Source organism: Talpa europaea, assembly GCF_964194135.1.
Source record: "Talpa europaea genome assembly, chromosome: 14".
Taxonomy (NCBI): Eukaryota; Metazoa; Chordata; class Mammalia; order Eulipotyphla; family Talpidae; genus Talpa; species Talpa europaea.
This window is the reverse complement of record NC_140082.1, coordinates 22,710,127-22,854,305: the sequence shown is the minus strand read 5'-3', so window position 1 is coordinate 22,854,305 and position 144,179 is coordinate 22,710,127. Positions and strand designations below refer to the sequence as shown.

General features: G+C 37.5%; 1 protein-coding gene across 3 annotated transcripts; it reads left to right on the top strand.

The window, feature by feature from the left end:
• Positions 1-49,643: 49,643 nt before the first annotated feature.
• Positions 49,644-116,651, top strand: LOC311184351 (armadillo repeat-containing protein 3-like; the record flags this gene model as incomplete). Of its 3 annotated transcripts, none has more annotated exons than XM_084254288.1 (18): positions 49,644-49,691; positions 54,759-54,876; positions 56,881-57,006; positions 60,536-60,604; positions 60,842-61,017; positions 62,886-63,080; positions 65,034-65,217; positions 80,900-81,052; positions 81,149-81,254; positions 95,596-95,845; positions 100,012-100,148; positions 101,154-101,322; positions 105,284-105,384; positions 106,052-106,150; positions 106,768-106,863; positions 111,489-111,689; positions 114,283-114,445; positions 116,442-116,651. In XM_084254288.1, 18 exons carry the CDS (start codon positions 49,644-49,646, stop codon positions 116,649-116,651), a joined length of 2,601 nt encoding a protein of 866 aa, XP_084110414.1. The 3 variants fall into 3 exon arrangements, with proteins under 3 accessions (XP_084110414.1, XP_084110413.1, XP_084110412.1); XM_084254287.1 differs by having other exon boundaries at positions 106,756-106,863; XM_084254286.1 differs by having other exon boundaries at positions 106,747-106,863.
• Between the last annotated feature and the right edge of the window lie 27,528 nt (positions 116,652-144,179).

The following is a 144,179-nucleotide window of genomic DNA, read 5'->3' as shown; positions in this document are numbered from 1 at the left end:
CAATAAGAAGAGGTTTACACAGCATTCTTCATAACCTCAAGAGAACAGTTAAGAGTAAAAGGTAGGCAAATAATTATAAATTTTGAGTTTTTATCACAACTGATTTTAATATATTTATTGGATTTTTTATAGAACTTAATTTTAAATAATCATTGTTGTGTTTATCAACCAGTTTGCAGAATTCCTTCAAGTTTAAAAATTGATTCTTTCACTTAGTATGAACTGGCTTCAGCATATTCATTGTAGTTACATGTCTGTGCACAGAGTCTACAGAAAGGAGGGCCATGGGCATCATGGATCACTCTGTTGGAGAGGCAGAGGCAGAATGAAGGCGGGGAGGGTGGCTGACAAGATGGGGAAAAAGACTGACTCAGTCAGAATCGCTGTTGTGTTTTCATTGAAGATTTCTTACCACATTTTTTTTTTCAAGTTAGCTAGAATGGAAAGCAGGAACGTAAAAATGCCACAAAGGTGTGGGTTATTATTATAGCAAGAAGCCTGGAGGGACCAAGACTTGTCCTGCCAAGGATGACATAAGTTCTTGCCTAAGAAGTCTGGGGTCCTTGGGCCAACATTTGCAGTGAATAGAAGATTTTGATTCTTTTTTTTTTTTTTTAAGATTTATTTATTTATACAAGCACTGGGTACAGTCAGAAGCATGGGAGGATGAGAGAATTCACCAGAGCCAGAGAGGGGAACAGAACAGTCAGATTGATGAAATACACTGCTAAGGGGAGCAGCGGGCGTGGCAGGAGAGGTCTGTCACGCCATGTGGGACCCTGGCTGGTAGCTGGGGATTGAACTGGCACTGCTGAGGCTGCGGGCAGCTTCGCAGCCCAGCGCTCAACCACTGCGCCACCAGGGGAGGCCCAAAATTTTTATTCTTTCCTTAAGATTGAAACCAGCACAAAATATCCGTTGAACTTCACTCCTGACTATAATGGTCTGTACTTTCTTATCAGATTTTGAATCCATAGTTCTTTTTTTTTTTTTTTAAAGATTTACTTATTTATGCATACAAGAGCTGAGGTGTAGGCCAGAGGTACAGGGGGTGAGAGGATTCATTAGAGACAGAGTGGGGAGCAGAATAGGAAGATCTACTGAAATGCACTGCTGATGGGAGTAGTGGGCGAGACAGGAAAGGTCTGCTGCGCCATGTGGGTCAGCTCTCTGGCTGGGGATTGAACTTGTGCTGCAGTGGCTGCGGCTAGCTTCATAGTGCTGCGTCTTAACCCCTTGTGCCATCAGGGAGGCCCTACAATACTAATATTAACTGTAGTCACTATGTTGCATATTATATCCCCAAGACATATTCATTTTATAACTGGAAATTTTTACCTTTTAGCCACTTTAACCCATTTTCCACCTCCAACCCTGAGCCTCTGACAACTACCAATCTGTTTTTGTGTCTGTGAATTCAGGTTTGGTTTCTGTTTTTGTTTGCACATATTAAGTGAGATCATATAGTATTTATCTTTCAAGTTCCATCCATGTTGTTGCAAATGGCAAAATTCCTTCTTTTTATGGCTAAATAATATTCCATTATATATACAGTCATGTGTTGCTTGATACTGTTTTGAGCAATGATGAAGCCCATATATGATGGTGGTCCCTTTAGGTTATGTCATTGGGACCATGTGTGTAGTGGGTTGCATCATCTAGGTTTTTGTAATTATACTCTGACATTTGCACAACAACAACAACAACAAACATTTCTCAGAAAATATCCCTGTTGTTCAGCAATACATGAAATCACGTACCACATTTTCTTAACTTATTCACCCATTGATGGACCCTTATGGTGCATCCATATCTTGCCATTTTAAACAATACTGCAATTGGCATGATGGAAGTGTACAAATATTTTCAAGTTGGTATTTTAATTTCCTTCTGATAAATATATGGAAGTGGAATGCTGGATCATATAATACCTCTATTTTTCCTTTTTTGTCCATACTGCTTACTATAGTGTCTACACCAATTGATATTACTACCACAGTGCACAAGTGTTCCTTTTCTCCACATCTTTGCCAACACTGGTATTGCTTATTTTCTTTATAATAGCCATTCATACAGGTATGAAGTGATCTTGCATTATCCTGTCAGTTTTTTTTTTTTAATAGAGGCATTTTTTTTTTCTTTCTTTCTTTCTTTGTTTGTTTGTTTATACATGCACTGGGTACAGTCAGAAGCATGGGAGGGTGAGAGAATTCACCAGAGCCAGAGCGGGGAGCAGAACAGGCAGAAGGACCGAAGTACACTGCTGAGGGGAGCAGCAGGCGGCAGGAGAGGTCTGCGCACCATGTGGGACCCTCCTCCGGTGGCCGGGAAGCAGCCGGGGATCGAACCGGCGCTGCAGAGGCCGCGGGCAGCTTTGCAACCCAGCGCTCAACCGCTGCGCCACCGGGGAGGCCCTATCCTGTCAGTTTTTGATTGTCTATCTTCAGGGTAATGGGAAACGCTGATTATATGGTGTATGGAAACCAGCTTAAAGTACTGCTCTTGCTTCTTGTGTCTTAACTCATTTTCCCTTTCAGATTCCAACTTGACACCTGTATCTAAAATGAGTCCATTTTCAACATACTGCTCACTCGGTGGTTCTTTCTTTAGAGCAAGGGTAGGGTCCTCAAGTTCTCTCTCAAGTATCTGCTCAGAGAGTGAATTTCCCAAGAATACTTTGCCATTTATGCTGTAGTGGGGAAAATGTTTCCTTGTCTAATGGAAACATATTAAAAAGCCATTGTTTGCTATTTCTCTTCAAAGCTTATGCTCTGGACTTACTTCTTTCCCACTGTGTCTGTTTTTTCTTTATGTCTGTCCCCACATGATCTTCCCTATTAATTTTCACTTTTTCTGTTTCTATTTTTTCTCTTTCTCTGGGTGTTTTAATTAGTCTACAATATAGAATTAATGTATACCTTTTGTTTGTTGTTTTTATTGAATGGAATGTTGTTAATTTCAAGACAATGTAAAAACTATGGTCCTCTTTCAGATAAAAAGTAACATGAATTTATGAGTCCTTAATAGATTTCTGGGGAAATGCCAAGTCCCTTTGAGAGAGAAAAGTCTTGCCTACATCTTGTCTAAACATTCTATTTGTTCAGCCTAAGAGAATACTGACACCAAATGATAAATTAATAGATACAACAGATCATATTTTATAACAAGATGTTGGGAAACTAAAACAGGCTATTACTATAATTCACTGTCAACATAACTTCATTCCATTTTCCTCCCAAATTGAAAGGACAATTATGAAAATATTGTAATAACCAAAATTCTTTGGCACTAAGGTTTGAACCAGCCAATGACATCTAATCTAACTGCCTGAGTAATTTGGCTCCCTGACCTATGTGCTAAAAACTAAGAAATGATGACTGAGTGCTGAAACACGTGTCACATATGTGTTTGAGTCAGGGAGAGCTGCTCCCAGCTGGATTAAACTAGAAGTGTGAGAATGACAGAGACTGCTCACAGATGCCACATGAACAGCCATTGTGGTGCCCATTGTTTGGACAAGGATACTATTTTTAAAGTTTAACACAAATGCAAACCTTTGAATCTGCAAAATCAGGAAGTACTATTTCATTTTGATGAGACCTGAATAGGATATTCTGTATACTCTCAGAGTCACTCTTTAAAAACTAGAACTATCTGAAGAGAAGCTGTAAAGTTATTACTGGCTTCTGAAAATGAGAACTAAGGGAAATAGTAAGTTTCCTTGAATATTTCAACCAAATCTTAAAGATAGAGACCATGAGTTGTTCTCTTTTGGATCCCTCCAAGAATCCAGTTTAAAATGACAGACAGTCTTGTTATATATTTTTTTTCCAGGTAACATTGCTTTACACTCTTGTTTGTATTTTGAATTTTAGGTGCTCTCCCCCCTCCCCCCTTTTTGGTGATGCTACTATAGTGCTCCCACCACTAAAGCACTCATAATCCACCACCATAGTTTCCTGTGCTTCTTTCCACTTTGTGCTTGTCCCATCTTCTTCTTCTCCCCTTTCACTGTATCAATTCTGTAGTCTTCTTTTAAGGGCTAGTTTTTTTTTTACTTTATATATTTTTTACATAATTTTTCATTTTTGCACAATGTATGCATTTTCATCTTGGTTATAGTTCCCATACAATTCCCACCCCCCCTTGTTTTGATCCTACTCCCCCCCCCCATAGTGTGTCTCTGGTTTATAGTTGCTTGTTGATTTTGATTTTTACTTTATTATAATTAGTCTTTTTCCTGGTCCCTTATTTAGGTTTTCTAAATTCCTGCTATGAGAGAGACCATCCAGTATTTTTCTTTTTCTTTCTGGCTTATTTCACTGAGCATGGTCCCTTCCAGCTCCATCCATGTTGCTACAAATTGCATGAGTTTATCTTTTTGGATTGCTGAGTTATAGTCCATTGTATATATATATACCACATCTTCTTGATCCAGTCATCTATTTTTGGGCATTTGGGAAATGCAAATCAAAACTACAATGAGATACCATCTTACACTAGTGAGAATGGCACATATTAAAAAAAACTAGCAACAACAAATGTTGGTGAGGATGTGGAGAAAAAGGAACTCTTCTGCACTACTGGGGGGAGTGCAAACTGGTCCAACCACTGTGGAAAGCTGTGTGGAGATTCCTCAACCTGCTAAAGATGGAGCTACCATATGATCCAGCAATTTCACTTCTAGGTATTTACCCAAAGGACACAGAAACATTAATTCAAAGGGGCACCTGCACCCCTATGTTTATAGCAACACTATTTACAATAGCTAAGCTAAGGGCTAGTTTTTGAGTTTGACTCTATCTGACCCTTTGTCTGGTTTCTTGGCTTTATCTGACCCTTTGTCTGGTTTCTCTATTCTGCTTACAAGTGACATCATGTCTTCTGGTTTATTTCACTTATCATAATCCCTTCCAGCTCTACCCATGTTGCTATACATGGCATGGGTTTATCTTTTTGATTGCTGAATAGTATTCCATTGTATATATATATATATATATATATATATATATATATACACTAAATCTTCTTGAACTCATCTGTTTTGGAGCACTTATGTTGTTTCCATAGCTTGGCTATTCTAAACAATGTTGTAATGAACATGGGAGTGCAAGTTTTCTTTTAAATTGTGTATATAGGGGGGCGGGGGCGGGAGGGGAGGGATTGGGGTCAGAATGGGGGGGCTGCAATTGTATGGGGAATATAACAATAAAATTTATAAAAAAAAATAAATTGTGTATATGTGTTATTTTTTTTTTTTAATAGAGGCATGTTTTTTTTTATTTATTTGTTTGTTTGTTTGTTTTGTTTATACATGCACTAGGTACGGTCAGAAGCGCGGGAGGGTGAGAGAATTCACCAGAGTCAGAGTGGGGAGCAGAACAGGCAGAAGGACCGAAGTACACTGCTGAGGGGAGCAGCGGGCGGCAGGAGAGGTCTGCGCGCCATGTGGGACCCTCCTCCGGTGGCCGGGGAGTAGCCTGGGATTGAACCGGCGCTGCCACGGGCAGCTTCGCAACCCAGCGCTCTACCGCTGTGCCACCGGGGAGGCCCTGTGTATATGTGTTCTTCAGGTAGATGCCTAGAGTGGAATTGCTGGGTCATATGGTAGATCCATTTTGAATCTTTTAAGAACCCTCCATAGAGTTTTTCCATAGGGGATGGACTATTCTACTTTTCTGCCAACCATGTAAAAGTTTTCTTTTTTCTCTGCATTCTTGCCAGCACTTGTTGTTTTTGGTCTTTTTGATATGGGCCATTCTTATAGGAGTGATGTGTTATTTCAATATGATTCTGATTTGCATTTCCCTGAATGTGAATGATGATGAACATTTTTTCATGTGCCTGTTTTCCCCCTGTATGTCTTCTTCTGCCTATTAGCTCTTCTGCCCTTTTTTGATTGGGTTGTTTTTGTTGTTGAATTATTTCTTTGTGTATATTTGATATCAGCTTCTCGTAGATGTATGGTGTGCAAATGTTTTATCCCATTCAGGTGGAGTCTTTTTGTCTTGGTTACTGTTTCTATAACTATGAAGAAGCTATTATTAGTGTAGTTCCAGCTTTTTATGTTCACTTTTGTTCTCCTGGCTGTTGGAGACATATCTGTGAAGATACCACAAATGTTATGTCAGAAAGTGTTCTGCCTATGTTTTCTTCTATGTATTTTATGGTTTCAGATCTTAGATCCAAGTCCTTTATCCACTTGAGTTCATTTTTGTGTGTGATGTAAGATAGTGATCTAGTTTCATTTTTTTTTGCATGTGACTGGTCAGTATTACCAACACCATGTATTGAAGAGTCTTTCCTTGTTTCAGTATGTTCTTGGCTCCTTTGTTGTATTAACTGTTCATATAGGTGTGGGTTTATTTCTGGGGTCTCAATTCTATTCCATTGGTCTGTATGCCCATTTTGTTACAATACAGTGCTCAGACATGATAGGAACAATAATCTCTCTAGAGACCATACAGATGTTAGGTGTTGGGGCCGGTCTTAGTCCATTCATACTGCAATAAGAAAAATACCACATATCAGGTGGCTTATAAACAACAGTAATTTGTCTCTCATTGTTCTGCAGACTGGATGCCTGATATCAGGGTTCCAGTATGGTCAGGTGAGGACTCTCTTTTGATTGTAGTCTTTTCATTGTATCCTCATGTGATGGGAGGGGTGAGGGAGCTGTTTGGCCCTCTTTTATAACGGCATCAATCCTATTCATGAGGGCTCAACCCTTAGACCTAAGCCTCTCTTGAAGTCCCACCTCTTAATACTATCACATTGGACATTAGGATTTCAGCATATGAATTTGGGGAGAAGGGGGAATTTGAGGAGAAAACAAACATTCAGATCACAGGGGAACCTAAAACTGTGAGCTCCTGCTGCCTCGTGCAGATGCAAGTAACCTACCTTATGGGGACCAAAAAGCACACTTTTTAAAATTGTTCAGATCAATGACTCTTTGCCCCTACTGTCCTACCCCAATGCAGGAAAATGTTAAAAGAATATGATTCCAACCTGGGGCCAAGGTCAGTCTCCTGACTCTTTATTTGAAGATTTCCAGACCCCATAGTACTCTTGGGGAAAGAGGTAAACTGTTTTAGTGCATAATGGGACAATCAGGGCACAGGAAGCAGAGGAGAAAGCACTGGCCCTTCTGCATGATCCAGGAAGTCAGGACTTGGGCAAAACAGAATATTGGGATCCTTTGTAGAGGTGAAATGTGACCTAACAAATGGGAGCTCTTCAGTGTCTGCTCCCAGCACTCTTGGATGGCATGTAGGTAGCTTTCCCTTCCAGACCAAATTGGAATTACGAGTGTTTCTCTTAATAATGAAATAGGCAAGCATGGTTTTAAAAGAGATCAAGGAGATTCAAGTTAGATCAAGAATGACTCTTCCCTCAATTAAAATTATTCACAGTGAAAACAGTTCTAACTGAAATGCTCAAAATGTGGTTTTTATGTGAATGCCTAATTAAAATCAGCTTTCCATATTGTACTATGAGGAATTAAAAGAAGCAAATGTGATGGAAAAAAGGGAGATTCAGACATAGAAAACAGAAAAGTATAGTACAATAATCCAACAAGATTGACAATAATTATTTCATAATTGATCATAAATGGTGTATTTTCAGAACAAATCAATGAGAGCTTGAGTTGAGATTTGTGTTTATAAAAGAAACTAGAAGTGTAAGGGAAGGTTAAACTTCTGCCTGTCACACCAGAGGAGGGTTCTATTTGGTTTCAGGATTTTACTTGCTAACAATGAAGTTTCACTGGTCTTTGTGAAAATGCTCAAGTATGAAACTAAAGTCTATCGGTAGAGCCATTTGACTCAAAACACGGATTATTCCCACCCTCCCATATCTCCCACCCTGACTTAAATCTCCATTCTTGAGCTATCCATTTCTCCTTCTCAAATGAAAACTTTTTTAGATCTCACCTTTTAAAGGAAGTTGCTTTTCCCTTTGCCAAATCATCCAAATAATTTGTGGTTCAAAGTGATTGTTTCTCTAGCCCTCCAGGTGCCTAATCTTGCAGGGCACACAAACTTATTCCACGGGGCTTTATTCTGGGTAAGAGTTTTCTGTGACTAAGACAGATGGCATCACTGGAGAAAGTATGATGAGGCTAATTGGATGAGCTGAAAACCAATTGCTTTTGAGTGAAGGAGAAAGAAGTTACTGGAAATAGAATGTTGTGAGCTCGTAAGGTGCTTTTCTATTCCTGCCTGACTCATCTGTGAACTTTGCATTGCTACTTGAACAACTCAGGAGATACCACAAAAATTCAAAGAAATGTATAACGAAGCAAATTTTCATGTTAGATTGCCAGGTTCCAAATAATATAAAAATAGTGGGTAATTTAACTATGAAGTATCAATCAAACATGTAATTCATTGCATTGTGTCAGAAAAACATTAATTGTTTAGGCCTTTGGGTAAGCAATGAAATTGTTATGGCTTATTTGGAAGACGGAATGTTTCAGAGGAAATTTATAAATGAAAGGCAAATCTTGATTTGGATTCTCAGTGAGTACCATACAACCTCTATCGCTTAGCAACATGTACCGTGGACATATACTTTCGAACAACAGGGAATAATGGACTTGGAAAATTGTGTTTTCTTGAAAAACATCTTCAATCATGTGAGAATCACACATTTTGTCTGCTAACATGTATTTGTAGGACATTTCCCCCATCAGAATCACATCATCCCTTGCTTTTCTTTGTGAAGCTGATTCACGTGAGAGCTGGCAGAGGGTCTGCCTAGGTATTCTATTAACATTTACTGTAACCAGTGTGTAGAGAACACAGATGACTAAAGTCATTGCTTTTAAAGCCCTTTCACAATTGAATTTCCTGTGGAGAAGCAATATCCCAGGAGCATAATAGATTGTCCCCCCTTCCATTTACACAAACACTTTCACAGCTAACTAATCAGTTGCAATTCTAATCTATATTTCTGATTTGTTTACATGCATCAAGCAGGCTGGCAACCTTTTGAATTTAAATGTGAGTTAAAGTAAAATAAAATACAACACAAGTAAATGACAGAGAATTGCTAGCAGTGGGAACTTTGTTTACATTCCACATTCTGAAAATATTTTGTTCAGCTGGCTGGGAAAACCACATGGTTGAGACAGACTGGGTGTCGATTGGGTTTGCTGCCTGGCTGGAACTAGGGTGGAAAAAGGGATGGTGCGTGATGTGACTGTCTGTCACCTCCAACCCAGAGAAAGAACACATTTTGAGCACACATGTGATCCCTGCTGTAACAGAAGAGCCCTGATAATCCTCGCCAGGTCGTCATGTGTGCCTGGCACTGGGCCAGAATAATATGCCAGTCTTTTTTTTTTCTATTTCTTTTTTAAAAATTATTGATTTTTTTACGTCATTGTTCATTTTTAAACAGTATTTGCTCCCCCCTCCCATGCCAGTCTTTTGAGTCTTCAGATAATACCCATCTCTTCTCTTCCATAGTCATCAGTGGATGCAGCTTTTTTAAGACTATTTTCCCAGACCCTATTGCTTCGCCAAGTCCTTTGTTCCCTCTGACTTTCTGGAATTATCCTCTAATATTTCTTTACTATTTCTCCCTTCCCAGCTACTTTGAAGTTCTATCGAGAGGCTCTGCATTCTTGTTGTCTTGCTGCTTCTTCCAAATGGTGATTCCAGTTCCATTAAATGTCACTTAATAGCTCTTGTATAGTTGCTAAGGTCTAGGCACTCCTTACCACGAGAAACAAAGATACTCTTCATCCCCATTCTGCACTGAGGAGACATTTCCATGGACAGATCTATTCTGGGTGCACCTTATAATTTTTTGTTGTGAGAAATGAAATAGGTGATGGAGTGTGGGAGGTGAGGATCAAACTTAGAAGAGAAGAACTGAATGTTAACAAGGTTTTTCTAATCACAATTACTCCTAAGGTCATGATCTGTTAGCATATAGAACCAACCTTAAAAGATCCAAAGTGAATTTACTTTAGAGACCTGAGGAAGCTTTCATCTTTTCTTTTATTTGAAAAGCAAAGCTCCTAAGCACATCTGCATCCTGAGAGTTCAAGGAGAAGCAATGCTGCTTAGAGATTTCAGGAGCCACCACAGAAAGGACTCAGATGAGGGTGATGAGGCCATGGAGCCCTGAGCTTCCTCTCAAACCCCCATCCATAGAGGGGAGAACTTGTAGAAACCACTGTGAAGATCAGAGGGCTGAAACCCTGTCTCAGATTCTTCTGGCATTTCTCCAATACTCAGCCCTTATGGGAGGATTAGAGGCAGTCTCCCTGACCTGGTACCCTCACTAGCCCTGGCCTGAGCTCTCTCTTGCTGGTCTCCAGTCTGCTGCTCGGCGCCTGGGCAGTGCCGCCCTGCCTTCCTGTGCACAGGCCACACCAGGCAGCCTGCTCTCCACACTCCAGGGTGGCATGCACAGTTCCTGCTTGCTCCTGCTTTTTGCTCTGTGGCCTTTTGTCCCAAGTCCCACAGGCTTTCACCTTCACATACCCTGAGCCTTCCCATCCAGTCTTCCAGGCATGGAAAATAGCTTCTCAATATATGCACCAAAGAGCAGCAAATCATGCTCTAAAATGAGCAAAGCAGGTAGGAAACAAATGGATCTGTGAGCAAATTTGCCAGTAAATTTGTGAGTGCCTAGAGAAAAATCCCACCCCCCACCATGAAATAGATTTTTGCATAAGACAAAACAAGAAAAATATGCTTATTTTTCAATAAAAGGATATTTGTTATAAAAACACACACACACACACATACATACACACACATACACGGAAATGAAAAAAGCTGGATAAGTATTCCACTTACATGTGTATCACACTTACATGTATTCCTTTGTGTCTGGCTTCTTTCAGCATAATTTTTGGGTTTCATTTTTTTTGGGTCTTTCAGTAGTTTCTTTGTTTTCGTAACTAGTCCTTACTATGCCTGTATCATATTGTTTGCCAACAGATAACCATTTGGGTGGTCTCTCTTTTGGGGCGTTATTGGAATAATGCTACTATAAGCATTTACAAAGCTTTATAACATTTTACATTTGAACCACCAATCTAAGATTCCAGGTGTGCCACATCCTCATCAACACTTGGATTTATTACTCATTGTCATTTTAGCCATTTGGGTGTGTGGTGGCATCTCATTGTGGATTTTATTTATTGTTCTACATTGGCCGATGATATTAAACATGTTTCCATATGCTTGTTGGTTATATATATAGTTTTCATTTGTTAATGTCCAACCTTCTGTGCTCATTTTCCAACCATAATGTTTCTCTTTTATTAAGTTTTAGAAGCTCTTTTATTTATTTTTAAAGATTTATTTATTTATGCACTCAAGAGCTGGGGTACAGGTCAGAGATGCAGGAGGTGAGAAGACTCACCAGGGACAGAGCGGGGAACAGAACAGGCAGACTGAACTGAAATACACTGCTGAGGGGAGCAGCGGGCAAGACAGGAGAGGTCTGCTGTGCCATGAGGGTTTCTCCCTGGCTGTCCGGGGGTCGAACTTGTGCTGCAGAGTCTGTGGATTGCTTCATAGTGCGATGCTTAACCCCTTGCGCATATTTGTGGATATGAGTTCTTTGGCAGACATACAGCTTAAAGATATTTTCTCTAAAGATGTGGTACATATACATCATGGAATATTACTCAGCATTCAAAAAAGATAAACACATGCAATTTGCAGCAACATGGATGGCGCTGTAAGGGATCATGCTCAGCGAAATAAGCCAGAAAGAGAAAGAAAAATACCAGATGGTCTCACTCATAGCAGGAATCTAGAAAACTTAAATAAGGGACCAGGAAAAAGAATAACTATAAGAAAGAAAATATCAAAATTGACAAACAACTATGAACCAGAGACACTCTTTTGGGGGTGGGGGGCGGGGAAAGGAGGGGTTGGGGTCAGAATAAAGGGGTTGAATTGTATGGGGAATATAAAAATAAAATTTAAATTAAAAAAAAATTTAGGGCCTCCCCGGTGGCGCAGCGGTTGAGCATTGGGTTGCGAAGCTGCCTGCAGCTTCTGCAGCGCCGGTTCAATCCCCAGCTGCTCCCCGGCCACCGGAAGAGGGACCCACATGGCGCGCAGACCTCTCCTGCCGCTGGCTGCTCCCCTCAGCAGTGTACTTCGGTCCTTCTGCCTGCTCTGCTCCATGCTCTGGCTCTGGTGAATTCTCTCACCCTCCCACGCTTCTGACTGTACCCAGTGCTTGTATAAATAAATAAATACGGGCCTCCCTGGTGGCGCAGCGGTTGAGCGCTGGGTTGCGAAGCTGCCCGCAGCCTCAGCGGCACCGGTTCGATCCCCGGCTGCTCCCCGGCCACCAGAGGAGGGTCCCACATGGTGCGCAGACCTCTCCTGCCACCCGCTGCTCCCCTCAGCAGTGTACTTCGGTCCTTCTGCCTGCTCTGTTCTCCGCTCTGGCTCTGGTGAATTCTCTCACCCTCCCGTGCTTCTGACTGTACCCAGTGCATGTATAAACAAAACAAACAAATAAATAAATAAAAATAAACATGCCTCTATTAAAAAAAAAAAAAAAAGTAAAAAAAAAAAAAAAAAAAAAAAAAAATATAAATAAATAAATACATAAATCTTAAAAAAAAATTTAAAAAAATTTAATCTGTGGCTTGCCATCTCATTTTTAATACTATTTTTCAAGAATTATTAATTTTGATCATATATAATTGGTTGACTTTTTAGGCCCCCATCTAAGAAAACTTTGCTTAACACAAAGCCATGAAGATATTCTCCTGAAGTAAATAATTTGAATAAAGTGTTAAATATGGTAAATTTGGAAATAAATCAGGGAGAGCCATCAAACTATAAGCTATTGTCATAGCAAAACATAGCAAAATAGATCTGAAATAATAATGAAAGATTAATACAGCAAAAAACTTGTACAAATTTAAAAACATTTAACATCTAAGAACAAAGTCTCAAGAGGGTGATCATGGATTGGGTAGAGGTAGGGAACAGCAAGAGAGAAGATCCACAATGCATATTTTGAAGACAGCAACATCCAAACACATCCAAACACAAACTATATATTATAATTCAATGTTTTAATCTAGGAAAGATCTTATTTTCTAGCCCAAAACCCTGAATCTAAGTTGACTCACCCATTTTACCCTCACATTCCTCTGGCAGCTGAAATGAAGGACTAACCTTCTGTGATCCTACCCAGATTATATGGGCTTGCGTGTGCTCTGCTATTTTGAACTCTGAGGCTTTTGGCTGTCAGAATCCATCCTTGGTCCCTGCTTTTGTTCTCTAGGCTCTTATGTTGTTGCTCTCCACAATTGAGTGTTTCCTGGGCCTCAGATTCTAGCCCTGGAAGTCCAAGCTCCAGCCTGGTCGGATGACAGGCACTGACAGTCCATCTTCCATTGGGTTGAAAGAAGGGGAGGTTTAGAAGGATACTCAGTCTTGAACAACACATATTTGAACTGCATACATCCACTTATTTTTGGATTTTCTTGTATGCAGACCTGAATTTATATCAATAAATATATTGCAGTAGTTTAAATGTATGTTGCCAAAACCCTCCCTTAAGTATTTTTTTGAGTTAGATATTCCAGGCATAATAGTGGCTCTGGAATCACAGTTAAAGGCAGTATAAAGAAGTGTCACTACCCTTCCAAAGACAATACTCTTTCCTCCCCAAGGTGTGTGCTGGCAGGGGATTTGCCACTGAGGAGAATCATGGGACCCAGAATTCTAGTCCTCAGATCGCCCCAAAACCCATGCAGTGCAGATCACTGGGAGACTTGCCCCTATCTTACTTTGATCAAAGTATGCAAAAAACCTGGGGTGGGGACTTGATTTCCACAGCACAGTTGAGACATGATAGGTGCGTGCAGAAGATTTGTTTGATAGGTATGATGAGGGTCTGTTCACCTGTCTCATCCTGCCCTACTGGACTTTGAAATTCTTGAAGGCAGGGACTGTTTCTGATACTCTTTGTATCTCAAGCACAGGTGACTGGTGGTCCTCCTTCATTAAATTCTTCATGAGGAAATAAAGTTGTAGAAATCCCTTCCTTTTTGTCCAATTAGCTCTGATTCCAGATACTGACTGACAGTAGGTGAAGCTACATAGAATTGTGATTGAACTGGATTCATTTAACTTTAGTGCCTCAGTTTCCATCCTAAAGTGGTAGATTCAAAGCAGAAAAAGTTTGATAATCATGAGATGGAAGATCATATGTTTATAGGAGTCAGAATGAGTATTTGAAAGAATATATGTTTCTAGCAAAAAGGGTCATAACTTTTTTTATTGACATATAATTGGTTTACAATACTGTATATGATTCAGGTATAGGATCACACATCTTCAGATGTAAGTTAGAAGACAACCACACTACCAAGGCACCCGTAGTCATCTATCATTGTCTATTGGGCCCTCTCTACCATTTGTTCTCCACTCACTTCTACCCCCTCTAGTTGCCTCAATTTTACAGTCAGATTTCTAGAGTTTGATTTTGTCTCTTTATATTCTTTATATTACACATGAATGAAATTATCTATAGCTCTTGTTTTAAACACAGCAGAAACTATACTACATGCTCAATATCATTTTAATAAATAATCAAATTAGGAATAGTTTGAAGGATCATTGTTTCATTTAATTCTAGTAATTGTTCTAGAATAATAAGTCTGATATTGTACCTCCTGAGGGTTAAATTTCATTAGATTTGAGGATAAATAGAGTCATTAAATATCACATTTAGCGAGTTTAGCGCTGATTCATCTTTTTAGCTGAATGGTGAATTTTCAATGCTTTTCATTACTGTAAACCTAAGCTATTTCCAGGTAAGAAGAAGATAGTTTTTACATAACTCTTGAAAATGGAGGCTTAAATTTCCAGTTCATTTAGATGTAAGGAAAGTCCTTAGGTAAACTTTGTGGGAGAGGGGGTAGTTACTTGCCACAATTCCTAAGATATTTCAAGGGATGGTATCACAATCACAAGACCCATTGAAACAGAATGTCCTTTTCATGTGTTCCTTGTAGAGGCCTCCTGATTGTAATAAGTTCATGACTTGGATCATCAGATTTTTATCACAAAAGCAGAGCATATATACACCCACACATCTGCAATCTTCTGGAGGCACCTAGCAGTAATTGCCTCAGGGAGTCATTTTGCAAATTCAGTCAAAGCCAGTTAACACTGCTTCTCTCCCAGCAGGATTTTTATTTTAATCTCTAAAGACCTCTTCTCTTTATGCAGGCATCCTGTTACTTATAGAATTGGGACAATGACAAAAAAATTTCAACTTGTACAAAAAAATTTTTTTTACTATGCCTCAATATGCACTTACTTATTTTCAACAAAAAGGAAAAAAATTCTCTGGCTTTTTTTATGAGAGATTAGTCATTTATTTTCAACTTTATTAAGCTATGATTGACAAAGTGGTAAGGTATTTACAGTATACCATGTGATGATTTGATATGCATATACATTGTGAAAGGGAGTCCCCCATCCCCTTAGTGTTAATGATCACATCCCTTCCTTTTGTCTTGTGCTTCCCTGACACTTTTTCAGATCTCCTCAGTTCTTTTTATTCTTCTTTATCCTAGACCTTGGATAAAGTTCTGTTATCATCAAATATTACATTGCATCCAAGAGTACCTGACAGTTCAATATAAGATGGTTATAGTTCTCGCTGTACATTTAGATAAATAAATACTAGACCCTTTTCAATATAGGTTGGCAGATAGGGTTAACTAGTTCTTGAATTATCTTAAATAACAACCCACATTTTCATAAATGTAAGCTTGTTAGGTTTGTAAGATTACAAAGTTCGTAAGATACTCTGTAAACATAAGTGAATGGAGAAGATCATGGTATTTGAAGTTTGTTATAGAATCAGTCTTTTGTGATGTTGCAGTAGATGGGTAACTTTTAATAAACAGTTTCCATTTCATGTGCCTGTCTGTATGGGAGGCACTATACTAAGTGCTTTCCATGCATTAAATCATTTAAATTTCATAATCTATGAAGAATGATGATTATTTCCCCCATTTAATTGTAAGGAAAGTGAACTGCAATAGATTAAGTCATTTGGTTGGCCAAGGTCACACAGCTGGAAGGATCCAGAGGCAGCACTCAATTAGAATCTGAGTGAATTCAAAGCTTCCACTTTGTTGCATTAGGGCATATTGCTGATGGGTTGTGATCTGAATCCTCTTTTCTCTTACTGTGTTTCAGACACCTGAAATTTCACTAACTGAGTTTAATTCTTTTATGTTAAGGTGTAGTCCCTAGTTGAAATACTAATACTCTGGGTGGGTGAACATGTTATGCCATTTCAGTCATTAATACTTAAATGTGAATTAGTATATCAGATTCTTTCTACTGTGATTCATTTCAGTTAAAAGGTAGACACTACTGAAAAAGAAAAATCTTTCTTAATAAGGTTAAGGTAATTGTGCCTTTTAGTTTATGGGGATTGGTGATAAACAGCAGAGAATTCACATTTGACTAGTCCTTGGATTAGATGACATTTATACAATAAAATTTTACATGAAACCAATCAGAAAAGTTTGAGTGAAATATTTTGAAGTGTGTTTTTATTAAGTCAATAGATAAGCCTTAATTTGAAGACTAACCATCAACAAAGCCAACAAAACCTTTATTTCAGTTCAGATCTCACAAAAATGGGATTTGTGAGGTAACCCAACTTGTCAGGAGAACTTATCATGATGTTGGCTAATGTTATTAACTTCCCTTCTGTTTCAAAATTGGGATTGATAATGAAGGCCTTTTTTTGTTGGGGGTAGAGATTCAGTTAGACCTGAGGTGCTTCCCCTACATAATTTGCTGACTTGAAACCTTTGGAAATCTAAGAGATATTAATTATTATTTTAAAATGGGCCTTTAAACTGCTCCCATGGACAATTTTGTTAGAAGCCAGAAACACCAAATGAGACATGGAAGGAATACAGATGAACTCAATGAAAACACTAACAATTGGCAATGTTTGTTTCCTTAGTAAGGAATGTATGGAGATATGTGACCTCAGCTCACAGTGCTCACACCCACTAACCTTTCTCCTAGCCTCCTCCACCTCCTTCAGCAGCCCCCATCTCTCTTGGTCAGATGTGGGCAAGAGGCTATAGTGGTACCTCACTCTACTTGGCTCCAGGCAACTTTAGATTCTATCTATTTAAGGATCCCGACAACCAGCCTTCATTATTTGCATTTCTACCATTTTTCCTCTTACTTTAGTTAAACAATTTTTTTTTTTTTAAATTTAGGAAATCTGACCAGTAAGCTGAATATTGGCAATCATTATTGTTAGCTGGCCTGACCACTCTAGGCACTAAAATCCTGACTAAAACATTCGGTCATGGTATACCCAGGCCAGATTGTTATTACTAACAATGCCTGAAAGGGTTTCATTTTATCTAAGACATTGGAAGGCAGCAAAAGAGATTAATTGAAATGGACAGAACTCAAAACTGCTCAAAGCCATTCCGTATTTGAATTCTGCAACTAATTTTTCTTGTTCTGATTCTAGGCTCACAAAATAAAGTTCTCACAAATTGGTTTTCCATGTAGCTCACTTATGGGGGCAAAGTGGAGGTAGAATTCAGCGTGGGGAGTTAGGTAGTGTCTGCTTTACCCATATATTCTATCTTTCATTATCAATGAACCAGTTGGACTGATGGTTTAACTTCATTGTTGTGATATTATCAGGTGAGTTGGCCCTCTGAACCCAGCAACTCTGGACAGTGACAGGAATATGCTTGTGAGTGTGTAAGTTGTAGACTATATCCTAGAAAATAGTGATTTGGAACTAGTGTCACTTGGGAGGTTAATCAGCTGTCCTTCCCCTAAGAGACAGTCATATGTGACTGCTCACCTCTTTTTAAAACCTCTACATCAACATCTTAGACCTCAGAACAAAAATTGTCTTTACTGATTCACCTCAGAAAGAGGGTGTGACTAGTCAGTTTGTTGAATAAGAAGACAATTGTCTCTCATGCAAATTCTCAGTAAAGGTATATTAGAAGAAACAGGGAAAAATGTTTTGACCCAAATTACACTGCATGATTGACATGGTTGTCTCAAGCAGACACAACCCAAATGGCTGAGTCTGAATATTGTTCCACTTATAAAATGGAGAGGATAATAATTACCAAAGCTACTCATTTTATCTAAAATTACTTTATGTCATGATGTGAATAACTCCAGGAAGAAAAGACTTGCATAAAATCATGGTACAAAAGCATTTGTTCCCTCAAAATCAACGAATATTTTATGAGCACCTATTTAAGGATTCATGTATTCTTCTAGGCACTTTTGCCTATTCCTTCACTTAATTCTAAGAACTCGGTGAATTGGACACAGCCCACATTTCACTCATGAAGGAACTAAGGGTGGTTTCTTAATTTTGAGTGGTTTAGTAACCTGATTAAGGTTGGGGGAAGAAAATGTCAGAACCAGATTTTCAATCCTCATCCTCTGCTTTCAGATCTAGATCTCTCAGTTTTTTACCATCTAAGCTTTTGATATTATTTTCCCAGAGTTATAAACAAAGTTTGAAAATAAGATATCTGTGCTAATGATGGGAAATACTCTAACTAGGCATTTTAAATACAGATTATTCTGTGACTGTTTTTCTCCTTCTTTTCCTCTCTGGATATTTATGAGATTCCACAATATCAGAGATATATAATTATATAAACCAAATTAAAGTAAGAGAGTAGACATTCTACTTTGAAAAAAAATGTTCTCAAAAGATAAAACTTTGACTTGCTCTTGACTATAACCCCAACTAAACTTTAAAAAACAATTTGACATAATGTTTTTCCCAATACCTACCCCTTTGATCTTCTCTCCATTCCCACTCCTTTAATCTTGGAAACTTCAGTTATAATTGTCCAATACAAAACTAAACTTTTGATTCTGGACTTTCAGTATTGCCTTGAAGTCCACTAATTTACTTAAATTAAGAAATGTTTAGGGCCTCCCTGGTGGTGTAGGGGTTAAAGTCTCAATGCTGTCAAGCTATAACCAGCTACTGCAACATGAGTTTGATCCCCATCCAGGGAGCTAACCCACATGGCACAGCAGATCTGTCCTGCCTCGCCCACAGCTCCCCTCAGCAATGTATTTCAGTCAATCCACCTATTATCTCCCCACTCTGTCTCTGGTGAATCCTCTCACTCCCCTCACCTCTGGCCTACACCCCAGTGCTTCTATGCATAACTAAATTAAAAAAAAAAGAAAATTTTAAATGCAACTACTATGTGATAGATACTCCCTTAAAGACAAAAGATGATAAACAAAGCTATAATACTGTGTGATTAATACACCTAAACTCCAGGGCTGTTGATGTAAAGCCAGAGAAATAATAGTATGGCTTGGTGAAGATGTACTAGCCATTCCCATTTTTGGGCAAACTCTTCAACCATGTAAAAGCATTCTAGTAAGTAACACAGACATTCTTCTCCAGGTATTATTTTGTTTGGTTATAATTATCTGTACTTTTGGATTTCACAAAGTATGCATATATTGCTCTTACAATCTGAAAAAACAGTAAAGGAATTGAACTAAGCAAAAACTAACACAATTGTCCCTACCTTTGCCACAGCATCATTACTTCACAGCTGGTGAAGAGTGGACTGCTAAAACTCAACCTGTGATCCTTTTCCTTGCTTTTCTTTTGGAAATGGGTGTAGAGAGCTGAAGTCTATTTTTGATTGAGTCTATAGAGTAGTAATGATCTCAGCAGTTGAACTAAATTGATTCTGTGCCCTAATGAAGACTTGAGAGGTAATTTCTTTTCAGTCAACCAAGTAAGATTTGGTTGACTTGGTGGCTCTAACTGTACATTGACATGAATTCTTAGTTTCTCCCCTAGAACATCTCTTTTCTCTTGTTGTTCTAATCTAGTACAACTGAAGCAGAAAAGAGATCAAATCCCATTTCTATCTTCTTCATGAAGGGGCAGGAGATAGGATGAGGAGAATTAGACAGCTTGTGAGGCAAAATGGTGTTTGAACTGCTATCAAGCCACAGAGGGTTTCAAATATGGCCACTGTGTCTCTCGTTGGGGACTGAAGAATCTTAGTTTTCCTGAATGTGTTGAAAGACAAACTATAAACAGGCAGGTTAGAGGGAGATTAAATCTGTGCATGCTTTAGCAGCATAGCATATGAGGGAAGAACCTATTTTATTTAATTCTAACTTTTGGGGAAGTGTCACCTACATCTCAAGCATGGTCAAAATAGCATGTAATAATTTGTCATGTGGTATTTATTTTATTTATTTTTGCATTTCCCCATGAAATGCAACGCTGGTGTTGCTGCTTGCTCTGCCTGTGGCTATTACTATTGGATGAATCCCTTTGATTCTGCAGAAACAATTGAAAAGTGTTAGTGTATTATTGCTGAAAGGACAGTGTTATGATTGTCTTGAAAAGGCCCCTTGCCTTTAGGAAGCAGATGAATTGTTATAGTTTAGGCTGAAAGAGCCCTTATCTCTGTGTTCCTGGTCTTGGAAAAATGACATGCTGAAAATAGAATAAATGCATTCTGATAGTTCTAGTGTCTTCTATGAAAATAGAAACTTTTTTGATTTTTAAAATGAAAAACCAAAATGATTCCAGTTTATTGTTATTTTGTTGTGTTTTGTTAATATTTTCTGCTTATTACTTTTATACACACACATACACACACACAAGCATGCACCTGCACGTGCACCTCTTTCTCTACATGCACAGAAAACATAGAGTTCAGGCCAAAATATAAAGTAATTTGAAGACGGTTGAACAAATATTCTTACTTGTGTGCTACAAATTTACATGAATCTTTTTCTTCATGTCCTAAACTGGCTCAAATGGTTTAGTGGAAAGGTCATAGTTTTGTTGTTGTTTCTTGGTTCCACTGGACAAACTTTTGGTAGAAAAAACTGAAAAGACAAAGTGGGCAGTATATTGTTTTTATAAAGCAGAACTAACATTTCCAGACTATATGGGTGATGCATCACTAAACACATGTGATTGAAAGAAAAGACTCGAGTGTGCACACTGTCAGAGCCTGAGCTAACACCTCCACATGCTAGATCAATTCTCTAAATATTGATGTTTAGTAAAGGTGGATTTATACAATACGAGCCTTGTTTCTTTTCTATAAGGTGTATGACTGTCTTAAGAGACACAAAACAAGGCAACCTTAAGGCTACCTTGTGGATACATCCTTGTCACTTAGCCAATAGAGAGATGTAGAAGGCAAGAATGAAGGGGACCGAAGTTATCAAATATCTGTTACAAGTAGTTGAGTATCACAACCATGTTACATATTTCGGGACACAAATAATACCTATCTGCCTGTGTTACTGATTCATAATATCAATACCTGGCAGTGACTAAGGGCAAATCTGAGCTTCCTTCAGTCTAGAGTAAGAGATAAATTGGGGAACCCAATACAATTCACACAGATAGCAAACCTTCCACACCTCCATTCAGAAGCAGGATAAGACATTTGTCCAAATTAGTCCACTTGGAAGGAATGTGAGAAAGTATAGAAGATGAAGGTTCTCATGTGACTTAGCTTAAATCATCTGTGATTCTAGCTTAATAAAATTAACAAGTAAAAAGCCCAGGAAAATCTGGTTTCAGATATGAATCAAGACTTTTAATGTTAAGTTCTCCATGTATGTTATAGATTTTATGCTACCCATTTTGGAGTTAAAAGAGAATAATGTTCAAATATCTTCATTTATTAAAATGCGTTATGATATTTAAGAAATATGTAGACCTTTCCAAATATGTATTAAAATGATCTAAAGAGTAAACATTTCACATTCCAAATAGGACTTACCATTGTAATTATTACTTATTACCAGCATTACCATTTTTGAAAATATTTTGTGATCTTTAACTTACAAAGTAATCTACAAAATTAAAAAAATGCCTTTCTATAGTAATTTGACATATGTCTTAGTACAATTTGATTTCTCTTTAATCTAAGACTTAATGCTTGATTTCTTTAACAAAATAAACATTTCTTTACCATATGAGCTCCATCTATCTAAAGAAATGTTTTATGGAAATTATCAAATGACATCTTAAAAATTTCATTTAGCCAATATTTATTAAATGCTTAAATATATGGGCATTTTACTAGGTACTGGGTAAGCAAAAAATAAGGGGGAACAAAAGTCCCAGTCCAGTAAGGTAGATGGTCTCTCCAAAACTACAATTTGATAAATGAAATTGGAGTCAAATTTGGTAACAAAAGAACATAATATCATAGGACACCTAGAAAGCTTGGTTATTTATTTTAGGGCAATATCTAAAACGTCCCATTTGAATGTTCAATTAGTTTACTGCCAGGAAGTTCCCCTTATATGTAATGTAAATTCCCTAGTAACTGGAGAGAAAACAGTAGTCTTTTCACTAGAAATATTATGACTGAACTTCCTCTAAAATGGAGTGTAGGTGTTATCAGAAAAAAACAGTAATAAATATTTGGTCAGCTTTGTTACTCTTCATGCAATTGCTCCTTGCCTCAGACTCTTATTTTGTTCTCTTGTACTCTCAAGTACAAGCTGATTCTGTAAGAGGCTTTTTTTCCTGAGGCATTTTGGGCCACTGTTTCTGATAATAGGTTTTAAACTAGAGTCTCCAGCTGTACAAGTGGACCTAGTAGGTGATTTGTAAAAATTAAAGCAGCTACTAACATTTACAGTTATATTATGCTGGATTATTCTCTTTCTTGTTTGAAAACTCTTCTCTCATTTGTATTTTTGTTGACTTTAATTCTTTCCATATTTAAGAAGTACTGCTGGTTCAACCATGTTGTTGTTGTTTTTTTTTTTTATAAAAATGTAAAAAAGAGTTACTCCTAATTCATGGGCTAAAATCCAATACATGAATTGTAAATCCAGGTGATGTAAAAAAATATACTTTATATAAGAAACATCATAAAAGTTTTTTTGGGGGGAGGGGTTGTGTGAGGCAAGTTTTCCCTATGAAAATTGTTTTATGCAAAAATTTTAAGAAATTAACAGATTAGTTAGCAAACATGTTTTATATTTAAAATATTGGTAAAAACACGAGTTTCCCTAGCACCTGTAATGATTCTCAGTGATCCTGTAAAGAAAAGGAAGAGTAGATTTTTGTTGGGTCAGGTAGAAAGTTAACTTAGGGATCTAAGGTTCTGTTGAGAGTGACTACTGCTCTAATTCTCCCTTCACTCTCTCTCCCCCTGTTCTCTGAGCAACATGGTTTATCCCAGTGCCTCACCCAGGGCTTACCACAGAGCCGAAGTCGATGTTTATTGAATTAATGAATGAAAGATGAATGGATAAAAGCAGTTTTCTTGAGAGATCAGTTAGAAACCAGGACGCATCTAACATTTAATAATGTTTAGGCAGCTTTCTGCCCACTTGTGTCTGTGCAAGTGTCCTTTGCTTTTCTCTCCTTTGGTAATAAGTCTATTCTTTTGCATATAAAAAAAAATGTTTAGGGCCTCCCTGGTGGTGCAAGGGGTTAAGGTGCAACCTATGAAGCTGTCCACAGCCTCTGCAGCACAAGTTTGATCCCCGGCCAGGGAGCTACCCACATGGCCTAGCAGACCTCTGACTCACCCGCTGCTCCTCTCAGCAGTGTACTTCGGTCAATCTGCCTGTTCTGTTCCCCATCCTGTCTCTGGTGAATCCTTTCACCCCCTGCACATCTGGCCTGTACCCCAGCTCTTGTATGCATAAATAAATAAATCTTAAAAAAATGTTTAATGGGATTATATAAATGGAGAAAAACATACAAATTTTTTGCTTGTTGGGATAATAGTGATGTAAATTACTGCTTGAAAAATCTAAAATCTAGGAGCAGTTCTAAAATATGTTTTTAAACTTTTTTTTTTTTTTTTTTTTAATAGAGGCATGTTTTATTTATTTATTTATTTGCTTGTTCGTTTGTTTTTGTTTATACATGCACTGGGTACAGTTAGAAGCGCGGGAGGGTGAGAGAATTCACCAGAGCCAGAGCGGGGGGCAGAGCAGGCAGAAGGACCAAAGTACACTGCTGAGGGGAGCAGCGGGCGGCAGGGAGGTCTGCGCGCCATGTGGGACCCTCCTCCGGTGGCCGGGGAGCAGCCGGGAATCGAACCGGCACTGCAGAGGCTGCGGGCAGCTTCGCAACCCAGCGCTCAACCACTGCGCCACCATGGAGGCCCCTAAAATATGTTTTTATTTATCTAAAAACTATATAATGATTTGATAATAATTTGTTGCTTAATCAGCACTAATGCCCTAAATAGAATGGATAGTCTACTCATTGACTGTAAAAGGAAAGATATTGGCAGAGGTATGAAAATACAAAGTCTTTTGGCTGTTGTGCTTGTCTGAATGCCTGGAAATTTGGCTAAAACTAGGAGAGATTTTATAGAAGTTTTCTAATCAAGTGTAGAGAGGAAGTCAAAGATGGACCTACTTATGATGAGTGGTAGTGACTCGTAGTGAAGAAGAAAGCCAAGATTTATCAAATATTGCTGTATTTTACTTCTAGGAGTAGCATTTTTTGTTGTTTTAATAAAGGTTACTGCACTGATAATTAAAAGAACAATGAACGAGGAGGCATGAGCACCTGTATTTAATTCTACCTCTTGGTAAAGCCTGGCAGTTTAGTGACCACCACTTAAGCAGTTGCTACTTTATTGACAGATATAATTTTAAGGGTCAAAAAGTTTCTTAAAATCTGAATTTATAATACAAAAATGATAATGTTATGAATAAGTGTATTGAGTAACTCATTAAGAATGTGTCAGATAGTATAATAAAATATAAATTCAATCAGAAACCTATATTCATATCATTGGGATACCTAATATAATTTGTAACTGGACATTTATTGTCACCCCTCTCTTTCTGCTTTTAAAGTTCTTTAAAGATTATAATCCCTTGAGCCTAGCACAGTGCCTTGCTATATTTGAATGCACCCTATAAACATTTATTTTATAAATAAATGTATGATTCATTCATAAAGAGATCTGTCATCACAATGCCTATTCAGTCTAAAGAAATTTTTAATCTAATTGAGAGAGCATAATAATTGTAAGTTTTTACATTGTAAATACAATAGTACTTGGAGGAAAGGACTCCAGAGCACACAAGAGCTAGGAATTCCAACTTGAATGCCTTGAGAGCTTTATGATAGTAATCACCTTTGATCTGACAGTGAAAGGGCAGGAGAACTGGAGAGAACTGCATTCCAGATAGAAACAAAAGTAAAAGGAATGGGAAAACAAGTTAGGGTGCAGATGGTGAGGAGAAGAAAGGGCAAAGATAAAATATAGACAGCATGAACCAAAGACTGAGAGATGGGGTAGAAGGGAAGGTTGGGTTGAGATGGTGGAGGCCTTTGAATGGCCACCTTTCAGCCCTCTTCAAGCTTTCTTCAAGGATCGCTTTCCTCTAATGCAATAATACAGGCATTCTTTGATTATGTACTCCAGAGGTAAAAATTTCTAGTACATGACATCAATAAGTGAATACTAATTTGAAAATGTAATGCTACTATACATTTCTCTTTATATTATATACTTGTCTAGGGAAGCTGAGTAAAACTTTTTCTATAATTAATATTTTTATGAATATGAAGTGCAACCTATTTAAAATTAAATAGTATTCATTTTTTTGGTGTAAGCTTTTCAGTAAGTTTTCTCTAGAATTTTTTTCCTATAGAAATCAGTTTTTAAATGGGCAAGCAGATTTATTAGCATATTTGAAAAATGTTAAGAAGAAATACTTCTTACTTTCCGGAAACAGGACTGAGCACTTGGGTGCAATGTAGAGAAAAACCAGACTTACTCCTGAACTCATGGCTCACAATTTAGTAAAAGTCTCAGGCTTTAGTCAAGTAGCCATACAAGTGCTTGTAAAATTTGAGTTGTATCAGTCAATGCTGGAAAAATTTGTGGTACTCTGTGAACAGGTATGATGAAAGCAAAAGAACAGAAACCTAAACCTAAGAAGGAGTAAGAATGTTCCTTACAGCATTGCTTGTAATAAATACAAAGGTATTATGCACATGATGATTAAATAAACCATTACCATAGCCATTTATCGAGTGCTATCCAACATTAGAAAGACAAAAGTATTACCATGGAAGTAAGTCCAACCATATTCTGGCTTCAGGTGAGGAAGAAATACTCTTCCCCTTCTTAGTAGATTTTGATGAGTAGATGAAAGGAGATTATGAAGCCGATTAGAAAAAAATACTTTTCCTCCTTTTTCCTCAGGCATTATGAAAGACAAGGCATATTAATTAAAGTTGTTTTAGCCCATCATTCATCTTTTATTAGTTAATTGTTTTGTTCAGGAAACAACCATGATGAACTGGTAGAATAAGCTCATTAAAGAACTTTAAGAAAATGAGTGTCAAGTCCCACTTGATGTTATTTGTGCTGTTACGATTTAAAACAATCTCCCTCACCCCAACCCAACAAAATAAACTGCACACCTTTGCTTTGTGTGACAGGTTTGTGAGAGAATCAACGATAGGACTTGTCTCAGAGGCGGGGGGTCGTGGAGAGACAAAGGCAGTCACAATGAGTCATGAATGAGATCATGTGTCCAGAGGTGAACAGAATTGACGGAGAGTGTAAGTGCCCAGGAATTTGCAGAAATATCAGAGAAGGGCACTGGGTTTCCCTAAGGACATTGAACTAAAGACTTGAGCCAATTTTATTTTAATTTTTAAAGGTCAAGATGACCTCAGCTGACATCTATGAAATAAATAACCACTGACAAAATAGCACAGTTAGATTTTGTTTTTTGATTCATTGGAGAGTCTTGGTCCTCTAATAGAGTGTTTATTGTAATACACACACATATATCTTAGCTTATTTTGTGCTTTTAGTTTTAAAAAATATCCTTTATGCTCTTCAGAAATTCTTTTTTTTTTTTTTTAATTTTGTAGCTGTTAGGTCTATATTTACTTGCCCTTTATTCCCTACAGTGAATTGGAAGATACAGATTGTAATAGATCAGGTTCCCCGGAAACAGGTAAAGATTCCAACAGGAAGTTTGCTAGAAAACACACTTAGGAACAGCATTTCTAAGGAACTGAGGGATGAAGGATTGGCTGAGGGAAGTGGAACTGCAGCACAGTTGCACCAGAGGCCTCAGCCTCACCTATGGTGGAGTTCTAAGATTGGGATGGACCTTCTGGAACATTCCAAATAGTTGCAGGGGTGGGAATGGGAGTGTTGGTTGTGGCTAGACATTTAAACTTCTGTATTAGCCAGTCATGGATATGGGCTCTGCCAGGAGAGGAGGGTTCATGTGGTCATGTCCTGAGGCAGAGAGCTCCTGCTGAAGACACTTCTTTGAGAGAGACCCAGCCACGAGCCTTCAGTAGGCAATATTCCCAACAACCGGGCATTGAAACCACTCATTCTGGTGGTCTCTAAACCAAGACAATCCCCTCTCTAAGTACAGCTCTGAGTTCAACCAATAAAATATATTTCATACTATGAAGAATGGTCTATGAACATTCTCAGTTCTGAAAAGGGACTTTGGGTGGTGCCCACAATTCTGATTACATATAACATTTTATTTTTCTGCTTTGCATCTCCCTATAAATTAAAAACACTCGGATTTCTTTTATCTTGCCTTATTTCAACAATTGCATTGTATTTTAATGGAAAGAATTATTGTCTTGCTTTTGGGTCAGATATAAAATTTAACAGGATTCATTTCTTCACCTTGCAGTTTTGGTTGACATAATCTGGCATTTCAGAGAGATATAATTAACAAGATCATGTTATGTTTCTGCAATGTTTCTCATGTTTTTCAGAATTATTTTTGTCACTAGTATTATACTTTGTAACTATTCCAATATCTTTATTGATTGAACTGTTTAAACTCATGAAGACTAAACATTTTCTCTGCCGCATTGACAGGAATGAACAAATGAACAAAAAGGCTCAGAGCTGAGAATTGCACCTGCTCTGCTGCCAACCCCAAAGCCACCATTCCTGAGCCAGCACCCATACCACAAAATTGACATTTACAAATGTGATCCTGGAAGGTTGCATTTCTCCTTTTGTTCTTACAGGAAGGTGACTTAGCATCCTAGTCAATATATTTATTTTAAAACTATAGCAGATTCAAGTTCTTCTATTCTGTTAGGGCAATGACAGCAATGGAGAAAAAAACAAAATCATTTTCACTCTGATTTGTTCATCCATCACATTTTCTGTATTTAATTCTTCTACAAACTTGCATCAACTTAGAAAAGGTACCTTTATCCTCAGGAATGCATCAGAAATTCGCTATAGCATAGTTGTCAGCGTAGGACACACAAGAGTGTGAGTCTAAAGCAATGAGATTGCCTTCCATGAATCACAGAATGTCAAGTTCTACACCCATCATAACCTGTCATTCAATATTGGCTCTTCCACAGATTGCTGAATCTATTACCACATCCATTCCACCATTCATTCAAGGGGAGGGTCTAGGTAGAGAAGTGGGACACTAGATGTGATCACAAGTGTGATTCAGAGCATGAAGACTAGGGAATTTGCTTGTGATGTTCTTTCATAAAATGTGATATTACAGAAATCTTAGGTATGGCCCTTAGAAATGAGACCCCCCATAGAGTTTAAGAGAGCACATAGGTTGGTAGATATATCAGTAATAACTTCTTATTTTAATGAGGGAGTTTTAGCTACTTAACTATGAATTGAAGAAAATTTGGATGCAGGTGATATGAATCTATATTATATAATGTGGTGGTAGTGCTTTCAAGTTTAGCATTACAGACCAAGGTGGATATGGTTCAAAGCAAGGGATGATACCCTGTATTTACCTGTATTTGATAAAAATGATACATTAAGGCAACACTAAAGTCACTTTAAATCCTGTACCTTATTATGACATAGATTTCTCAGGCTTCCACTCTCTTGTTTGATAAATACAGAAATTGGTTAAGTAGTTTGGGGAGAGGAGTGGGTGAAGGAAACTGCTCTCCCTCTCTGCCCAGCTACATGCAGACAGGACACTGCTGCTGCTTTGGGGTTCAGGTCTCAATAAGGTGAGCTGGAGTGGCGAGAAAAATGAGGAAGAGTAAGCAGGGGTTTGCGGGTGGACAGGGGAACTTAAGAGAATGTGCTGAGGTCTTAGGTCTGGGTCTGAGTCACCACCTCAAGGAGTAATACCTTCCTTTCCTAGAGGACTGAATGGGAAGGTCTAACCCACCGACAGGACAAGATCTCAGTGGGAAGCCTCAGAGAAAATTTTCTCTGAGGATGAATCCCGAGGTTAAAATAAGAATAACCCAGACTAAAAAGCCAAGTTTAGAAAGAGAGAAACAACTAATCAGAGAAATAGCAGCCAGGACAATGTGTACCAGAACTGGAGCGGAGGCTCTCTGGGCTGTGATGGTAACAGGCGCTGCCCTGGACAACGGAGCCACTATGACTGCCTGTCACCAGCGTGGCGGAGCGCCAAGCCTAGGGCAGCCCTTTCATCCTGGAGGCCTCTGGTAGGAAACAGAAGCTGGGAAGTAAGCTTAAATGCAAATCAGTGGCTAGAAAAAAAGAAGAAAAGTTTCCTTTAATTCAAATTCTGCAGTAAATAGAATGATATATTAGGGAAACCTAAAATAAAACTGCTAGACATGCAGAATGTTTATTTTTTTTTAATCTGAGAGAAATTTGTGGGGCAACAAAGGGTTGATCACATGCTACTTCTATATTGTAAGAACTTATTGAAAAAATTCCAATAATAAGTTAGGAATAGGGTGGTGAACTTGAGTTTGTCTACAATAAGGTTTGAACCCCATTTGAGACAGTTCTGTTTGTCATATTATAATTAAAAATTTTGTTCCCTAATGAAAATAGAGTTGAATAAAAAATAGAAATACAAACTTGCCCATTAAAGACATTAACCTAGTCACTTTCTTTCAGATAAACAATCACTTCTCTCTTCCTCTCTGGGTTTTTTTTTTTTTTTTTTTTTTTTTTTGCATAGGTCTCACTTTCTAATAATCTTGGTTGAATTTGAATGTCCCCAGGTTCTTTGTTTCCCTCTTACTATGGGATGTGGTAATGTACACAGTGCTCTGGGAAGCTTAGGCTAATACCAAGAAGGGAAGGAGCTCCTTGTCCCTCCAGGCCTTGCTTGTGCATTCTAAACCTGCAGCAATTTTCTGAAAGCTGGCGCTGACCATTTTCAGCTTATCTATTTTCATTGCTGGCTCCTGTTGAGACATCTTCCTTGCAGCCCGTCTCAACTCATCCTATATTTGTAGAGTTCATTTCCTTTTCCTGAAGGTACTACCCTGCATTTATCTTCAGAAAACTTACAAAAGCATTCCGACCACTTCTCAAATTTAGTAAGGTTATTTTAGATTTTGCTTTTCTCCAGCATGCTAGTGCTGGCTTTCCCACTCTCCCTGTGAGGAAATGACTAATATGCTCCCTTCATGCCTCTGCTTCATCATGCCAGTGCTTGTGTTTGAGGGCATCTGTTTGCAAACATTTATAGACTGAACTGTTGGTTGCTATTCCTGTGGCTACTCTCTGCTAGAGGCACTTTCTGTGCCTGATCATCTTCCTTTTGGCCTTCACTAGTGTTCCAAACCTTGGGTATACTTTTGCAGATGTTAATTCAAAGAAGACTATTTCTAAGTTAATATGTATAAACAACAAAATCTCATTTTTTTTTTAAGATTTGGAATCAGCACTTGATTAGTATTTTTCCTATTGACTTTTTTTTTCCTTTATAAAGTCTTTTTTTTTAATTATAGTAACACAGGTTTATAGCATTATATAGGTTTCAGGTACACATCATTATAAATGAACACCCGTATATACGACATATGTTCATCACTAAAATTTTAATTCCATCCTTTTTTTTTTTAATAAGTCTTCTAAATATTGTATCTCTTAGGGCTATTTTGTCTCCCAGGAGCATGAGCCTGTGAGGTGACTGATTCTACTGTTTAAGGCAACAAATACACAGAACACCAACATCATTAAGCATCGATTAAAAGAGTGAGTGAGAGAAAGGGAATTTTGGAAAGGAGACACCTTAGCATGAGCAAATTCTCCTTATAGAAGGACTCATCTCTTGCTGGTCTGAGTTACTTGTCTGAGTTACTGATGGCTGGCATGTCTTCTTGTTGCCTTTTCTCCCATTCATATGATTCCTTTGTATGAATGATTGCAAACATTTGCATCTGAACCTTGTTTCTCTTATGGAACTATCAACTTGCAGAGGAAAGGGATGGTGACTAATTTATCTCTATTTCATGCACAGCATCCTATGTAATGTGCAAAACAGTCACTGCTCAATAAATATTTGCTGTCTGAGTGAACAGTGACAGGACATATGCAAAGTAGGAGCATTCAGTACCAAGCTGGATTTTTTCAAATTAATCTAATTTTAATTAAATCCTTCTAATTAGAACTTCAGTTGATTTAAATGGTAAAATGCATGAAAAATCAACTTGAAATCTAAAATTAGAGCTATTTTTGTAGAAAAGGTGAAACTCTTGTGATTTAGCTTTATTTTTTATTTTTTATTTTTTTAAGATTTATTTATACAGGCACTGGGTACAGTCAGAATCATGGGAGGGTGAGAGAATTCACCAGAGCCAGAACAGAGAGCAGAACAGGCAGACTGACAAAATGCTGAGGGGAGCAGCGGGCGGCAGGAGAGGTCTGTGCACCATGTGGGATCCTCACCCGGTGGCCGGGGATCGAACCGGTGCTGCAGAGGCTGTGGGCAGCTTCGCAACCCAGCACTCAACCACTGCGCCACCGGGGAGGCCCAGTCTTGTGATTTAGCTTTAAAACGCTCATTTCAGTTTTCATGCATGAATGTAATTAGAGGAGGTCATATGTTCGGCTGCCCCTCTCAGATATGAACAAAATGTTTGAAAGTGTCTGGCAGAGAGTTCCAGTAGTTCCCCATAATAGCGGGTCATTGAGAACCATGTGCCTAGGTCCTGTTAGACAGCACCGAACACTCTATAATTACAAGCAGAAAAATCACATGCAATGCAAACATGTATTTCTGGAGAAAGCACATGTTAAAAGTTGAGACAGTTTAGGAAAAATTAGATTGAATTAAATATATAAATCTAATATTTTGTTATACTGTCACTACATAAGCAGAATTATCTAGACCATATTAAGAAAGCTATTGTTTGTAATAATCATTATTGTAGGTAATATTAAGTTATATTAATAACCTTTTATTCATGAGGCAGTCTGATACACTGTGACCAAAAGAATATTGTAAGACTGTTCATGTTAACAATTTGGCCTTTTTCTCTATGGAATTTATAAAAAGGCTTAGCTAATGAAAAATGAATTTTCAATATTTTGATGAGAAAAAAATGGCAACCTATAAGAAATAGTCATTTGCTCAACTACCTATTCAAATGTAGTTTGCTATGGTAACTAGAGGTCAGTCACTGTGTTGATATTTTGCATGTTATGTGGAATGCAGAGTAGAGGAAGAAGAAATACAGATATTATGAGTCACAGCTTCCTGCAGCAGCTTTGGCAGAAGTGCTGGCATTTGTGACATGCAGGGTCACCAGAGTGCCCACTGAATTGCAAAGCACACCTACCCCAAGAAGAGTTGGACCAGCCTAAAGGATGTCATCATTAACAAAATGTAAACCTTCCCCAAACTATATTCATTTATTGAAATGAAATGTTCTCTCATTTATTGAAATTTCACTTTGTGTTAGGTATTATGAAAAATACTGTAGATATATTACTCACTTAATTCTTTACCATTACCTTATGGGGGGCATTATTATCCCCATTTCATAGATTACAGAGGACTGAATAACTTACCCCATATTTATCAAATAGAGAGAGGAGTGGTAGTTAGTATTCCAAAGCAATCTACCTGGTTTCCAAGCCTGAGCTCCTCTACTACTGCACTTCCATGATGATTTGGCCCTCACCTTGGTTCTTTGGCACTGAAGCCCTGACTTGAACCCCAAACTTCTTGGCAGAAAACTTGGGGCCCAGCCCAGTTCTAACCAAACTACCCTTTTCCTCCCAGCATGTGCATGATGAAAGAGTTGCCTGCCCTCTAAGAACTGCAGAGAAATGGTTTTGGGGAAACAAAAATGGGGAAATGCTGCAAATGAAAATTCTCTCTTGGAGATTCACATCATATAGTAACATCTTAAAGTCTCAGTCTTAATGCAGTCTTCATGCAAAGTCTTTCATTAAAGGAATACTATCTAAGTCAGTGTTTCCCATACTGACTTGAATGTAGAACCCTTTTTGTTTACACAAATCTATTAATAATCACGGAATTAGTATTCTGCAGAACACATCCTAGAAAATGGTGACTGAAAACATTTCCTAGGCTTCCCTCTCAAGAATGGGCTTCTTTTTGAGCTCCTGCTGCTGTTACCCAACAGTTCTTGTTCTTGTGTCTTTTTTGGAAATCACACTGCTTGAATCAAGTTGGATTTTGCTGTAGTCCTTTGGATGAAAGTCCTGCTTTTCCTAAGAAGATGAATTTTCAGCCCCAAACCCATCCAGATCCCATTCCCTCCTCCTACTCTATGCCCACATGTTGCTGAGACCCCAATAACAATAAGGATAATAAATTCATCTAAGTTGCAGTATACACAGATATTGAGATAAAAGAGATAATAAAAGAAAGATGACTGGAACAAAGGAAAATAGAATGAAAAAGAAGGAAACAGGTGATTTACTTATTTGAATGCTCAAAACCATCCCCTGTGTGACATGATAATATATGGAATTTGTTGGAAACATTCCTGTTGTTGAACCACCCCCCCAAAACTTAACAGTGTTTTTGTGTACAGAATTGCAAATTTAAAGAGCAAAATTCTCAGCCTTCTGAGTCATGGGTACCACTCAATTGAAAAAAGTTCTATCATTCAGTCATGCAAAGCACCAACTTTTAGTAGAGACAATAATCACCTCACCCACTTATTCAGCAAATATTTATTGAGTACTTATTAAATACTTGACGTTTTCTATGTGCTTAAACAGATTAAAAATATTGTGTCTTGGAAAGTGAAAAGCTTAATGAAGGGATTCAGGAGGGCAGGTGAAGGGGTACAAATTGTATATTTACTGGATTTCTGCGATTAGAGGGGAAATGTGGGCAAAGATTTGAAGGCGTTGGCATGAATCGCTGATGTATTTCTATAGCCAGAGCTTTCCTCCCCATCTCATCTTCTATGCTCTTTTCTTTTTCCTCTGACTTTTTTTTTCTTTTGCCATTGCTTCCTTGATTTTTGGTCAGCCTTTATTGGTAGTTTGTTTTTGAAACATGGATATTAAATTTATCGTGCTTTTGCTAGCTCACTACCACACTTTGTTTACAGTAACACAAAGCAATCTTTGAGTTGAGTATGATATCAAATAACATTTGTTTGATATTATTGCTGCAGTCAAAGAATAAATTTGTCCTATAGATGCTGAGTACTTGATTTATCCAATGACTATTAAATATTAAAAAATGATTAGTGTTATATGTAAGAAGAACAAATGTTCTCTTTGTGAGCTCTTTGCATGGAATACTCAGTTCAAGAGTGCAGATTGGAATCTCTACAAACAGAAGAATACAATTACAGAAATTTCTTCCTTCACCCTTGCTTAGTGTACCCAAATATCTCAAATTTCCATTTATAGATATTTCCTCAATGACTGTCATGGAAGAAAAACGTAGTTTTCCTAGGCCTATTTAAGTGTTTCTTGTCTTGACTTTTGGGGCATACTTTTCTAGAAATAATATCTAATTTGTTTCAGAGTTTGCCAGTAGCAGGAATACATATCAAAGAATGTATTATCTGTACTTATATTCTAGTTAGCATGTAATACTATAATTAGCAATATTTAGATTATTGTAATAATCAAAAGAGCACATTTTTGATAATGTACTGATTGCATAATCCACAGACTATCATAATTCTTAAGGAGAATTTGCCTCTGAGCATTTTAAAATGTATACTATGGAAAGTAGTTGTTCTAGCTTCTCAATTGCAAACCACTTAACAAATCCAGAGTGAATATTAGAAATGCCAAACCTGTTCTCTAAAGAGCCTGCTATAGTGCCAGATTCCGCTGATGGAAGAATGTTTTTCATAGCTTGAATATTAAATCTGTAAAAATATTCAACAGAAAGCAGAAATTAGACAAAGGGGAAGACTATAAACCCTAGAAAGAATGTATTATTTCCCTTTGCTATAGTGGTCTTGACAGATGATTGTCTGAATGCTGACTTTTCAATTTGGCCATTTTAGAAGTGTTACTTTTACTGCTTTTATTTTAAAATGTTTTATACTGATCACTGTTATTAATTCACAACTTAATTGAACATTAATTTTTTTAAATATTGAGTATGTGTATATTTTTAGCCCAAGTTTTCAAATCAAGGCAAATAATTATTTTTCCCCTAGAATATAATATATTCTCTAGTATTTCAAGAGAAGTTGGAAAATATTTGGTTGGTATGAGTGTGTGAGGCCAGGATCTATGATAACTTCCCTCACACCCAGCCCAGTACGACAGTTAAACTCTAGGGCCATCATGTTCAAGGGAATATGGGGAGAGACATGTATGTAATGTCTGATTTCCTAGTAGCCATATATTTTTTAAAAAGGTGAAATTAATTTCAATAATGTACTTTACTTTGGCTAATATATCTAAAATATGTGACATCAGCTTTACAAATAACTATAAATTATTGTTAACTATAATTTACATTTTTTCATACTGTATCTGTAAAATCCAGTCTGTATGCTATACTTACAGCACACCTCAATTTGTACCAGCCATACATAGTTAAGTGGTCTGTAGCTACATGTGGCCCAGCAAATACCTTATTGGACAACACAGCTCTAGGTCAATTCACCATGGCTTGGATATCATCTGTTTCTCAAACTTTTGAGAGATGAGCTACATTAGTGGATTTTTTGTACTTCTTACTGAACTATAAAATGTAGGAAAATGCACAAGCAAGTGCATTTGGGTGATTTTTCATGAAGCACATAATTGATTAACTAAAATCTAAAAGATGAATTGGAACATTAATAGAACCACAATAGCTTCCTCATGATCCTTGGATTTTCCTTTTATATCACAAATATCAACATGTAGCTTTCCTTGCCCTCCCTCCCTGAAGGCAATTTACTTATATAACCAGGTAGAACCTATTACTGAAACAGTGAAAGGCAACCCGTTCTTATTGAGGGCATTTTCAATCTGTGGCCATGAACCTGGATAATGGACTCTCACAAATCTGAAAATCCCTCATAGGATCAGAGCAGGAAAAGAGGCTTGGAAAAGAAGGATGTCACTCATACTTAAAAAAAAATTGGGTGTATTTATACTTGTCCTGTCTTTATTTAGTTTCAAATATAGGGTTACTTAGATTCAAATAGCTTCTTAATCAGCTTTCTTTCTTCACATAGTCATCAGTGTGAGGCTAGGGTAATTATAAGAAAATAATTCTCAGATATAAACTTCCATGAGATGTAATAAAGACTGTAAACATGTTTGATCCTTTTTCTCATGGCACACGAATAACTGGGTTTACAGATATAGCCTAGAAATATTTTTACATAACTAGCGCAGACAGTGCTAACAGCCAAGCATTTTATGTATTTTGCAAAAAAAACCCCACAAAAAAACGAAAAAGGAAAACCCAAAAAACGAAAAAGAAAAATTGGAAGGCTATCTATCACTGAAGTTCACAAATAGAAAGATATAAAGGTTTTTAGAGCAGGACAGGGGAACAGGAAAGGTCGGGGAGAGAGTAAGCATGGTGCAGGGAGCAGGCATGACTAAGTTGGAGATTATATTACACAGTTCTGCCTTCTTTTTAGGAGCCTCTGCTTGGGATGGAGAGCTGCATGCCTTCAAGATCCTTCCTACACAGAGAGCAGTCTATTCAACAGCACAAATCAAAATGGCTCTTCTAGAAAATAGAAAAGCTTGCTCCTGCTGTGAGCCTGATGATGACGACTACTGTCTGTCTGTCTCTCTGTCTCTCTCTGTCTCTCTCTCTGTCTCTTTTCTTCTCACTCTCCCTCTTCTTCTCTCTCTCTCTCTCTCTCTCTCTCCTTCCTTCCTTCCTTCCCATTAGGGTGATTTTCCTCATGGGGAAAAGTGTCTAGGATACTTTTAAAACACATGACAAATAGGGCCTTCCTTGGTGGCGCAGCGGTTGAGCGCTGGGCTGTGAGGCTGCCTGCAGCCTCTGCAGTGCCTGTTCATTCCCCAGCCGCGGGCGAGGGCCCCACAAAAAAAGAAAAAAAAAAAAAAGAAAAAAAAAAACACATGACAAATAAAGGTCATAAAGGGATCTGGTTGGCCATATAGCTATGCTAAGTTGTTAAAAACAGAAAATTATACGAACTAAAAAACCCAGTTTTCCCAGAGTTTAGTGGCTATTTTGTTATATCCCATTCTGAAGAGAGTGAAATCATCTTATAATATTGATGTTGAGGGATTGAGGCTTAGATTCCATGTTAAATCATTTGTTCCATTTTATAAAATAAGATTTAGCCCCTATTGTATCAGAATATGATGAAAATTCATGTCATCATAGAGTCTCAGGGCTTGGCTGGGAAATCGGCTAGCAATACCAGCTGAATCAATGGGTTGAATCTTTCTATTTCCCCATGAGACTTTTGGAAAGGTGATTGCTTAACTGAGTACCTCTGGGAAACTGCTTGATTTAATAATGGTATTAGAATATCCAAAAATAAAATCGATTCATATAATCTTAATATTTATGGGCAAAGTAGTTTCCCTTGACCACTAGAAAAGAAAACCACAAAAATCCAAATTATGAATTAAAAAAATTTCAGCTTAATTGAGATATAAGTGACAAGACTGATTTTTAAAGTATTCATCATGGTGATTTGATATACGTATATAGTGAAAGGACTTCTCTCCATTTAGCTAATTACACAACCCTTAACAAATTTCAATTATATAATATCAACTATAGTTCCCACATTGTAGTTAAGACTCCCAGATTTTATTTATCTCATAATTGAAAGTTTATATCCTTTCACCAGTTTCTCCTATTTCTGCTTCCCTTAACCCCTGACCACTGTTCTCCTTTTTGTTTCTATGAGTTATACCTTTTTAGATTCCACATATAGCTGATACTTTGCAGTATTTGCATTTCTTTGTCTGGTTTACCTCACTTGGATTTACTGTAAATGACCATATCTATTTTTTAAATTAAAAAAAAATCTTCTTGAATACAGTAAGGCTGTATTAATCTGCATTTCAGTAACTCAGAATTTTTGAGTTAGGGATTAAACAGAAAGGCCAGTGTTAGCTTGTATTTAGCAGGAGGAATGGAAATCTAACTCTGTGAAGGTAGCTTTAAATAGCAGTGGGAATATGATCTCCATATAACCCCCAACAATGTTCAAAACCCACCCATTTCCATTACAGCCCTTCCTAACATACAGCTTGAGGAGGAAGGAGAAAAAGAGAGAAAGATTGTGGCCACATATAAAAGAAACCATGAGTTTCTAGCTTCTCTGTTTCTTCTAGCTATATTGGACTCCAGCCTAGCCTTGCCTCCGGATGAAGCTCTAAAGGGTTGATATGTTTAAGTAGAGTACATAACTAAACATGGGCTAGGATGTCTTTTTGTGCATATTTTCTGTGGATTAGCCTATCACTCTCATGAATTCAGACACCTTCTAGATAGCAACTCCTAGATCTGGATATATGCTGACATCTTTCATCTGAGATGCAGACCCATTGGTAGGGTTTATAGCAGACATCTCCAAACACATGCTTTACTGGTAAATCAAATTCAGAAAGTCCAGCTGAATTTGAGATGTTTCCCTAAAAAACCTATCCTGGTCCAATATTCTCTGCCTCTGTGAATGACACCACCATGGCCCCGGATGCCCAAGTGTGACACTTGGAAGTCATCTATGACACTTCTCACATCAGTGCTCCAATGTCCGATGACCAATCAGTCACCAAATCCTCTTCATTCTCTCTCCTTCTTGTCTTAAATCCATCCATTTCTGTCCACCACCCTTAACTACTATCATCATCTGGCTATAAGAATATCTTATACCAGTCATGTCCCTGTATTGGGTGTAGGGGTTCCTCATTAAAAACAAAATGTAATAGTCTTGCTTGAAACCCTTTTAAAGGCTTCCTGCTTCTGTAGGAATAAATTCCAAAATACTCAACAGCATGCACCATGAGCTAATGATTCTCTCCTTCCCCACCTCTGTTCACTTCACTTTATCCTACCAAACCAATGTGTGTAGCCCCTTTCAGTTTCTTCCAATGTGATGTACTTCTCTCTGCCTTCAAGACTTCACATGTTGTGGTCCCTCAGCCTAAAATGATCTTTTACTACCAGGAAGATTTTCTTGATCCCTATGAGTAGATCAAGCCCACTCTTATGTATTCTCACTATTTACATGGGCAGTTAATCTGTATTTACCTTTTTGTTGGTCTTGAAGGGGTTGCAGATACCCAGACAGACCACCCAGTGTGTCAGAACTGGTGTCCTCAAGAGACCCTGTTCTGGCATACAGAGTATTTTGACCTAAGATCAATGAAATCCCTTGGGGCTGCAGAAAAGCATTTCTCCTTACCTAAATCCTTCACTCTTCTCAAATTGGAGAAGAGATTATCATGTCCTAAGCTTCTTTAATCAGAGAAACAATTGCTGTTCCCTCTTTTATGACCTAGAGAGTGTCCTCAGTGAGGAGGTCACATTCAGTTGTAGGTTTATTAGTAAGCATCTCTACTAAGAATCTTATCTTTACTCTCAGAATAAGGAAGAGGTAATTGTCTTATCTGTCATGTGAAGTCTCCCCTTCTCCTTGATGCCCCAGACCCTGAATACAGGATGGATAGCCATTTTTCTTTAGAATGGACAACCATGTAAATTCTTCATACATGTTATTAAATTGATTTTTTCTTTACTGATGAGTCTGATGCTATTTTGATTACTTATCCTGTCAGAGAAGAACCCAAGTGGTACAGGATGACTACCCTTGCACCCGTATAGCACCATGAAAACAAATAAGTGGCCAGTGTTAGTATCCTGCTGGGTACATAGTAAATACCCATTGAATGCTGGCTAGAAGAATAAAAGAAAGAAAAATCTCTCATTGGTCCCACTAGAACTCGAAGGAAATCAATGAACAGAGAGGTTCAGGGGAGAAAAAGAGTCAGGATATAGTGATCTAAGCCACTGAAGTAATCCATGACAGCTTCCACATCCAATTTCCAATCAGTTACCACATCCTGCTGACTCTAGCTTCTGCTCATCAAATTCATCTACTTCAGTTCAAGATGAAGCACAGTCTTCCAGACTTCCAAGTCTGCCTAAGACTTCTGACACCAGCTATAAGTTTGGGGGCCCCCAGGGATAATTCAGTTGGCTATAAATTCTGTGATCTCCACTGCTCCCCCTCCCCTTAGGTTTGGCAACTAGATAAATGATTCACAAAATTCAGAAAAGCACTGTCTTCAAGATCACAATTTTGTTACAGTAAAGGATACAAATCAGAGGCTCCAAATTTGAAGTTTCTGTATGTTATTATTTTGGTGTCTATATGGGGCAATAACACATGCAGTGTTGTCAACCTAAGAACCTTACCCAAAACTTTGGTGTCATTAAGTAGCCATGATTGTTTGTGTCATGGTCACAGGGTTAAACTCAATCTCCAGCACTTTCCCTTTCTTGGATCAGGCTAATACCACCCGATCCCAACCCTCTAATCACATGCCTGGTCTTTGTTGTGGCCAGTTCTTACTTTAGGATTTGTTTTTCCTCCCTCTCTCCTTCCCTTTCTCCCTCCCTTCCTTCCACCAATATTGCCCTGCCTAGGACTTCCAGTACTATGTTGAATGGGCTTGATGAGAGAGGGCATCCTTGTCTTGCTCCTGGTTTTAGTGCTTCACACATGTCATGGTATGAATGGTGTCCCCTTGAATTCCATGTTCCCCAAATTCTGTTGAGAAAAATAGCAGTGATGTACAGTACATGTAGGCAAACTCTGTCTGTTTAAGCTCTACAAAAGAGGAAAGGTTACCATACTGTTTTGTCAGTTCCCTTACATTGCTAAGATTGAATTGAATGTTATAAACAGAACTTGTACATTTTGATTATTTATTTTAAACCCATTTCAAGTGATTTATAGCACTCAACTGTATGACTAATTCAATTTGAATGGAAAGGAATTCAAAGAAGATTTTAAGAGAAACTTATTATGATAAATTATCTAATTTGTGGATGTACCCCTTTACTCTATACAAATTTAGATCTACAAAGTAGATAAATAATAGATAATTGCTTTTTTAAACTGAAGGACTCTTCAATTTTCTATATAAATATACTCATCCTCAGATTTCTATAATTAGCAACCTCTCTTAATTTTCTTAAATTGTAATTAGATTTCAAAAATTTCTTTCAAAAACATTTTTGTGATATGTATCTACTGAACCAAATGAAATGTGTTATGCTAAGTAAGACTCCCAGGGGAGAGTTGTTACTAGGGGAGAGTTGATAGTAACTTAGCTTCTAACACTATAGTAATTATGGATGATTCATGAAAATAGCATGTCTCCCAGACATGAAAATAATGACATAGACTGTAATAGGATCCAGGGAAGAAAGATGCTCTTTCTGGAAGTCACCAATAATTCAGATGCAAAAAAAGTGTTGTCTGTGGAGGGGTAGGAAAATCCATCCGATTTCTCAACTCCTGTAGTCCTAGTTTGTATTCACAGTGTTCTGATAGCTAATTTGCTGTTCTGGTATCCTAATAACAAGAAAGGAAGTATACTGACTTAGGGGAAGTGGGAATTTCTCGTTATATATCTCTATATAAAACTATTTAATAGACACATTTGATGAACTGTGCATATATGGGTAAAATCAAATTATGATTTGTATTTCCTTCTTCCTCCCTCCTTCCCTCCTTCCCTCCTTCCCTTCCTCCCACCAACTTTGCTTTGTCTAGGACTTCCAGTACTATGTTGAACAAGCATGATGAGAGAGGACATCCCTGTCTTGTTCCTGGTTTTTGCGCTTCACATATATCATGGTATGAATGGTGTCTCCTTGAATTCTATGTTTCCCAATCTTCTATTGAGAAAAATAGCACCAATTTATAGTACACGGGATAAAGTCCAGAGATCCAATACAGAGCTTCCTGTGGTCAGTAAGGCTTTAGATCAAACTTTTCCACATCATGACACATACAGAAAACGATAATATTTTTAAATTACATAGCGATGAACTGAGGGGATTTGGGAGGAGTCAATATTGGCACTTGGTTTAAAAATGATCACATTTTCTTTGTACTACATATTTATAATAATGAACTACAGAACTATATTAAATACCACATTTGTAAAAAATTTACAAATGTTACTTTTTTTTTTTAAATCTAGGTCTTTTTTTTTTTTAAGATTTATTTTTCATACATGCACTGGGTACAGTCAGAAGCATGGGAGGGTGAGAGAATTCACCAGAGCCAGAGCGGGAAACAGAACAGGCAGAGTGACGAAATACACTGCTGAGGGGATCAGCGGGCGCGGTAGGAGAGGTCTGTCGTGCCATGTGGGACCCTCGCCAGTGGCTGGGGATCGAACCGGCGCTGCAGAGGCTGTGGGCAGCTTTGCAGCCCAGCGCTCAACCGCTGCGCCACCAGGGGAGGCCCATAATGTTACATCTTTATTTTTTATTTTATTTTATTTTATTTTATAATGTTACATCTTTAAATGAAAATATTGAGCTTGCTTTTGCAAAATACACACACACACACACACACACACGCACACCCCTGATGTACACTTCAAAACTGCCAAATGTAATTCCTGATCAAAATCTTCAATATACACAAGTGATGTATACAAGTGATGATGGTAAATAGCAGATTACAATTTTTTTTCTGCATTGAATGAAAACTGCTTTCTTGTCCTTTATCTAATAATTTGATCCTTGATCTTTGAATATCTTACTTCATAGGTTTACCATTTTTAAAATATAATAACTCCTTGACAAATGCAACATTAAAGTGTTCTGTGATAAGGAATGGATTTTGAATCCTTTCTGTACACATTATAGTATCTTATGTGATCCTTCCAGTCTTGGGCTGTGTTCATAAAGATATTCACAATATTAGATACATTTATTTTTTAGCCAATAAACCAACCTTCAAATCTACAAAACAAGAATTATTTAACCTACACAAATGTCAATTCTTTTAGCTCAAAAATTCTTACAAAAATCTTCCTTGGCCATCTCTTTGGTATAAACCAGCAGAGAATGTTTTTCCTGATCTTAATTCTTTGCATAAAGCTCTAAACAGGTATGACTACATAGGCTTGGATTCATCAATTTAAGAATACCATTTAATGTTGGACACAAATCCATGGGAAAATCTTTGCACCAACATTTCTCTGTAATTAAAACAGTTCTTTCGTTGATACAGTTTTGGGAACAAGCTATGTAAGCCCTTTAATCTACATTAAAGCATCAAAACCTTGATTCCTTATTTAAACCTTGTTCCAAATATATCTTATTTGTTTAGCACTTTCAATATCTTATTGCAGGGACTTTGTTTTTGTACTTCTTTGCAGAACAAATAATATTTTCCCAAAGCATTGCTCTTTAAGTAGTCTAACTAAATCTATTCACTGGGAACACTTTATAATTTGCATTGACTCATCAATCATTTTTTGATTGAACTATCTTCCAGATCAGTGCTATTTCTATGTCACCTCAAATGTCATAAATGCATATACTAATAGTACTTTTCAAAAGTGATTTCTTTTCTATGTCTTATTGGTCTTAAACATAGAAAATTTTTATGTAGGCTGATGAGATAAATTGAATTATTCTGCAGTGGTATGCATGACTTGACTTTAGCTATGAAACTGAGCTTAATCTCACATGGGTATAACTGATTACATAAGAGAATTTTATTTTTTGTGTTTGTAGATGCTTTAACAAAATCAGATCTTTTTAAGATGTAAGCCTTATGACATGGAGCTGGCCTAATTTACTAGGCACTGTTGCTTCACTTGACCATTTTTCCAAGACAAAAATAAATTAAGCTAAGGAGGAAAAGAATTAATGGAGAATATAAATGCTATTTGAGATAATTCTCACTATTTTGCACAGAAGTGGCTTAAACTTTATGATTTCTTGGCTTTCTTGGTCAGTCATTTCTGCAGGATTTTTTCTCCTGAGCTTTACCTTTATGCAATTGACATACTACATTGAGCAAGAATAAGGTGTACAGTGTGATGATTTGATGCAATACATAGTGTGAAATGATTGCCACAATAAGGTTAGCACATCCCTCACATACTTACCATTTTGTTGTTGTTTTAGCTGTTATAATGAGAATGTTAAAACACTACTCTGATAGCAACTTTTAAATATAATATACAGCATTGTTAACGCTAGGCACGATGTTGTACCTGAGATTACTAGAACTTATTCATCTTATAGCTAAAAGTTTGCACTCTATGGCCAGTATTTTCCTTGGTTCCCAAGTCCGTGGAAACCATCATTCTATTCTGTATCTATAAGTTTGATGATTGTAGACTCCAAATGTAAGTGAGACCAAATAGTATTTGCCATCCTCTGACTTATTTCACTTAGCACAGTGTTCTCTTGTTCCATCCATTTTGTCATAAATGGCAGGATTTCCTTCATTTTGTGATTGAAACTATCCCACACACATAGTTACACATTTTCTTTTTTTCCTGGTGGACACGTAATAGGTTGTTGTTAGGTTTCGGTGATTGTGAATAATTCTGAAAGTTCAGCCTAGAGTCTGTTGCTTGATCTCTCACAACAATGCTCTAAATCTCTGATTCCCTGCTATCTAGAATCTATTTGTTGTCTGCAATGGAATTTCAAGTGACAAAATGCGTAGCAACCAGACATGGTTGTTTGACCTGGTTGAATTTGAAAATAATGAATATCTACTTACTTTTTAAAAGGATGTCTTACTTGCTTCCTATAAAGAAGTATCTAGTGGTTACAGTTTGACACAACAAATGCCTACTGTTACAGCCCAGTGTAGTGGACAAAAAGACTATGGGATGTAGGATGGGTGACCTAATTCTAATTATACTTAGTAATTCAGAGACAGAAAGCAATAAGCTTAGAGTTTAACAATCCAAGTAGAGGCTGTATCTAGTGTCTGCTGAACAGACTAAAGCCCATGCCAAAGCCAATCATGGCAACTGGTGTCGTCTCCAAAGACTCTCCCCTTCACCAGTGATTTAAGTGCCAAAAGCCCTAGCAGCTTAACTACCTCAAAACTCAGTGGTTTTAACTACCAAAAAAGCCTCAGCAGTTTTAACTGCCCGTATGCCCCAGCAGCTTAACTGACTAAAAGCTCAGCAGTTTTAATTGCCTGAAGCCTCTGTAATATAACTGCCCAAAGCCTCAGCTCTGCTCTTATTTCCTATCAGCCCCCATTCAGAAGGTGGAGCTTGAAAAGCTTGAAAACTCCACCTCTACCATAAAGTTGACATCAGAGGGTGGAGTCTAAACAGGCCCATCTTCTGCCATCAGGTTGACTTTGATCACTACCCAATACTGGCAGGTTGCTACTGTTTCTCTTCCAGTTTAAGGGCTGTCTTCCCACAGCCTTAAAACTGCCAAAACACTTGCAGTTTAATTCCACCCCTACCCCTGTTTCCCATCAGCCCCTGATCAGTGGGTGGAGCCTGGAACACAGGGGGTGGAGTCCAACACCCAGTGGGCTATGAGTGCTGCCCACTGGCTCAGAGGTTCTCCTCACTATTCCTCTTAAACTCGCACATGACCTGATAAATAAGAGATGATAGTTGTTGAATAGATGACAGGATGAAGGAACAAAGTGAGCAAAAATCAAAGGAAAATATGGAAAAAATTGGGATCCAGTAAGTTTGGCTGGGCCTTGTGTGGTGGTAGAGGGATGCACAAATGGAATGGGCATGGGGCAGAGAGCTTTGAATACCATGAAACCTCTGAAGTTTAGAGAGGGGAGAGAAGTAACTAGAGCTGTAATTTTTGGAAGGGTTATCTGTGTTATACAGAAAGTGAAGAGAGAACCCAAAGCCATCAGACTATCAAAGATGAAGACCTGGGCTGGGATATCAGTAAGGATTTAAGAGAGGGAGTAAACAGGGGACAAAATGATTGGAGTTGGGGGCTTGGCAGAAAGGAGAAAGTGGTTCTTTGAAAGGAAATGGTATGTTCCTTGGGAAAGACTGCACACCCTAGTGCATAGGAAGTTGGCAATGCAGGTGGCAGCTTAGGGGAGTCTGGGCAGGAAGTGGCAATTTGGAAGTCATTTGCACAGAGGTTGTTGCTGAGGCCAGTCTTTGGAAGAATACAGTAGCATCACAGCGTGTGACTCCACAGCCAGTCCTCTGCTGAAGCTGCGGTGTCAGCTGGTGGATGGTGTTCACCTGGCCTGGCCTTCAACAGTTAGGAAGAGAAGTCCAAATGTCTATCCTGCCCCAAAGCACAGAACTCAGAGAACAGAGGATCCACATTGTTCTTTCCCCATAGCGACCACTATGAACACAGAGCACAAGCCATGATTCCTAGTCAGCACCCTATGTCATAAACTGGCATGCCCTGGTGTTACCTAGCAACCACGGAAAACAGTGGTCTGGGAGCCTCGCTTAGGCAGCTTCAGGTGCAACTGGTGAGTTCTAAGGAGCAGTTGATTGGCTGCACCTTCTGGCAGGTAAAGGCAGGCTGGAGGCTGCCTGTCTATCCTGGTTTGAAGAAGCCCAGGGTAGAGGCTCCAGCAAAATCCGGGGAACGAGAAGGTGCCCCACTGAAGGGAGCTTCAGAACAACTGAGAGAAGGAAGAGAAGGAACTTCTTGTTAGGGGTTGTCAGTCCACAGTGTTAGACAGCGGTCACAGCGGGTTTCACAAGCATCCCAACCACCTCCATTTATTTTTTTGGTTAGGCCCATAAAAGTTTGCCTAATGTCTCCTCAAATAGGAGACTATTATAATGAAAAAATACAGTAAACAATATAGTTTTATGACTAGTAATTATGCAATTTTCAAAACATTCCAACAAAATTAAATACAAATCCATTTCAGATGTAGAGGGCGATGGACTTTTATGAAGCTTCCTGGGAATGCTTCACGTTTTTAATAGCTTTATAGAAATGTGATATTATAACTAGTTTCATTTAAAAAGAAAGGCTTTAGTTTTTTTGTACAACTGAATATTTTTCCGGCCACCTCTCATTTAACTGAGGCCTTGGAGGGATCTGAGAGCCCAAGATTCTGTTGCTTGACTGTGAGCAATTCAAGAAATGGCTTCCCATTTGTTCTAGCCCTCCTCTCCTTAAAATCTCTTCAAAATAGTCTCCCCCACTAGAAACATTAAAAAACATGTACACTGAAAGTTCACAAAGAAATATGAAATTGTTAAATTCATGAAAAAAGGTGAGGACTCCTCTCCAATAATCCGGAAAATGCAAATTTAAATCAGATAAGTTTCCATACAGAATGCCATGAAGTTCATACATTTTAACCCAGTTATTTCACTAACTTGGGATTTATCTTAAAGAAACAAATGCCTATGAGGGTGAAAATTTTATGGATAAGGGTGTTTGTTCATTGTAGACTTGTCTATGATTCCAGAAAATTGAAAACATGCTCAACAACAGGAGGTTGATTATCTAGAGGGTGTTAAAATATCATATTAAATGACATAATATGCTTGCCCACTGGAGATGATTACATCAATAAATGGAGACTGAGACTTCATGAACTAGTCCATTAATTTAAGAATTTAGTAGAAAATGGTCCCAGGATGGGAAGTTGAGAATAGGGGATAGAAACACAGGTGAGATTGTAAAATTTAGAAAGCACATACATAAGGATCTATTTTGAAGTGGTCCTGATTTCCCTGTATTTCTGTTTTTATTTTTTTATTCCATGTACCCTTCTCTGCTTTTGGAATTTTCTATAATTCATTACCCATATAATTGGACATTAGACACAGAATTATATACCTAATCATGTTAAAATGGTTGATTTTATGTATATTTTAGAAAAAAATCAATGGTATAAAATAGTCAAGGTAAACAGGGTTAATTTTCTTCAAAAAGTTAAAAGAAATTATTTTCTTAATTTGACATTTCTTTGGCTTTAAAGGAAAACTAATCTTCAAAGAATAATATAAGGTGACTTAGTTGTAGCATGTTGGTTTTAAGTGAAATGTTGAATTTGTAAAGTTTTCTTTAAATCCTTAGGGTCATTTCTGAAGCTCACTGCCTCAACCGATGTCAGCTATAAATTTTCTCCCCAATTAATTATTGTATCCAATATGCTAATAAAGATACAAGCTAAGCACTTACTACCGCACAGCAGTGCCTGTGACCATTTCCACATTTCCATCACCATAGTCCTCTATGTTAAAGCTTTCATCCTCTATAGCCTTCAGCATGCAATTACTGAAAACCCACTTCCCTGAACTAAGTTTGACTGAAAATCAGATGATTTAAAGCAGCTTATGCTAGTATAATTTAATTGGTTCTTAAATATGATTCGTTAGGAATTTCTTTGCAAATCAAAGGCTGTTATATCTTGGAACTGGTTAGGAAAGAGCTACGGAATTTCTTTTGCCCATTCCAATGAATTAAAGAATAGGTTTTAATTTGTCCAGAATAGTTTCTGTGTGTTTGCTTGAAACAATACAGGTACAAGTTCTAGGGCCTGTGCTTTGCAAACAGCTATTTATGATGTTGAGATTTGATGGAAAAAAAAATGGTTCAAAAATACGAAAATGGAAAATTATGTTATGTTCGAAGTTTTTAATATTAAAATTTCATTACATTTGAAAATAATTTTCTCATTTTGCAGCATTGAACATTTTTCAAATGTTCAAACTGATTGCTAGGTAATTTTACATGCAAAATTTCAAAAATTTTTATGATGGAGATCATATTTATTGAGGGATTTGGGTGCCCTTTAACATATTCTATATAGTGTGAAGTAGTGCAACATAGAGTGAGCTTGCCTGGTCCCTCAAAGATCTTGATATTTAACTGCCCTGCAGGTAGGGGAAATGACACAAATGTTAATGTGGAGCTGGTAGATCTTGGGTACCAAATTCAGACATCCCTACTTTCAGGGAATACAGAGATAATGACTTTTATAAATACCGAATACCTGTCATGTACCAAACGCTGTTCTTGGGATAGATCAGTGCAAGAAAGAACACAAAAATCCTCCTTTGGTAACAAAACATTCTTGCAGATCTCATAAGTCATTTGGATTTTGTCTCCCAAGCCCTACATAAATCTATAGACTATTTTTATTATGTGAGTAAAAGTTATATTAGTAATATATTTCCTCTTTTCAAACTGGAAGCTAGGACTAATATCCAGCAATTTCAGAGTTTAAAAAATTGTAGAGTTTGAAATAGGGATGTAGGTAATATATTTGTTCAAGTTCAATAAATTCTACACATTTTCTTATTGTGTATTTTTAGGTAAACTTTAAAGGAAGAAATTAATCTCCTCCTGAGGACATAGGTGGCCAAGAAAGTGTATGTATGTAAAATGTAGAAGGGACACTTTTAACCACTGACTGCATCTCTTTCCAGAATGGGTAAAAAGATAAAGAAAGAAGCAGAACCTCCTCATAAGGATGTGGTAAGTTTCTGATTTGAATGCTAGTTGCCATCAACAATTGGTTTTTTTTTTTAAATAAGTTTTTCAAACAGTTTGGCATGTACCAGTATGTTCATGAGTGTATGGTGGCAGAAATCCAAAGTCTGAGTAATGGTAACATTACTCAGAGAAATCTAACATTAAATAAACACAAATTTACAGCATTGTCATTACAGAATTAGCACAATTAAGGGGTAATTATTAGCTTTTCCACTATGTGGATGGCATGTTTATAAGCCTAGTCAATAAATAGTTTTGATTACTCTCTTAAATACTTTACATTTATACTTACCAGTCTCTCATTAATGTTAATTATCCAAGGGAGTTTTCAAAAATATTGGAAGTTGTGCTATAGTATTGCATATATATATGCAGTATATATATATATATATATATATGCAGTATAAAAGGTTGTCTGAAGATGACCAATAGTCCTGTGTTTTCCAGATTGCTACACTCCTCATTTTTATGCCAGAGGCTTGAGTAATGCCTTCCTGACAGCACAGAGCCTCATCTCTCTCACTTAAATGCTTGGTTTTATCTTCATTCTTTAAAATTACTGAAGAATTGTTTTACAAGTAGAAAATGGCCTTGGACAATTTTCACTTCAGAACTTTACTTTGAAACAGACATTTGGTATGCTTTTCATCAAATAAAATGTGAATGGGGAAAAAAATGAATATCGTTAAGAGGGCTTTGCAGCTTGAAGGAACCTAAGCCGAGTGTCAGAATCTCCCTGAGAGCTCTGGGCCATGGTGGTTACACGTGTGAGCTTGGTCACAGCTCTGCCTCTTACAGACTTGTGGTGGTAAAGCTGCAAATTTGTCCAAGTTATTTCAGTTTTTCTTAACCTCTAAAATGGGATTTGCGTTGTTGAACTCATTTTGTTTGTTGTATGAATTAAAACAGCACGAAATTTCTCAGAGCTTGGCATATAGTTAACAGTATACAAGATGTATTATTTTGGGAATCCTTTAGACACACACACACATACACACACACACACACATACACACACCCTAAGTAGCTACCTCATATGATTCTCCTTCAAAGATTTGGGAACAAAGGCTACAAAAACACTTGTCTGCCCACGTCTAGGGAAGCTCTGTAGAGATAATCAGTTCAGTCTTCTGATAGTGTTTCTTTTGTCTGGCTGTTTACCTTTGCACATTTTCCTAAAATGGTGCAAATTCTCTTAGTTTTTCATTGCCACCTCTATTTGTATTACTTTTCTTTTTGTAGCAAAATAGCATTATTGATAACTTATTACTAGAAATTTGGCTCCTGAACTCAGTGCAGGATGATAAACACTTTTTAATTTTAATTTTTTTTAATTAGAGTTAAGTACTGTTAAGTAATCAATATAACTGTCTAGTAGCACACTTTCTGCAATTTTATAATGTCTTGTTGGTATTGTCCTCCATATTCCATTCCTTGGCGGGCACAGTCATAGACTTGAGAAACAATTACAATCCCAGCATTAACAAAACTGTAGCTTATTTCTTCTGTTACCAATAGCCATAGTGGCAACCAAAAGCATATTAACAATTACTAATAATTCTTGTTATTATCTTTCTCAAGAGTTTGGCCATACTTCCCCTACTCAGTCTTTTTGTAATAAATCTGTTGGAGTAGTACTCAAGTATCTAGTTGCTTTTCTATCTTTTTAAACTTGAGTACTTCAAAACAATATACAACAATTTAAAGTAATGTGGAATTTATTCTGAGACTTCTTCAAAGTCTCTGAAAGTTTTATTGTACAAATTACAAATGAAAAAAAGATTTGAGAGGGAATTTATAACTTTTTGAGAACATAAATTTTTCAGTGTCAACTAAATGGTGATTTGCTTCTTATATATTTTTAAAAATTGTTTGCAAAGGTTTTAATTTTTGCTAGTCTTTCATCTACTACTATTAAAATGGGGGACAGAAAGAAGAGTATTCGGTGATGTGATTAAAATAAAAAAAAACACTGCTTTTAAAAATATTCTTACTGCCAGTATGTACATTGCTATGTGCATGTTTGTTTTTCTCGTGATGGAGAACACTAGCTAAGATGTCCAGATGTTTGGAAGATATTTCTTGAGTGAACAGTCCAGCTACATTTTGCCTTCCCAAATCATTTCCATGTCTGGTTGAGAGATTGTTGCTGATGCTTTAATAAAATTTAACTTCCAATGGAATGTTTAAAGAGTTACTAACAGGAATAGAAACCATAGACCATGTTTAGTATAAGGCGAGCTATTCAGTAAATACGATAGTCTCCAGAGTTACTCTACCAAGTCTGAATCCTTACTCCGTTATCCACCATCTATGATCTGAGATAAATTGGCTAATCTCTGTAAACCCCAGTGGATGTAATGAGATCCATGTCACATCCACTCATAGTGATGAAGCAAAGTTAGGTAAATGTAAGATGCTTAGGACAGTGCCTGGCGCTAGGTAAGAACTTAGTAAATGCTGTTACTAATGACTTAGTTGAGGATGTTCTTCCTCATTCTACAAAAGTATAAGAGATCGTATGAACTGTCCATGGAAGCAAGGATCAGCTCTGGAAGACCAGCTGCCACAAAAGTATCCAGAGACCTGGTGTGTGGTTGTTATGATTTGTGACCAGGTCTTCAAATTTAGTAGCACAGAAATTTTATTTTCCTAATATTTCAGAAGTAAGTGATCTTTTCTGGAAAAATCCACAATATCTAGATTCACAAGAGACTATGACCTGGCTCTGATTAAATGTCAAGTTAATTGAGCATTTTATGTTGATCAGCACCTCCTCTCCCTCACCTGGTAACATATGAAACTAATCTTGGTGAGCGCTGAATCAAAGCAACCTGGGTAACCAAGCTTGGATCCTTGGAAGAGTGAAATGTCTCCCAGATGTTCTTCACCAGTCTCTGAGCAGTCATATCTCTTGTCCCATACTGCCCGAACTACATAAATGTTTTTCTAGTAGTAACAAATCATAGGAGCTTGTTTTTCCATCTTGGTCCTTCATCACAGATAAACAAAACATCATGAACTTATAAAATATGGTATAAATTTATAAATAATATACGAAAACATATAACTAATTTTCAGCTTATTCACCTTTCTATAAAAAATGTTATTTTGATTCTGCTTGTAAAGAAAGAAAACTAGATGTCATTTTCTTAAGTGTTTTGCACTTAACCCATTTAGTCTCATTGAAGTTATATTAATTGAAGTTAACAATTAGAAAATAAAATTAATAAATCAGTTTCTTAGTTGTATTAATTACATTTCAGGTGCCTAAGAGTTGAATGGGACTTGTGACTGACTGCCATATTGGATAATGCAGAATGCAAATATTTTCATCCTTTAAGTTCTATTGGACAACACTATTCTAGAAGTCTTATTTTCTTAGAGATATAAAGATATCTAAGTCTATAGCTTCTCTAATTGACTGCATTTAAAAATTCAAAACTTACCCAAAATGCTTCATTTTTTCATTCTTTTTGTAAATAATTTTGATTGTTTATTTTGTAAAGACTGACATTATACTTTCACAACGAGCTTGTTGGTGTCTTACTGTGATCAGGAAGAGCAGATGGAATATGTAATTATAGCTCAGTATTATTTATTTAGTCATGTGGCATTCTGTGATAGCTATTATTTTATTCTCAGTGCCTTTTTAAATAAAATATTACTAAAATGCTGTAGGCTCTGTAGGAGAAACAAATGTCCTGCCAAGTTTCTTCTTTCTCTGCCAAACATTGATATTTCTCCTGCTTTGACAACTCTCACAGTCTCATTCTTCCCTTTAAGTCCCTCCTACTCCATATCACCTTTTGAAAAGGTGAAGTTTTGGTAAAACACTGGAGTTTTCTAAACTGTTGAAGGAGAATAAAGGGATAGTTACTATAGTTTTTGTTTACATGTACTTTCATGTCCTTTGCTACTTTGAGAATTTTTGCTGAGATCCTGACATTCCTATTCTTCAACAAGATGTATGTATTCACATGCTTGTAAAATCAGCTTTAGAAATATTGAAATGTTAGAGGTGTGAAGTTTCTAAAAGGAAAGGGAAATCTGTTCTGAATAGGGGTTGGTGGAGAGGAATGCTAGGTAAACTGTCTTGAGTAGTAAAGATGGTCTAAGACAGTGATTTTCCAAAGATCAGTTGAGTTTCAAAGGGCCTGTGAGGGTAGATTGTCTTCATTCGTTTTCCAACCCACTTATTCTAGTTCAGTTTCAGGGATTGCATCTGGGATGCAAGGTGGGACCCAATCCCGAGCAGAAAGCAATTCCATCATGAGGTACAGTCTCACCAACACCTATTTTTACTCAGACTGAGACTGTTTATACAAGCCAATGGATCTCAGTGGATCTTTGGGATGGGAAGAAATGGAACTACCCAGAGAAAACCCACATGGATATTGGGACCACATGAACATTCCACAGCACACATTGACCCCTCAGGGATTGATTTTATTTTTCTCACCAATGTTACAACAATATTGAAAGAGACAATGTTGTGCAAGGGCCTGCTGTAGAGGACCAGTAACATCTGATTTGTATTTAAAAAATCAATGTGGAAGGAGAGTGAAAACTGGAAGACAAATTTGGAAGCTACTAACTACAGTAGTGCAGTAAGATATGCAGATAGGACCCAGTGGTAACTCCTGAGAGGTGTCACATGGCTAGAGTGTGCTAAGTAATATACATGTATGTGATCTTCAGTGCTCCCCTCGATGTGTTGAGATAGTTATTTTAAACCCGTTGTACAGAAAGAGAAGCTGAAATTCTCGCAGCTTAAGTGTTTGATTCCATATGATTAAATTGAGACTGGAGCAATTAGACCCCAAAATTCTTTCCTTTTCATGCCATACTCCAGGAAATCCAAAGCCACCAATGTTAAGAATTGTCTATCAGTAGTTTTTAAAATAAAAGCCTGACAATAAACTTAGTGGGAAGTAACCACATCTGTTTTATAAGATTATATTCTCTTTAACTTTGAAAACAACATTCATTTTTAAGTGAGTTTTAATGTTCAAAGATGAGTCTTATATTTTTCTTTCTGCATTTCAGTTTGATCCATTAATAATTGAAAGCAAAAATTTAGCAACTGTTGTATTAATGCTTAATTCTCCAGAAGAAGAAATTTTGGCAAAAGCATGTGAAGCAATTTATAGATTTGCTTTGAAAGGTTTGAATTTTTTTCAGTTTATCTTTCTATTTCATTAATTTCTTAAAATCTTTACTACATAATGGATACTTTTCTCCCTAGTTATTAACTTACTTATTGTCAGATAAATTCTTTCTGAAAACCAGGCTATCATTTAATGCACTACCTGAAAATAATGTATCTTGCTCACAGATACAGAAAAGGAAATTAATTCTCCCCTGGAGCTTCAAGAAACATAGCCTTGACAACACTTATCGAGACCTATTTCAGACTTCTGACTTTCAGATCATAGATAACAAATCTCTGTTTTATATATGGCTTTATATAAGATAACAAATTTATATTTAAAGTTATTAAACTTGTGGCAATTTGTAACAACAGTACTAGAAATTAGTACTCCATATTTTTGAAAGAAAAATCATATCATTTCAATAAATATAAAACTATATTTTATCAAATCTAACACCCACTCCTGAAAAAATATTTCAGCAAAGTAAGAGTAGACACAAACTTCTACCATACAATAGCAGGTATTTATGAAATACTTCTGGCTACATGATCTGATATTTAGTGGTGAAAGACTGAATGCTTTCCACCTCAGATTAGGAGCAAGAAGAGTGTCTGCTTTTACTACTTTTCTTCAGCATTGTATAGAAGGGTCTAGTCAATGTAATCAGGAAAGAAAAAATTTATAAAAATGCATGAAGATTAAAAAAGAAGTACAAGTATCTCCAGTTGACTTTTAAAAAATTACATGCTATTATATATATATACATATATATTTCTATTGAATCTATAGAAGAGGTACTAGAACTAATAAATGAGCAAAATTGCAGGACACAAAATCAAAATTCAAAAGTCAATAGCTTTTCTACATACTAGCAATGTAGAAATTCTGGTAGCTTAGAAAAAGACATGAAATATGATAGCACCAAAATATTTGAAATATGTAGAGTAAATGTGACAAAATATATAAAAGACCTACATATTAAAAATTATAAAATATTTCTGGAAGAAATTAAATTCTAAATGAATGGGAATAGATGCTGTGTTCGTGGAGTAGAAGATGTCAGTTGTAAGGATATCATTTCTCCCCAAATTGATCGTGGGTTCAGTGCAATTACTACCAAAGTTTTAGCAAGTTTTTTTTTTTAGAAATAGGAAAATTATTCAATTCATTATATGCATAGGAATGCAAATATTCTAAGTCAGTCAAAACAACTTTGAAAAATAACAAAGTTGAAGAGTTTGCATTATCAGATTCAAAACTGTTTTTTTCAAGTACGATAATATATTGTTATTAGCACAAAGATAAACAAGTCAAAGGAATAGAACAGAGACCCACATATATGGTGACAACTTTTTCAAAAAGTATAAAAGCAATTCAGTGTAGGAAAAACAGACCTTTCAAGAAGCAGTTCTTGAAGAATGAGAGCTCCATATGAAATAAATACGCACTTCAGTCTGATGAAAGATTAATTTACAATGTAAGAGTGAGTGAACAAAATGAATTAATAGTGACTACACATTGCATACTCATTATTCTATTATAAAGTTATAGGAAATGCAGAGTAATTTATGGAAATGGAGAGTTACAAAATGTCAAAAGGACACTTTTGGGAGTATTAGGTAATGTTATCTTATAAATGGTGGTGATTTCATGGGTGTCAAAACATATCAATACTTAGCAAATTGTTCTCATTAAATATATACTAATTGAATGTGAATCAAATCTCAATAAATCCACTGAAATGAATAAAAATAGGTAATGTAAGAGGGCATGTTATTAATTTTGAAAATTCTTTACTCCAGTCATGAAATTAGAATATATACTATCATTTTAAAAAATGATAAATGTGTCTTAGTGGAGCAATGTATAATTAAAGTTACAAGTTTATTCTGAGAGGAATAAATGTGGAAGCAAAGGAATGTGAAAGGTAAATGGCAAGAAAAAAATTGGAATTACACAAAGAAATTTGATGATCTTGGTGCCCATGAATGATTTTCTTTTATCTGTAATGTCAGGTGAGGAAAATAAAGCAACCCTCTTTGAACTTGGAGCTGTGGAACCTTTAACTAAACTGCTCACCCATGAAGACAAAATTGTCAGAAGAAACGCTAATATGATATTTGGAATCCTGACTTCTAATAGTAAGTATCAACTTTAAAAAATAGTGGAATAATCTCATGTAAAGCACTATCCTTCTTTTTCATTTAACTTTAAGAGACTCATTTTAATTTTATTTAAGGTAACTTTAATGATAAAAGTTAAGGAAGTATAATGCTACAAATATATGATTTCATGTATTAAGGAAAATATTTTTTATTATAAAAATATGTGCAAATATATCCATGTGGACCAGTTGGTGCATCAATCACTGTCTCTTAAAATTAAAAGATTTTTCTTAAAATTAAAAGATTTTTTTCCTTGAGTTACTATAATGTGTGTGCTTCAATGTAATTTATACTCCTGTGGATTTCATAGTAAATGAAGGAGGAAAGAAAGAATTATTTTTTTAATTTTAATTTTATTTTTATATTCCCCATACAATTGCATAAGACCTGAAACCATAAAATACATAGAAGGAAATATAGGCGAAACACTACGTGATATGCACATCAAAGACATCTTTACAGACACATCACCCAAAGCAGTGATAGTGAAGGCAAAGATCAACAGCTGGGACTACATCAAATTAAAGAGCTTCTGCACAGCAAAAGAGAAAATAACAAAAACAAAGAGAAACCCCACCGACTGGGAGAACATTTTTGCACACAACACTAATGATAAAGGACTGATCACAAAAATCTACAAAGAGCTGATGAGACCGCAACAAAAACAAAGAAAATAATCCAGTCAAGAAATGGGCAGAACTAAAAAGAAACTTCTCTGAAGAGGAAATGCAAATGGCCAACAGGCATATGAAAAAATGTTCAACATCACTTGTAATCAGGGAAATGCAAATCAAAACCACAGTGAGATACCATCTTACACCAGTGAGAATGGCACATATTAAAAAAACTAGCAACAACAAATGTTGGTGAGGTTGTGGAGAAAAAGGAACTCTCCTGCACTGTTGGTGGGAGTGCAAACTGGCCCAACCACTATGGAGAGCTGTGTGGAGATTTCTGGACCTACTAAACGTAGAGCTTCCATATGATCCAGCATTTCCACTCCTAGGTATTTACCCAAAGGACACAGAAACATCAATTCCAAAGAGCACCTGCACCCCTATGTTTATAGCAGCACTGTTTACAATAGCTAAGCTTTGGAAACCACCCAAATGCCCAAAAATAGATGACTGGATCAAGAAGATGTGGTACATATACACAATGGAATATTACTCAGCATTCAAAAAAGATAAACACATGCAATTTGCAGCAACATGGGTGGAGCTGGAAGGGATCATGCTCAGCAAAATAAGCCAGAAAGAAAAAGAAAAATACCGGATGGTCTCACTCATAGCAGGAATCTAGAAAACTTAAATAAGGGACCAGGAAAAAGAATAACTATAAGAAAGGAAATATCAAAATCAACAAACAACTATGAACCAGATACCCTCTATGGGGGGTGGGGGGTGGGGAAAGGAGGGGTTGGGATCAAAATAAGGGGGTTGTAATTGTATGGGGAATATAAAAATAAAATTTAAATAAATAAATAAATAAATAAATAACATTAACATGATTGATTTTTTAGTTAGCCTATCAGAGCCTTGTTGTTAATAATAAATAAGACATTTCTGGTGGGGAAGGAACATTAACCTCCACCGAGGCTGCCAGAAATAAACTACTTACTCTATCATGGCACATGGATAAATTCACCCTATTTTCCCCCCCTCTTACATTTCTTAGCAATAGCACAGCTCAGATTCCTCCTCCCAACTTTCTCCCCCTTCCCAGACCCACCTCACTTTCTCTGGCCCCGTGTTAGGCAGTGGCGGTGGGTTCTCCTCCTCCATGGTGTCAGCACTGTGTCCAGGCAGTTGTACAAAACCTCCATCAGAGACAGTAAGGGTGGAGGTTTGCTGGAAGTGGAGGAGAGTTTCACGTGGTACCTGGGCCATCATGGTCTGCACTGTAGACTGCAGGACTGCGCCTGCAGTGTGTGCATGGGTTCTGGGCTGATGAGACTTTGCTGTGTTGTTAGTGGAAGGGGTTCTGGCAGCTACTGCAGGTTCTCTGATGGTGGTTTTGCGCCAGGCCAAGGTTCTGTGTTCCTATTTCTGCGGGTGACTTTAGGAGGAGGGCATATTTTTCACCAACCTAGATTACAATAGTCATCATTTAAATAGCACTTCCAGTGTGCCAGATATTGTTCTATGTGCTGTTTATATATTAAATAATTTAATGAGGTTGTTGTTGTTATTCCCTTTACATATGAGGCAACTAAAACACAAAATAGTTAAAATAAGGCAGTAATCATTTGTATTGAGAGACTTCATAAATTTATCTTAGAGTTTTTTGTAGACTCTGTTTTAGTGCAATACTGATGTACTTATAACACAGAAAGGGAAATATTTTAATTTTTCATAAGTCTATTCTGTTTACACATCAAGAAATACTACTTGTGCTTTGTAAATACTTCTTGTACAATACCTCATTTTAAAAATAGAAATGATCCCTCAAAGGATTAAGTGCCTTGCCCAAAATCATTCAGCTGACTAGTAGCAGAACTAAGATTGGAGCTGGAATTCAAACCTTATTCTCTGATTCATAGTTTAGCAGACGTATTATTCACCATAAGTTTTAGGATCCTAAACATTAATGTACATAATTCAGGTTCTCCTTCAAGGTGATTTTGGGAGAGATTGTATCTCCTTTGGAAATAAGAGTTTTAATTTCTAGTTTATGCTTATATTTTCCAATTTTTAAGTCTAGGTCTCTGAGACTTTTTTCTTGTTTGTTTTTGTACTTAATTTCTATTATTCATTTTAGTTAGTATTCAAATCTTCTAATATATGAGGTGTTTATAACCTGTGAAATCCTCCAAATTGCATATTTTCTGAGCAGGGCTCACAAATGAATTCCATAAGTTTCTAAAGGAGTCTGTGAACCCTAAATATAAAAAATTGCATTACATTTGGATGTTAAATAGATGGCTCTTTGAGACCTGTTGAACCACACTCTGGCCACTTGGGCTATGAGCCTAGTGCCTGTGGCAACTTAACATAGACACAGAAAGAGCTTTGCTACCTTCAAGGTCTCCACTGAGTCGTGGGAGCTCAGATATGATGAATGAACTTATAAGAATTTTATTTTGATACCATGAATTGGTTGAAATAAAGTGAAACCATTACTGGAAATTAAATGACCTATCATTTGACTATCTAATGATATTCGTAAAATGCTTGGCTTCTTCAATTGTATAGTGGATGAAGAAAATAAAGTAGGGTAAAAAGGGATAAGATCAACTGGAATATAGAGTTAACACTAGTTAGTATTAACTATCTAGTTAACACTAAGAATACTAGGAGAGACTCCTCTGAAATGCTATGTGAGCTAAAAACTGTGGAGCCAGACAGACCTGGGCATGACATTTGACCCCAGCGCTTACTTCCTGTGTAGTTTTTACCCTGATCTGTAAAACTAGGTGATAATAGTACCTCTCTCATAAAGCCCATTGAACACACAGCCATTGTTATTATTAACAAACATTGATTTTCTATTTCTTCTTTTGTAGGTGATGTTAAAAAATTGTTAAGGGAGTTGGATATCTTGAGTTTTGTTATTGCTCAGCTGGCTCCAGAAGGTAACTTTGCATCTTATCGCTATTTAAAAAATGAACTGGTTTATTTTTTACATTTGTGTAAACTGCTTACTGAAAATAGTTTATGAAATAAAATTATGAATTATCATTAAAATTTCTCAAACCAAGTTGGGCTCCAACCCAGGTATAATTTGTGGAGCTTTCGTTTTCTAAGCATGCCGTAGTGGAGTGGTTGGATGAGGATTTAGCATACTCGTGCTCTTTATTTTTGATATACAGAAGAAGTAATTATCCATGAGTTTGCTAGTCTTTGCCTAGCAAACATGTCTGCTGAGTACACCAGCAAAGTGCAAATATTTGAATACGGCGGATTAGAGCCACTCATCAGACTATTGAGCAGCCCTGACCCTGATGTGAAGAAGAATTCTATTGAGTGCATTTACAACTTGGTCCAGGTAAGAGCAAGTTCTGAGACTGTGTTTTGACAAAAGCTGATTATAGAATATATTTTTTTGCATAAAAAAAGGAAAAAACTTTTTAAAACTCACCAGTTCTTCTTGGTTCTATTTAGTAGTTATTCAGAGAAAAAATATGGGAATTTAGTATAGATACTTTTCATTTTTCACATTATCTGTTTCCCATTGAAAGAGATTTTGAGAAACATATTTCATGTAAAAGAATAGAATGTCTTGTCAAGTAAGGCAGATAAAATGCATTTATTCTGAAACAGGAAATCTTTATATTGAGCTAGTTTGACCCGGGCAACTACATATTGATCTAGCTAGGTGATCCAAGCATGTGGGGTATACAGTTCACTCTTAAACAATGTGGGAATTAGGGGTGCCAACTCTCCTAATCAAAAATACAAATACAGCTTTCCACTCTCCCCCCCAAACTTAACTACTGATAGCCTGCTGTTGACTGAAGTCTTACTGAAAATCCAAGTAGTTGATTAGCTTATATTTTATAGTTATATGTATTATATGCTGTATTTTTACAATTGAGTAAGCTAGAGAAAAGATGTTATTGAGAATATCATAAGGGAGTGCTGTATTGTATTTATTGATATCCAAAGTGAACTCCGTGGTCACAGTTCCAAGTTGCTATAATCACTAACCTTCAACCAGAGAATGGCAGGGAGAATGGGCAAGCTGAAATGTGTTTATTTGGGGATAGCAAAGAATTGAAGATTGAGGTACACAGATTTAGGCAGAAACCTGAAATATGTCCAGAAGAGGGACCCAGGGAGGTTTTTATAGAGAGAGAAAGAAGAGTGAGGTCATGGAGGATGAGGGCATGGGTGAGGTGAGTTAATGGTCAAATGAAGGAGACACAAGGTAAGTGGACAGGTGGAAGGGGTCACACAACAAAAGAAGGGTAAAGTTCTCCTTATCACTTCTTTCAAACTGGATAGTCCCCTTGTTGGGTCTTGGAATGTTGGTGGATTGATCTAGTCCAAGGGTTAACTACAGTTTAAAGATATTAGTGAAGCAGTTTTTTTCTTCTCGGCTTTCTCTGGTTATGTTACTTTCCACATAATTCAATTCATAACAAACAGCAAACTGCAACTTTTACGTCTGAAGAAAGTTAAATATTAGAGATCAATGGAAGGGTGGAAACAGGAAAGGTAAGCTATAAGTGGGGCCTTTTCCACCTTTAATATTCTTTTTACATGGTTTCACTCAAAATGTTATGATTTAGCAGTCAGTTTGGGGCTTTTCTTTGTGGTTTGCCTTATATTCTTCATTGCTCACTCCACCCAACCCCTCTCCCCACCAATCACACAGAATTACAGACAAAAGACCCCTTCATATTGTATGTGTATTAAACAAAGGTCAGCGTCAGAGATAAACCTGTTGTCAGTTTGCATGCACAGGGCCTGCCAGTGGCACTATCTGCATATGAGCATTTCACAAACAGGCCATTTGGATGAAGAGAATAAGGAATTGATGCCATCATTTAATTTTCTCAAATGCTATTTGAAACAAGATGTAGAGTATGAAAATAATTGTATTATGCATAGATTTTATTATAATGTTACTTATAGTAATAGGAATTTGTTGTGTAATAAATGAATAGATATTGCAAAAGTCATAGATCATATCTATCTCTTTTTATTGACAATGTCTGCACCATTAAAATGAATACTTTGGATTGTCGTTTGAGGGTTCCCTATTTTTGTGAATTTTTGAAAGACATCTGGAATAAAAGACGGGAAATTATAATTTATAATGTCTATGTTAAAAAATAGAATTTCTTCATTTTTGAGATGGTATAGTTCCTTAAAAGTTGCTTTATCTTGATCATTTGTTTCTCATGGCAGGATTTTCAGTGTCGAGCTATACTTCCAGAGCTAAATGCAATCCCTCCTATATTAGAGCTCTTGAATTCAGAATATCCAGTTATTCAGCTGTTGGCTCTCAAAACCTTAGGTGTTATTACAAATGATAAGGAGTCACGAGTAATGCTAAGAGACTATCAAGGAGTGGACCAACTTATTAAGATCCTAGAAAGTAAGGTATTGTGTCATTCATTCAGCTCTCTATGAGGAAATAAATCTCCTGAAAGTTGTTATAAATTGTGGAATATTTTTGAATGAAATCATATTCTATTTAAGCATGATATTAAATATAATGGATATATTTGCTTTATGTGACACAGTTTATCAGCATGATTAAATCAAATTAATTAGGTCATTTTAAGATAATTTTTCCTTTCTTATTGAGGTAACATTGTCTTACAGTGTTATTGATGTTTTAGAGGTACAGGCTCTCCCCCTTCAGGTGTGTTTAGCCACAGCACACCCACCAGCAAAACACCCATAGTCCTCCACCCATAATCCTCCACCCTAGTCCACTGTGCTCACTCTCCCTTCCAACTCTCCCTCTCCCACTGGTAGCCTCAGCTCTAGTCAGACTTCTAGAGTTTGTTGTTGGTTTGGTTTTATCTGAACTTTTGCCTTATAGCTTTATATTCCACATATAAATGACAAATCTGGTATTTTTCTTTCTCCTTTAGACATTTTTCACTTATCATAATCATCTTCAATTCTATCCATATTATAACAAATGTCAAGAGCTTATCTTTTTTAATAGCTGAGTACTCTTCCATTGTGTACTCTTCCATCCACTCATCTGTTTTGGGCACTTCAGTTGTTACCATGGTTGGCTATTGTAAATAATGTTGCGATGACATAGGAATGTGTATTTCTCTTTTATTTAGTGTTTTTGTTTTCAGGTATATATGTAGGAGTGGAATTACTGCATGATATAGAATATTTTTAATATTTTGAGAAATCCCCATACTACCATGGGAGTTGGACCAATCTACATTCCTCAGATGATATAGAAAGGTTCCTTTTTTCCAACATCCTCACCAACACTTGTTCTTTCCTATCTTTTTTATATGGGCCATTCTTACATGTGTGAGGTGATATTTCATTGTGGTTTTGATTTGTGTTTCCCAGGGAATACTTGATGATGAGCAGTTTTTCATGTGCCTCTTGGCTAGCTATGTTTTCTTTGGGGAAGAGTCTATTTAGATCTTTTACCATGTTTTGATTGCGTTGTTTTTGTTAAATTATATGAGTTCTTTGTACATTTTTGTATTTTTTTTAAAGATTTATTTATTTATACAAGAACCGGGGTACAGGCCAGATGTGCGGGAGGGCAAGAGAATTCACCAGAGACAGAGCGGACCAAAGACACTGCTGAGGGGAGCAGCGGGTACGACAGGAGAGGTCTGCAGTGCCAGGTGGGACCCTCGCCTGCTGGCCAGGATGGAACCAGAACTGCAGAGGCTGCAGACACCTTCACAACACTGCGCTCAACCGCCTGCGCCACCAGGGGAGGCACTTTGTACATTTTGTATGAGCCCCTTGTAGGATAGATGGTGAGCAAATGTTTTCCCCCATTCAGTAGGCTGTCTTTTTGTTTTACTGAAAGTTTCTTTCCCTATGCAGAAGATTTTTTAGTTTGATGTAGTCCCAATTGTTTATATTCTCTTGTCCTTGCTGTTGGAGACAAACCACAAAGACATCACTGAAGTCAATATTGTGGAGTGTTTTGCCTATGTCTTCTTTTTTGTATTTTATTGTTTTAGGTCTCACATCCACACCTTTTATCCATTTTGAGTTAATTTTTGTGGATGGTATGTGATAGTGGTTTAGTTTCATTCTTTTGCATGTGGCTGTCTACTTTTCAAACATTGTTTATTGAAGAGACTTTCCTTTTTCCAGTGTATATGCTTGGCTCTTTTATCATAGATTAAATATCTATATATTTGTGGGTATACCTCTGGGCTCTAGAGGCTGTGATGTTACTTTGAAGCAAATAGAGCTATTTCCTTAGGCCTCACCAAAAACTTAATTACTTTATATTCTGACTGACCTCAGTTCTTCCTGTAGTAAAATATGAAAGTATAAATTTCTTTTAGTACAATTCTCTAAAGTTATGTTTGCTTTTATTATTAGGACTTGAGTGACCTTCATATAGAAGCACTTTTAGTGATAGCCAATTGCCTTGAAGATATGGATACTATGGTGCTGATTCATCAGACTGGGGGTCTTAAGAAGCTCCTAACATTTGCAGAAAACTCTACAATTCCTGATATTCAGAAGAATGCAGCAAAAGCAATCACTAAAGCAGCATATAATTGTATGTCTCATTTTATACAAACTAAACATACATGTTTCCTCTTGTATTCGTGGCTTTGATTATTAGCAAACATTAGAATATTTGCTTGCTATTTCAGTGACCATTTAAGAATGTTACTATACAAACTATTAAGACCAAACTCATCTCAATGCTAGTGAGCTAAAGTGTGGTCGTATAAGGTTATTGTTTCCTACTTTATTTCTGTCTAGTTGATCTGTCCATTGGTGAAAGTGGGGTTTGAAGTCCCCACCACTATTGTTAACTACCAATGTCCGTTTAAAGATTTCATAATTTTTACCTTATATATTTTGATGATCCTACATTTCGTGAATATATATTAATGAGTGTATGTCTTTCTAATGTAAAGTGCCTTAATCATTATATAGTGTCCTGTCTCTTGTTCCCTTTTTTAGCACTGTCTATTTTGTGTGATATATGGATGCCTGTTCTTACCTTTCTATTGGTCCCATTTGCTTGTAAGATTGTTTTACAATGCTTTACTTTGAGCCTGTGTTTCTCTTTGGAGCTCAGGTGCATTTTCCTAAGACAGCAGCATGTTGGATTTTGCTTTCTGTTCCAGCAAGCCCTCTAGGTCATTTGATTGGTGAGTTTAATTCATTCACATTTTGGGTGATTATTGATATATAAGGGTCATAGGCTTCATTTAGTCCTTAGTTTTCTGTTTCTATTTATTTCTTTGTTCAGTACTTTATGAATGTTCTTCTCTTTGAATTAGGCATGAGAGCTCATTTTAATTGCTCTTCACTGGAGGTGTCTGTAAATTCCTTAAGCTTCTGTTTGTCTCAGAAGGCCTTTATTTCTCCCTCATAACTGAAAGAGTCCTGCACGATACAGTATTTCTGGCAGGCAGTTTTTATCTTTAGGTATTTTGAATACATTATTCTATTCTCACTTTGCCTATGTATTTCCACAGAGAAATCAGATATAAGCCTGATGGGGGTATGTTTGTAGGTTATCTGTTTCTCCCCACTAGCCAGCTGCAATATTTATCTAGAACTCTTGAAAAGTCACAAGTATATGTATGGTATATGTGTCATTACATTAATGAAACCAAGCATTCTTTAAGTTTCATGAACTTGTGTATCTAGCTACTTTTCCAGTTTTGAGAAGTTTTCCTCTATTATTTCTTTGAATGCATTCTCTGTTCCCTTTTCTCTCACTTCCCCTTCTAGAATACCCATCATCCTTGTTTACCTTTCTTCATGGAGTTGAAATATTTTCAGAGTTTATGCATTTTTTCTTTCTATGTATTCTCTTTCTACTCTTTCTACTCTTTCTACTCCCACTTCTGTATTCTCTGTGCATTACTATTTCTCAGGTCACCAACTCAATCTTCCAGTCAGTCTGTTTTACTTCTATTGCTTTTTCCAGAATTCTCTTTGTCTCCTCTTTGTCTCCTCTGTTTTTAAATTCTGCATTTCCATTTTTTTATATGTAAAGCTTCAATTCCTATCTTTTGATCATTAATTTCATTTCTCAGCATACTTGTTTTTCTGATTTTTCTTGTATATCTTAAATGAACTTTCTGTGTTTTTTTTTTTTTTTACATTTTTTTCTTTGAATTTTTTATCATGGCAATTTTGAATTCTATATATGATAGGAAGAAAATATCTTCCATGTCTTTGTAGTTTGATTCTGGAGATTTGTTCTCTCTTTGTGGTAAGATATTCCTTTGAGGACTCTTGGTGCCATGCTATATATTTTCCATTCATCTGTTTTGCTTCTTGTCCATTTGCTATTTTTTAGTGTCCTAAGTGTGCTGAACTTCCACTTTTCCAGTAGATGGTGCTATGGGATGTTTTTTTCTCTTTTAAAGCTTTTCCTGGCTTGTTTCAGTGATTTGTATGTAGGGGAGAACTGATCTGCAACAGCTGAGTCAGTGGGTGGGCGAGGGATTTGAAGGCGTCCAGTCACTGGTGAAAGCAGTGTGTGGGGTTACTCATGTATGTATACCACTGATAAGCCCCTCTCTCTGGGTTTCTAGATTCAACATCTCTATTGCCTGGGGCCACAGTTTCAGTGTGGCTTCAGAGGATCAACTGGAGTCTGGAGGGGTTGGGGGACAGTGAGCTCAGTTTTGTATCCTATTTTCTTCACTGGAGACTTGGCTGTTTGACTTACCCCAGCACCTAAGTATGTATCTCTCCTTAGCTAAGGGTGTGCCTCTCCACATCAATCAGCTCTCTCCTGCCCAGGGTTGCCAGCCAGTCATAGTACAGGTTTGCCTGCTGGCTCCCACCCCAGCCACAGTATCTAGGTATCTCTCTCCACCCACCTTTTGTTGCATAAAGTTGAATTTCTTTAGTGTCCCCTATGCCATGGTGCATAGTCTACATTAGTCTCCAATGGGCCAAGGTGCTTTAGTCTTGCTCCAAGTCACAGGATTCTCTGGGTACAGTACTTCTCTGAACTACTTTCAGAGCAAAGCAGGTTCCCTGCTTAGATGCCATTTTCCCTCTTACCCCATAACTTATGTATTTATTTATTTTTGCAAAACTCACATTCTGTACCCACAAAACTGTAAGTCTTTACTTCTCTTTTCCTTGGCAAACACTATTCATTCTATCATTTTGACTAGTCTAAATATGTATATATAGCCTTTGTGACTGACTTCTTTCATTTACATGTTGTCCTGAGGGTTCTTCCATGTTGTAGCATGTGTCAGAATTTCCTTCCTTTTAAAACTGAATGATAATGCAATATATGTAGATATCAGATTTTACTGACTCAGTCATCCATCAAGGGTTGTTCACCATTTGGTAATGATGAATAATGTTGCTTATGGGCCTCCCCTTGTGGCGCAGGTGGTTGAGCGCAGTGCTGTGAAGCTATCCGCAGCCTCTACAGCACCAGTTCCATCCCAGCCTACCGGGGAGGGTCCCACATGGCGCGGCAGACCTCTCCTGTCGTGTCCGCTGCTCCCCTCAGCAGTGTATTTCATCACTCTGCCTGTTCTGTTCCCCGCTCTCTCCTGGGTGTATCCTCACCCTCCCATGAATCTGGCTTGTACCCCAGTTCTTGTATTAATAAATTTTTTTAAAAAAATAATGTTGCTTGTGAACAATGGTATAGAAATATATACTGAGAAATGGAATTGCTGGATCATATGGTAATTCTATGGTTAATATTTTGAGAAAACAGTATCCTAGTATCCTGTTTTCCATGGTTACTGCTATTTTGCATTCCCATCAACAGGGCCCAGGATTCCAATTTCTCCACATTCTGGGCAATACTTGTTATTTTATTTTTTTTAAAAGCAGCTATCCAAAGGCTGTAAAGTGATATTTTACTGTGTTTTGATTAGTGATGTTTTGATTTTCATGTGCTACTGGGTGTTTGTTTATCTTTTTTGGAGAAATTTTTAAATTCAAATTCTTTGACCATTTTTTAAGCAGGTTGTTACTATCTTTGTTTTAGAGTTGTAGGACTTTTTAAAAATATATATTTTGGATATTAACTCCTTATCAGATATGTGATTTGCAAATATTTTCTCTCATTCTGCCTTTTCTCTCAGACTGCTGTTCCACTCTGCTGATTAATTTTGATGCAGAAACATTAAATTTTTATGAAATCCAATTTATCTTTTTTTCTTTTGTTTCTGATGCTTTTGGTTTCATATCCAAGAAGTCATTAATAAATCCAGTGACACGAAGCTTTCCTCTAGGTTTTCTTCTAAGAGTTTTATAGTTCATATTCCTTTATTTAGATCTTTGATCCATTTTGAGGTGTTCTTATATATGATAGACAATTTCATTCTTTTGTATGTAGATATCCAATTTTCCCAGCACCATTTGTTGGAATCCATTCTTAACTAGTAATGAAAACCCACCAGATAATCTTCAAGTCCCATCTGGCACTTGATGTTTTATGAATCTACTCTCATGTCAGTTCTAAATGATACATTACAGTTCCAAATCATGTCTCCTCACCCTTTAATTTAGAATTTAATGACTAAATCTGCATTTATTTCATCTACACCATTTGTGATTTTTTCCACATCCTTTTCAATCATCATAGTTCTAAGGATTTTTAACATATTTTGATCTATCACAGCAGTATGTGATAGAAGTTTCCAGCTGTATTATTTCTGTAGACTGTCTCTTGTAATTTTATTTTAAGCAACTTTGCTTTAATGTTATTTTAGAAATATTACTGATTTTTTTTAAATCTCACTTCCTGATTTTTAGCTTTAAATTCTAATTTGATATTAAGATTATCATATATTATCAAATGTAGTCTTGGGCAAAAACCAGCTCTATACATTCCAGATGATTTAAGTAAAAAGACAAGGCTCAACAGATTCCCTTTTCCTATTTCCCAATAATTGCAATTCTTCAAAAATGACCCTTGTAGAATTTGACATTGACCTCCCAACTTCTAAATCCTAGACTTATTTTCAGTTTTTACTTCATTTGTAGAAACAATGAACTACCTATGGTAGTCCATTTTGCTTTAAATATGCCATCAGTTTCCTCACCCCATAGCCTTCATCTATCCCTAAAATGGTAGACCAAAGCAAAAACCTATGCATGAACTTGGGTAATCTGACCCTGCTACTTTGGAATACAAAGTAGACACAGCACAAAAGTTAACTTCTATTGCTTGGCAGAGTCCCATTTCCAGATAGGAGGAGATTTATATCTACCCTAACATGACTTGACCTGTGTCACAGTAGAGATCCTCCCCATTGTCTTGCAAGTTTCATCTGTCACTTTAAAGGCTTACATTTTATAATTTAGCTCACTGCAGCTGGTAACCTTTATCTGCTCCTTCTGACAGTGTCTCTTTCTGATTTTCTTCCATCTTTAGTGGCTGTACAAACACTGGGAAAGTTCGTCAAATGGATTTTCAAATCCAGTGGGTATAGAGATGGTTTGTTTTCTTATAGTTTAGGCAATATCTGGTTTGGAAGCTTGATTTATGGAGTTTCTAGAAAGATATAAGTTTCTACAAAGACTTAAGCTTTCTCACTGTGCACATACTCCAATAGTGTGCAAATATCCCAAAGGCAAACTCACCTGATTGAAAAGACTGAACTTTAAGACTATTCATCCATTCCAAGCTTATCCAGAAGCAGAATTCCCTAAGGATTGGTAAGGACTGGTGGCAGAGCTGCATGCTTCTGTCCGGAATACAATACTAGGACAGAACTAATATCCTGTTCCCCAGAAGACAGTGAGAGATAGGCCTCCCCCTGATGTTCAGAAAAGTCTCCCCAGAAGTTCAGAACATGTTTTATCACTCCCTTAACTATCCAGAAGAATGAAAATTGGGGATATTACCCAGAATTAGGATTTGTGCAAATAGCCTTTCTATTAAAGAGACCTATCTATACAGAGGGCAAACATCTAATTACAGGGCATCTAGTCTTTACCATATGAGTCACCCTCTCCTCAAGAGTTTTCTCTCCTTGAAGCCTCAGACCCCTTCCCATTCCTTAGCTCAGGATATTTACACTCCTTTACTTCAGAATCTACATAGATTCTGTATACATACATAAGAAATTTATTTTTTTCTCCTACTAATTTGACTAATGTTAATTTGATTAGTAATAAACCCAAGAGGAACTCAGAGGAATAGTGGGAAATTCCTACCCTCCCCTACAATAGATTGGTATCTACCCATTTATATCGTTATTTTCCAATTTTGTTGTTTTCTTTGCTTCTCAATGCTGTTTACCTAGACAGATCCCAAATAGCCACCATTTTCTCCCTGCTATCATCTATACTCACTTTCTTTTTACATCCTACCTAAATTTTTTTATCTACCCTTTTTATATCAACCATTGACCTTTTTATATCAGCCATTTACCTTTTTATATCAACCTTGACCTCTGCCAGACCTAGCCAGCTTAACTAGATAGTTCTGTTTTATATTAGCAGCAACAATAAATTCTAAAAACTTAATAAGAATTAACAAAGTATTTCTGTATTGAAGGGAAATAATCATGAAGACATTTTAATAACTTTCCAAAGAAAATTCCATTCAGAAGTAGGATTTTATCATAGATGGTACTTTATACCGTTAAAGACAGTGTAACCATCGGTACTCCATTACAAAATCCTCTTTTCATCATCAGAAATTTTTGTAGGCTTGATAATGCATTTTCACTGTATTTCAAAGCAAGCATGTAATAAACATTCTTTAAATTCTCCCTGTTCAATAAAGTATTACCACATATCTCCACCATGGAAATCCCAAATCAGATTGCCTTAGACACTGAAAGAAGGAAGGTGTTAATTACCATGTTGCCGTGAGGTTTATGAACTGGCATTATTAACATCTCAGCAGGAACAAAGGTGGCACAATAGCAACTTCCTGGAATGAGTGAAAAAAAGCATCATTGCATGCAGATTTATTTGCAGTTAAACCTCATGCTTTTGACATTAGCAATACTAAATGTTATATTTAAAGGACATTACTCTCTTAGTAGCATAATTGTCTTGCCATATTTATTACCTGCATAATTAATACTTAAATGCTTCTTGGTATAGATATCAGTGAAGGTACTTGGTTAATATGTTAATTCATCTTTTAAATCTATTATAACCATTCAGAAGCCAGCTCTTTTGAGATTTGGTGAACACTGCTGGATTTTGAGATCACTCCAAGCAGGGCTGAGAAACTAATTGCCTAAAGTATTTAAATCATTTTTAAAAATCTTCCCAATAATTTTCAAATATAATGTTTTTTGAAGTTAGCTATTACATACTCTAAAATCAGCCCATTCAAATTAATTCTTTTGGTCAGTTTTCCTGATAGATTCCATACTCAGAGTGTTCTGTTTAGGAAAGTTGTTTTAGAGCCATCAGGGAACTCATCTTTAATTTTAAGGATTTTAGGTCAGCAATTCTAGAAGAGGTTCAGCTCTTACTTATGCAGGGAAAACTAATAAGGATGACATATATTGTAAAACATTTTAGAAGCCAAGTAATTATGATTTAAATATGAATCCTAGCATTTTCATGGAATAGTTATACCCTGCCTGAATTCTAATTTTATTTTTTTAAAGATTTATTTATTTATGCAAGAACCAGGGGACAGGCCAGATGCGCGGGAGGGAAAGAAGATTCACCAGAGACAGAGCGGGGAACAGAACAGGCAGACTGACGAAACACACTGCTGAGGGGAGCAGTGGGCATGACAGGAGAGGTCTGCAGTGCCATGCGGGACCCTCGCCAGCCGGCCGGCCGGGATCGAACCGGCACTGCAGGCTACAGACAGCTTCACAGCGCGGCCCTCAGCTGCCTGTGCCACCAGGGGAGGCCCAATTCTAATTTTAAATGAAAGGAGCAAGGGATTAAAATGACAGGATTACAGGACACGGTTCATATTGGTTTAAGATGAATGAGCAGAAGTGTGAGTAACTTAGCCAGTGTTAGTCATGACCAGATTGCTTGGCATACATCTGTGTATCAGATGAACAAAGGGCCAATAGCATTTGCAAGTAAGTTGACATCTGAATGTGCTATTGCTTCTGAAAAAGCAATTTTTAAAAAACATTGTTAATACAGAAATCAGATGTTAACTTTGAAATGAAAACCTATTTGCAATAATTCATGAAAATATTTTGGGGAAAAAAACCAAGTTGACTAAAAATATGTATCAGTGATGAATTATTTTCATATGAAGATGTTGTAATCTAAATTAGTATCAGTTTTTTGCAGACATTTTAATTCTAGCATAATATTCTTATACCTCATTATCCTAAGAGCATATATCACCCACTTACCTATTTTAATCATGTAAACTGACTTTATAAAGGTTAATAAATGGGAAAATCAAACCTAGAGTAAGTTTTTCAATGGTAAGTAAATTCATGAGGAATTATTTGTAAGCCATTTCCAACTAATCTTTGTCACCTCTTATGGCATTAAAATGAATTTTTGCTTTAATATTTTTTGTACCTGTTTTGAATGGTAAGTTATATGTAATTAACTGTAAAACAATAAAATTAAGTTTTAATATTCTAGTTAGTGTCATGCGATCTTTGCTTTCATAAAGTAACAAGATTTTTATTTATTAAAAAAATCAAACCAAATTAAGAGAAAAACAATTAGTTGCCAAAAAGAACACTAAAAATATTTTGGTTCTTTTTTTTTTTTTATAGAGGCATGTTTTATTTATTTTATTTATTTGTTTGTTTTGTTTATACATGCACTGGGTACAGTCAGAAGCACGGGAGGGTGAGAGAATTCACCAGAGCCAGAGCGGGGAGCAGAGCAGGCAGAAGAACTGAAGTACACTGCTGAGGGGAGCAGCGGGCGGCAGGAGAGGTCTGCGCGCCATGTGGGACCCTCCTCCGCGGAGCAGCCGGGGATCGAACTGGCGCAGCAGAGGCCGCGGGCAGCTTCGCAACCCAGCGCTCAACCGCTGCGCCACCGGGGAGGCCCAATATTTTGGTTCTTAATTTAGTGTTTATGGTAGGGTGATTATTATGGTATATACATAGAGTAATAATTTTGTTTTCAATTAAAGAACATTTTGCTTATATATATATATATTTAAGTTCATGGTAATTTTGCAATTAAAAATTTATTTTAACTTTTGCTCTGTCAGCATGTAGTAACATAAGAGAAGATTATTATTTCTTTTTTTTATAATAAATTTTATTGTTATATTCCCCATACAATTGCAGCCCCCCCATTCTGACCCCAATCCCTCCCCTCCCGCCCCCGCCCCCCTAAAAGTGTCTCTGGTTCATAGTTTTTGTTGATTTTGATTTTCACTTTCTTATAGTTATTCATTTTCCTGGTCCCTTATTTAAGTTTTCTAGATTCCTGCTATGAGTGAGACCATCCGGTATTTTTCTTTTTCTTTTTGGCTTATTTCGCTGAGCATGATCCCTTCCAGCGCCATCCATGTTGCTGCAAATTGCATGTGTTTATCTTTTTTGAATGCTGAGTAATATTCCATGGTATATATGTACCACATCTTCTTGATCCAGTCATCTATTTTTGGGCATTTGGGTTGTTTCCAAAGCTTAGCTATTGTAAACAGTGCTGCTATAAACATAGGGGTGCAGGTGTTCTTTGGAATTGATGTTTCTGTGTCCTTTGGGTAAATACCTAGGAGTGGAATTGCTGGATCATATGGAAGCTCTATGTTTAGTAGGTCCAGAAATCTCCACACAGCTTTCCACAGTGGTTGGACCAGTTTGCACTCCCAACAACAGTGCAGAAGAATTCCTTTTTCTCCACACCCTCGCCAGCATTTGTTGTTGCTAGTTTTTTTTAATATGTGCCATTCTCACTGGTGTAAGATGGTATCTCATGGTAGTTTTGATTTGCATTTCCCTGATGGCAAGTGATGTTGAACATTTTTTCATATGCCTGTTGGCCATTTGCATTTCCTCTTCAGAGAAGTTTCTTTTTAGCTCTTCTGCCCATTTTTTGACTGGATTATTTTCTTTGTTGTTGTTGAGTCTCATTAGCTCTTTGCAGATTTTTGTGATCAGTCCTTTATCATTAGTGTTGGGTGCAAAAATGTTCTCCCAGTTGGTGGGGTTTCTCTTTGTTTTTGTTATTGTCTCTTTTGCTGTGCAGAAGCTCTTTAATTTGATGTAGTCCCAGCTGTTTATCTTTGCCTTCACTATCACTGCTTTGGGTGATGTGTTTGTAAAGATGTCTTTGATGTGCAGATCACGTAGTGTTTCGCCTATATTTCCTTCTATATATTTTATGGTTTCAGGTCTTATGTCTAGTTCTTTAATCCATTTTGAGTTGATTTTTGTGTATGGTGTGAGGTAGTGGTCGAGCTTCATTCTTTTGCATGTAGCGACCCAGTTTTCCCAGCACCATTTATTGAACAAACTTTCTTTGCTCCAATGCATAGTCTTTGCTCCTTTGTCAAAGATTAGTTGACCATAAATCTGTGGGTTTATTTCTGGATTTTCTATTCGATTCCATTGGTCTGTATGTCTGTTCTTGTTCCAATACCATGCGGTTTTGATGATTATGGCTTTGTAGTATAGTTTGAAGTCTGGGAGTGTAATGCCTCCATTCCCTTCTTTTTTTTTCAGGAGAGCTTTGGCTATTCGGGGTTTTTTGTGATTCCATATGAATTTCATCAATAATTGTTCTATTTCTTTGAAGAATGACATTGAAATTTTGATTGGAATAGCATTGAATCTGTATATTGCTTTTGGAAGGATGGCCATTTTAATAATGTTTATTCTTCCAATCCACGAGCAGGGGATGTCTCTCCATTTCTTTGTGTCCTCTTCTATTTCTTTTAACAGTGTTTTATAGTTTTCTTTGTATAGGTCCTTTACCTCTTTTGTTAGATTTATTCCCAAATATTTGATTTTTTTTGTTTCAATAACAAAAGGGATGGTTTTTTTGATTTCTTCTTCTTCAGATTTATTGTTTGTGTATAGGAAGGCTACTGACTTTTGCGTGTTGATTTTGTATCCTGCCACTTTACTGAACTGATTGATGAGTTGAATTAGCTTTTCTATGGAGTTTTTGGGGTTCTCTATGTATAATATCATATCGTCTGCAAATAGTGATAGTTTGACTTCTTCTTTTCCTATTTGGATTCCTTGGATGTCTTTCTCTTGTCTTATTGCCCTGGCTAGGACTTCCAGTATTATATTGAAAAGCAGTGGTGAGAGTGGACATCCTTGTCTTGTTCCAGATCTTAATGGAATTGCTTTCAGCTTTTCACCATTGAGAATGATACTGGCTGTTGGCTTGTCATAGATGGCCTTTATGATGTTGAGGTATGTTCCTTGTATCCCAAGAATTTCAAGGGCTTTTATCATGAATGGGTGTTGCACTTTGTCGAAAGCTTTCTCAGCATCTATTGATATTATCATATGGTTTTTATGTTTCTTTTTGTTGATGTGTTGGATAACGTTGATTGATTTTCGGATGTTAAACCATCCTTGTGCCCCTGGAATGAATCCTACTTGGTTGTGGTGTATTATCTTATGGATACATTGTTGGATTCTGATGGCTAAAATTTTATTGAGGATTTTTGCATCAGTGTTCATTAGGGAGATTGGCCTGTAGTTTTCCTTTTTTGTGTTGTCCTTGTTCGGTTTTGGTATTAGTGTAATGTTGGCTTCATAGAACGTGTTTGGTATTGTCCCTTCCTTCTCAATTTTTTGGAAGAGTTTGTGAAGGATAGGCACTAATTCGTCTCTGAATGTTTGGTAGAATTCATTTGTAAATCCATCAGGTCCTGGGCTTTTGTTTTTGGGGAGGTTTTTGATTACCATTTCAATTTCGCTAATTGTAATTGGTCTGTTTAGGTGTTCTATTTCTTCTTTATCTAGCTTTGGGTGATTGTAGAGTTGTAGGAATTTGTCCATCTCCTCTAGATTATTAAACTTGTTTCCATATAACTGTTCATAGTAGTTACTGATTATTCTTTTGATTTCTGCTGTGTCCGTTGTGATTTCTCCTCTTTCATTGATGATCCTGTTTATTTGTGCTTTCTCCCTTTTTTCCTTTGTGAGCCTGGCTAGGGGTTTGTCTATTTTATTGATTTTTTCAAAGAACCAGCTCTTGGTTTCATTGATCTTTTGGATTGTTTTTTTAGTTTCAATTTCATTTATTTCTGCTTTGGTTTTTATTATTTCTTTTCTTCTACTGGTTTTGGGGTTTTTTTGTTGTTCTTTTTCTAGATCTTTGAGCTTCGAGATTAGGTTGTTTCTTTGAGTTCTTTCTTGTTTCTTGATGTGAGCTTCTATTGCTATATATTTTCCTCTTATTACTGCTTTTGCTGCATCCCATACATTTAGGATATTGGTGTCCTCCTTGTCGTTCAATTCAAAGAATTTTTTAATTTCTTCTTTGATCTCCTCATTAGTCCAGTGGTCTTCCAGTAGTGTGGTTTTTAATCTCCATGAGGTAGGAAAGTTCCTTGCCTTCTTTTTATGGTTTATTTCTAGTTTGATGCCTTCATGGTCAGAAAAGATGGTTGATATGATTTCAATCTTGGTGTATCTGTTGATGTTTGTCTTGTGCCCCAGTATGTGATCGATCCTGGAGAATGATCCATGTGCGCTTGAGAAAAATGTGTACTCCATTTTTTTGGGGTTTAGTGTTCTATAGATGTCTGTTAAGCCCAATTGCTCTAGGTCCTTATTTAGAGCTTTGGTTTCTTTACTTATTTTTTGTCTTGTTGATCTATCCATTGTTGATAGTGGTGTGTTGAAGTCTCCCACTACGTATGTGTTTTCTCTGATGTCTGTTTTCAGAGAGGACAACAGTTGTCTGATATATTTTGGTGCTCCTTCGTTTGGTGAGTATATGTTAATGAGTGTTATTTCTTCTTGAAGTATTGTCCCCTTGATCATAATGTAGTGACCATTGGGGTCTCTTTTTATCTTTTTGAGTTTGAAATCTGTTTTATCTGATATAAGTATAGCTGTTCCTGCTTTCTTTTTTGGTCCATTTGCTTGTAGGATTGTTTTCCATCCTTTAACTTTGAGCCTATTTTTATCTTTTGTAGCTAAATGTGTTTCCTGGAGACAGCAAAAGGTTGGGTTTTGTTTCTTAATCCAGGCTGCAACTCTGTGTCTTTTTATTGAAGAGTTTAGTCCATTTACATTTAGAGTTAATATTGATATGTTAACATCTGTATTTGCCATTGTGTTTGTCTTTCCTTTGATTTTATTTATTTATTCTTTTAATAACTTTTTTTTTTTTGGCCTTCTTTCATTGTTATTCGTCCCTCTGAGGTTCTGGCTTTAGGACTCCTTGTAGTATTTTTTGGAGTGGGGGTTTAGTTGCAATGAAATTCCGAAGTTTCTGTTTGTCTGGGAAGGTCCATATTCTTTCTTCAAAGAGGAAGGAGAGCTTTGCGGGATAGAGTATTCTTGGTTGGCATCTGTTTTCTTGGAGTCTGTTGACTATGTCCCTCCACTCTCTCCTTGCCCGTAGTGTTTCTTCGGAGAAGTCTGATGTCAGCCTGATTGGCTTTCCTTTGAATGTTATCTGTTTCTTCCCTCTTGCCAGCTTCATTATTTTTTCCTTGTCCTGGATTCTTGGGAGCTTTACTATTATGTGTCTTGCTGTATTTTTTCTTTCGTCGTGGAAGTTTGGTGTTCTTCTTGCTTCTTGTATATCAATTTTCAGCTCCTTCTTCACATTTGGGAAGTTCTCTTCAATTATCTCTTTGAATATTTTCTCTGTTCCTACTTCTCTCTCCTCTCCTTCTGGTATTCCTATAACTCTTATATTTCCTTTCCTCATGGAGTCAGATAGTTCCCGAAGTCTTTCTTCATTCTTTTTCCTTCGTACTTCTCTTTCCTTTTCTGTTTTGGTTCTTTTTATTTCTGTGTCTTCAAGAGCACTTATTCGTTCTTCCATTTCATCAATTCTGCTTTCATTGCTTTTCCCAGAATTCTTTAGTTCTTCCACTAATTCTTTGATCTCCTGCATTTCTTTTACTTCCCTCTTTAGGGACTCAATTTCATTCTTCTGATCGTTGATTATTTTTCCCTTATCATTGTTTTCCTTTATGACTTCTGTCAGTTTTTTAATCACGGCAATTTTAAATTCTCTTTCTGGAAGGCTCAGAAGGTCTTCCAAGTTACTGTCTTTGCAATCTGGGGGCTGGTTTTCTTTTTGTGGTGTGCTTTTTCTCTGGAGAGTTGCTAGATTGCGTGTGGTTCTTCTCCTCTCTACTGTCTGTTTTCTAATTTGCCGTATGCGTTGGGACACTGTGTAGTTGGGACTGGCCGGCATCTTGGGTGAGCTTCTCTGCTCCCCTCTGGTTCCTCCAGGAGTCATCTGTCAGTTTCAAGCAGTCTTTATTGGAGAAAGGTCCCTGTCCTAAAATGTCGATGTGGGGACACACTCCCCTGTGCGCCTGGTCTGCCCCGGCGGTGGGTTCCTGCTCCCCCTCTGGGCTTGGACTGCAGGCCAGAGGGGGTCTGGCGTGGGCGAACTTCCCCCGCTCACCTCTGGCTCCTGAGGAAGCCTTCTGCAGGTAGTCTTTACTGAAGAAATGTCCCTGTTCTAAAATGGTGATGTGGGACACACTCCCTGCGCGTCCGGTGTCAGGCACACTCTTCTGTGTGCCTGGTCTGCCCTGGCTGTGGGTGCTCGCTCTCCCTGTGGGCTCAGACTACTTGTTCGGAAGGGGCCAGGTGTGGGCTAACTCCCCAGCTGGCCTCTAGCTCCTTCAGGAGCCTGTGCTGGCTTCAAGTCGCTAGGTGGCGCCAGAGATCTCTCCTAGAGCCCTTGGGGAGCTGATTTTCCACCCCGTGGGACAGGGAGCAGAGCGGGGATGGTAGGGTACACCTCAATGGCTTTGGGGTGCTGTGTCTGCCTTGTGCCCCACCGTCGTGGGGAACTCACGCCCCTAATTTTGTGCCCCGGGTCTCAGTTCCAAAGCCCTCAGTTCCAGGACGCGGGCTGTAGCCCAGTTCAGTGGCGCGGGAATGGCGCCTTTTGCACCGCTCCCGTGCCTGGGCGCCTGGTTCCTGCTTACTCAGGGAGGGACCTTCACCTCAGTGAGGACCTCCACGCGTCTCCCAGCAAGCCTAGGTCGTCTCCCAAGCCTAGGTCGCAGACGCGGGGACCTGGGCAGCCGCGATCCTGGTCTGCACTTGCTTTTCAAGCGCGCCGAGCGCGCCACTTTTCCGCGCAAGCTTACGGGCAGCCCGGGCTGTGTGCGTGTCTCCCGGGGTCTTTGTTCTTCTCTAATGGCGCCCTTCGCTCACCGCGGCGAATCCTGCAGGGTTCGCCTCAGCTCCCGTTCACGGGGTGTGGTGGCTGCAATAGTTCCTTTCCACTCCCTGTCCCGCTTGCTGCGTCCGTTTTTCTTGTTGGCCGTTTTGGTTTGTTGTTTCCCTCCTCTCTGCTGGTCGGAGAGTGCCGCCTCTGTGGGCGGGGGAGGGGAGCAGGGTTCTGCGCTTCCCTCCCTTCTGGTCCTCTTTTATGGCAACTTTCTTCTTCGGGCAGTTTGCTGGCGTCGTCCGTTTATCTTCCGTGTCCCGGTTCTCACTGGGACCTGCCTCTTTTCCTCCCTATTAACTTTTTTTAATGGGAGATCTTACTCGCAGCGTCTCCTCGCTGCCATGTTGCTCCGCCCCCTTCGATTATTATTTCTTTGATATAAAGTTATAGATTTCTTAAACTTGGAATTATACTTTATTACTCATTTTTAATTTCTCCTCTCTTCTACCCATGAGCATACAGCTCACTGGCTTTTAGATCTGATAGTTCTTCAAATATTGGGTTTCAAAATTAAAATAAACATCAAATAAACAAGTTTTTAGCTTTTGTGAGATGATAGCATGTGTGAACACAATACCATGCAGGACATGTGATAGTGTTAAATAGTTCTTTAGTAAATTCTTACTAAACCTGAAACTTGCCATATTTGTATAAATTATAGTATATATAATAATATATAATAATATATATATATAATTATATATAATTATATAAAAATATTATGTATATCTTTTTTTGCTGTGGTATTATCACATACAGGAATAGGAAAAATGTAATATTCATGGTTCATTTTGCATAATTGCTATACTCCAAAGATTAGATAGGTATGTATTTTGTTAAATTTGGATTCTTTGTGTCAAAACTAGAAAGAGATTGAAAATTCTATCATATTTTGGTTGAGGAAGTAAGTACACTGCATAATTTTTACAACAAAATTCTGATATTTTTCCTTTTGTTTATGAAAGCTGAAAATAGAAAATTTTTTCATGAGCAAGAGGTTGAAAAGTGCCTTATAGCCCTTTTGGGTTCTAAAAACGATGGAACTAAAATTGCTGCTTCTCAAGCAATTTCAGCAATGTGTGAAAATACGGACAGCAAACAGTTTTTCAATACCCAGGGTAAGCAAACTGAAAAACCCTATTTTGAACATTTTTAAGTTACCATATTTTTGTTTACATGGATCTTTATAAAGTCGCATTTAATTTTTTCCAAAGGGATTCCACAGCTAATTCAGTTGCTGAAAAGTGACAATGAAGAGATTGGAGAAGCTGCAGCTCTTGCCCTGGCTAACCTGACCACCTGCAACCCTGCTAATGCAAAGTAAGTGCCAAGACTCGCTCCGTACTGACTTGTCCCACAGACCAAGAGACCAACATGTTCTCATGTCAGTATCTTGACTTTCAAGGCACTTTATATTTTCTTTCGCAAGTCCTACTTGGGGCTATTCCTTAGGAAGCCTTATGAAAAGTGTTATCAGATAGACCTGTTTTCCAAAGATATTACAACATTTGACTGTTTCTGGACTTGTTGGGAAATGTGTGGGCCATTTGATTCAGGTAATAGGTTAACCCTTGTGGAATTTTCCAGTACAAATAAAACTGGATAATGCTGGATATATTATAGGTAACATTACATAGATAACTTACATTTGATAACTATTTGGTAACTATTGATAACATTACATTTGATAACTATTTTCTAAAAATTAAAAATCATTTTAAAAAAGACAAACATAAGTAAATCTAGAAATGTTTTAAAAAGTCAATTTAAAATAAGATCATGTCTAAGAACTATGAAAAAAGGTTTGGTAGGAATGCCCTCTTTTCAAGTATTGTGGTATGTGATCAAATGTATTTTAAAATGTAATTTTCAAGACAATCTGTCATTAGATGAGGAAACTGAGGTTTTGTAAATATGCCAAAATTTTCTGGGCACACATATTTATTAAACCCAGGTCTTTTGGACTCCAGAGTCTGTGTTCTTTAATATACAGAGAAGATTGCCTTACAAAAGACAATTTTTTTTTATAAATTTTATTGTTATATTCCCCATACAATTGCAGCCCCCCCATTCTGACCCCAATCCCTCCCCTCCCGCCCCCGCCCCCCTAAAAGTGTCTCTGGTTCATAGTTTTTTGTTGATTTTGATTTTCACTTTCTTATATTCATTTTCCTGGTCCCTTATTTAAGTTTTCTAGATTCCTGCTATGAGTGAGACCATCCGGTATTTTTCTTTTTCTTTTTGGCTTATTTCGCTGAGCATGATCCCTTCCAGCGCCATCCATGTTGCTGCAAATTGCATGTGTTTATCTTTTTTGAATGCTGAGTAATATTCCATGGTATATATGTACCACATCTTCTTGATCCAGTCATCTATTTTTGGGCATTTGGGTTGTTTCCAAAGCTTAGCTATTGTAAACAGTGCTGCTATAAACATAGGGGTGCAGGTGTTCTTTGGAATTGATGTTTCTGTGTCCTTTGGGTAAATACCTAGGAGTGGAATTGCTGGATCATATGGAAGCTCTATGTTTAGTAGGTCCAGAAATCTCCACACAGCTTTCCACAGTGGTTGGACCAGTTTGCACTCCCACCAACAGTGCAGGAGAGTTCCTTTTTCTCCACACCCTCGCCAACATTTGTTGTTGCTAGTTTTTTTTAATATGTGCCATTCTCACTGGTGTAAGATGGTATCTCATGGTAGTTTTGATTTGCATTTCCCTGATGGCAAGTGATGTTGAACATTTTTTCATATGCCTGTTGGCCATTTGCATTTCCTCTTCAGAGAAGTTTCTTTTTAGCTCTTCTGCCCATTTTTTGACTGGATTCTTTTCTTTGTTGTTGTTGAGTCTCATCAGCTCTTTGCAGATTTTTGTGATCAGTCCTTTATCATTAGTGTTGGGTGCAAAAATGTTCTCCCAGTTGGTGGGGTTTCTCTTTGTTTTTGTTATTGTCTCTTTTGCTGTGCAGAAGCTCTTTGATTTGATGTAGTCCCAGCTGTTTATCTTTGCCTTCACTATCACTGCTTTGGGTGATGTGTCTGTAAAGATGTCTTTGATGTGCAAATCATGTAGTGTTTTGCCTATATTTCCTTCTATATATTTTATGGTTTCAGGTCTTATGTCTAGTTCTTTAATCCATTTTGAGTTGATTTTTGTGTATGGTGTGAGGTAGTGGTCAAACTTCATTCTTTTGCATGTAGCGACCCAGTTTTCCCAGCACCATTTATTGAACAAACTTTCTTTGCTCCAATGCATAGTCTTTGCTCCTTTGTCAAAGATTAGTTGACCATAAATCTGTGGGTTTATTTCTGGATTTTCTATTCGATTCCATTGGTCTGTATGTCTGTTCTTGTTCCCATACCATGCAGTTTTGATGATTATGGCTTTGTAGTAGAGTTTGAAGTCTGGGAGTGTGATGCCTCCATTCCCTTCTTTTTTTTTCAGGAGAGCTTTGGCTATTCGGGGTTTTTTGTGATTCCATATGAATTTCATCAATAATTGTTCTATTTCTTTGAAGAATGACATTGAAATTTTGATTGGAATAGCATTGAATCTGTATATTGCTTTTGGAAGGATGGCCATTTTAATAATGTTTATTCTTCCAATCGATGAGCAGGGGATGTCTCTCCATTTCTTTGTGTCTTCTTCTATTTCTTTTAACAGTGTTTTATAGTTTTCTTTGTATAGGTCCTTTACCTCTTTTGTTAGATTTATTCCCAAATATTTGATTTTTTTTTTGTTTCAATAACAAAAGGGATGGTTTTTTTGATTTCTTCTTCTTCAGATTTATTGTTTGTGTATAGGAAGGCTACTGACTTTTGCGTGTTGATTTTGTATCCTGCCACTTTACTGAACTGATTGATGAGTTGAATTAGCTTTTCTATGGAGTTTTTGGGGTTCTCTATGTATAATATCATATCTTCTGCAAATAGTGATAGTTTGACTTCTTCTTTTCCTATTTGGATTCCTTGGATGTCTTTCTCTTGTCTTATTTCCCTGGCTAGGACTTCCAGTATTATATTGAAAAGCAGTGGTGAGAGTGGACATCCTTGTCTTGTTCCAGATCTTAATGGAATTGCTTTCAGCTTTTCACCATTGAGAATGATACTGGCTGTTGGCTTGTCATAGATGGCCTTTATGATGTTGAGGTATATTCCTTGTATCCCAAGAATTTCAAGGGCTTTTATCATGAATGGGTGTTGCACTTTGTCGAAAGCTTTCTCAGCATCTATTGATATTATCATATGGTTTTTATATTTCTTTTTGTTGATGTGTTGGATAACGTTGATTGATTTTCGGATGTTAAACCATCCTTGTGTCCCTGGAATGAATCCTACTTGGTCGTGGTGAATTATCTTATGGATACATTGTTGGATTCTGATAGCTAAAATTTTATTGAGGATTTTTGCATCAATATTCATTAAGGAGATTGGCCTGTAGTTTTCCTTTTTTTGTGTTGTCCTTGTTCGGTTTTGGTATTAGTGTAATGTTGGCTTCATAAAACGTGTTTGGTATTGTCCCTTCCTTCTCAATTTTTTGGAAGAGTTTGTGAAGGATAGGCACTAATTCGTCTCTGAATGTTTGGTAGAATTCATTTGTAAATCCATCAGGTCCTGGGCTTTTGTTTTTGGGGAGGTTTTTGATTACCATTTCAATTTCGCTAATTGTAATTGGTCTGTTTAGGTGTTCTATTTCTTCTTTATCTAGCTTTGGGTGATTGTAGAGTTGTAGGAATTGAAGACCATTGGACTAATGAGGAGATCAAAGAAGAAATTAAAAAATTTTTTGAATTGAACGACAGGAGGACACCAATATCCTAAATGTATGGGATGCAGCAAAAGCAGTAATAAGAGGAAAATATATAGCAATAGAAGCTCACATCAAGAAACAAGAAAGAACGCAAAGAAACAACCTAATCTCGAAGCTCAAAGATCTAGAAAAAGAACAACAAAAAAACCCCAAAACCAGTAGAAGAAAAGAAATAATAAAAACCAAAGCAGAAATAAATGAAATTGAAACTAAAAAAACAATCCAAAAGATCAATGAAACCAAGAGCTGGTTCTTTGAAAAAATCAATAAAATAGACAAACCCCTAGCCAGGCTCACAAAGGAAAAAAGGGAGAAAGCACAAATAAACAGGATCATCAATGAAAGAGGAGAAATCACAACGGACACAGCAGAAATCAAAAGAATAATCAGTAACTACTATGAACAGTTATATGGAAACAAGTTTAAAAGACAATTTTTATAAAAAAAAATTTACCCTTGACATACTAGGGTTTCCCAGAGAAACAGAACCAATAGGGTATTGATAAAATGAAATTCTATTGAGTAAATTTTAAAGATTTATTGGCTTTTTTCAATTCCTGATTTGGACAGCATCCAATCTAGAAGATAGAAAGGAGCTTTAAGGAACTGCACGCAATGAACAACTTTCACAGGTGGAAGGAAACAGGAACAGGGACATTATACTAGCAGAAAGTGAATTGGTTGTGGCAAGATCACTGTCCTTTAGGGTAGTGTGGGGGTCTGTCAGGCAAATCACCTCACTAGGTGATTCCTGATTAACTGCTTTAAGATTCTATTTCTGAAAGAGGGCAAAACTAATTAAATTAACTTTAGATTTAGTGACATGGGACTTACTTAACATAAGCAACTTCGTTTTGAGCCTTTTGTCTTGTTTTTAACATGATAGGTAGGTAGGTAGGTAGATATTTGTTATAGAAATTGGCTCATGGGGTTATGGAAGTCTAGAAGGTCCCAAGTTTGAGATTTATAATCTAGAGAACTAGAGTAAGGTGGTAGTGTAATTTAGTGCAGGTCTGAAGGCCTGAGAATCATGAATTTGATCTCTGAGGATAAGATGGCCATCCCTGCTTAAACAGACAACTAATCAACCCCTCCTCCTTTTTTTGTTCTCTGCACCTGAGTGGAGTGGATAATGTTTGCCTACACTGGTGAGGGTCACCTGCTTTACTCAGTTCACCAAATGAAATGCTCACCTCTCCCAGAAACACCCTCATACACAGTTTCAAAAATAATGTTTTACCTGTTACAGTCTATGTATCATTTTGCCCAGTCAAGCTGATATGTAAAATTAACCATCACAATATGTTATTAAATTTCATGTTACTGTTTTATGGCACCATGGCTAAAATTAACTTTTTTCAATTTGAAACAAGTCCTTCTTCACTCCCATCACATACTTAATTTAGTTCTTTTCTTTCCTTTCTCTGCTCCCACACAAATATTTTAGAAGTCAGTCTGTAGAGGAATGACTAAAAATCTAACAATGCCAAATAAAAACAGTTGAAATGTATAAGTATCAAAACAAAATGGTTTTACTTTAATAGCCACAATCTTTGACAGAGTAATTTTCTAAATCCAGGGTTATCATCATCTATGTGAAAGCACACAAATTTTAGAATATTGAGTGATAGTAAGTAGCATTTTAAAAATAGCACATTCAGTGATTTTTTTCAGTATAGTAATGCTAGTGCAAAAATATTGCCCAAAACACCTCTATCTCAGTGCATTTAGTTTTTATATAATATCTAAAATAACAGACCTCTAGAGTGTATCAATGTGTAGATTTGATGTGAGTTTTCCTAGGTTATATAATTTCACTGTGATATATAAAATCATAGAAAATAGGATGGTAAGTAGTTCTAAAGGAGAATTTTTTAGAGTCTTTCTTACATTTCTGTCATCTGTGTGACTCCAGTTTTTCAACATAGAAAGGCAATTAGGATTAATATAAATTTTTATTGAAGGAACATTAGTCTATAACACTATATATTTTATGTATACAGCATCATATTTTAACTAAAAATTTCATGTAAGTTACATCATGATCACCACCAAAAGTCTAATTTCCATCCACTATTCTACAATTGATCTCCTTTACCCATTTCACTTACCCCCCCACTTTCCCTCTAATAATCAGTTGATGATTTTTAATTTAAAAAGTCTTCTACTCAGGTTATCTTTAAAAATTTAGCTTAAGTTTGGTGAGTGTTTCTAACATCACACTTTAGAACCATTCTGTCTGTCACCTTTTCTAGAAAGTGCTAGAGGATAGAGGCTGAGTCATGGCTCTGCTGCCCGGATGGCCAGAGTAGGGGTGAATGTTAGAAAGTTGATGATCATCAAACCTAACTGTAAGGGAGGAAGCCAAAGACCCGGAGCTAGTGCCTTTCAGGTGCATTTCATATCTATTTGGGTATCTGGTAGTTGCTAGACTGATTTTTTTAATGCAGGTAAGCATTTTGAATATTAATTTTATTTCTTAGAATGTAGCCCCTTAGCCTACACTCATGTTTCATGTGGCTTAAATAGATTTCTAATGCTTAATTCGAGATATCTCCAGGGGTTGGAGACTCATTTCATAAACTGAGGAATCACTGATATATTATGATAACATATAACGCTGGTATAATTTCTTTTATTTAATGGACTTTTGACTACAAAGTTGTGGGTAAATGAAAATTTTCTAATTTAAAGAAGCAACAATTATTGCAATATAAAAAGGTCCATTAAGTTAATTTGGATACTATTATCCTTTTTGGTTCACTGTTAATATTTTTGACAGTTTTCAATTTGAAATGCTTTTTGCAAAGGAGAAATTGTTTTCTTTTGAAGTAGGAAATACTATTTTCATCTAAATTTCTTTATATTTAACTTGTACTCTCCTATCCAGTTAGTCATATCAAAATTTTACATTATTTATTCCAAGTAGAATTATTGTTAATTGACATTCTTTGAGGAGCAGATCCTACATATTAGAAAAATATTTAAACTATTCATTTATTTCATCACTGCCATCTGTTGGATCTTATCAGAATTAGTGTTTTTAAGTTATTCTAAGAATTAAAGGGTTCAGTGTTGTTCATTCCCTTTGCCAATATTTAATTTTGGCTATTGGTGAACTATGAAAGAGTTAGGAAATATAATAGTTGACTGGATTTTTAAAAAAAGATACAATTATAAGAAATAAAAAAATGACTAAAATAAAAATATTAAAAGAATTATTTTAGTACATATGTAGATAAGTAAAAACTGTGGATTTACTACAGAAAATACATACTCATTCTCTCTTGTTTACACATAGAGTAGGCCAATAAATTTTTCTTCATACGTAATCGATGTTATCTCCATGAAGAACTGGCTGTTGTCCCTAAATCCCACAGGCCTCTTTCTCTTCACTTCCTTGTTATTAGCTTTAAACTCTTTGGTTTTTACACCATTTCTCTACTTTTCATAGTAGAGGACATGAAAATTCTAAATGGTGGCACATATAGTAGTTATTTCAAAAATTATTTTTTGATTGCTTGCTGGGCTACTGCTGGCCTCCACCATACTAGAGATAGAGTCCTTCTCAAGGGACTGTCCCCCTGTTTTCTGACATAAGGTCAAAACCACAACAAAAAAATAGAATCTAGTAAGGCATATGCCCTTAAAGGGACACCACCACAAAGAGACAGAATGTCCCCAAATTATATGGGTGTGCTTTGGGAACTTTGAACATCTTCAGTATAATGAATGACCTATCATTTTGTGTTATTGGAATTAATATTTCTCTTCACTAACATAGTAACAAAACATTAAATAATTGTAATAACAACCATAATTATTTGTGGAGTAGTACTATGCCCTAAAATGCCCTGTAATATGCAGAGAAAATATTTAAAAGTTATGTTTCATATAGAATTTCATAAAGTATTTCAAGAAAAAGCAATAAGTACTTCATTTATTCACAGAAACCCAACTCCCTATCAGCCATTTCAGTATTGTCAGGGAATGGCCTGACTCTAAGTGATTTCTTGGAATGTTAAATCTCTTGAGTGTATAAAGCTCTTTCAAGGCTTTTTTCTTTTTATTCAATAAATAAGAGTTAGGGTAAGGTAATATGTGTGTATACTTATTTTTGCCATTTATTTTATTCTGTAGCTTTGAATAGATACTAATGCTATCCCTAGAATTGTCTATATTTTATTGTGCATGGGAAGCTGTAAATAATGATCATTTTGAAAGAGAAAGAAAAAACCACCTCTTAAGGTTGGCAAAGTATTTCAAGTTTCACTTTCCCCTCTCTGAGAAGAGATGGCTATATACCTTGCGATGACCAGAGATGTGTACTATCGCCCTTTGAAAATAAATTTTAACATCTGTTCTAAATCCGACATGCAGGTTTAATTAAATAAGTAATTCTGTCACTTAGAATACTTAAATATGGACCAAAGACAGTCTCCTGAAAAATCCAGATGCATGTTACAGACTTGATGTATCCCGTGGACTTAATACTGATGAAGTGGTGAGGTTATTGTTTATGTTGTATAAAGGATTTTCACACTGAAAATGTTTTTGGAGGTTTTTTTCCCATTGTAATTATGAGAGGAACTGTGTCTTCATACTGCCCCCTAGTGGCCCTTCAGGAGGAAGGTGGGGGAGGGGCAAAAAAGGTAAGGGAAAGATTGCTGCATATTTTAGTGAAACACTAATTGAATTTGAAACACTCTTCAGGGTGTTTACAATATTATTTTGAAACATTTAAAGATTGTGATCTGGAAAGCATTCCATCGTAATGTTTTTAGACATAAAATTATACTGTCAAATGTGCACACTTGGGTTTTATCTTTGTCCCTTTTCAAGTTGCGGTGGTTTCAAAACATTGTGACATATTTATGGCTGTGGTGTCTGAATATCTGCTGGGCTATATATCTACATAGCATAAATATAACATTTGTGGGCAACATAAATTCATAAATCTAATTAATAATGAAGTTACTCTAGAATTGATTTTCTTGCTCTTTTCCTTTATACAACAGAAAAGAGTTTATTTTAAACTTCTTATTTTTATCAGTTTGTTGTAAGATGCTCCACCCTCGGGATTAGAATGATCACAGTATAAGCATCCTGCGAGATAACTGGAGGCAGTTTCAAAATCTTTTTGTAATTTCAGTTTTGTATTAGGATGTTTCAAATCTGTATTAAATATGATACCTCATAGAACATGTTTAAAGTGCTGTTTGCTACTTTAAAAAACTTCAAAAATCGATAAATAAAAGACTAGAAGAGTCTTCATGGTAAACTTAAGTATTATTCTTGAATTATTTCCATCCAAGTTTACTGAGTGGATACATATCAGTTCCATCTGTAAAAGCCTGGATTCCTTCTCTGCCTGATGGAATTTGTTGTAAACTTAGATTTTACTTGATTGGAAATGTTAGTAGATTTGAAAATCATAGTGAATTTGAAAATCATAGTGAATTTGAAGAAATAAGTAGAGTCATACATAGAATGGATTTTTCAATTAAAAAATTTGATTGTACACCCCAAGTTTGGGTCCATTGCTCCATAGTCTACCTTCACAAACAATGTGAATCTCTTTAGTCACCAGTTTTGTGAATCTAGGTGAATATGAAACCATGAAATGTTCATATAGAAAGAACTTCATGCTGCTTTATTACCTAGAAAACAGAGACTGACATTGCAGAACCTCCTTTTAAAGTTCTGGTATCTTGTTTAGGTTTAATTACCAATTTTATTGATTTTCAGAGGAAAATTGTGTGATTTCTCTCTCAATTTGAAAGTAGTACTTAAAGCATGTATAAATTCTATTTTTACTCATTTGTGGCTAAGTCATTTTCCATGATTTTTTGATATTATATGTGATATTTTCAGGCCATGGTTGATGGTGGGTAACTGAAACTGCATGTGCTGTACAGAGCTTTCTAGCTTCTTAAATGGAGGGTGGCATGTATGGAAGTGTTGTGTTGGGATAGGACAATAAGGAATCCATGTCACCTGCAGGACAATCACGTTTGTCCCTTAGACCCTGCCTGCCTGCCTCCTGACTGAGAGCAAAGCCTGGCATGCAGTGTGTGGGCCAGCTGCATGAGCATTTCCCAGCAACTGGCAACTCTCTCTTGAGAAACTGTGATGTCACAGCTACTATAGCATCAGAGCATATTCTGAAAGTCTCAAAGTCAAGCCTTCCAAGCACATCAATATGGCAGTAACAATTTGGTTTCACATAATTTTAAACATTTTTATTTTGCTATGTTATGCAATACTTCATGTGTCTATTTAAAAGACTGAGTTTTACTATTATAGTTATGTTACTTGAACTCTTCATTGTAAGCATTTGCCTCAAAGTAATTGCAATTCTCTCCCTTTTTACTGACAAGTTTCTTAAAAGAAAAAAATTCTCTGCCTGTTTTTGGTCAATTCTGGAGTTCATCCAGCATTTGGGGCCACATATCTCAGGCATCTGCACCTGTGGGGTAGCAGTGGGATAGTAGTTATTTTAGACTCAGAAAGGGATCAATTTAATGAGCGCACTCATCTTCTCGGATCATTATCTTTGTAGAAAAAGTGAGTGGAATGAGAGTCAGGAATCCTGTTCCCAGTATCCCAAATCTGGCTGTGGTAACCAGCCTGTTTATCATAAAGGACAAGGTCCTCTGCCCCCACACCTGCTTAGAATTCCCTGGAGCCTACATAATTCTAAGGCTGGCCAAACCTGAGTCGGCTGATTGTACCTCCCTGACCACTTGCAGGGCGCCTGCCACCAACATGCCTTCCTTGGTGTGACAGACCTCATAGAGACATGAAAAGTCATTCTGAGGGGAATGGTCATAATCACTGCTAACAAACAAGGTTCTGGTTGCCAACATTGCCATCTGCTCCCCCAAGTCCCACATATTACCCTGTGTGTGGGCTCCGTTAAACAGATTGACGTGCTGCCCAAGGTCACCCTTGAATCACGTAACCAGCTCTACAGATGAGCTATATGTGAATCTCCAAACTGCAGCAAGGACCAAATTCTGACGGATACAACCGATATGACACTCATATTGCTAAGAGGTTGTCTACAGAGCAAACTTTCATTTCTTCAGCTCCCTATAGAAATTACTTCCCATAATTAGAGAAGTGATGGAGGTGGGAGACAGCTGATCCAAGAGCACAGACATGAATTAGCCGAGTATTTTCAGTGAGTTGTAAATAGACACTATCTGTGCAATTGAATTTCTGCTTAACAATATTCTTGGAGATATACAATAAAAATTATGTTGAATTCCTTTCATTTCCATAAAAATGCTATGAAGTATTTCGTATTTAAGTTTATTACTGTTGTCTGACTGTGAACATTTGTGCCAAAACATTATTTTTAAAAAGACAAGAAAAAACATATATGTTTAGCAAAGGACTGCTCTGAGCTCATGAAAAGTAGAGCCCTGACTCAGTTTTGGGGTGAAAGTATGCTTCCTTTAGGGAGAGATATTTGTACCAGACCTTGAAAGCTGAATGGAATTTATCCAAGGGGAAGAGGTATCAGGAAGTAGAACAGCACAGGGGAGGCGCTGAGGTGAGACAGCGAGGTCACCAGCGAGGCCTCAACATTGAAGACAGGAAGTAGGTGGTGGTGGAGCTGGTGGGGCTGGTAGGGCTGGTAAGGGAGGAGGGGTCCACTCTCACAGGGCCTTGGACGCCATGGGAGAAATTTGGGGTTTCATCCTGAGCAATGGGAAACCATGGAAGTTTCAAATAGGAGATAAACATGATTACATTCATTATTTTAAAACTCAGTTTTGTTGTAAGATGGAGAAAGGATTAAAAGAAAGGAGAGACATGTTAGGAGAGTGTATCAGTCCACAAGAGAGGGTGCTGGTTTGGATTTGGTGGGTGAAATGGATATGGAGAAAAAGGGAAATAGAAGTATGAAGGAGGAAAATAGGACTTTGTGATAAATTGGATACACATGACATGTCAAACCTCACTTCTGTTTACATATGTCAAATGGAATAAGCAGATGTTTTTATACATTCCCATGTTTGGTTTTTAGGTTTGTTTTTTTTTTCAGATTATATTTTAAACTTGATTTAATTCCATATGAATGCAGGCTAATGGTAGTAAATAACAGAAAATATTTTCAGATTATTGTGATGACATATGTCCCTCTAATTCTGCATTTCGTAGCAAAGCAGTTTGACTTCTGTCCCATTCATTTGGATAGTGCTACACTAATCAGGAAGCAGAAATATGTTTTATAAATGACAGGCCTCAGCTTGTGTATATATTAGATACAGGGAAAAATAAAATAGAATATTTTGGGTTTAAAAGACATAAAATTAATGTATTTCTTTGAAAAATATACAAATTCTGCACTCTTTCTTTAAATGAAATTAGTTTTTTAAGCCAAGAACATAGCTTGATTTTTTCACATTGTTAATTTAGCCTCAGTTGTGCTTTTTACACTTAATGAGAGCTGCACACAGAGACCCACAGCAGACATGTATATGATGCAAGTTGTGCTCCCAGCTGTGCATGTAGGGTTTGCCTTTTGATGTTGGCAGTTATGTTCAATTTAGTAAAAGCTCTGTTCCACTGTGCACTAGAAACTTTGCTTTTTAAAACAGCTATATTCTTTTAAGTACTTTGCTTTACTACCTCCATAAAGAGCAATGAAAAAGCAAGAGGTAGAAACAGAAGTGAACCAAGGCCAGATATGCCATTGTACTGGAGAAGGAAGCAGCCGAAACCCCAGCAGAAAGGCCTTGAGCAGAAATATACATGATGAAAATTCTTGGATCTCCAGTACCTATTTTTTAAAATAATTCTAATTCTTCTCTTTAGTTCAAATGACAGACTCTGTTTCTGTATACTTAAATTTCCCCCAAAACTTTCTGGTTCACAAAAACACAAAGCTCCTGATATTTAGGTATGCATTTACCTAAAATACTTTGGTTTCTCACATGCATGCCATTGAAGTACCTCTATTGTATACTCTTTAACTGTCCAAGACATTTTTTTACAAGTGAAGATTGTCAATGAAAAAAAACCACTAAATGACAAAGGAATTGTGCGATTTAGCCAAAGCATTGTTTATAGTGATGAAAATCTACCAAGTGTTTTGGTTTTTAATAAGATCCTAAATGTAAAGATGAACAGAGGTCCAAATTACTGGAGTCTCAAATTCCAATTGTCTTGATTTCCTCTGTTATCATGATGATTTACATAAGTTTTTAGCACATAATTTGGGGTATTCCTTTAAAACAAAGATGCTCTAAGGGTTTTATTCCTTGAAACATTTCTAATTTGAAGTAGATCCAAGTTTTACAGAACATAAGCAAATCGTCTTCACTTGTTAAAGTTATTATTAAAAATGTTTACTCTTATATCAACTTTTTTTTTACAAAGCACAGAATATGGGACATATAGTGTACTTAAAAGACTTATAATTGTGAAAAATATTAATAAATTCATGAATGGCTATACTCCTTTTGTGCCGAAATGGGAAATACAACAACTGAATATGCCTACATTAGTAAACTGTCTGTTCATGTCAATATTATGACGTTGATCTTTGATGTTTGATTTGTAAAAGCAACACCACCTCCAAAATGATATTCTAGTTTCAAATGTATTAACCTCAGCTTATAATCAACAGCCTCATTTGAAAAAGAGGATGATGGGCAGGAGAATTTTAAGTTCTCATGCTCACTCATTCTTCCTATTTAAATTTGTTTAGGAATATTTTATTTTGTTTAGGAATATTTTATTTTATTTTATTTTTAAAGGAATATTTTAGTAGACTTTCTTTGAATAGAATTTTCTCATTTTGTAAATATCACTGAGTTTATAAAAGAAAAACTATATAGGATTTCTTTTTTTTTTTAAGATTTTTATTTATGCATACAAGAGCTGGGGTACAGGCCAGAGATGCGGGGGGAGGGGGGGTGAGAGGATTCACCAGAGACAGAGTGGGGAACAGAACAGGCAGATCGACCTAAGCACACTGCTGAGGGGAGCAGCGGGCGAGCCAGGAGAGGTCTGCTGCACCATATGGGCTGCTTCCCTGCCAGCCAGGGATCGAACTCGTGCTGCAGAGGCTGCGGACCACATCATAGTGCAGCCCTTAACCCCTTGCACCACCAGGGAGGTCCTATATAGGGTTTCTAATAAGTAATCATATATTTTTCTGTAACCAAAAGCTGTAAAAGTACAAAAGGATTTTAACAATTTTCTCTTACTTGACATTTTTCCAGATTTCTTTTAATTCTGGATCCATCTCACTGAGGCTAATTTAATTTATTTCTAAAATTAATTCATGAGCCTCCCCTGGTGGCGCAGTGGTTGAGTGCTGGGCTGCGAAGCTGCCCGCAGCTTCTGCAGCACTGGTTCCATCCCCGTCCACGGGCGAGGGTCCCACATGACGCAACAGACCTCTCCTGCTGCACCTGCTGCTCCCCTCAGCAGTGTATTTCATCAGTCTGCCTGTTCTGTTCCCTGCTCTGGCTCTGGTGAGTTCTCTCACCTTCCTGCGCTTCTGACTGTACCCAGTGCTTGTCTAGATAAATAAATAAATCTTTAAAATTAATTCATGTACTCATTTCTTTTTTTTTTTAAGATTTATTTATTTATGCATACAAGAACTGGGTTGCAGCCAGAGACGCGGGGGGGCGGGTGGTGAGAGGATTCACCAGAGACATGTGGGTAGCTCCCTGGGTGGGAATGGAACTCGTGCTGCAGTGGCTGTGGATAGGTTCATAGGTTGCGTCTTAATCCCTTGCGCCACCAGGGAGGCCCCTTATGTACTCACTTCTTTATAGACTTTGTCATATGCTCCAAGATATTTTCACTTCCCCTTCGTGTACCTAGTGCTGTCGCAGAAGCTGATGGAATCGTCCCATTAATAAATATCCTGGCCAGCAACCGAGACGGAGCGATTGCCAACGCGGCCACCGCCTTAACCAACATGGCCACGCAGGAGCCTCTGCGCGTGCACATGCAGACCCGGGGGATCATGGAGGCCCTTCTCGGCCCTCTGCGTTCTGCCAACACCGTTGTGCAGAGCAAGGCGGCTCTGGCTGTCGCTGCCACAGCCTGCGACTTTGAGGCCCGGACAGAGGTGAGAGTTCTAGGAACATGGATTCTCTCATGTTCCCAGGCCACACTTATTGGTGGATCATTTAGAAACAGTTTCAAGTGTTTGAACCAACGTGTTTTTTAAGTCCTTTAAGATTGGGTGTAGCATTTTGCAAAACCACCTGGCATTATGTGGCAAACCCTGTAGCATACCCTGTAACCCTGCAGTCTATCAAGTCTCTTGCCGCTGTGCTCTGGGAAGAATTTTTATAATTTCTACACACCTGGAAACAAACCAGTTTTTCAATGGTTAAGAGACTGGGTACAGAATTTGTGCTTATTGATAAAATAGAATCTCACATCAGTGAAAATCAACTATAGTTACTGATTCAAAGATGTATCTCAACAAGCCTAATGCTAAGTAAGCAAAAACAAGTGCAGAAGAATATATAATGATGATTGCATTTACTTTAAATTCAAAAATATACAGAACTAAGCAGTATGTTGTATAGGCATATATGTATATAAGTTAGAACCCATAAAGGAAAATGAGAGAATGATGAACCCCTAATTCAAGGTAATCATTGATTATCAGGGGACTTAAGGAGGTAGATGTAATTAAGAAGAGCACACAAGCATTCAAGTCACTGAAATGTGCCATTTTTTAAAGTTGGGTGGTAGGCAAAGGTGTGCCTTTTATTTTGAGTCTTTAAATTATACACATGGCTTCCACATACTATTGTGCTTTTCTTATATTTCAAAATTTTGAAACACAGAATTGCATTTTTTACAAATTCAATGTATAGAAGTATGTTTGGTTCTATTCATAAAAATTTACTATAGGGCCTCCCCTGGTGGTGCAGGCGCTTGAGCACAGCACTGTGGAGCTGTCTGCAGCCTCTGCAGCACCAGTTCAATCCCGGCCGGCTGGCGAGGGTCCCACATGGCTCGGCAGACCTCTCATGTCTCACCCGCTGCTCCCCTCAACAGTGTATTTCATCAGTCTGCCTGTTCTATTCCCCGCTCTGTCTGGTGAATCCTCTCACCCTCCTGAGCATCTGGCCTGTACCCCGGTTCTTGTATCAATAAATAAATAAATATTAAAAAAAAGATTTACTATAAACCTACAAACATCCCTTCCCCTTTTGCATTTCTCATATGTACTCATCACTGTGGCACCATTCAACCATCCTAAAACTTTGTTCCAAGTCTCCCCAATATAAATTACAATAGTTGATAGTTATTGGATTCCTATTGTGTGCCAAGTACTGTGTTTTATATGCATTAAGCCCACTTGAAAAAGTATGTCTGTATCCCCATGTATTTACAGATGAAATTGAAGCTTGAAGAAATAATGTGTTTAAGCAGAGCTGGTAAGTGGTAGATCAGCAATGTGAGACTACATCTCCTGGAGTCCTGAGCTCTCATGATGTGCTATGTGCTCAGACAACTACCAAGTCTTTTCTAACTCTTAGGGATCTACTCTGTTCCCCTTTCTTGTTCCCATTGGCTCAGTTTACTTGTATTCATCCATTAAGGTAGTGAGCACGTCAAACAAGTATTTATTTACCAAGTGCTATGTGGCAGGAACTACACTAGGCCTTGAACAGATAGTGATAAACAAATGGCTTGTTTCATGTATTTTGCAGAGCAGTCCATCTGTTTCCTGGAATATTGTAGACGATTCTGCTGCATTCCTCCCCACACTGCCCTCAGACTGAGCTTTCAAATAGATGGACCTCATCACATTATATGTGCCCTGTTGTGTGCCAGTGCCTCAAGGTCAATGGTAAACTTCTTAGGCTGTTATTCAATGGCCTGACCCTCCCTCTCTAAGCCCAAAGTCTTCCCAGGTGAACGCTACACTCCAGAAATATCATACTGTTTGTACTTCTGCCAGTGTGCTCCCTTCTCTCATTTATACCTCCTTGATTTCTTACCTTGGAAAGCTAGTCTACTTTTGTTCTCCTCCCAAACACAACTCAGTCATTCTATCTTCCTTGAGGCCTTTCTTCAGCCCTCAAAATTGGCTGCATCTTCCTCTCTATACGCCTCCTGTGTTCTCTTTTTTGAAATATATAGTCTCTGAAAAACCATAAACCACTTAAGACTTTAGGGAATGGAATTGAAGTTTTTCCTTTGTGGCGTGTCATGAATAATTACCTTGCATAATATAGTGTTTGCATAGTAAACAGTTAATCTGTGGATAAGTGAATAAATGGAGAGACTAATACATGAATTAGATCTTTGCCAAAAGAATACATTGAGTTAGAGTGCTCTCTGTATTATACTCAGAAATAAAGATATAATATTCTTTTTGTCCTCCAGGCACAGATACTATAGTAGTGCATTTCAGACAATGAGAAGAGAATCCTGTCCAATCTTTTTTTGCTCTTTCTGATTGGAATAATTTCAGTAATATGGTTAATGTAGTTCTGCTCAATTCTCTTAATGTTGTTATTATTCTCATTTTGACTGCTTGGAGAAAGGAAGAGAAAACACTGTACAAGGCAACAAAAGTGGGTCTTTTTCTAAGGAATTGCTTCAGTATTGCTTTGGCTAAACTACTGATACGGTACAGTCTCCATTGACATGGGTGATACCTGCCTGCATTGGTTCTCCTTGTCCGGTCTTAAGGATTTTATTAGTTTCTTGTTGATGCCGTAACAAATTACCACAATGTAGTGGATTAAAGCAATACAAATCTATTATCCAAGAATTTGGGAGGTCAGAAGTCTGAAAATGGGTTATGGTTTAAAATCAAGGTTTTGGCAAAGTTGTATTCCTTCTGGAGACTTTAGGGGGAAATAAATCTACTTCTTATTCCTTTCAAGATTTTATCATCCACCTGCTTCTTCCATTGTATAAGTGATTCATTTTGTCATCTTCTGTTTGTCTGCTTTCTCTGCCTGTACTCCTGTTCTCCCTAAGATTCTTGTGATTATATTTGGAACACACAATAACCAAGATTTTCCTCTCAATTTTAACTTAATTTCATCTGCAGAAGCCTTTACAGTAACAAGGACATCTTTGGGGAGATGATTATACTATATACCGGTCAAATGAACACTCAATGTTGAGGAGCAGAGTGCATGAACATAGCACATCCCACTTGCGGGCAGTGAGAAGATAAGTTCTCTGTCCAGCTCTAGCCCATGTAATGTGAAGGAACAGAAGGGAAATTTTCCTCTGCCATTTAATGTTCTTCCAGGATTGGTCTAGTAATTAAATTAACATAAGGCAGATTAGTAGGAAAAAAGAACAAATTGCATATCTATATATAGGTCTGTATATATATTTGTTTATCTATATATACATTTGCAAAATTTTATATTTTATATATACATTTGTATATATAATTATATATGTTTGTATATATTTGTATATATACAATATAAAATTATATATATACAATTATATATACACAATTATAAAATTTTATATTTATTCAAAAATTTTGTAATTAAAAATATTGAAGTAACTTATTTTATATATAAATATATATAAATATTTATATATTTATATATTAATGTATATTTATGTATACACATATACATATATTTATATAGAGAGAGAGAGAAAGAGAGAGACAGTCTACATTGGTATAATTCTAAAGTTAAAAGAAGAAACTAAGGGTTTTCATTCTGAGCTAATAAGTGGGATAGGGGCCTGGTGCTTCCAGGAGAGAGGAATGGGGCTCATGATAAAACACCAGATGCCTTGTAACTAGATGTTTGCCTTGCCTTATAATTGCTTTCTCTGATAGAAGAGTTGTTTCTGGAGAAAACTCAAAATCTGGGTAATACTCATAATCTTCATTTTTCTAGGTAGACAAATGGTAATTGTTTCTCTTGAGTCCACATGACCTTGATTGACCTTAACTCAAAATAAGCCACAGACCAAGGTGACATGACTAAGAAGCCCCGTTCTGAACATCTTGGGGAGATCTGTCTTGCAAAGGTCATGGTCACCTCCCTTGTTTATTTTACTTTAGCCTCTTGATTTTCAACCAAAAACTGGGCTCCTTTCTGTAAGGACTTGCATAGATTTCTCCTCCCAAAACTGAGTTTAGTAAATCTCAATATGGACACATCCTAAAATATGTCTAAATAGTTAAACCCTTTTGACAATCAAATAATGAAATATTTTAAAACACAAAGGTTTACATTCTGCACTTTTAATGCATATCATTTTGGTTTCTACTTTCAGTTAAGAAATTTAGGGGGGCTGGAACCCCTGGTAGAGCTCCTGCGTTCTAAGAATAACGAAGTCCGAAGGCATGCGAGCTGGGCTGTGATGGTCTGCGCCGGCGATGAATTGATGGCCGCTGAATTTTTCCAGCTTGGGTAAGTGGATACTGTGCCAAGTTCCAGAATTAGATGAAGAACAGACAATTAAGCAGCAGGTGCTTCAGGCACAAGGAATTTCAAAAAGGGTCAGCACGCGCTCTTGGGCTGTGTCACAGCACAGGGTCTTCCCTCTGAAGGGCCTGCCTGAGGGGAGAAGTTTTCACACCTTTCCTCTCTTCCACCCCTTCAATATTTCCTTTTACACTTTTAAATCTTGAAGACATTTGTAAAATTTTATATTTATTCAAAAAATTCGTAATAAAAATATTGAAGTAACTTAGTTTATAACATTCTATAGCTGTTTAGTGTACAGCATTACAACTGAACATCTATGCATAGGACGTGATCTTCACCACCCAAAGACCAATTTCCATCATCCAGCACACAATTGGCCCCTTTTACCTGCCTTACCCACCTCGTCACGTTTTTCATCTTGATAAATGCTTCTCTTTCACTTTCTTATGCTGTTGCTAAACACAATCCTATTTGTGTCTCAGCTTTCAAAGCTAAAATAAAATAGGTGATCCATGTGAGTGTCATTTTTCTCCTCCCCACCCAAAACTTTTTATCAGAATTTCATCAGCATTTCACCCCCCACCAAATTCCTTCTCCTTCCCAGCAGCCGATGAATTAGTTGCCTCTAACAAGTCAGAAAACATTATTAAGTGTCCACAGACAGGTTTATTCTATTTCTAACCATTTTTATTCTTTATCTATATTGCCTGATTAGCTGAAAATGTTGGAGTCTAATACTTCTGCTTCAAATGAAGAGCTTTTTTTTTCTGAAAGCTTTAATATGACTTATATATGGCATTTATGTTCCCCAAATTGAATGATTTGTTTTCATGATTCTGTTAGTATGAGTTTCTCTAAAAGATTCAGGGATGACTTGTAAACTTCCCATCTTAATCCTTCACTGAGAATTTTAGCTGTATATATAAATGAGAATTTAATGTTGGTTGCTTGTAAAAAGCAAATAATACTGTTTGCTTTTATTGACAGGGCTTTAGATATCCTTGAAGAAATTAATCTTTCAGTAACTCGAAAAAATAAATTCAGTGAGGCAGCTTATAACAAATTGCTCAACAACAACCTGCCCATGAAATATAGCCAGATGGGCTATTTGTCATCAAGTGATATAATTAGTGATGGATTCTATGATTGTGGTCAGGTAAGTGGCAGCACCAAATTATATTTCGGTGTGTATGATAATTACTTCTTTTATCATGATGCCATTACATTGCAACTTTATAACCAGCTAACATAATTTATATTTTTATAGACAAAAACATGGGAGTCAGAACTTCATCATTCATTTTGTCTGCTATAACATTTTGCTTTTTTTTTTTTAGATTTATTTATTTATGCATACACGAGCCGGGGTAGAGGCCAGAGGTGTTTGTGTGGGGATTCACCAGAGACAGATTGGTGAGCAGAACAGGCAGATCCATTGAAATACACTGCTGAGGGGAGCAGTGGGTGAGTCAGGACAGGTCTGCTGCGCCATGTGGATAGCTCCCTGGCCAGCCGGGGATGGAACTCATGCTGCAGAGGCTGTGGATTGCTTCATAGTGTGGTGCTTAACCCCTTGTGCCACAAGGGAGGCCCACTTTTTGCTTTTATGTAAAATTTAAACTGGAATATGATTATTTACAATTAAGTCAGCTTGTTATTGCTAGTCTCAAATGTTAGAGAAAATGTAAAAGATGACGCATTTTCACTGTTAGGGTTCTGTTAATTCTAATTTTCAATTTTAGTAATGAGGATAGAAGTATAGATTTTTCAATTTATTAATTACAGTTTGATGAAATTAATCAAGTTATAATACTGATTTAAAATGTTATTTTAAGAATATTATTTTATGTTGGCGAGGATATGGAGAAAAAGGAACTCTCCTGCACTGCTGGTGGGAGTGCAAACTGGTCCAACCACTATGGAAAGCTGTGTGGAGATTCCTCAACCTGCTAAAGATAGAGCTTCCATATGATCCAGCAATTCCACTCCTAGGTATTTAGCCAAAGGACACAGAAACATTAATTCCAAAGAGCACCTGTACCCCTATGTTTATAGCAGCACTATTTACTTTAGCTAAGCTTTGGAAACAACCTAAATGCCCAAAAATAGATGACTGGATCAAGAAGATGTGGTACATATACACAATGGAATATTACTCAGCATTCAAAAAAGATAAACACATGCAATTTGCAGCAACATGGATGAAGCTGGAAGGGATCATGCTCAGCAAAATAAGCCAGAAAGAAAAAGAAAAATACCGGATGGTCTCACTCATAGCAGGAATCTAGAAAACCTAAATAAGGGACCAGGAAAAAGAATAACTATAAAAAAGAAAAAAAATCAAAATCAACAAACAACTCTGAACCAGAGACACTCTATGAGGGGTGAGGGGCGGGGAAAGGCGCGATCGGGACCAAAATAAGGGGGTTGCAATTGTATGGGGAATATAAAAAGAAATAATAAATAATAAATAAATAAATAGAATATTATTTTACTTAGCTAAATTTATAATTATGATTTTATAAAACTATGTAGTGTAATTTAGTATTAATGTTAAGAGGAAGCTAAAAATTGTTGTTTTCACATTGCTGCTAAGAAATCATTTTCTACTTCTTCTGGAAACCAATAGCCATCATTAGACTGGGGAGAAATTTAAATAGCCACATATCCCAATTTAGGCCAAACTGAAGTCTTCAAAAGGTTTTAAGAATTACTATCACCTCCTCACATCAGGGAGGATGTGAGGATGTGTGCCTCCCTAGTCACAAGCAGACAGGGACTTTTAAAATTATTTTTACATTTTTTTATTGAGGTAATGTTGGTTTACATTGTTGTTTGAAATTTGGGAGTATATCCCTCACCCCCACAAGTGTTACTGCCATAGTGTACCTACCACCAAAGCACCTGTGATTCACCATCTTAGTCCACTGTGCTCCCTACCTGGCTCTCACCCATTTCCTCCCCTCCCCCTATAGCGTTCCTAACTTCTATAATCAATTTTAATAGGGTTCGTTTTTTAAATCTGTCTTTAATTATTCCTTTTAGTTTTTCTATATTCCATTTATAAGTAACACCATCAGACAGGGGCTTTTTAAGTATTATGATTTGAGTTAGGAACAGGAAGGATGGAGAATTGCAAATTATAATTGGTCCATTCCAATTTAATCCATAAGTAGAGATCTTGGTCCTTCCACTGGATTTTTCTCATTGTTGGGCCTTTCGCTTCTGAGTCGACACATTGTCCTTCTGATGCTCTTCTTTCTGTCCAGGCTGAAAGGTCCTCTAAGGAGAGGGTGTTATCCATATAAGCATGCTTAACTTGCAGTTTAGCATTACTGCATATTTGAAAAACAAGTTTTAAAAGGGATGCCAGAGAGGTTGAATCATGACAGCTTCTTGTGTGGTCTAGGGGTCTCACGGCAAATTGATTTTGGGTTCCTTTAGCTTAAGACTTTAGGTCTTCCTTCTGCTTTCCCCAAGTACCACCACCAGCACCATGCCCCTAACACACACAGCAACCACTGAGAAATCATTGCTCTAAGAAAGTCTATTTTGTTCAATGATAAGTAATTTCAAAAGAAGTGATACATTAGTGCAAAAGGTGCTTTAAGGAAAATGAGGAAAAGGGCATAAGAACTGAAAAATAAATCAGAAGATATGACCATGGATCAGATCAAACTGTGACAAAATCTGTCCACAAGTTTTTAAAAAATGAGACAGTTTCCTTTATAGAGAATACTCTAATTCATTTATTCAGTAAATATTGATTTTAGGGCCTCCCCAGTGGCGCAGCGGTTGGGCGCTGGGTTGCAAAGCTGCCCGCAGCCTCTCCGGCGCCGGTTCAATCCCCGGCTGCTCCCCTGCCACCGGAGGAGGGTCCCACATGGCGCGCAGACCTCTCCTGCTGCCCGCTGCTCCCCTCAGCAGTGTACTTCGGTCCTTCTGCCTGTTCTGCCTCCCGCTCTGGCTCTGGTGAATTCTCTCACCCTCCCGCGCTTCTGACTGTACCCAGTGCATGTATAAACAAAACAAACAAATAAAATAAATAAATAAATTTAAAAAAATATTGATTTTAATATTATAGGCTTTGAATATGTCAGTAAACAAAAAGAAAAAGACCTCTACACCCATGGTGCCAGTGAGAGGAAACACAATGAATAAATTCCTTATATCACAGGTCTAAAATAAGATCTGCAGGTGGAGAGAATAGAGCAGAAGCAGTTTAGGAGGCTTTATACTGCTGGGGAGGATAGTTGTGATTTTAGACAATGTGATCAGTTAGACCTTGCAGAGAGGGTAATATGTGAGCAAAATCCTAAAGGATTGAAGTATTTGGAAGAGGAGGGAAGAGCTTTTTAGCAGAGGAAACTACTAGTGCAGAATATATAAGATATAAACATGTTTGACATATGGAAGCAACAGCAAATTCAGTGTAGCTGGAGCTGAATGAACTGAAGGGCAGAAGAATGGCAACTCTGTCAGAGAAGGAAAGAGAAGTCTTGTAGAACTTGGAAGGATCTTGGCCTTTACTCTGAATGAAGCTGGAAACTATGGCAGAATTCTGGGCAGAGTGTCATAATCGATCTTACTTTAAAATAATTAGGAAAAGTGCCTTGGATGAAAGAGGGATCTAACTGTAAATTGATTGGAAAAGACCTCAGACTGTGCTCTGATCTAGCCCTGTTCATCAGGCTGATAGAATTGTCACTGCAGGACTTTGTCTAGCCTGTTTTTAGACAGTCTCACAATTGTTTGGTAATTAGTTACTTTCACAGGCAATAAAGTACGTATTAATATATAGATGGATTTAACTACTTTCAGGTCTTAAGCTGGCAGTTGGGGTGTCAAACAGCAATAAAGGTTGTGGGAAACTAGAAGAACATATCCTGCCAAACTCTGCCAAAGGCAAGAGTTCCACAGATGTCAGGCTTCTCTTTCTAAGTGTGTGTGTGTGTGTGTGTGTGTGTGTGTGTGTGTGTGAGAGAGAGAGAGAGAGAGAGAGAGAGAGAAAGAGAGATTAGACAACTCAAACAGTTGAGAACATATGCTATCAATATTTATTTTTTTTAAATATGCCTCACACAGATATTACTTATAAATTCTTAAATTATCTACAGATAAATCGTGGCACCAAGCTTTTGCCTTTGAAGAAACTCTGCTTGCAAGAACCAAGTGGTCTGCGTGCTATACTCTTAATTAACAGTAAACCTTCTGATGTGTGAGTCTTTGGAGGGAAGAGGGATGCAGGGAAGCACATACTTTTTTGTTTGTCCATCATCATGTGAATAAAAATACCCAGCATGGTATTTCCTTTCCCCTGTACATATCACAATCATGAAAGTAAGCGCCAGTCTGTAAACCCATTACCCACCATAGTAAAGACTATGGAATAACTGCCACCTTGGTTTTACCTTTGACCCCATGTTACCAGTCAATTTCCTATGTATTTCTGTAATCAAGACATCTTAATCACTGGTAACATGAAGGAAATGAAGAAAATATAGATTGGAGCAAACTAAGGTGAAATGGGTTTGCAAGTTTCCAGAACTTGCACAGGCAGGTATGCAACTACTGCCTGATGGTTTTTCTTAATATAATAAGAAATAAATAATTGAGCTAACAATGAAAACATTCTTCTTTAAAATGGACATATATACCATTACATCTGTATAATATATTTAATGACATATTTCATAAAAATATTTGCTTTTTAAGCTCACAAAAAGCTTTATTATATGACTTGGGTCTTAATCTCTCCTTTATCCTTTAAAAATATGTTACTGTAAAAAAATCAGCTTCAAAACATTAAAAAATGTTTTGTAGGACAAAGTCAATACTAACAAATCATTCTTTCTGAACATAATTTTAAATATGTAAAATTTTAGTTCTCCACCTATATCCAAGGAAGATAAGCCATCAGACATTGGTTATGGACCAAGTATTTCTTCTTCATCTTTAAGGAGAACAAGTAAAGATAAGTCCATGTAAGAGAATGATATTTTGTCTATTCTCAAATTTCTTCCCCAGAAATTCTATGGGGACTCAGTCTGAGGGGGTGGGAGGAAGCAAATATTGTCTAAAAAATTAAAAAAATGATAAATGTTAAAATAAAAAAATAAAGGTGACAATTGAATAGAGGAGATAAAACTAAAAAAAATTAAAAAAAAGAAAAAAATGTCTTCCCCAAATTTGGGAGTTAAAAAGTTAGATTTTGGCAACTTAATTCCAAATCTTCTAATAGTAATATAATTTCACAAATGCTTTTGAAATTACTGTGGAAAAGATCTTGGAAATGGTAGACAGGAAACCTAGCTTCCATTCTTCCTGCTGTGCATCTACAATGACACATGTCATTGTCACACATTGCTGTGGACCTACATGATTTTGTGTCTAGGAGAGGCTTAGTTTCTTCTTCTGTAGATGGACTCTTACCTGTTGCCCTTCTTTGTAATAGTGAAAGGAATCAAAATCATAATCAATGTTGCAAATGCCTTGTAGATTATTAAATACCTTGTAAATGTAATGTATTATTATTTTTCTTATAATTGAAATTGGTTGTGTTTTTTCCTCAAATGATAAGAAAAAATAGTTATTATTTTAGTACTGGCTTTAGATCTCCCTCAGAAGAGAAATCGGAACCTGCTCCTGGACGAAATACTGCTTCTAGCAAAAGTACCATCAAAGAAAGAGGATCTAGGTAGGAAATGTGTTACATATTCCTCAAACTATAATCACATTGTTTTAATTATGCAACAAAGTTGGTGAAAATATGGGTTAGCTTTTAAATAGGAAGCTCTCCTTGTGGAATCAGTATGTGGAACCAGACAGGACTCATGAATTATATTGAAAAAGTAACTTTATATTTATCTCTCCCTGTCTCTTTAAAACTTACTTAGAGGGAATTTATCCTACCTCAGGGTGAGAACTCGGGTCACTTCAAATACCATGAAGTCCTGTAGTCACTTTAGTTAAAAAGAGACAACAGAGTATGGGGAATATAACAATAAAATTTATAAAAAAAAAAAAAAAAAAGAGACAACAGAAACAGTCTCTAGTTGGTCATTTCAAAGTCACTAATGAACTTGAGCTTTTTTGCCCTTCCCCAGGGTGAACAGCACATACTGGAGAACTTCCCTCCTCTCCTTGCAGGCCACCTCCTTTCTTACCACCTCCCAGTCTTGCTCTGTCCCTTCAGGAAGCAGCCAGAGGAAAGAAAGAATGAAAGGACAAAGTCCTTATTTGATGGGAACTATTCTTATGTGGTCACATGCCTGATGTATTTACACATACTTTCTACATGTTTACATATTACTTAACTACATTTTTATTGAGGTGACATTGGTTTAAAACATTATACAAGTTTTAGGTGAACAGCATAAAATGACATCTGTATCCACTACAACATAATCCCCACCAAAAGATTAGTTTCCATCCATCACCATATACTTAACTCCCTTTACCAGTTCATATCTCCCAATCCCATGTTTATATATTTTTAAACACTTTTTTTTCTCTTGTGGACACTTGCCTTAATTCTTCAAAAAGCCACTTAGACCTCTTGCCACAATCCATGACCCTTTCATTCTTATAGACGTAAGTGCTGTGGTATAGAAGGTCTTTGGCACATATACTTAGCATCTACATTCTAAATTGTGACTGTCTGCTGAGGCCTTCTAAGGGGTCAGCAGTGCTTGCTCTCTTCCTCAGTCCTCAGAGCTGTTCCTTTTGTTTTCTTTTTTTTAACATTTTATTTTATATAATTTTCACATCATTTTTCATTTTTGCACAAGTATGCATTTTCATTTTGATTATATTCCCCATTAAATTGCACCCCCCTTATTTTGACCCTACTCCCTCCTGTCCTCCCCCCACCTCCATAGTGTGCCTCTGGTTTATAGTTGCTTGTTGATTTTGATTTTTTCTTTATTATAATTAGTCTTTTTCCTGGTCCCTTATTTAGGTGTTCTAAATTCCTGCTATGAGTGAGACCATCCGGTATTTTTGTTTATCTTTCTGGCTTATTTTGCTGAGCATGATCTCTTCCAGCTCCATCCATGTTGCTGCAAATTGTATGAACTTATCTTTTTTGATTGCTGAGTAATATTCCATTGTGTATATGTACCACATCTTCTTGATCCAGTTATCTATTTTTGGACATTTGTGTTGTTTCCATAGCTTAGCTATTGCAAATAGTGCCACCAAAAACCCTGAATAGCCAAAGCCCTCCTGAAGAAAAGAAGGGAATGGAGGCATCACACTCCCAGATTTCAAACTATACTACAAAGCCATAATAATCAAAACTGCATGGTATTGGAACAAGAACAGACACACAGACCAATGTAACCAAATAGAAAATCCAGAAATAAACCCACAGATTTATGGTCAACTAATCTTTGACAAAGGAGAAAAGAATATGCACTGGAGCAAAGAAAGTTTGTTCAATAAAAGCTGTTTATTTTCTATCTCTAATGTTAGTTTCTGTTGTCGGTCTTTGTCACTCACTATTCTGATGGCTACTTCTAATCTGCTCGTGCTATTCCAGCCCCCGACACCTTAAACCTTTCCCTCATCTTCCTTCCCCTCAGCTCACTTATCTTCCTTTTCCCTTTTTCCCTTTCCCTCCCTCTTTCTCTTCATTTAACTTCTTACTGGTTCTTTGCTACTGGACTTACAGCTCCTTGAGGACAAGAACATATTGTTATTTGAGACTTTGATAAACTCATTGGTTAGTTCTAGGGGGAGTTTTGCTATGGGGATGGGGATAGATTTTCTAATAGACAATGATGTTATCTGCTGTGTTGTTAGTTTTTAATGGTTTGATTTTGATGCATCTAGGAGTGAATTTCTTTGGTTTGCCTTATTGACATTCACGGAATTTCTTGACTATTTAGATTTATGCCTTTAACCAAAATCAGAATATCATTTCAGCCCTAACTTATTCAATATTTCTTTCAATACTGCATGCTTTCTCCTATTCTTCTGGGTATTGAAGACATCAATATTAGCTTTTTGGTTTAGTCAATCTTTTTTTTTTTTAAGATTTATTTATTTATTTATACAAGCACTGGGTACAGTCAGAGGCACAAGAGAGTGAGAGAATTCACCAGAGCCAGAGCGGAGAGTAGAACAGGCAGAGTGACTAAGTATACTGCTGAGGGGAGCAGCGGGCGGCAGGAGAGGTCTGCGCACCATCTGGGAGCCTTGCCGGCGGCTGGGGATGCAACCGGCGCTGCAGAGGCTGCCGGCAGCTTCACAGCCCAGCGCTCAACCGCTGCGCCACCAGGGAGGCCCGGTTTTGTCAATCTTTTATTCTATGTGATTTTCAGAGAGGATAATTTTTATTTATCTGTCTTCAAATTCATGTATTCTTTCCTGTTATCTCCATTCTGCCTATTCATGGATCTGTATATTTCTAAGTTTTAGTAATTGTATTTGGCACATCAAATTTTTATTTTAAGTTTATTTCTAAGATTTTGTAGTTCTCTTTTCATTTCAAGATGTTTGACCTTGGAGCATTTTATAACTATGTCATCTCAGCTTTGGTGTCTATTGTGTTTTTTCATATGAGTTGAGATTTCACATGTTGAGAAATTATTAATAAATTATAATATTTTGTTATGAGTTATGACTAATATTATCATTAATTATGGGAGAAATAAAATTTTAAAATAAGAATGTATCCTTTTAACTCCGTTGTTGTTTTTTTTTTAATTCCATTCATTGTTCTGTGGGTAATCAGCCCATGTCTCCAATTTTCAAAGTAGTTGCAGCGATAATTTGATCAATTCAGCATATGAGCCAACCAGTGTCCAGTTGAGACATGGATGGTGGTCTTTCCCACAGCTCCAACATCAAAAATCTATAATGTAGTAGTGTTTTGGGTGAGAACCATGCATGTGTAGCTCAAGAGTAAGCTTAGAATTCATAAGCAATTTTATAGGGTTGCTTTCCTGTGTTCCTCCCTCTCCATGCTGTCCTTATCTTTTCTGGTTCCTTGGGTGTCTACTTAGGTCCTCAAGACAGAAACTGATTGACCCTGCACTGCTATACTAATGTCATCACTGTATGAGTGTAACCCATACTGCAGCCAAAAGGCAGAAGGACAGAATGAGGGCTCTTATATGGGTGTCACCACTACCACCATTGTCACAGGATTCCTTGGGGGTTGAGGCACAAGAAAATGGAAAATGAAAACAGGGCCTTCCTACATTCTTGCTTATACCTATTTCTTAAGAAATAGATATTCTCCTTGAGTTCTCAGTGTTGATTCTCACTTTCAGATTTTGGGCTATGCTTAGCTTAGCTTGGAGGATAGTGGAAGAAAAAAAGATAAATTAACTTTCAGTTGAGTAGTAATTCAAATGATGATCTGTTCTGATCTTCAGTTAATGCTTACTTTTCAGAGTCTTCAAATAAGTTTTGTATGCATCTAGTTCATGTTTATGACTTTCTTCAGTATAAAAGACATTTCATGTTACCTAAAATGAGAACTCATGTCATTGTTTTTCTTCTATTCATTAATTAATGACTGAAGCAGTGAGATGTGAATACCGGTTCAAAGAATATTTGAGGAACTAGGTATTTGTATTCAATTAAATTATAGAATGTTAGAAAAGGATTGATGACTTACATAAAAAATGGTTAACATCCCATGGCACAATACACTGTAATCTTTGGGGAGAATCTTTTCCATTGTACACAAATAATTTCCATCTCTACTAGAAAAAAAGCTACGTGTTAACTAACAACTCTAATTCAGGAAATTTTAATTAATATTATCTTTTAATTAAACAGCTGTGCTGTTAAAGTACATTCCATTTTTCCTAAATATGGAACTAAATATATTTGCCAGAACTTCAGGAGACTCTTTGCTCCTGCAGATGACATGGTAATTATGTGTCATCCTTATTTTACTCTTGGTGTTTTTCAATGTTTTGGCAATTTTTATGAAAATTGTGTTACATATTCTTCTTGCAGAAAGTCTCAGCCAAAGCAGGAGATAACATAAGACTGGCATAGGTTTCCAGAAGAAACAACCTATTTTTTTTTTCAAGTCAATGAATGTTTATTACATACCCACTAAGCAGTTGTGCAGGAGATAAGTATATGATTTTTTGTAACTATCATGTAGCCATCTTGGAAATTATTCCCTCCTGTACAATATAGAAACTATTAAACCCTACTATTGACATTCAAACTCTGGAAATTATATATGGTAGGGTTGTTGAGGTATAAAATACTTAATTTCTGTGATGCTTCTCAGATTAACTCAGAGCACTGTAGTTACTTTGTGATTTTGATTGTTGCTGTTTTCTCTCAAAGGAAAGGTAAAGGAAAGAAAGAAGAAGAAATATTGAAGGAGGATGAAGAGTATACAGCAGTTCCCCAAGTTATTGGAGAAGGAAGCCCTGAAAAAGAATGGCAACCTCCTTGTGACCCTGACTTCTGTGCTTATGTGCATGAAGTGACCAAGTCAATACTTCCCATAACGAATATTAAGGAACAGATTGAGACTCTTGCAAAGTAAGTTATTTACAAGTACATATACATTTTAATTTCTGAAAAATGTTTTTATTTTAGTGATTTGCAATCTTTAGCCAATTTTCAGACAACTATACCATAACAAAGTAGAACTTCACAGTACCTTACCTCTGACTTTGAAGCAGAAATACAATAAATTGAGAAAAAATTCTCAATTTTGATTTTAGATGCCAAAACAGGGAGGAGCTAGAAATGAGTTAAAGAAAGATGCCTGTCTTACTTTCTCTAGCTAAGCCATTACAAACATCTTTCAGTGTGATCCTGAGTTGTGGTGAATGTATTAAAAGTTTTCAAATTAATTTATTCCTTGGGTAGATGGGATCCTCACATTTTTAAAAAAAGATTCTTTTATACAAATAGTCATCCTGTATTGTTATGTTATAGGTCTGATATTTTGTGCTTCACATTGCTCCGAAGTGGGGGTGTGAGTATTCTAAGAGATGACTGGTTGGGCAGACTCAGAGCTCTGAGTAAGGCAGTGAAGTTGCCTTCTTCTTAATAGTGCTTAATCTCATGCCATTAAGAGGAGACTGAGAACTTCAATTATAAGTGTAAGAGATTAGGAATCACTAGAAATGGAAACTAGCTTCATGATTGACACTGACCATGGGGTGTGCTGCTGCTGCATGGTGCAACGGTGGTGGTCTCCATAGGGACTTATACTACTGCACATAGCATTAGGTTGCAAAGGCCTAGGAAGAAGTGAGTTTTGCAGTGAGACAGAAATTCCATCACTACAGGTGACACTTATTCCTAATATGTAAACATTCCTGTAGGGACCAACATTAAGAATAAAATTTTAAATATTTGTAAAAAAAAAACAAAAGTGAGTTGTAGTCATCAAACCTGGATGTGACAACTACTAGAAACGCAACCACTGACTTCTGAGCCAGAGCTTGCATATCAGAACATTTTTGGCTACTGAAATTTTTCTGATGTCCTTGAGAAGTGATGACTCAAGCAGAACTCTCATTTAGCTCATTTCAACATTTGCCATATTTTCTCAGGTTTCGTTCCAATCAGAAATACTTTTCATCATTTCCAAATAATTGCTGCTGCTTCACACCATACCAAACTGGAGATACAAATTTGCCCCCATACCTTTGGTTCCTTAACAATCATTAGTACACTGACAGGGTAGAAAGGAGGATCAGCTCAGCTCCCCTCTGCCTAGACCTTTCTCTTATCTTTTGTTTATTTCTCCTTGTTATTAGCATTGCTTTTTAAAATCTGGTTCTACATATAGTAAGATGAAATTTTCTTTAAAATTTGCATTTGTGTCTTTGCCTCAAGCTAAGTAGTCTTAGCTGTCAGAGGGTTTTTGCAAGTGTGTTGACTGACTTCTTCAGCGAGCACCTTCCTTTTTGCCTTTTCCTCTCTTCTCTAGCTTCAGTGTTACATAAATATTTTGTCTTTCTCTAAATTAAAAACAATACAGTTTAAAGGAAAAAATTTAAACAGTTGAAAATATTTGTGAGTGTTTTACATGAAAAAATTTCCTGTCTCTTATTTCTCAGGTGATATTCCATAAAAGGACCATGTTAGTATGATGCCTTGCATTTTATTGATTTTTTAAAAGATTAATTTATTTATTTACACAAGAACCGGGGTACAGGCCAGATGTGTAGGAGGGTGAGAGGATTCACCAGAGACAGAGTGTGGAACAGAACAGGCAGACTGATGAAATACACTGCTGAGGGGAGCAGCGGGAGAGACAGGAGAGGTCTGCTGCGCCATACGGGATCCTCGCCAGCCAGCCGGGATGGAACCGGCGCTGCAGAGGATGCAGACAGCTTCACAGCACTGCACTCAACTTCCTGCTCCACCAGGGGAGGCCCTGGCTTGCATTTTATATTAAAACATTTAAGGGCCTCCCTGGTGGTGCAAGGGGTTAAAACGCAACCCATGAAGCTAACTGCAGCCACCGAAGCATGAGTTCGTTCCCTGGCCAGGGAGCTACCCACATGGCACAGCAGACTTCTCCTGACTCACCCTCTGCTCCCCTCAGCAGTGTATTTTGGTGGCTCTGCCTGTTCTGTTCCCCACTCTGTCTCTGGTGGATCCTCTCACCTCCTGCACCTCTGGCCTGTACCCCCATTCTTGTATGCATAGATAAATAAATCTTTAAAAAAAATTTCAAAATAGTTTTAAGGAGAGGATAACATTTTAAAATTGCATTGATAAAACTTTGGTGTGATAATGATTTGTATCTTCTTATAAATATTGGGAAAATTGACATTGATTTCCTTGTGTTGAATGGAATTGTTAGCATTTCATTTTTATATGATAGCTTGAATATAATAAGCATATGTTAACTTAGCATAAATATATTTTCAAAAGTAAAGCAAACAGAAGGGATACAGAATTTTTTGTTTGTTTGTTTGTTTTTTTTGTGGGACCCTCGCTGGCGGCCGGGGAACGAACTGGTGCTTCAGAGGCTGCAGGCAGCCTCGTAGCCCAGTGCTTAACTGCTGCGCCACCAGGGGAGGCCCGATACAGAGTTTTTATACATATAATTATAATCAAAGCATCTAAAATGAGATGTTGACTGATTTGATTTCAATGTAATCGACAGGTATGTGGCAGAAAAAATGGGTGGTACAATTTCAAAAGAGAAACTTAATGTCTTCAGCTGGGAACTTCACATAAGTGAACTAAAATTTCAACTTAAATCCAACGTTATACCAATTGGACTCATAAAGAAAGGAATCTTCTACCATCGAGCTTTGCTTTTCAAGGTATTTAAGATGTTTGCCAGCATGTTACAGGATAATATTAATCCTATCATTTAGATGTACTTATCTTTGACACACATGTGGTATGTATCTATACATACATACACACATACATATGTATGTATTTGCCAAACTATTAGAAACATTTTCATTCAATATTTATCATTCAATACTATAGGTCAGGCCTTTTCTAGGGTCCGAGTATATGCAGATAGTATGCTACATACCAGGTATACCATGCCAAACTTGTGGGCTCCAAAGTGATGTCAGGAGAGGTTTTTGGGGGAAGGTTATATATTGCATGAGTATTAGGAAAACAAAAATATTCTGAACAGAGAAAACATTCTATACAGAGTAATGGGTATGAGAGTTGATGGCCCATTAGAGGAATGTAGAGGAATTTGTCTGGATGGAGAGGTGTTGTATGAGGCTAAAGGATCAGATCATAAACTATCATTTGTTTTCGCATTTGATGATAAAATCTGAATAGCTACTGAAAGCACTAACATAATTTCGAAAGATGAATCAGGCACAGAATGGGGAATCACTCAGAGGAGGGATAAGACTGGAGACAGGAAGGCCAATTGGAAGGTCACTGGAGCAAGAATAATGCCAGTCTTTGCTATTTCCTTGGGTTTCTTGCCCTATAAATTCTTCCCACTCTCCTGTCTAAATCTTTTTTCTATTAGCTCTTTGTCCTTTAAAATCTAAATGCAGCCTACAATACTTAAAGAGGAATGCAAACCTTTTTTCACGGTATGTATACAACTATGGCTCCTATTACCATGACCACTATTGTTTTGAGTTATGTGTCAGGCACATATAAACTGTAACTGTGAAGGGTCTCAAAAATGCCAAAGGTTAAACACAAGAAAACTAATAATTTATAATTTACCCAAAGTCAACCAGAGTTATAGCTGGAACTTGAACCATAACTATCTGTACCAACAAGCTACCATACTGTTTCTGTCCATAGATCATTCTCATTCTCAGTCAAACCTCAGAGTCATCACAACTCCTTAGCATACCACTCATTTTTCTCAACTCACTGCAGTCTAGCCTTTGTACCCTCTCAATAAGGAGCTCGTTCAAGTCAGCAGGAGGCAGTATCACCCTGAGGTTAAGAACACAGACTCTGGAGAAAAGATTCCCTCTGTTTTCTCATTAGGTCACCAGTTGGGAAAATTATGTGACCTCAGTTTTACTCTCAAGTTCTAGTCTCAAAAAAATACAGCAGTATTTATTTCACAGGGTTGAAATATATTTTATGATTGAAAGTACCTTGATATGAAGAGATCAGTAAAAATTATTTTGAAAAACAATGATGTTTTTATTTTTGTCTCTGGAATCCACTAGAATATGAAGATAAAGTTATTCTAGTAGCAATTTAGTGGAGTTGAGGTGGGGAGCAGGTTAGGCTTCCTCAAGTCCAAGCAATTTTCTGACACCAGCTGGGTGTCCTACAATCCCACACACTCTACCTGGAGAGTGTGTCAGATCCCATGGGTTGAGAGCTCTGTCCTATATGACAACCAGTCACAATTCTGCTCTTCCTGCTCTATTGCACCTGTCACCATTGCGCAGGATAAATCAACCACCAATCTTTGCCTCCATTCAATCCCACTGTAAATCACCCACAAAGAGCAGCCTAGAAGCATGGAAAGGTTGATAGATGTGCCAGTGCTTCATGTCTGTGGAACAGCTTTTTTTCCAATGACATTATCAATCTTGTGCAGATACAATGCAGTGTAACTGCCTGAAAAATGTCATTTCCCAGCAGGACTACAGAGATTCTGAATCTATAGAATCTTGGGAGATAAGGGACTTTTGTACATTTTATTGGCTCCTATCACAATATTCCACATTTTTTCAGCTTCTAAGTACTTTTTTGCGAGAGTTGACTTTTTCACCTCCACCCAAGATGGGCCTTACAATAAAGAATTTTTCTTTCACCCCTCTCCCTCTTTACCCTTGGTTGATCTTGTGTTTTCTCCCACAGGCTCTGGCTGATAAAATTGGCATAGGTTGCTCTTTGGTTCGAGGGGAGTATGGCAGAGCCTGGAATGAAGTTAAGCTCATGAATGAATCTCGGAAGGGAGTGATTGGGGGTGTCCCACCCCTGGAGGAATATATAGTTGACCTTATGTTTTCTCCAGGTGAACTGATGAAGCCAAAAAGTAGAGAAGCAGAACTTTACAGACATTTATAAACTATCAGATGAACACAAAGGGATTTAAGGAAGAAATTAATCTATACACTTTCTATGAAGTTCACCAAATAGATTTTAATTTTTTTTCCAAATATAAGTATCCAAAATGTTCTCTCTGGGCAGAAATGAGAACACCTGGATTGAACTAAATTCTGCTTCTGATTACAGGCTTTCCACAAAAGTTTCTTCTGATTAAGTCATACTATATTCACTGTACTTCATGTAAAGTTTATTATTGTCAAAATTAATCCACCGAATTGTTTCCTAAGGAGCATCTCTGCCCTTCAAGAGTCATATAGAATCACCCAGTTGCTGTTCCCAGGACAAATCTGTGGCCTCATGACTGCCATTCTTCAGGCCCAGAATGCCTCAGGAACGGTTGGTCAAATAAATTCAGTAACTCTTCAATGCCTTCTGTCACCTTGTCTCACTTCATAAAAATTACTGATAGTTTGAATATTTATAGATCGATCTTAGTACAACAAATTTTTTCAAAGCTTTTTTGTTCATGTTTCTTAAAATTTATCATTAAGAACATAGTTTAATATACTTCACTGAACTAAAAATATTCTAAATGTTTTTTCCATAAACTGTCTTTGTCTTATCCATGTTGACTTGAAAATATACCTTCAATTGAAAACAATTCTGATTTGCCTTAACACATTCTAATGCTCAATCATAAAAAATATTATTTTAAATTCATAAAACTTAAAATTCATTTTTTTGGGAAATTTTAGAAATGTAGAAATAGAGGAATAGTTGTTGAGTAATTCTTTTCAGTACTGAGGACAAAATGTGATCAAAAATACATTTCAAATGGTAAGGCAAGAATAGGACAAGCCTCATGAACCATACATTTCCTAGTCTGATTTAAACCTAAAATTTACTTGTGTAGTCATTTTACTAGAAGGTTTTTAAGTTAATTTGATTTTAGAAATTAAGGCTAAAATTCTATTATAAAGAGAAAACACATAAAATAACTACCAGTAAGTTGAACAAATATACAAGAAAAACTAAAATACTTTAGTGAAATCTGATTAAAGATATATATCATTTTCCTTGATGGAAAACTAAGCAATATAAACTAAGCATCATAAGTGGCTACAGTAAAACATGGACTTTCTAATGTAAAGTGGAATTCAGATTAGGAGCCAGAGGACACACACTCTTTCAGCAGCACAGTGGTGACACTTCACTAGAGTAAACCCTCAGACACAAACTCCCTGGAGACCAAAACACCAGAACTCCAGGGGAGAGGAAAGCACTCAACTCTGAGGAACTAACAACATAAGTTTTTTTTTAAAAAGCAACGGACAACATAATTTTAAAAAGCTTAGCAGAACCCCTCGTAACACTAAATTGTAGATTTATTACATAGGAAAATTTTTATTTGATGTATATAATAAAATTTGGGAGACTGGTGGTGCAGTCATGTATGCTGTTTAAAAAACTCACAGTCTTAATTACTAAAGTTGTCAGGAAGTTATAATGAACTTCAGTGGATGAAATTTATGCTGATAGAAATAATCATTTCCCAGCCTGCTTAAAAAAGTCACTTCAAACAAACGTAATCAATTCTGATACTGTTTTACTTTTCTCACAGATCAACCAGGGAAAGAAAACACAAGTACAATGCTTTAGAGTCATTTTAAACAACATCATTAAATTGAGTGTTCTTTAAAAAAACAACTTTTTTATGGTTTTTATCACGTGGAACAGTACAAACAGAAATTCATAGAAATCAGAGGTAAAGCTGGCTTACATTTTCTCAGATGTTTGCTAACGGCAGAAGGCAAGATCATGGTCAAAGTTCAGACTCATTTAAACTTTGACAGCTCAGCCAATAGCTCAGGTGATGTCTCCTGATCCTAAGGAGATTAAAATTGCTGGAGTTTCTTGCTGTAAGATTAACAGGTTATTTCACACCCTCAAACTTCAGCGTTGCCAGCAGCAGCAGCGCATCTTCACTACCTCTAGCTGCGCGTTAAGCTGACGGTTCCGAACGTTCTCCTCCAGTTTTAAACAGATCTGCAATCCGGTGCAGTCCACTCAACAACGCCTTCCTTACCGACCTGCCAAGAGCTCCTCCAGCTGTCAAGACTCTCCTCCCCCAACCTCCCCCTAGCCCAGGCCACCCCTCCGCAGGTGGACTTCGCAGGTTCCCCAAGGTGGGGGAGGAGAGGCGGGGAGGAAGGGTTTTGCGCTGGCACAGGAAGCTGCTAATCCCCGTTCCCATACTCACTTGGACGTTCTTTGTCAGAAAGACCTTTGTGTCCAATAATACGGCGTTTAAGGGACAAAAAAGGGCCTACGCTCTAAAGCCACGGCCCCAAACTCTCCCATCTCCCGTTTTTCCGCGGGGAGCCTGGCGGGGAACCAGGTCGCCACCGCCGCCCCCAGCAGGATTTCGGTCCCGGAGCCCCCGCCAGGGATGACGGCCCAGAAGAAGCGGTGCCCGACAAACTTCCCACTTTCCTGGCTGTGGGGTCTGAACGGCTGGCTCGCGCAGAGGAGGGGGAGGGTTGGGTGCTCTGGCACTGGCCTCAGGGCCCAAATGCAGACGGAACCCCTTGTCCTACAGATCCAAAAGGGTCCACCTAGTGCCGCGTGTCCGCCCACCTCTGGGCCTGGGCACCGAAATGCAGCTGCGGGCGGCCGGCTCTCAGCCTCGCGGCAGCTGCGGCTGCAAAAGGAGGGAAGCAAAGAGGAAGAGAAGGAAGAGGAGCCTGAAGAAAGGGTGTAGGCGCGGCAGCGCAAGCCCTCACTGGACGGCTCTCTCTCCCACCTACACCTCACACCGGGACGTTGAGCAGCGGATCGCTGGCCCGAAAGAGCCACGCTTTCTGCGCTACGATGCGCTACTTCTTGGTCTTGGTCTTGCTCGCCAGGACGGAGCACCCAGGTCGCCGGGGGTCGCCACGGCCGCCGCTTCAGTGCCTTCCACCGCCGCGCCCCCGGGCCGGGGACCCGCCCTCTCCACACGCTGGCCGGGGAGGGCAGCCGCGTCCACCCCGACGGCGGCCCTGGCGCGCCGAGTCCGGTTCCACCCACCCGCGCTGCGCCCTGCCCGGCCGGCTCAGGCAGATCTGCCGGGTCTGGAAGGAGGCTGCTCCCAGATCGCCCCGCAGGGACCCCGGGCCCGTCCCCTTTGTTGGCAGCGGGACCCGCCGCGCCTCCGGCGGCTTCCGGGTTGGGCGCAGGCGGTGGGGCGCGGGGCGCGGTGGGGCGCGGCGGGGCGCGGTGGGGCGCGGGGCGCGGCGGGGCCCCGGGCGCAGGCCCCGTCCCGTTAGCGGCCGCCGCGAGCTCGGCTCCTGCGCGGCTCCCAGAGGTAAGGCTGCAGGGGCCAGGCGAGCGCGGGGTGACTGCCCAGGGCTGGCTGAGAAGCCGCGGAGTGCGCGGTGCAAGGAGCGCGGAGACTCACTCAGGACGCCCCCTTTGTTCCCCTGGTGGAAAAGAAATGGGGAGAGTGCAGAGGGACTCCCAGCGCAGCGGCCAGACCCGCGAAGGAGACTGTGGGAACCTTCCCGCGGGCTGGTGCCAGGAGGCAGCGCTAGGGAGACCCGTGATGCTCCACGGAGACCTGGGCTGCCCTGGCTAGCGTGGAGGGAGAGGACCTGGCGACGTCGTTGGCTGCCTGGGACTGGCCGTGAAATGAACTCTTTTTTTTTAAATAATTTTTTATTATTTTTTTAAAACAATATTTGCTTCCCCTCACCCCCTCAGGTGTAGTCCCCATAGAATTTCCTTCCCCAAGGCACCCGTGCACCATCACCACAGTCCCCTGTGCTCCTCCCTTCCACCCTCTGATCCTCTCCCTCTGCCTCCCCTGCAGGATGTCTCTGATTTATAATTGTTTGTTTTTGCTTTGTTGTGTTTTGTACTGTGACTATTTTTTTTTACGCTGATTTCTTATTTGGTTTCCCTTCCAAACTTCAAGCTATACTACAAAGCCATAATAATTAAAACAGTTTGGTATTGGAACAAAAACAGACACACAAACCAATGGAACCGATTAGAGAGCCCAGAAATAAAGCCACACTTATGTGAACAACTAATCTTTGACAAAGGAGCAAAGAATATGCAATGGAACAGGGACAGTTTGTTCAATAAATGGTGCAGGGAAATCAACTTTTTAATCCCTTTGGGTTTTTGGGACCCCTGAACTTGAGGCTTCCACACGCTGATGTAGAAGATAGACTCCCATCAAACACACCAACGAGTTGCCACCACTTTGGTCACCACCCCTTCACCCCAGAAGGACCCTGGATTCTTCGTGGATTGTATAGTTTTCCCACTTATTTGAGCAAACCACTTAACCTCTCCGAGAGATAATCAGAGATGTGTTGAATTCTAAAATACTGCTATACTCAGGTATACTAAAGAAAACCTAGAGATATAATTGATATATATATATGAAACACTTCCAAAGAAATGCAATTTTTAGATTAGCTTGAGAAATCTAGGGGATATAGTATATAATACAATATATAATAATTAATAATATAAGGAACATAATTGCCCTGCTGTTGTGTCCAATAGTTAGAGGTGGGATGGTTCCCATGGTCTTCATTGCCTTGAGGACTTTGTTAATTTAGGCTTTATCCATTTTATCTGACATTCAAATTTGATTCAAACAGTGATGTACTAAAACTTGATGAAATTGAACTCAGGGGCTAATCTGAAATCTGGACTTAAAAATGGACTTAAAATGAATGAGACACACTCCTTGTCCTTGAGGAGCTCATCGTTTAGTGGAAAACAAAGCCAGAACCATGAAGGTAATAGCTCATGTTGTTTTGTTTTTTTTTTTTTTTAAAGATTTATTTATTTATTTATCTATTTATTTATACAAGCACTGGGTTGAGTCAGAAGCGCGGGAGGGTGAGAGAATTCACCAGAGCCAGAGCGGGGAGCAGAGCAGGCAGAAGGGCCGAAGTACACTGCTGAGGGGAGCAGCGGGTGGCAGGAGAGGTCTGTGCGCCATGTGGGACCGGGGAGCAGCCGGGGATCGAAATGGCGCTGCAGAGGCCGCGGGCAGCTTCGCAACCCAGCGCTCAACCACTGCGCCACCGGGGAGGCCCAATAGCTCATGTTTTTACTTCTTTGTTTTCTAGTCTCCAGTTTCCATTATCCTGAAAGCATCTTTTTTTTTTTTTCCTATGTTTCATATAAGTAGTGGTTCATCCATTTATTCAGAATAAAGCATATGCTAACTGAAGGTATTAAATACTTTCAGCTCCTCTTCTGGCTCCATAAGTGAGTTACAAGTTTAGAGCCAGGTGGTTGAATGAAGGCTCTAGCTCCTGCATTGCCTGGGTTTAATATTGGATCAAATGCCTATAAAATTAGATTATGCCATATAGTTGACCACCTTCCTTTTGAGGACCAAGTTGCAGAGCATTTAGGAGAAGATACTGATAGTGGTTTGAAGTTGTTTCCCCCAACCCTTTTCTTAAAAGGGAGCAAAGGAAATGAAGTGCAAGAAAATCAGGTCAAGTTTTGTTTCCCATTTGGATGTGCTGTGTGAAATGCATATCGCAAAGCCCAGTGTTCCTTCATCACTGCTCTCTCAGTCAGAGGAGAGTGTTCTCTGGCTGGGCTTCCACAAGCTGCCTCAGAAGAGAAAGCCAAATTATTCCTATTTTTGGCCTTGTGAATAGGAAAAGGGGACAGATTACTTGGTTTCAAAGACTTTCTGGGACACTAAACAAAAGTGTTTCAAGTTTTTTGTTATTTTTAAGGGGGAGGGGATAATTTAAAAAGAAAACCTAGTAGACTTTCCAGTTTTATACTCCGAATAAAAAATTTTTTTCATGTGTTCCTTCTTAGACAGCACTCTCTTAATTTTTCTAGTTTGTTTCCCAGGATATATATATAAAAAACAATTACTGAGAGGATAGTGTTGAATCTTTCCTTTTTCTCACCTATAATCTACAGGGCTGAAGTGGCTGGTATGACTGCAGTTTCCCTGGGCAGTTACCGTGCTGTGTGTGTGGTGGGGGAGAGGAAGGAAATAAGGGGGAATGTAATTCCCCAAGAAGATTTCCTCTGCTAAGTGCAAAAAAACAATAATTGAGAAAAGTAAGCTATACTTAGCTATGAATGACTGAAATATCATTAACTCTGCCAGAAGTTGCAGTTTAAAAAGAGGATTCCTGCTAGCCACAAGCCTTTCTTCTGGGTAGATTTTGATGTGGTCTAAGGAAATCAAAGGAAAGATTTCAGATAGTGTGAGGCAGGACAATCTGAGGGCAAATTTTATGAGAAAAGATCAGTGTTATCTTGAAACCTTATCATATAAATTCTTAAGCAGGTACTGATTTTTATTACTTCTGCTTTTGTCTACCTTCAGGTTTTCTAGAAGCTCCACATGCTTTTCCATAATGTTCCTTGCCATGCTACTTGCATGGAGAGGTGGAAAAGGGAACAAGGACTGTGCACTAGCAGATGTGAGAGTCAGGGGTTTCTGAGTGAAGGGCACGGTGAAGGTAACTGCATGCTGTTTTCATTTCCTCTTGCTTTAAGATACAAGTTATGGTGTGAAATTATTACTTTTACCTCCAGAGAAATATTGTGCCTATATCACAACTACAAGTAAAAGTAGTAAATGTATTATCTATTTTAGTTCAGCTTTCTATTTTGAAAGCAGATTGTCTTCATTAATGTCTTTAACCTTGCTTATGGCACTTTTATTATGCCTGGGACCATTCTGGAGAGTTGCTTAACTGAGTTGTACTTCTTGCCTGTGTCAGTGGATAAATAAGAAATAACCCTGCAAAATTCAGGTCACATTTACTGTATGGAGATTGTTAAAAATGGGCTTCATTACATCACATGATGTTCTGTTTATGGGAATCCTTTGGAGATGTAATATAAAGAAAGAATAGTTGTGCTTCCCTTGACCAGATGGTTTGGTTTTGTAATAGAGACATCATATTCTGTCTGGTCTTTGCACAGACTGCTAGAAAATTTAACCCGATGGCTCACCCTAAGGAAGTATAGTGCATTTCATGTACTGGCCTAATTCCTGTCCCCAGTTCTATTCCTTTCTTATATATTCCAAATCCATGCTCTTTAGATATAGAGTATGTGTATTTCAAAATTGCCTTGAATTCTTTTTTTCTTCCAGTTTTATTGAGAAATAATTGACATCCTTCACCGTGTAATTTTAAGGTATGCAGCAAGGTTTGATTCTCATATTGTGAGATAATTACCACATTAGATCCAGGTAACATCCACATTGTCATTAAACACAATAACAAGGAAAAAAGTTCCACCTTATTATGAGAACTCTCAGGACTTACTTTCCTAGCCACTGTCCTCTATATCATACTGTCGTATTAGTAGAGCTATCTTAATTCTTTTGAAGCAAGAAGAGCAGTTCAGGAACATGGGATCTGGAGCCAAGTGTTTCATTTCAAATTCCCATTTCACCTCTTACTGACTTTATTTGGGCAAGTTGTTTAATGTCACAAAACCTCAGATTCCTCAGCTTCAAAATGGGGATAGTAGGTTTTACTTCATAGAGTTTTGTGAGGGTAAAAGGAGACAAGCTGTGTACAGTGCTGAACACAGTGCCTGGCATGTGGAAGGACTCAGCACATTCGTGTCATTATTGTCACTACTTATGTTTGTTGATATTATTAGCAAACATGATATAAAATGCACGTATATATATATAAGCATAAATTTTAGGAAATTAAAATGTTTCTATCTCTTCCAGTTTATTTGAAATTCTGATGACTTGATATACACCACAAGAAGTCAGTTTTAGGAAATAAATGTAAAGTGTTAAAACTCAAATCAAGGCAAAAGATTATACTTGATAATTAGCATAAGCCATAGATGTCTTAAATAGAAATATAGTGCTTTTTCTGCTTTTGTATGTCTCTTACTGAACAAATAAGCATGTGTCTTTTCACGTAGTAGTTCTAGAAGTGTTAGTGAAATGAAATGCAGGAAATTACCCTTTCTTGCAATTTAAATGAAATACTGCACAGATGATTTCAGAAAGGAATTTTTCAGACAGCAAGAATAGGTTCTTGTGACATGAAAAACCAGAAACAAAGCTCCATCTAATTCTGTAAGAGCATAGCCTTGTGCTGAGAGCACCATTTCATTGTTAAGGATACAGATTTAATTTCATGTGACAATCTGGCATCAGAATTGTCCCCTGGTCTTTTTTTCCAAATAGTCCTGTAAATGTGAAAGTGCAATCTAATAGGAAAAGATTAAATTTGCGAGACTTTACTTGTAGGGTGCTGTGGTTATTATGAAGGCAGTAAATGAACAAAACAGATTAAGGAAAATGCCAGTGACAGTTGTTTGATATAAACACATCTAACATATAACTAATGAGAATCCTATGTGCACGATAAAATGTCTCCCAGTGTATCTAATATTACAGTAATATTTATATTACTATTTATGACATTTATCAAATAAATGCAATAAATATTCAGGATCTCATAGTAATTTATGCAATATTTTGCTGTCTTTCCCAAAAAGGGAAATTTTGTGTTATAGTAGGGTTTTATTCAATACTGTTTAGCAAATATTTAATTAAATTAGTAGAAGTTAGCATTTTACTTTGAAAGGAATATAGCTATAAAACAGTTCTTAGTGGCTTACCTGTAAATATTTAAACATTTTTCTATTGTTGATAAGAAAATAATGACCATGACAATGTACTACAAGGTTTATATCATTCATATTTCTAATGATTTTCTTTTTTGCATTACATAGCTCATTTTAGAGTGCATTGTGCTTTTAAAAAATAGAAATGTGTTTATCTGTTTTAATAGCACACAATCTGTGATTCTCCATTTAAATTTCATTTTGATGATACAGAATTCCAGTCGTCACAAAGAATACATTGCCAATGTGAGGTCCACTGACATTTTTTCCTTTTTTTTTTTTTTTCAGTCTTGTACAGTGATCTTTAAAGAAGTACTTAGGGAATCTTTGATTGTATGTTTCAAATCATCAGCCCAACATAACCCAGCATAATGCTTTGTAGCTGTGCTGGTCTCTGTAATGTGTGTAAATTAACATCCTTGTGTTGCCTAGTTAGTGGTTATTATGTCACCATGGACATTTCTTCTCATTCCCTTTCCCTCACATTTCTCATCTGTTCCTAGATGAGCAACTCTTATTTTATTAGTATGGTGCTCATCAGACTTCCGAATCACACTTAGAAAACCGTGGTCAAGGATGAGACACAGAGCATCACTGATGTATGTTCCAAACTCTCTAGGTGCAAGGTTTTAATTCTCTTTTGGTGTTGGAGCCCTTGGTGAGAAGTTTGAGGAACCCTGAGGTTCTCTCTTTAATTTTTGCCTCTGTTCCTTCAGTTTTGCCAAGTCACTTCATGGTAGTCTTTCAAAGTCTATGAGAGCTTATTTAGTATAATCAACTTTGGAAAATGAATCACTCGTCCTGGGAAGTTGCAGATCCAATATATGAAAAAAAAAAGAAACCTGTATCTAAAGAACAAAAGAAACTTCTTTTGTCAATGACTGAATGTAATCAGGTATCTTTACGTCAAAGCCAGTCAGTTGTGTGGTGACTTTAGCAATGAGAACAAGAAATGTCTGGGCTCTGCATGCCTACCAGTAGAAACACCAGAAACCTGGAACTATGCTATATTTTTATCTCTGTCCATGTCCCAGAGGACTCACATAATTTTTTTGATGGTCCATTCATCTGCCCTTGGGTACTTGGGTTGTTTCATTATTTAGCTATTGTAAATACCACTTCAGTGAACATGGGAGTGCATATATCCTTACTAGTTAATTGTTTTGCAGACTTTGGTTAGGTACCGAGGAGTAGAAATGCAGGATCATATGGTAGATCTGTTTTTAATCTTTAGAGAAGCCTCCCTACATTTTCCATAGTACTTGAAACAATCTACTTTCCCACTAACTGTATATGAGGGTTTCTTTTTTTTTCCATGTTCTTCCTGGTCTTTTTGTTATCGGGCATCCTCACAGTTGTGAGATATCTCATTGTGGTATTGATTTACATTTCCCTGATTAATTGGTGATGGTGAGGATTTTTTCATGTGACTGTTGGCCACCAGAATGTCTTTGGCAAAATGTCTGTTTAGCAATTGGGCCAATTTTTTGATTGGGTTATTTGTTTTCTTTTGTTGTTTTTGTTGAGTTCTATGTATTCTTTATAGATCATGGATATCAGCCAGTTTTTCAGATGTATGATGTGTAAATATTTTCTCTCATTCAGTTGGATGTCTTTGTTTTACTGATAGTTATTTTACTATTCATAAGCTTTGTATTAATATAGTTCCATTTGTTTATATTTACTTATTTTTTTTCTTGCCACTGGAGATGAATACATGAAGACATTTCTTAAACAATTTGGTGGAGTGTTTTGCCTATGTTTTCTTCAATGTATTTTATGGCTTTGGGTCTTATATCCAAGTTTTTAATCCATTTTAAGTTAATTTTTGTGGAAGATGTGAGATGATGACCTACTTTCAATCTTCACATGTGACTGTCCAGCTTTCCCAATACCATTTGTTGAAGAGACTCTCCTTTCTTCTGTGTATACTGCTGGCTCTTTACCATAGATTACCTCTCCATAGATATGGGTTCAGTTCTATTCCATTGGTCAGTGTGTCTCCATTGGTCTATTGGTCAGTGTGTCTTGTTTTTTTCCCTAGTACCATACTGTTTTGATTATTGTAGTTTTGCAGTATAGTATGAGATCTAAAAGTATGATACCACCACTCTTCCTCTTATTTTGTCAGGATTGTTTTGGGGCAGCATGTGCCACATTTTCTTTATTCATTTAGCCTTTGAAGGACACTTAGGGTGTTTCTTTGTCTTGGCTATTTTAAATAATGTTGCAGTAGACATGGGGGTGTATAAACCTTTACAAATAATTATTTTCTTTTTCTTCAGATAAATACCCAGATATGGACTGCTGGAACATATAATTGTTGTGTTTTAAATTGTACCAAGTTATATTCCCACCAATAGTGCACAAGGGTTCTTTTTTCCACACCTTTTCCAACACTGTTATATCTTATCTTCTTGATAATAACCATTCTAACAAATGTGAGGTGATGTTTTATTGTCTTTTCACTTTCTGATTATCCTCAAATTCATGGGAAATGTTGATTATATGGTGCGAGAAACCAGTATCTACCTTGATACCTCTGTTTAAAATGAGTCCATTCTCTATATACTGATCACTCAATTGTTCTATTTTTTAGAAAAAAAGAAAGTGTTTCTTTCTTTTAAGCAAGTGTGGAATCCTTAAGTTCTCCCTCAAGAATCTGCTCTGACAGTAAAGTCCCCAAGGAAAATTTCTCCATTTATGCTCTAGTGGTGAAAACATTTCATTGTCTAATGGTAACATATTAAAAAGCTATTATTTGCTGTTTCTCTTTAAAGCTTATGCTCTGTACTTGTCTGAGCTTGACTCTCTTCTTCATGTTTGTGTAGGTATTTCTTCTTTGTCTCCATCTGATCTCCCCTTTTCTATTTTTATATTTTTTCCTTTCTCTGGGTCTTTTAATTTGTCCATAATATAGAACCAGTGTATACCTTACTGTTGTTGTTTTTATACAATGGAATGTTATGCTGTTAGTTTAAAGGCTGTGTAAAAAATTGTGTTCTCTTTCAAATAAAAACATGAATTTTATTTATGAGTCCCTTGATAGATTTCTGAGGAACTGTCAACTGCCTTTGAGAGAGAAGAATTATTTACTTACATCCAGCCTAAACACTTTATTAGTTCAGCCTGAGAGAACACTGACATCCAATGATAAACTAGTAGAAATAACAAATTATATTTCAAGACAAGATTTTGTGAAACTGGAATAGGGTCCTATTATAACTCGTTATCAATGTAACTTCAAGCCATTTTTACCAAAAATTGAAAGGACAAATCTTGAAATGTAATAATCAAAATTCTTTAGCACTAAGGTTTTAACCAGCCAATGACATCTAATCTAACTGCTTGAGAAATTTGGCTGTTTGACCTGTGTGCTAAATAGTAAGAAATGATGACACAGTGCTAAAACACATGCCACATATGTGTTTGAGTCAGGGAGAGCTGCTTCCAACTGAATTACACTAGAAGTGTGTGAATGGGAGAGAGTGTTCACAGATGCCATATTAACAGCCAACGTGGTACCCATTGTTTGGACAAGGATACAGTATTTAAAGTTTCAAATGCAAAGACTTGAATCTGCAAAATCAGGAGTAGTATTTCATTTAGCTGCGGCCTGAGTAGAATAATCTGTGTACTGTCAGAATCATCCTTAAAAACTAGTAATATGCAGAAGGAAAGCTATAAATTTATTAATGTCTTTTGAAAACAAAGCCGAAGGGATGTAGTAAGATTCCTTGAATCATTTAACCAACACTTGGTTCTTCTTTACGGGAGAGACCATGAGTTGTTTTCTTTTAAATTCCTCCAAGTGTCTAGTTGACAATGATAGACAGCCTTATTTTACATGCAAAATAATGACAAAAATAATCTCTCTGGAGAATATACGGATGTTAGATCTCGGGGCCTGTAATAGTCCATTTGTGCTGCTATAACAACAAAGATTCATTTCTCGCCATTCTGCAGGCTGGGAGTCTGATATCAGTGTGCCAGTATGGTTGGGGGAAGGCTCTCTTTTGGTTGCAGATTCTTCATTATGTCTTTATTTGGTGGAAGGAATGAGGGAACTCTGTGGGGCCTCTTTTATAAAGTAATTAATTAATCCCATTCATAAGGGCTCCACTTTTGTGACCTAAGCATCTCCTTAAAGTCCCACCTCTTAATACTATCACATTGAGCATTAGGATTTCAATGTACAAATTTGGGGATGGGACACAAACATTCAGACCATGGGGAAACCTGATGCTGTGAGCGCTCCAGCCTTTAGCAGATGCACTCAATTAAGACCTTCTTATAAGAACCAAAAGGCATACTTTAAAAAAAATAGTCATATACTGCAGGGGAGGAGGAGGGAAAGGGATTAGAGGGAGGGAGGGAGGGAGGAGCACAGGGGACTGAGGTGATGGTGCACAGGTGCATTGGTGAAGGAAACTCCATGAGGACTACACCTGCGGGGTGGGGAGGGAAGCAAATATTGTTTAAAAATGAACAATGAGGTAAAAATTTTTTTAAATTAATATAAAAAATAAAATATATCAGTTACTTTCCACCTCTACTTCCACACCCCCAATGCAGGAAAACTGTTAAGAGAATATGATTCCAACCTGTAGCTAAGGTCAGTCTCCTGACTTCTTTCTTTGAAGATTTCCAGACCATAGAGACCCTTGGGAAAATAAGTAACTGGATTTTTTAGTGCACCATGGGACAATCAGGGGACAGGAAGCAGAAAAGGCACTAGCCCTACTGGTCCATCCAGGAAGGCAGGATTTAGGCAAAACAGAATATAGTGGCTCTTTGTATGGGTGAAATGTGACCTAATGGATATCAAACTCCTCAGTGTCTGCTCCCAACAATCCTTGATGGCATGTTGGTAGATATCCCTTCCTTCCAGACCAAATAGGAATTATGAGTTGGAGGATTAAGTGTTTCTCCTAATAATGAAATAGGCAAGCATAGTTTTAATTTAGATCAAGGAGATTCATGTTAGATCAAGAGCGACTCTTCTTTCAGTAAAAATTATTCTCAATGAAAACCATTTTCACTGAAATACTGAAGATGTACACATTTCACATGAATGCTAATTAGAATCAGCTTTCCATTTTGTTCATGCATGTTACATGAGGAATTAAAAGGAACAAATTCAATGGAAAGAGGGGAGATTCAGACACAGAAAACAGAAAAGTGTAGTACAGTAATCCAACAAGATAGACAGTAATTGTTTCATAATTGATCATAAATTATGTGTTTTCAGAACAAATTAATGAGAGCTTGAGTTAAGATTTATGTTTATAAAGTAACCAGTGTATACGGGAAGATTAAACTTCTGCCTGTCACTCCACAGGAGATTTCTGTTTGACTTTAGGGTTTTACTTGACAACAGTGGAGTTTCACTGGTCTTTGTTACAGTGCTCAAGTGTGAAATCAAAATTTATCTGTAGAACCATTTGACTCGGAACACTGATTATACCCTCATATCTCCCACCCTGACTTAAGTCTCCATTCTTAAGCTATCCATTTCTCCTTCTCAGATGAAAACTTTTCATATCTCAGCTTTTAGAGGAAGTTGCTTTTCCCTTTGCCAATAATTTGTGGTTGGAGGCGATGGTTCCTCCAGCCCTCCAGGTGCCTGATCTTGTATGGCACACAACCTTATTCCCCAGGGCTTTTGCTGGGGAAGAGTCCTCTGAGTCTGATACAGTTGGTATCACTTGAGAAAGTGTGATGAGTCTAACTGAATGAGCTGGGAACCAATTGCCTTTTGAGTGAAGGAGGAAGAAGCAACTGGAAATAGAACATAATGAACTCACCAGGTACATCTGCTTCTGCCTGACTCATCTGTGAACTTAGCATTGCTATTGAACACAATTCAGGAGATACCACAAAAAAAATTCAAAGAAATGTATAACTTAGCAAATTTTCATGTTAGATTACCAGGCTCCAAATAATATAAAAATAGTGGGTAATATAATATAAAATGTCAATAAAACACATATTTCATTGCATTGTGTCAGAAAAACGTTAATTGTTTTTAGGGCTTTGGGTAAATAATGAAATTATTGTGGCTCATTTAGCTCCCTGTTGATTTGGGACACAGAATATGTTTCAGAGAAAATTTATAAGGGAAAGCAAGTCTTTATTTGAATTCTCAATGAGTACCATAACCCTCTATCGCTTAGCAACATGCGCTGTGGACATATACTTTCAAACAACAGGGAATAATGAACCTGGAAAATTGTGTTTTCTTGAAAAACATCTTCAGTCTTGTGAGAATCACACATTTTGTCTGCTAACACATATTTGTAGAACTTTTTTCCCATCTCAGAATCGACCCCTATTTTTCCTTGTCAAGCTGTTTCACGTGAGAGCTGGCAGAGGGTCTGCCTAGGTATTCTATTAACAATTACTATAACCAGCGTGTAGAGAACACAGATGACTAAAGTCATTGCTTTTAAAGCCCTTTCGCAATTGAATTTCCTGTGGAGAAGCAATATCCCAGGAGCATAATAGATGGTCCCTCCCTTCCATTTACACAAACACTTTCACAGCTAACTAATCAGTTGCAATTCTAATCTATATTTCTGATTTGTTTACATGCATCAAGCAGGCTGGCAACCTTTTGAATTTAAATGTGAGTTAAAGTAAAATAAAATACAACACAAGTAAATGACAGCGAATAGTTAACAGTGGGGACCTTGTTTACATTCCACATTCTGAAAATATTTTGTTCAGCTGGCTGGGAAAACCACATGGTTGAAACAGACTGGGTGTCGATTGGGTTTGCTGCCTGGCTGGAACCAGGGTGGAAAAGGGATGGTGCGTGATGTGACTGTCTGTCACCTCCAACCCAGAGAAAGAACACATTTTCAGCACACATGTGATCCCTGCTGTAACAGAAGAGCCCTGATAATCCTCGCCAGGTCGTCATGTGTGCTTGGCCCTGAGCCAGAACAACATGCCAGTCTTTTGAGTCTTCAGATAATACCCATCTCTTCTCTTCCGCAGTCATCAGCGCATGTAGCTGCTTTTATAAGAGTCTCCCAGAGCCTATTGCTTCTCCAAGTCCTTTGTTCCCTCTGACTTTCTGAAATTATCCTCTAATATTTCTTTCCTATTTCTCCCTTCCCACCTACATTTGAAGGTCTATCGAGAGGCTCTGCTTTCTTGTTGTCTTGCTGCCTCTTCCAAATGGTGATTCCGGTTCCATTAAATGCCATTTAATAGCTCCTGAATAGTTGCTAAGGGCTAGGCACTCCTTACCACGAGAAACAAAGATTCTCTTCATCCCCATTCTGCACTGAGGAGGCAGATCTGTCCTGGGTTCATCTTATTATTTTTTGGTGTGAGAAATGAAAAAGGAGATGATGGGGTAGGGGAGGTGAGGATCAAATTTAGAAGAGAAGAATTGAATATTAACAAGGTTTTTCTAATCACAATAACTCCTAAGGTGCAACTCAGAAAATTATTTCATGATCTGTTAGCATATAGAACCGACCTTGAAAGAACCAAAGTGAATTTACTTTAGAGATCTGAGGAAGCTTTCACTGCTTTTTTTTTTTTTTTTTAATACAAGCACTGGGTACAGTCAGAAGCGCGGGAGGGTGAGAGAGTTCACCAGAGCCAGAGCGGGGAGCAGAGCAGGCAGAAGGACCGAAGTACACTGCTGAGGGGAGCAGCGGGCACCAGGAGAGGTCTGCGTGCCATGTGGGACCCTCCTCTGGTGGCCAGGGAGCAGCCGGGGATCGAACCGGCGCTGCAGAGACTGCGGGCAGCTTCGCAACCCAGCGCTCAACCACTCCGCCACCGGGGAGGCCCTGCTTTCTTTTTTTTTTAATTTAAATTTTATTTTTATATTCGCCTTACAATTACAACCCCCTTATTTTGACCCCAAGCCCTTCTTTCCCCGTCCCCCAACCCCCATAGAGTGTCTCTGGTTCATAGTTGTTTGTTGATTTTGATATTTTCTTTCTTATAGTTATTCTTTTTCCTGGTCCCATATTTAAGTTATGAATGAGACCATCCGGTATTTTTCTTTTTCTTTCTGGCTTATTTCGCTGAGCATGATCCCTTCCAGCTCCATCCATCTTGCTACAAATTGCATGTGTTTCACTGCTTTCTTTTCTTTGAAAACCAAAGCTTTTAAGCACATCTGCATCCTGAGAGCTCAAGGAGAAACAATGCTGCTTAGAGATTTCAGGAGCCACCCTGGGGAGGTCTCTGAGGAGGATGATGAGGCCATGGAACCCTGAGCTTCTTCCCAGGCCCCCATCCATAGAGGGGAGAACTTGCAGAAGCCACTGTGAAGATCAGAGGGCTGAAACTGGCTCAGATTTCTTCTGGCATTTCTCCAATTCTCAGCCCTCACAGGAGGATGAGAGGCAGCTTCCCTGACCTGGCACCCTCACTAGCCCTGGCCTGAGCTCATTCCAGCTGGTCTGCGGTCTGCTGCTCGGGGCCTGGACAGTGCCGCCCTGCCTTCCTGTGCATGGGCCACACTGGGCGTCCTGCTCTCCACACTCTGGGGTAGCGTGCGCAGTTCCTGCTTGCTCCTGCTTTCTGCTCTGTGGGCTTATGTCCCAAGCCCCACAGGCTTTCTTTTCCACATACTCTGAGCCTTCCTGTCCAGTCTTCCAGGCTTGGAAAACAGCTTCCCAACATATGCGCCAAAGAGCAGCAAATCATGCTCTAAAATGAGCAGGTAGAAAACAAATGGATCTGTCAGCAAATTCACTAGTAAATTTGTGAATGCTTAGAGAAAAATCCCCCCCCCAACCATGAAATGGATTTTTTCATGAGACAAAACAAGAAAAATGTGCTTATTCTTCAATAAAAGGATATTTGTTATAAACATATACATGCACGCGTGCACACAGCACACACACAGACTGAAATAAAAGCAAGTATTCTACCTAACGTTCTGAAAAGTTGAATCACATTAGAAAACTAATTTAAGGAAATTATTTAGAATGTGAAAGAAAGCATTTTTAATAGTGTGATTCAAATATAATTTATACACTATAATTTGCCCACGTAGGTCTATAGTCTGATGTGCTTTGGTGAATGTGCACAGTTGTGCAACCACAATGGAGTTTTAGAACATGCTCACTCTAAGCCCTTCCTTGTGCCCCGTGGTACTCAACCCCCCACCCTTCCCTCCACCCCTTGTCCCAGAAAACCGCTGATTAGCTTTCGCTGCTCTGTTTTTGCCCTTTATAGGGTGTATTATCAGTGGGATCCCATAGTATATACTCCTGTGTGTCTGGCTTCTTTCGTTCAGCATAACCTTTGTAAGATTCTTTTGTGTTTCGCATTTCAGAACCTTTTTTCTTTTCTTGCCAGTAGACAAGCATTTGGGTTGTTTCTCTTTGGGGGATTTATTTGAATAATGATGCTAAAAGCTTTCACATTAAATTCTATGGACTTGATTCCCGTTTTCTTAGGTTGGCAGCTACGAATGAAAATGGTACATACATTGGTAAATTGGTGCACAATATGGTAATATGGTAAATATATACTCCAGTTTTAAAGAAACACATTCCATTTGTACCACATCTTCATCAACACTTGGTTTTATGAATCATAATCATTTTAGCCCTTTTCTATTTATGTGATAGCATCTCATTGTGGATTTAATTCACTTTTCCCCATTGACCATGGATGTTAAACATATCCTTGTGCATGTTTGCCATTTATACATTTATATGGTTTTCTTTTGTTTGTGTTAAAACATTTTTGTCCATTTTTCCAAGCAGATTTTTTTCTCTTAAATAAGTCTTAAAAGAAAATATGTGAATGAGCATAAGAAATCATACAGACTCTGCTTTAAGAACTGCTTTGTGTTATTAATATAAGTTTATTTTGGAGAAAAGAGGGAAAGACATGGCTAGAAAATTTATCTCCCTGAATCATGGTTATAGTGGCCAGGTTATATTATGCAGGTAAGTCCTCTGTCTAAAGCAGCAATTTATAACTGTGGCTGTACCCCACACTCACCTGAAATATTTAAAAAATACCCTGCCAGATCATGAGTTCTCTGGGGGCACCACATTTCCTATATCTTATGTGTTTACCAACCTGGAAGTTCTCCACTATGTAGGAGTTTTAATGGAGGTTCCATTTCTTAGATACAACTGATTAAATCATTGACCGTTAATGATTGAACTTAATCTCTAACCCTTTTCTTGTAAGTGCTGGGATAAAGTTGAAAATGCAAACCTTGTTATTATATGATTGTTTCTCTGGCCACTGGTCCCCATTTTGAAGTCACTAAGGGACCCACCAAAAGTCACTCATTTAGCACAAACTCATACATGGTTGAAAGAAGCTCATTATAGATAATGATGAGCTGCTTTAAACCATAATGATGCTGCTCCTATCCTCTGTGCCTCAGGGATTTAGAAGCTCTGTGTCAGGAACCTGAAATACCTGTTTGCCCTAAATTTCTTCTGCTGGGAGAGATAAATCAACCATGATATTGTAAGAGCATCAGTGAGGAGCAACATCTGAGCCAGTAGGTGGCGATCATAGCCAACTTGATGATAGAAGGTGAGCTTTCTAGACTGATGGGAAATTGGGGCTGGGCTAGGGCTTCTGACAGTCTTTTGATTCTGAACTTCCAGTTCTCTCAAAGTCCACTGCTGGCTAAGTTGATTGATTTAATTTACTTTAAATTAAGAAATGTTAATTGAGCAGCTACTGTGTAATAGAAAACTCCCTTTAGGACAAAATGGTGTTTGAGCTGCTGTCAAGCCACAGAGGGTTTCAGATTTGCCTACTTTGTCTCTCCTTGGGAACTGAGGAATTTTGGTGTTCCTGGATGTGTTGAAAGACAAACTATAAACAGACAGGTTAGAGGAAGATTAAATCCATACAAGCTTTAGCAGCATTAGCTTTTGAGGGAAGAACCTATTTTATTTGATTCTAATTTGGGGGGAAGTGCCACCTGCATCTCAAGCATGGTCAAAATAGCCTGTAATAATTTGTCATGTGGTGTTTATTTTATTCATTTTTGCATTTCTCCATGAGAAGAAGGAAGGACATGTTTATACTGGTATAGCTGCTTGCTCTGCCTGTGGATGAATCTCTTTGATTCTGCAGAAACAATTGAAAAGTGTTAGTGTAGTATTGCTTAAATGACAGTAATGATTGCCTTGAAAAGGCCCCTTGCCTTTAGGAAGCAGATGAATTTTCATAGTCCAGGCTGAAAGAGCCCTTATCTCTGTGTTCCCGGTCTTGGGAAAATGACATGCTGAAAATAGAATAAATGTATTCTGATAGTTCTATGAAAATGTTCTGATGCTTTCTGATAGTTCTATTTTCTATAAAAACAGAAACTTTTGATTTTTAAAATGAAAAATGAAAATTCACAGTCTATTTGGTAGTATTTTATTAATATTTTCTGTTTACTACTTTTACATACACACTCAAACATACACATGCATAACTTTCTCTACAGCCATAGAAAATAAAGTGCACTGGACAAGAAAAAATAATTTGAAGGCAGGTGAACAAATATTCTTGCACGTGTGCTGAAAACTTACGTATTTCTCTTCCTGCCCTGAACATTGACTGGCTCAAATGCTATATTGGAAAGGTTGTAGTTTTTGCTTTTGTTTCTTGGCTCTACTGGAAGAACTTCTGGTAGAAAAGGATGAAGAGACAAAATGGATAGCATATTGATTGTTTTTGTGAAGCAGAACCAACCTTTCCAGACAATGTGGATGAGGAATCACTAAACACATGTGATTGAAAGAAAAGGCTCAAGTGTGCACGCTGTCAGAGCTTGAGCTAGTACACCCACATACTAGATCAATTCCTAAACATTGATGTTTAATAAAGGTGGATTTATTACAATCTGAGCCCCGTATCTTTTCTATAAAATGTATGACTTTCTTAAGAAACACAAAACAATGTACCCCAAAGACTGCCTCACAAGCACATCCTTGTCACTTAGCCAGAGAGAGATGTGAAAGCCAGGAATGGCAGGGAATGGAAATAATCAGATGTATGTTACAGATCCACTCGATTGACACATCACATTGTGGGATCCCCTGCCCTCCTTATTCTTGGGGAACTGTCTTGGTGCCCAGAGTTCCTGCTTGTCAGCTAGGTATAGGGTCTTGCAGGGAGCCTCTCACTAAGGGTGAAAGTCCTGGCCTGAAGAACATGCTGGGAAACCAGTATCTGCTGAAAGCAGCAGGCTGGTATTAGAATAGAAACAGTATGCTTAGACTGGCAGGAATAATGGAGCCCCCAGGCAATAGGCCCTGGTCACTCCACCCTAGTTTACATCCCTCATTCCATCCCCCATGCATGTACACCCTGACTTAATTGCCCCAGGTTTGTAAATTCCAATAAATATGAAACTGCCTTTAGATGGGGGGGTGGGCGGGGAAGGCAGCACATTCTATCCCTGTGTAGCCCCTCTAGGCTTCCCATTGCCCCACATGGACTTGGAGTACTCTCGTCCCGTGCTGCTCCCAATGCTGCTGCCTGGCGAGGCCGATGGTATATATTTTTGGGATAAAACTAAAACCTGTGTGCTTATGTCACTGTTTCATATCATCAACACCTGGCAGTGACAGAGTCTGCAGAGCTGAGCTTCCTTCAGTCTAGAATACGAAATAAAACAGGAGGTTCAATACACTTGACATTGATACCAAACCTTCTGATACCGAATGCCGGTCTCAGTTTCCCTCAGCCAATAAAAGGAAACAGAGTTTGAGGAGAAGGACAGTGCTTTAATTTGTGAACAAATGAAGAGGGCAGCAGACTCACGTCTGAAAGACCACCGTCCTGCTCTTTGGCAGAGTGCAGGGGTATTTATACAAAGGGGGAGATGGGCTAGGGTCTGCAAAGGGGAGGGAAAGAGGGTGGGCAAGTCCTTTTGATGCAGGCTTACAGAGATTTCTGAGATTTCAGGTGGGCATCAGCATGCTTTGTTAACAACTGCTGTTTAACTCCCTTTTCCTTGGAATGCAAGATGACAAACCTGTCCAACAAGGGGGTAAATTGCAAGAGAGAAGGGGATGACAAACTTGTTAATGCTTATTTGAGAGAACAGTCCTTTGTAACTGCATCACGTACACACCTGCATGCAGAACTAGGGTAAGACATTTGTCCAACTTAGACCAGTTAGAAGGGCTCTGAGAAAGTATAGAGAATGCTGGTTCTCATTTGGCTTATACCTTAAATTACCTGTGATTCTAGCTTAATGAAACCAATGAGTAAAATCACAGGAATGCCTGGTTTCAGATATGAATCAAGACTGTAAATGTTAAAGTCTCCATGTGTGTTAAAGACTGTATGCTGCCCACTTTGGGATTGAAAGAGTAAAGCTTAAATCTTAGTTTATTGAAATGTGTTATGATATTTAAGAAATATTTAGACCTTTCCAAATGTATATTAAAATGATCTAGAGAATAAACTGTCCACATTCCAAATTGGACTTACTATGGTAGTATCACTAATTATCAGCATTGCTAACTATTTTTTCTTACCCTCTGTATTTCTGAAAATACCCTATGATTGTTAACTATACAATAAAATCCCCCAAATGCCTTTCTACAGAAATTTCATGTCTATCTAATCACCTCCTGTTTCCCTTTAAGATGAATAATCACAATCTCATTTATTGATGTCTCATTTTCTAATAATCTTGGTTGAATTTAGTAATAGAATGTCGCCCAGGTTCTTGGTTTCCCTCTAACTATTGGACTTAGTAATGTACATATTGGTGTGGGAGGTGTTAGGCTATCATCAAGTATGAAGGGAGAGTGAAATCATTGTCTGTACAGGCATTGTTTGTGCATCCTAACAGTGTAGCAATTTTCCAAAATCTGGTGTCAGGACCAACTTCAGCTTATCTGTTTTCATTGCTGGGTCCTGACATCCTTGCCTGTAGCCAGTGAATACTCAGTTTCTGTTTGTAGACTTCATTTTCCTTTCCTGAAGATACTAACCTGCATTTATCTTCAGTGAACTTACAAAAGGGTTCTGACCACCTCTCTAATTTAGTAAGGTTATTTTAGGTTTTGCTGTGCGCAAGCAGGCTGGTGCTGGCTTTCTCTTACAGTGAGGAAATGACTAACGTGCTCCCTTCATGCTTCATTTCCTTCGTGCCAGTGCTTGTGTTTGAGGGCTTCTGTTTGCAAACATTTTTAGCCTGAACTGTTGTCTTCTATTCCTGTGACTTTCTTTCTGGGGAAGGGATACTTTTTGGTAGGTGATACCTGATCATCTTCCTTCTGGCCTTCTCTAGTGTTGCAAACCCTCAGTCAACTATCATAGATGTTAATTCAGAGAGGGCTATTTGTAGTTAATATGTACAAAGAACGAGAACTTAATCTTTTTAATTGAAGTAACATTGGTATACCATGTTGTTTGTGATTTACAAAGTATAGGCTCTCCCCCTTCAGCTATTGTTCCACACCATACTCACCACCAGAACACCTTAGTCCTCCATCATAGTCCCTTGTGCTCCCGCCCCAACTCTAATTTGCTTTCTACCCAGTCCCCATCACCCTCTCATAACCTCAGTTCTACAGTCCAGTTTCTAGCTTGTTATTAGTTTGAATTTATTTGACCCTTTGTTTTGTTTTTCTGTATTCCACATATAAGTGGTACCATCTGTTATTTATCTTTCTTGTTCTGACTCATTTTGCTAGGTATTAAACTCTTCTGCTTCTATCCATATGCTTATTACAAGAATTTGTAGCAAATTACAAGAATTTATCTCTTTTTTTGATGGCTGAGTAGTATTTCTTTGTGTACATATGCCACATATACCTGACCCATTCATATGTTTGGAGGCATTTAGCTTGTTTCCATTGCTTGGCCACTGTAAATAGTGCTGCAATGAACATAGGAATGCATATTTCACCTTGGGTGAGTGTTTTTGTTTTCTTCAGGTAGATAAGTGAAATTGCTAGGTCATGTAGTAGATCCATACTTAATATGGGATTGGACCAGTACTCTCACCAAGAGTATAAATGGGTTCCTTTTTCTCCACATCCTTGTCAACACTTGATGTTTCTGGTCCTTTTGTTATGGGACATTCTGGCAGGTATGAGATGATATCTCGTTGTGGTCTGTGTTTATTTCTGGGCTCTTGATTCTATTTCATTGTTCTATATATCTGTTTTCTCTGACAATAAGGGATGATGAGCATTTTTCCATGTGTCTTCTGTCTTCTTTGAAGAAGTGTCTATGGAGCCCTTCTGCCCATTTATTTATTGGGTTATTTTATTTTATTTTTGTTGATTTGAATGGATTCTTCGTAGATCTGGGATAAGCCCCTTGTCAAATGTATATGGTGAGCAAATATTTTCTTCTATTCACCAGGGTGTTTTTTTTGTTTTAGTGACAGTTTTCTTTAGTTGTGCAAAATCTTTTTAGTTTGTTGTAGACCCAATTGTTTATATTCTTTTATTTCTCTTGAGTTAAAGTATGTATCCACAAAGATGTCTCTGAAGTTAATGTTGCAGAGTGTTTTGCATGTTTTCTTCTATATATTTTACTGCTTCAGGTTTTAGATCCATGTGTTTCATTTATTTTGAGTTAGTTTTTGTGTGTGGTGTGAGATACTGGTCTAGTTTCATTCTTTTGTGTGTGGCTATCCAGTTTTCCCAACACCATTTATTGAAGAGGATTTCCTTTCTTCAACATATATTCTTGGCCCCTTTGTTGTAGATTAACATAGAAGTCTCTGTTTATTTCTGGACTCTCAATTCTATTTCAGTGTTCTATGTATCTGTTGTTCTTCTAGTACCATATTGTTTTGATTATTATAGCTTTGTGGTATTTGAAGTCTGGACATGTGATACTAGCAGTCATCATATATCAGTCATGATCCAGCCACATTATCTGGTCCAGTTTGTCAAACAAGACAAGCAGAGATTCAGATCCAGGATCCTGACTCCAACAGTAAATTGTGCTGCTGAATTATCTTACAACTCATCTGAACAGGCAAAGGGCAGAACTCAGAGAACCATTTCCACAACCACATTATACTCAATATTGTTGATTCTGGTGATTCTGATCTGCTAAGATTAACCCACTTATTCTCAGTTCAGAGAATTCCTTAGACAGGCACAATTGTTCAACTTCTTATAAAAAACAAGTCATCTGCCAGAAGTCCAACCAAGGGAAACACTTCATGCTAAAGTATAACCCTGGAAGCAGTTCTACCATTTATCCACCAGTGAGTGACACAAGCCCAGTACAAGGCTGGCCAGTGGTAGAAGGAGTCATCTCTGGGGCATGCTTCACAGAGTGAGGTGTTATCTCAAAAGTCTATGTTTTCCCACACATCTCTTACCACTCTTAAGTGGGATGTACCCTATTTTCTCTTACAGCTTACAACAAGCAGGTATCTCCATAGTGCAAATTACAGAAACTGAGTTTAGAGTCAAAAGAATGTAAAAACTAAACGAAGAATTAAATGATGGCGACTTATGGCCCCAGTCAAATAAGTTAAGCTGATTTTAAAGATGAGGTTCAAGTAGACAATGAGTATTGTGCACTTTAAAACTCTATCTTTCACATTTATGAATGATCTTTTTTTATGGTGTGGCTGCTTTTGTGTGAGGTGATATTATTTTTCCCAGTAGGTGCTTCATAGTATTATCCTTTTGAATAGCCAACAAGACTTCCCACTGCTTCATGACCATTTGCAGAACAATGTCAGTCTTTGGGACCTTAATTTTTTTTTCCTCTGGTGCAAGACAAATGCACTGAAATTGTGCCAAGATTTTTCTTCAGCCTTAGCATGAGATAAAGAGGATTTACAGGCAAAGAACTCCCTTGAACAGCAGCCAAAAAAGCAGACAACTTTAAATAGCACAATGTGATGTAAGAAGCTGTCTTGTGGCACTCTTCTGTTTAGAAAAATAGCAACTATTTATGGTACATGTTGGCAAATTGTGTGTGCTTAAGCGCTAGAGAAGGTGAAAAGTTACCACACTGTTTGTGGGTTTCCTCACATCCCTGACACTGAATTGAATGTCACAAACAGAAGTTGTAAATTTTTATTATTTATTTTAAACCAATTTCAATTTACTTACAACCAACCAATGACTAATTCAAACTGAATGGAAATGAATTCAAAGAATACAATAAAAGAAACATATTATGATAAGTTACCTAAAATTATATACATTGTACCCCCTCACTTTAAGCAAATCTAGATCGACAAAGTAGATAATTTTTTAAACTGAATGTCTCTTTCCTTTTTATATATAAAGTGATTCATCCACAGAGTTCTCTAAATAGCGACTTTCAGCGTTCTTAAATTATAATTAGATTTCAAAATTTCTTTCAAAAACATTTTTTCTGGAACATATCTACTGAACCAAATGAAATGTGTTGTGGTTAAGACTACGCAGTTGTGAAGGGGGAAATGAGATTGTATCTTAGCTACAAACCTCAGTACTTCTGGGAGGTATAGGGACAAAATGGAATGTCTCCCAGACATGGAAATAATGACACAAATTGTAACAGGGAAAAAAAAATGCTTAGTTTGAAGGTCAGCCATAATCCAGATGCAAAAGAAGTGCTGTATGTGATGGGGTAGGAAAATCTATCTGGATTCTCAACTCCCCTAGTTCTAGTTAATACCGTGTTCTGATCACTAATTTGCTGCTCAGGTATCTTAATACTAAGAAAGGAAGTGCACTGATTTAGAGAAAATGATAATAGCACTTACTAGCACGTCTTTAATAGGCTCATTTGATGGTCTCTCCTTGTAACTTGATAACATCAACTACTGCACCAGGACTATTGGGAATAAAGTGTTATATAGATCTAATGCAGAACTTCTAATGGTCACCAGGTCTTTAGATCTAACTTTTCTACATCATGGCATATACAGAAAATGACAATATTTGTAAATCCCACAGAGATGAACTGGAAGTGATTTGGGAGGAGTCAACATTGGGACTTGGAAAAAAAAAGATCACATTTTCTTCAGATTACATATTTTTTTAATAAAGGAAAGAAAAACTATAGCACTATGGTAAATACAAAATTTGTAATAAAATAGGCTTATATTTTTAAGTGAAAACATTGACTTTGCAAATATTTTATGCGCATATATACAACATATACACACCCATTTATATCTCAAAACTGCTATATGTAATTCCTGATCAGATCCATTCATCGTCATTTGTGTCAGAAACTATGTAGAGATAGTAAATAGCAGATTATAATTTTTTTTCATTGAATGAAAACTGCTTTCTTGTCATTTATTAAATTTGATTAAAATGTTACTTCATAGGCTTATCATTTTTGAAATATAAAAACTCTATTTCTCTTGACAAATGCACCATTGAAATGTTTTATGATAATGAATGGATTTTTGAATCTTTTGAAATGTTTTCTGAATAAGGATTTCATCAGTATTCTTTCTTTGAATCCATTAATGTTGTCAGTACAAATATTTCATGTGGTCCTTCCAATATTAGATCCTGTTCATTAAGATGCTCAAAATATTAGATTTTTTTTAATCCAACAAACCAACTTTCAAATATGCAAAGTGAGAATCATTTACACGCACACAAATGTCAGTTCTTCTTTTAGCTCAGAAACTCAAGAAAATTTTTTCTTGGCCATTCTCTTTGGTATAAACAAGCACAGAGTACTTTTCCTGATCTTAATTCTTGCATAAAGCTATAAACAGTCTAATTTCAATGGCTTGGATTCACTGATTTAAGACTATCATTTAATGTAGAACACATGGAAAAAATCTTTACACCAACATTTCTTTGTGATTAAAACAACTCTTTCAGGGAGTAAGGGGGAGAGACAAGCACAAGATGGGAGGGGGCACAATGGACTATGGCCCTGGACCGTAGATCATGTGGTGGCAGGAGAGCCACAGTAACATAACTGGAA